This window comes from Molothrus ater, chromosome 3 (genome assembly GCF_012460135.2).
Source record: "Molothrus ater isolate BHLD 08-10-18 breed brown headed cowbird chromosome 3, BPBGC_Mater_1.1, whole genome shotgun sequence".
Classification (NCBI taxonomy): domain Eukaryota; kingdom Metazoa; phylum Chordata; class Aves; order Passeriformes; family Icteridae; genus Molothrus; species Molothrus ater.
This window is the reverse complement of record NC_050480.2, coordinates 7,841,794-7,947,696: the sequence shown is the minus strand read 5'-3', so window position 1 is coordinate 7,947,696 and position 105,903 is coordinate 7,841,794. Positions and strand designations below refer to the sequence as shown.

The following is a 105,903-nucleotide window of genomic DNA, read 5'->3' as shown; positions in this document are numbered from 1 at the left end:
TATAGTTGGGGAAGATAGCTATATATTTCTATTTCTATTTATCTCTGTCTCTATCTGTCATTTACATCTATATGTTTCTGCATATATCATGGAATTACTAGGATTGGAAGGGACCTCTGAAGAACACCCAGTTCAACCACCCCATCAAGGCTCAGAGATCACCAACTTGACCTGGGAAAAGGAGGAGAGCAGGAAAGGGAAAGTGAGAGACAGAAAGACCCCATGCTTACAGTCCAGAGGTGTGCAGGAAGAACCAGGGTCAGAGAAACACAGCCAGGATGAAGAAATTTAGAGGATGATTGACTGGTGGAGGTGGTCAAAGAGGATGGGGTGGAAGGCTATCAAACACTGAATGACAGCTGAAAACCAGGACAAAAAGAGATGCCATGGGGCTGGAGAAAGGAGAGGATGAAGAAAGAAGGCATAAAAGTGATGTCCCCAGATCCCAGCAGTGCACAGATTAACTGAGAGTTGAGGTGACATTTGAATAGAAAGGTCAAGTTCAAGAAGTGATTTTATAGCAAACCAGAAACTATGATATGTTCAATTTTCTCAAGAAACAGGAGGAATGAGAACAAGAAGGGGCCAGGAGTTAGAAAGTCTAACTGGTGCGGCAGCTTAGAAGAAGAAATATAGAGCCAAGTAGGAAAGACAGAGAAAGGAACAAAAAGTGAGAGAGAGAGAGAGAGCAGAGCACATTGTTGGAGATCCAGGAGGCTTTCAACAGCCAGACAGGACCTCTGACCTGCAAGTCAGAGATTAAAAACTCTTCCAAAGTTTTGGAGATGGAAAAGAAAGCAGTGAATTTGTAATGTGGATTTTTCCTGAGGTTTTCAGTGATATGAAAGGACAAACACAGGGTAAAGATGCAAGGAGGGAGGAGACAGCTTGTGCTGCTGAGATAAACTCCAAGGGAAAGAGAGGCAAGTCAGAAGTTTTGGCAGCAGTGTGAGAGTACTGTGTACCAGGGATGACAGGAGGAAAGGATCAGCTCTGCCATGTCAGACAGGTGTTACAGTGGGAGAGAAAGAACAGGGGTGTTGGGAAATCACAGAAGTAGCAATATTTGCTTCAAAATCAGCCAAGGACTGAGTCACCCAAGTGAGCAGAGGAGCTGAAACATTGCAGCAGCCAAACATCCAGGCAGGTGAACTCCCACCAATGCACTGGGCAAACTGATTTAAGCCTATTGAAAACTTCATAGAGGACTCTGGGAGATGTGCAATAAGCTGACAAGGAATAGCAAAAACACATTAGAAAAAGATAAAAATAAGCTAAAAATTGTATAATAAAAAGATGCACGTATAAAGCATGCATGTACATCAGTAAAAAGATGTACAGACATGCTTAATAGATAAAAGAATAAAAGCAATGGTAAAAGCTACACATGAAAGCCAACCAAAATGTAGCTTAAGCTCTAGAGCATTTAGTAACTCCTCTCAAACTGTTGTGCTTTCCCTGCTTCTGCTTAGCAAAGTTTTTGAAGAAATACACCTTGTTCAGTAAATACATGTCCACATCCTGTGTTCTGAGACATCCAGCCATCAAGGGCACATGAGCTTCTCCACACTCACAGAAAACACGTCTCCACTTCCACAATGAGTGCCCATTGGAGCTGGACCAGCTAAGGCACCCACAGCACACCTGGCATGAAGCAATAAAATATCCCCAGGCTTTCCCATCTTCCTAAAATTCTCCACGCTTTGCTACTTCAGAAAGTTCTTTCCTTCACCAGGCCAGGACATGAATGCTGTGTGCAGTCTGTGGAGAGTAAAACCCAATCTGGTTTGGTCCAGCAGTGTGGATGAAGCCTTGTCCATGGGATGTAACCAGCACTGAGTGTTCCTCTTTCTCCTGCCCCCGGGCTCAAGAATGAGTTTGCTTGAACTTTGCTTGAAGCTCTCACTGGTTCAATCTTCCCCACGAAATTATTACACACCATCTGCCATTTCAGTCAGGGTCAAGTGAGTTTTACAAAAGGAGGACTCAAAGGAAGGCTGCTTTCCTGGGGTTAAGCTGTTTCCTGTGGTTAAGCTGCTCAGTGGATGTTCTAAAGATTGAGGCTGTAGGAAAGTCACTGTTCTCAGCCTGGCTTCTACAAAACTTGTCAGAAAGGATTATTTTTGAGCCTTCTAGACATAGATCGGTCTCAGTTTAGGAGAAAATGCTCTGGAATGAGTGTTTTCTCTAAAGAAAAGGGTTTCAGCAATCTCTTCCCACGGATCAGAAATGAATGTTAGTGGATGAAAGTGAAAAAACCCCAATCATTTATTGACAAAGTGCCCACACAGCATGGGGGAAAAAAAGAATAAATGCTGAATAGGGAATTGTCAGAACTTTACTCCACACACACATCACAACAAAAGGAAACCTAAACTGCCAGGGAAGAGAAAAATAAAGGCTGGCCACGTGGCAGGGAAGAACAAAATGGCAGCGGCTTCTGTCTCAGGGAAGGAAAAAAAGTTCATGCAGCAGCTCAGGGAAAACACAGGTGGGAATCTGGTGAACCTCTGATGTTGGTCTCCTCTTCACAGCAGGTGAAGCTGCTGAATTTAGGGTCCTTTCTTGGGCTGGGTCAGCTTTTCTGAGGTCAGGCCAGGCCAAGCAGCTTCTCGGGTCTCTAGCGGTCCATGGCCAACGCTTCTTCCATCGATTCTGATCTCAAACCAAAACCAAACCAAACAGTTCAAGGAAAAAAAACAGGGAAAAGGAAAAAAAAAACCTTCTTGCCTGAGCTAACAAAAAACCAAGCTAGCTAAGCAACAAAGTACTGCTGGTCCCAACTGCACCCAGCACACTCAGGAGTGAGGCTTTCGGAAAAACCCCACCAGAGCCCCAAGGCTCAACATCCATCCCCAGAGCCACCTCAACGCCACTACAACCATTTCTGGGCATGGAGCAGATGATTAGTGAATAGAGTACCATCATAAAATCACCCCAAGACAAGGTCAAAGTAGACAGCCTCCCCAAAAAAACAATATAAAGGTATGTAAATATACGTACCCACACAAAGCACCTCAACCTCCTTTCCTTAAAAACCGGGTGAAAAATACAGATCTCAGTTTCTAAATACTAAATGTTTTACACTCTGAAACACCTGGCAGAATTACAAACCCAAATCCTAGCCAAACTCAAGACACATGCCAAATACTCCTCTGCTCCTTTGGTATGACTTTAATAAACCTGTGATTCAGATAAAATTAATAAAGCATTTCAAGTTTTTCTTGAATTGTCACAAAAAAGTCTCTGCTACCCCTCACTAGGAGTTGAGAAAGCAAGTTCCACCTGCAGTAGAAATTATCTTCAGACTCAAAGGTGGGATCTGTGGAGCTGCTGTGAATCTCCAGCCGGCTCACAAGAAGACAAGAAGTGCTGCACTGGACTGGATTCTGACCACCTCCTCCTGCCTTTCCTTCTGGCTCTTATCTGGGCCCTTACAATGCACCTGCACATTCAGAAACACCTTCAGGCACTTTTCATCCTTTCCTGGGATTGCAAAACAGGTCCCAAGCACACAAGATGGATGAAATGCTGGACCTTGCTAATAATGGGTGATGCTAAGTCTTCCATTGAGGCCCTTCTGATGCACACTCCCCTTGACAAGGACCACTTGCCTTTCCTTGCATCCATATGCAAATAGCCTGGAAGGACAGGAATTAATGGCTTGCCATATGGTTAGCTCTTACCTGCTATAATACTCCTGTCCTATCACAGTTTGAAATATGTTTCTAAGGAGGAGACACAGCTCAGGACCTCTGTCTGAGCTTGCTGAGATATTCTTCCAGCTGGCAGAGCAGGGAGGGGACAGAAGGATGGGCATCTCCCCATCCGTGGGATTCACCATTGGGCTGGAGCTTGTCATCAGCCCCACATCAGTTTGTAGAAAGGCAAATTAGCATTTGATAATTTAGTGCAGAAAGGTCAATGCTCACTGCTAGAATGATTAAGAGAGTCCTCCATGGAAGGTATTACCTTGTCATGGATCAATTCATCAGGAAAGTTACTCATCTCTCCAGTCCTGGGAGTTCTTTGGAGAAAACACTTGCTCAGCATCGTCCTCCAACCCTGCTGCTGCAGAGCTTTTTACACCCGAGGTGCCATGAAGACTCACGTGTCATTTCTGCTGTCTCTGCTGAAACAGATTGTAAACTCTTTTATCTCAGCCAGAAGAATCCTCCTTCTTCTTGTGTGGTGTTTGTGAGGTCCCCAGGATGAGGTGAGAGATGAGAATTTGACTCCATGTTCTCAGAAGGCTGATTATATTATATTATATTATATTATATTATATTATATTATATTATATTATATTATATTATATTATATTATATTATATTATATATTAATTATATATTATATTATATTATATTATATTATATTATATTATATTATATTATATTACTATAGAGAAAGAATACATCAGAAGGCTTCACATGAAAGAATAATAAAAACCCATGACAGACTCAGAGAGTCCAAAATAGCTGGCTGTGATTGGTCATTAATTAAAAACAATTCACATGGAACCAATCAAACATTCATCTGTTGGCAAACAATGTCCAAGCCACATTCCAAAGCAGCAAACACAGGAGCAGCAATCAGATAATTATTTTTTTCATTCCTCTCTGAGGCTTCTCAGCTTTCCAGGAGAAAATCCTGGGCAAAGAGGATTTTTCAAAAAATATCATGGTGACATTCTTGGACTGTTCTGATTTTCCAATCTGTCAAAATTATGAGGAACAAACAGTATTGCTGATTTCCAGCAGCACACATACACAGTCCTCCTAGTCCATGCACACAGTCTGCTTTCCTGAGTTCATTCTCAAGCCAGATTTCAGCCTGTATTCCTACCCACTTTGCACAAATCACTTTTGTAGATTTTTGAACTCACACTTGTATTCCAGTAGAGGAGCTTGCCACAGATAACTTCTCAAGGGGATGAGTGGCCCTCTGCCAGGCCTAGTGAAGCCAGGGCTTCACTACAGCTTCCCAGCTGAAAGCTCAAATGCAGCAGCCATCTGATGGATGAAAACTAAAGGATATCCTGGTATTACAAACTCAACAAAGTACTATGGAAATTCACATTAAACAAGTAGAAATATCTCATTTCCAGCAGCTCTCAGCACTCAATTTCAAGTAAATAAGCATAAAGCCATCAGCTTGAAATTCTCATTGGTAGCTGTGTATTTTTAATGAGCTGCCACTAGCGCTGGGATTTGGGTTTTCCCACTTTGATGTTTCTTGCTCTTGTCTTTTTCTTTTTAATGAAATGCCCTGGACATCAAGCCAATCCACCTGCCAGGGTGCTGCCAGAGGATGTGGGTAGGAGTGGGGACTTTGGGGCAGCCCAGGAGGGTCACTTGGAGCTGGCACTGCCAGCACCATCCTTGGGAGTAGCTCAGGGAGAGCAGCAGCAGGAATTGCAGGAGACAAGGCAGGGCCTCAGTGCCCTTGGCAGCAGCAGCAGCAGCACCCACTGCAGTGCCAGTGCTCTGCCTGCCACAGCTGGGGATGTTAGCTTGAACTAAATGGTAACAGGTCTGCTTCCCTCTCTTCTTGACACTCACAATTATAATGGTAATAATAAAATCCAGGATGTGACCGTTCCACCTGTGCCTGGCAGGGAGACCACTCACAGCTCACGATGAGATCTCATGTTGAGAGCAGTGAATGCTGCCTGGCTTCCAGGCCCATCCCTTCCTGGAGAGCCCATCACAAACATTTTGGATACTGCATCATGAGAGGCTGCTATAGGAGACAGTGGCCTGTTCCCAGTGCAGATAGTACTTGTGCAGGGACCCTCCAAATTCCTGGCCAGAGGTACAGGGAGGTGGCTGGCTGTGTTGGAAGCTGTCCTCATGGCATCCCCTTACACAGACTGTCCTTTGAGCTACGAGGGAGGGTGCAAAGGTTTTAGAACCATGCAGGTTTAATGCTGGGGTGAGGAAGCAGACACAACTCCCTGCCCTGCTGTGGAAGGACCCAGAAGCTGCTGAGGTGCAGATGTAGCAGGATTGAGAAACACCAATGTCCACACTAGAAGTTTTCTTTGGTCTGCAGGACCACAGGAAAGGAGAGTTTGTATATAATAACCCAAATAACCTTTGAGTTGGATCAGGGGAATCAACCTAGCAAAGACTCAAACCACTGAGTGTACAATCATCACTTCTAAGCTGTGTTAGGCTTGATCCTGAACTGAACCAGAACAGCTTCAGCCAAAGCTTAGTTAGAACTAAACAGCAAAGTCACCAGCCTGCCTCTGCTGCTTTGATCTCCTGATAATTGCTTTGTTCGCTCTTCTACAGACTAATTTTCCTTTTGCTGTGCTTTCCTCTTCTGTTCAGTTTCAAAGCATTTTAAACATACTTCATGGGGAAATAAGCAAATAAGGTATACAACAGGGAAACAAATGTACTGCCCACATTTAGATATATATTCTAGAGGAGACAACTTACTCCTCTGACACACAACTGTCACCTTGAACTCCAGCTTTGGAAATACAGCCACTCCATTCTCATTGCAAAATATTCATGGGAGATGGCCTTGCACAACAGAATTTTGCCCTACACAGAAACTTTTCTCATTACAAAGAGCACTCTTTGAACTTCACAGAGTACACTCTAGAATTTTAAATGTGTTTCTGACTTCTTAGAAGTGAAGTTGATTTTGTCCCCACTCCTGCTTCACTTTCAAGTTAAGGAGCCTGATAAGGGAAAGCATGCTACAGAGAAGTGGAAATGAAGAATAAGTGGCTGTATTTGACATTTAATTTCTGCACAGTTGGAAAGAGAAATGAGATTGTCTATTGTTCAACTCATTAATTTTCCCATCCAAGAACATCCAATCACCCAAGAACATAGCAGTATGTTGTTTTGTTATTAAATATAATAGGGAGATGTTCTGATAATTTTTTTCTTATCAAGTTCCTATTATTTACAATTCATGGACAGTGTCTGAGCTCTCTCTTTTGCTCTTTTCTGGTGCATCATTCAATTAACACCAAGGCAATCTGTTGTGTCCAAAAGAAAACATGACAAGGCCTGATAAGCAAGCAAGCAAGCTGCAGAAAGATCTAATAATGTTTAATGAATTACTGCAGTGCCATGTTCAGAGATGTTCTCCTGGCAGCACCCTGGGATTTACACAACACATTAACATGTCACTACCAGGGATCAAGAACAGCTGTATTTTTTGAGGCTGTGGCAGGGACACACACACTCTTGGATTTGCCAGTGCAGTTTTATCCATGAGGCCAAGGAAACGCCTTGTGTACAGACAGCCATTTAATCCTGGCTTTTTAAAACACATGCAATGTATTCCCCCTTATTCCTGACTCAAGCACCTCTTTATCACTTTTATTGGCGTTAAGGACAGAGGAAGTTGGAGGCTGCAAAATCTCTTCCAGAGAAATCTCTTACAGATTTCCCAGCCAGACATGAGACTGAGTACCTTCATTGCCATCTTGTATGCCCCAACAAGTCACAGTGCTGGAGGACCAGAGAATTTAGCACTGAGAGCCATTTCTTCATTCTCCATCTGGAAAAGCAAAACAGATAATGCTCGTGGTGACATCCCCAGCAAGAGATAAAGGCTGTGAAGGGCACCTGTCAGGCATGTCAAACCCAGGAACTCAGCTATGTTTGCTGCCAGGGTATCTGGATTTCAGGCAGGAAAATGTTCTTTGGTCTTCATGGATCTTTGAAGACATCAGGCTGCATGAGTGGCATGAACAGAAGCTTTCCTGGAGGCCAAAGAGGGTTTGGTTGATGGCACATGAGAAAATAATAATAATTAACCTTCCTTCTGTATTTCCAATGTTGTGTCTTTTCCTTCTCATGGCAGAAATTTCTTTTTCCTTTGCCAGAGAGGTTGAGGGTAGGAATTAATGAGTTATGTTCACTGTGGGTTTAGTGGACCCAAAAATGAATGTTTGAGGCTGGACACTGGAAATCCATGGGCACAAAATTATCTCTGCATGTATTTTACACCCAGTTTGTTCCCTGGTATTTTTTCCCTCTTTTCATTTTTTATTCCTTTTTTTTCCAATGGAAATGAAGGCAAGTGACATAGGCAAGCTTAGAATAAAATAAGAAGAAACTTGGGAAAATACAAGTTCATGAAAAGCCAAAGGTAAAACACTGAAAAGCACTGAGAAACATTGTACTGACTTCAGTACAATTTGATCAATATCCACAGGAAAAAGAGAGAAATAACATTCTTGGAATAAAGTTCCCTGGATAAAGCAAATTTGGAGAGAAATATAAAGGTTATTCTGAGTCAGTATAGAGCACATTTATGTCCTAATACACTACTATATGAAATCTTGTTGCATTTAATGCTAACATTAGATTCAGCAGAAAAACAGAGTGGAGTAGGGGTCAGCTGCCTTGATGAGATAAGGCTTTATCTGTAATCCCTAGGAAGAAGGATGGTGGAAGACTGAGCTGCTCAATATGGTAATAGCCATAAGAAAACTATTTGAGGAGGTTCTTGAAAGGCAGTCCACACATCTTCAAAAAATCTACAGATTCCTCTTGGCTGAAATGGAAGATTTAGGCAGTCTGGAAAGCCATTTTCCTGACACTTGCTCATGAAAATGAGCATAACTATTTTTCTATTCAGGCCAGTAAGCCAAGCCTAGCACCCAGCATGCCAGCCCAGGAGCTGGGAATTTCAGGGGGCAAAAGACACTGAGATAAGAGGCAGCAGAGGGAGAGATAAGAGATTGCTGCTGGGGATGGGGAGGGCAGGGGGACTCCTGATGGAGAGAGGAGCCCATGGGGAGCATGGGATGAAAGAGAATGACTGACTGATCAACACAGGCTCTGTGTCTGCATGGGGTGGACAAGGAAAGATTCAGCCCATTGAGGGAACAGCATAAAAACCTCACTGCTTCTATCCATCCTTGCTGTTCCTACCTGTTCCCTGGAGCTCTACTGAACTGACTCCACTTTTGTTGCCCAAAAGATAAAATAAGCTTCATCATTGGCTTCAAAGGCCAGCTTTGTCTGAATAAGGAGTCTCAGGATTTTGCCTCCTTTGAAAGGCAGCTGAGTGGGTAGAGTCTGTGTGCTCTCCAAAATTGCTATCAGTTTGCTTCAGCTCCTTTTCTACAGGTACCAAGCCAACGAAACCCCTTCCCAGACCTGGCCCTTGGAAACTGGGTTTAGATCACAGATGACTCTTCATTCAGTGATGCAAAACATACTGTTCATGAGCTGAAAAGGGATGTTCAGGCAAAACCATTGAAGAGCCCACCCAAAAAAACCCCAGATTTGGGCACTGATGTATATTTTACATAGGCTTTGGGGGGAAATTTAGCAAGAAACTAAACAACATCAGAAAGATTTTTTTCTTTCAAGTTTATCAGTGTTACCTAGTCCTGGTAACCCTCACTGTCACTGTGATATTTTATGAAAAATCCTTTTGCCAGGATTTCTTCTCCTGAGAAGATGAGAAGCCTCAGCTTCTCCATGTTTTGCTCCTCTGGGATATAGCTTGCAGATTGTTTATCTAAACATGTGAATTGTTTTTAGTTAATGGCCAATCACAGCCAGCTGTGTCAGACTCTGAGTCTGCTACAAGTTTTTATTATACATTCTTGACTAGCCTTCTGATGTTTCTTTTTTTGTATAGTTTTAATATAGCATTTTCTTTTAATATAATATCATAAAATATTAAATCAGCTTTCTGAGAACTTAGAGTCAAATTCTCCTCTCTCATCTCATCCTGGGGACCCTCACAACACTGCAACACCTCACTAACAAGACAATATTCATTTATTACTTAGTAATCTTTAAACCTGCAACATGAGAAAAGGTTTAGTAGTAGACTTGGAAGCGCTGGGTTAACACTTGGACTCGATCCTAAAGGGCTTCTCCAACCTAAACTATTCTATGAATCTCTGATTTCTTTTTTAATAACATCTGCAAAAGGCATTAGACAATGGTCCCTCAAATTTACACTCAAACCAGGCCAAGTGAAGCATTTTAATAAAACTACATCTTGTCAATCTCACCTCATTGCATTTCCTCAGTGACATAAAATCAGATTAGGATCACACAAACCAGAAAAAGAAAAATGGGTTTTCTTTGTCAGTAACTTCACAGAGAAGAAGTATTTAACATGGCTAAAAAGAATGCATGTCCCAAACTAACGCACATTGTATTCTTTTAGTGACCATTGCTCCTCCTTAAAAATAAAATCATGGCATGGAGATTAAATCATACCCCACTGGAAAAGAAAGAAGAGTGAAGCAGACCTGAAGCAGCTTTTAATTTCAAGTGTCCACTTTCCTGCTCAGTGATCTTTCACTGACAGAGCAAACACTGCTGGTCAGAGGCAGCACAGTGCAATCCTGCACATCCTCCTGCCTGAAGCAAGAGGGAAAATCATCTGCTTTCAAACCAGAGCTGAAATGATTCTGTTGGAGAGGCACCAGTTGCCTTTCAACTGCTGAATTACTGATCTAGAAAAAAAAATATTTTAAAAAATTGCAAAATCACACCTGCTATGTGAGGATTACATTAAAAAGTCGCTGCTCTTCACTAGAGTTCAAAATATTCTAAAGATACAAATGTAGTTTTGCTCAATATTTCAAGTGATATCGTTTCCTATATTTGCTATTAAGTATAACAACTAAAACAGTTATTTAAATATCACCTTCTTATTGGCAAAAGTTGTGTGTATAAACACATAAAACACTAATACAGTGCTGCACTGATAGTTGACTGCATAAAAAACCCAATAGCATTTATTTGGGCTGTGAAAAGCATCATTGCTGCTATAACAATAATAGCATATTTACAAAATTTACATGGGATATTGTTGTACACATACTTTAAGATGATGAGTATCACCAGTACGTTTCCCCTCCTTGCCACGGAATTAGAATAGTAATATTAGTGTTGGCAATAACAATTAATATTGCTAATAAAATGTCTGGAGTATCCACTCAGTTGTGGCGTTTGAGAGGTCCCCAGGATGAGGTGAAAGATGAGGAATCTGACTCCATGTTCTCAGAAGGCTGGTTTATTATTTTATGATATATATTATATTAAAGAATGCTATACTAAACTATACTAAAGAATAGAGAAAGGATACAGACAGAAGGTTACAAAGAATGATCATGAAAACTTGTGACTGCTTCCAGAGTCCCAACACAGCTGGACAGGGATTGGTCATTAAGTCAAAACAATTCACAAGAAACAATCAAACATGCACCTGTTGGATAAAGCAGCCAAACACAGGAGAAGTGAGTCAGATAATTATTATTTACATTTTTCTCTGAGGCTTCTCAGCTTCCCAGGAGAAGAAATTCTGGCAGAGGGATTTTTCAGAAAATATCACAGTGACACTCAGTCAAGCCAGAAAGCCCATGGTGGCAGATACTCTGCAGCTCTTTCTCTGCTGAAAATCTACAGCCTGAATAGAGAAGATAGGTAAGAGAACACAGGAGGAAAGAAGGGAAAGGAGATGCACAGCGTCACACAAGAAGTCAGTGGGAACAGAGGTTTTATGAACCATGAGCTTACAGCCCTGGATCACACAGAGTTCAGGGAAAGAGCACAGCCAGAACTCAGTGTCTGTTGTTTTGGAAAACCAGAGAACAGCTCCCAGCATCCCTCATCTAATCCTTCTGCTGCTTCAAAAGAAGCAAAATGCCAACAATGGAATGTTCTGCTTGCATTTTATCTCGTGTACCTGCCTGATATGGCATGCCACAGAGAAACAAGCTCTGACTCCAAACAAAACCCAAACTGCTCATGTATGAAATCCTGTCTAGTAAATCAATGATGCCCTGAAATTTAAGTGGGTGCAATTTTAAGGTACATTTCCCATTCAAAGGCTGAAATGAAATATCTCATAACAGTGTTTAGCCAGAAGACATGCTGCTAATCCCAAATGGAAATGCAGCATTAATCAGCATGTTTCTACATGCTGAAAACAAAGAAGCAGCAGTCCTGGGCAGAGAATGTCTTGCAGGCTAAACACAGATCACAGTTTTCGGCCAGTATGTTTAGAATGTATCCCTAAGCCTCCTGTCAACCAACAGAGTCCCAAAAGACATTCCTCTGAGGGTAATTTGCTTAGTAACTCCATCACAGACATCTTCCAGGTGCCCATCCACCACCAAGCCACCATAAAGTCAGCATTCATCCACCAGGGAAAGGCATCTTGCACTTTCAGGGCAGGTGGCACTTGCCCTGGAGAGAAGCAGAGATCCATGACATCTCTCTTTTTGTTCTGCTTTGGCCTCTTGCAGAAGAGCTCCTCCAAGGAATGAGCTCTGCCTCTTTAATCTCCCCATTTTCATGTCCCATCAGCTGGAAAGGTGTATTGGGTCTGACCAAGGGGAAGTTCACAGCCCTCACATGTAGCCACATTTCTCTTCACGGAGAAAAGCAAGGCACAATTCTTCCCAAGAATATTTCTGAGTTTCACATTCTCTGAACCTCAAGAGAAAGGAAAACCAATTCTTATCTTATTTGCTGTGCCTGTGTTGTGCCAAAGTAAAATACAATATAAAAATTGTTTAGCCAGAGTGATGGTGTTTTGTTTCCTTGGCCTATCAGGGCCAAGTGTGTGCGTGTGTGTGTGTCAGGACTATCAGCTGACAGTCACAAAATTCTGTGCAGTTGTGTGCAAAGTTAAGTACTTAACAAATTCAATTTAAATGTAATTTAATATAGTATAAAATAATATAGTAAGTAATATATATTATTAATTACTATAATTAATATTATCTATTACTTACTATTACTATTAATTACTATTTATTAATATCCAATATTAATATAATATATAATTATAATAGTGTAATAAGAAAGTAATTAATTAACCTTCTGATAAGATGGAGTCAGATGCATCACTCTCTCCCCCTCGTTGTGAGCAAAAATATCCACTCCACTCACAGTGCTGTGCCTTGCCCTGGTAGCTGGCAGGGCATTGTTATCAGAGCAGAGTTTTGGCTGCTGCTGAGCAGCTCTGCCCCCCTAGCATTCCTTCCCCCACCAAAGGGGATGGGAGTGGGCAAGATCCTGGGAGGGGACCAGGCCAGCTGACCCAAATTAGCCAAAGGGCTATTCCATACTGTATGATGTCAGCTCAGATATAAAAGATAAGGGAGAGAGGCAGAAGGGGAGCATTTGTGAATTTTCAGTGTTTGCCTTCCAGAGGAACCATTATGTGTGCTGAAGCCCTGCTTCCCAGGAAGTGTCCAAACATCCCTGCTGATGGGAAATAGAGACTGACTATTTTTTCTCTTTAGCCCATGCACACACAGGTCTCTGCTTATCTCTTCCTTTTACTGTAATAAAACTGCCTTATCTCACCCTGCTGGTTGTTCTCCATCCTATTCTGTGTCCCAGTGGGAAAGGGATAGAGTATTGTATTCGCTGGGAATGTCCTGACGAAGGCAGGAAGGATGCATCTGACTCCATGTTCTCAGAAGGCTAATTTATTATTTTATGATACTATATTATATTAAAGAATACTATACTAAAGTATGCTAAAGAATACAGAAAGGATATTTACAGAAGGCTAAAAAGATAATAATGAAAACTCGTGACTTTTTCCAGAGCCCCAACACAGCTTGGCCCCAGTTGCCCATTGAGTCAAAACAATTCACATAAATCCAATGAAACAATCACCTGTGGGTAACCAATCTCCAAACACATTCCAAAGGAGCAAAACACAGGAGAAACAAATGAGGTAAGAATTGTTTTCCTGTTCTCTGAGGCTTCTCAGCTTCCCAGGAGCAAAATCCCAGGTGAAGGGATTTTTCAGAGAATGTGAATGCCACAATAGAGCAGCTGAGGGGGCACCTGGGACCCAGCCAGGGTCAACCTGCTGCAGAAGGTAAAGCAAGCAACACATTTACCAGAGCTCTTCCTTCAGAAGTTGGGTAATTCCTCCCACAAGATTAATTTTGTTTCTCTCAAAAGACATTTACCAGAAGTTAGAGCACGTTTTTCCCTTAGGAGATGATTGCTATCAGCAATGGAAGAGCTCCTCAAGATTGCTAAAAGGAAATGCCATGTCACGCTATCTAATTTCCAAAACAGCCTCTTGTGCATGCAAGCCCAGAGCAGTGCTCATGAGTTCTGCAGCACTTTCTGTCATGCAAAGTTATGAGCACTATTACAAATTTAAATATTTCCCAAGAAGCGCTGTTTGAATAACTAAGAACGAGATACATGTTTGCTGTTTTCAGGAGGAGGATTGCAATTGAAGACACAGAAATGGCAGCCCAAATATCAGAAAAACAGAGCTTTTTCCAGGGTGACAGGAGCTGGTAATGGCAAGGAGACATGCAGCTGCTGCCAGGGTACATGTTCTTATCCCCACTGCTGTTTCAGCTGAGCTGTACTTCCCACTAAGCATTTGAAAAGTGCATATTGGGTCATTCTAGAATGACCAAGTATAAACAAAGATTGTTTTTCTTGAAGATTAAGGAACAGAAGGGGTAAAAGCAGAGCTGTACTTGCATTATACTCAGCCCCCTGACTTGCAAGAAGTCTCCTGTGTGAGAGTCCAGCAGAACTCCAGTGTAATGAGATGTTTCATGGGGCTTTTCCATGCCTTGGAAATTTCAGCCAAATTGCAAGTGATGAGTCAAAGTGAAAATTACCTCTTGCTTTAAAAAAAAAACAAAAAACAAAACCAAACAAAACAAACAAACAAACCAAAAAAAAACCACCAAAAAACCTGATTGCCCTGAGGTCTTTGCTATAATTCACTGCATTCCTAATATACACAATTGAACAAATTATTCTGAAGGAGTGCTAAAAATCAAGGAAGCAGAATTATAAAACTTTTCAAGGTTCCATTACCCTTACTAGAGATTAATCCCTTGAAAGTCAGCAGGACAGCATAAAGTACCCTGTATGGAACAAACCATTAAAAATTCTATTATTTTATGAATGCATAATCAAACTTATGTCTTTGCCCCTGAGCAAACACTAGAAGATTCTGCACACAAGAAAAAAAAAATTAAAGCCCTCAAATTCACATAAAATCCTGACCACTGCATCCCCACCCTTGGGATTTATCAAAGGCTTGTCTTAATTCTGCTCCCAGGCAAGATTATCTAGAAAAGCCTCATTTTAATTTCTATGCCTCTTGCAGTGAAAATATGAGCATCCCTTGGCTTAATAATTAATGATAACACTCAATGGACCCTGATCCTTGCAGATGCAAGTCACCTTAGCTGTACTCTTCTTACCTAGAAAACAAAAAGCACAAATATTTCATGCATGAGCACAATATACCATAGAGCCATATTCCACAGGGTAGAGAAGGGCTCTCAGAGACCTGAGATGATGCTGTAGTTGGCTTGAGCTCTTCTAGTATTCTACATTTCTATAAATCCATTAGCCAAACAATACTCTGAAAAAAAATGACAGGCTGTCAAACATTCATGTTTGCAAATTATAGAGATCTCATGTCTGCAAAGCATGGGATTAATGCCACTGCCCTGTGTCCCTGTCATCAAACTGGCATCCCTACACTTTCATTGTTGTTTCCTGGCAACAAAGCATGGAGGCTCTTTTAGGAATGCTAACAATCTGTATTCACCCTGCAGACAGACCTTTGTGAAGGGCCCTGCCAAAATGAATGAGTGGATTAGTGCTCCTACAACATCAGACTTAAACACAAAATCTTTTTTTTTTCCTTGCATGAGGGAAGTATAATTTATGTGATTATTTTATCTAAAAATCACTTCTATTTTTTTTTTCTGTGTAGGTTTTTTTGGAGTCATACCATGTGGGTGTCTCATCCCTGAAGTGTTCAAGGTCAGGTTGGATGAGCCTTTGGGCACCCTGCTCTAGTGAAAGGTGCCCCTGCCCATGGTAGGGGGGTTGGAACAAGATGATTTTTAGGGTCCCTTCCAACACAAACCATTCTGTAATTCTATAATACAATCAGATTTTAATAATGAATTTCAGTTTTCGTGTTTGGAAAGAGGCTGAGGACAACCCTTTCCTCTGGGGGAGGCTTGGACCAGGTGGCCACCCAGTGTGCCCACCACAACTATTTGATTCTAGTGATTTGTGACAGCACTTCAAATCCATTTTCCAAGCTTGATTAGCAGCAGCATGATTTATTTTGTGTAGAATGTGATACACAAGCACCATCTAGAGGATATAAAGGAGATGGTGATGGCTGTAGTTGACTACAGCAACAGTTGACTGCTGTATTATAGGAGGAAAAAGTTTTAAGGTTCCCCATGACTCAAATACTGCTGCTGAAGTGGCATTAACCCCTAGGGTTAATAGTTATAACAATTATTCTGACTTTTGTTGCCTCTGGGATTTGCATATTTTTGCCTGGCTCTTCTTGCTTTCCTTTCCCTCTCCCAGTTTCTTGATGATAGCAAGAGGGCGAGGGAGAACAAAGAAGAACCAATTAAACCAGAAAAATGCTTCACCTGAATTTCAAAGAAGAGACTGAAAATCCCATGCAGTCAGGACTGTTCTGTATATGGGGAAATCTTTAGAAGAAGATAACTGCCAACTACCCAGCAGTTTCAGATACCTTTCTGATATAGTGCATTAGAGAGAAATGAGAGGACTCTCCTGTGCTGCATCACTTGGCTGATGAGGATTAAATCTGCTCCCTTGTACTGTAGACCCTGCAGCATGAAAACAGAACAGTTTCATCCTGAGAACTTTTCTTCTCATATTCTAGATGTATGGGCTCCTACCCACCCTGTGAGTAACCCTGTTACTGTGAAAATGGAGTGACTATCAATGGGAAGACCATTAGGAACTATGAAAGTTCCTAAATGTTTGTCTCTAAGATTATTGTTTTAGAGGCTGCAATATTTCATCTGAGTGTTTGGGGAGGGAAAAGCTGCTACAAGCTGCAGCCTGGCAGTTCCCCTGTTGAGAAACACATCTAAAATGAGCTCTGATCCTGCTTGGTTGTTTTATAAAAGCCATGGAAATGCTGCTGCCTGAGGAGGAGGAAGATGATATCCTGCAGAGGTAATGCCTGCACCCCACATGTGAAGCTCCACAACATGAGCTGGGCTGATCCAGAATGCTGGCTCAGCACTGGGAAGGAAGCTGGATTTTGCAGGATGACCCAGGTCCTTCTGACACCTCATAATGAACTGGCCAGGGCTGGAGCCAGCTTGTGATGCTGAGGAAAGGTCAGAACCTCTCCAGACACCAGCCTCAGACAGGACAGCAATTCCCCTCCTGATGAAACATCCCTGCTGCTACTGTGAGCTTCTTCCCCTGGGAAACCACCCTCATTCTAACAAGGGCAGCTCCTGGGAAGGAGAACAGGAGCCCAGAAGGTGCCTGGGCCCTTTCCTCCCTTCCTGAGCTGTTGGCCATTTGCTCCCCAGTATCCATGTGCAGAGAGAGGACAGAGGAGCCAGGAGAGGAGGGATGATGCAAAGCAGAGCAGCTCTGGGGTACTCACAATTGCTGAGTGTAGCCACAGGGAAGGAGAAGCCCATCCTGCCTGAAACTCCATGCTGTGAATGGCAGCTGGATGCTCTTATCAGGAGTGGGAATGAGCTGCTGCAGCAGCAGCTGAAACCACTCACTTGCAAATGTGAGTTGGTGACTTCTTTGGAGAGCTGCAGGTGTGCAGGGAGATTGAGAAGAAATCAGATTTCTTTTTCCTTCTGAAATTGCCTGGGTTTAGGGAGACAGAAGTGGGTAACTGTTGGTGGAACTGCAGCTTTCACTTAAGAGCATCACACTGGTCTCACAGTCAAATGGAAATCACCTCTTTCCTTAAAGAAAATGGGCATGTTGTGTCAGTATGTAGAAAACGAAGGAATTGGCTGGTGTAGTGCTCAAAAGAACTTCCTTCCCTCAAACTGTGAACATCCATCCACATCTGCTGCTGGGCTGGAAGTGGAAGCAGTTGACTCACGTGGCTGCAGAGGACTTTGTGGGCAGGGGCTGCTCAGAGGCTGCTGGGACAGCCAACTTCCCAGATAACAAGAGAAATTCTGTATTACACCCATGTATCCTTGTCCTGTCACCAAACCACATGGGACAGCAAGGTCCCTACACATTTGGGACCAGTCTAACAAGCCTGGCTGGCAAATCTTCCCTGCATTGCTCAGGTAGCTCTCCCCCTGCTTAACTGAATCCTTGCTGGCTCAGGTTCTTTCTGGCTTTGTTCCCTTCTGTTCCTCTGATTTTCTGTTTGGCTCAGTCTCAGCCCTCATTGCACCACAGAGACTCACAGAAAGCTCTGGTGGCTCTGACTGAGCAGAGCAGCCACACAAGAGTCTTGCACACATTTGGTCCTGATGGTTGTCCAGCAGAGGCTCTCAGCAGCCAGCAGATTCCAAAGTGGTCTGTGAGGATCAGCTATGGGGCACATAAGAGATAGCTAGGAAAGCAAAGTAATTATATAACGAATTTTCAACCCAGCTCAAACTTCTGCATCTGCTGGAAAATAGCTGGAGCAGAGGAGTTCACAAACCAAAACTGTGAGTGAAAACCATTGCTTTGAACTGACTCTGGTTTCCTTTAACCCTGACTCCTGTAAAACCAGAGAAGTCTGACCCGTGGCAGCTGTACAGATTCGAGCCACTGCGTGGAGCCAAAGAAACACTTTTGGAGCAGCTTTACAGCTCCCAGATCCCTCCTGTTAGGATGCAACACAGCCAGATGATAAACTCCCAGGTGGTGAGGTGCTGCTGTCTCCTGGTCCAGGAGATGGCCTTGTCTGTGGGATAACCCAGCAGTGCTTAACAAATCTAAACAGCTGAGCAAAACCATCCTCCAATGCCACTCTGTGCCCTGCTCAAGCTTCAGCACAGCCATGCTGGAGACCTTGGCTAAAAACACACCCTCAGCTGAGTGCTGAGTAACACTACTGGATCTGCTTCCAGCTCTCCATGTGTGATTGATTTCCCATGTGCTGCTAAAAACACAATTATTCCCTTCATAAACAGAGCCTTTCTGACCCCCAGGTCCTTCTGACACCTCACCTTTGAAGGTGCCTCCTGCCCCCCTACCTAGGGGACAGGAGGCACCTTCAAAGCACAGCAAAGTTGGGCTGTGCCTCTCCAGGTTTGGACAACCAGGTGGTACCAGGGCTGTTTTCTTGCTTGGCCATGATCTACACAGACATCAGATGCTCAGACCGTTCATGTCTAACTTCCAAAAGCTTTTGGGGGCCCCCCTCTGGTACACTGGGAACTGAATGGGCAATGCTTAGCTCTTTTTCCATTCCAGCCATTCCATTGTTTAATGGCAATGGCTTCCCATGAACTTTGCAAGCAGGACCTGTGCTGAGCCTAGGAAGAGGAATAATAAATGATGAAAGTGCAAAACTAGCAAGCAAACAGGCAGTGGTACACAATGCTTTGGAGTACCATGTAATGAAGGAAAACTTCCCACCACACCTCAGCAAACAGTACTGCCAGTAATTTTTGGTTCTTTAAGCATTTTTCAAGCAGTAATGTTCATTTTAGTCAGCTAGGATGACTCCAAACCACTGTTTCATGCATCCAGGACTTAGAAAACAAAGTGCAAGAAGAGGTGCCTGCCCTTCCAGGGCAGCTGGGCAGCCACTGTGGGTGCAGCACAAAGGGCTCCCAGCCTCTGTGTGCTGCCCAGGGAACACTGCCTGGCTCCAGCACGTCCTGAGTCAGACTTAAAATACGAAACAAATGGTTTGAATTCTCCCTCGGAGAGATGCTGCTCTGCACGGGTGCCAGCAGCAGCATTTCAGCCGTTCTTGGCAGCAGCTCACTGCCAAAACAGAGACATTCCCTCCCCCCACACCGTGTGTATATGTGTGTGTGTGTGTGTTTTGGGGAGGATCGGGGGAATCTCGCTGTTTGTGGTTTGTGGGAGTGCAGCTGGGTCCTGTGTGCTGTGGTGATCACCAGCAAATCGAGCTGTAAGCGATCTCTGTTACTTGCGATGTTCAAAGTTGTAACAAGGTGACAACGAGATGTACCATAGCGGGATTTGAGCCATATTAGGTTTTTCCTTCCTTTGTTTTTGGTTTTTTTTGCTAGTTTTGGGGGGGGGGGGGGGGGGGGGTTTGTTGTGTTTTGGTTACTTTTTTTTTTTTTTTCCTAAACTTAGAGAATTGATATGGATAGTTCTGATTTTCACACGGAAAATACCAACCTTTTCGAACTGATGCCTACACGCGGATCCAGGGCAGCCAGGGACGGCGCAGGTGTGAAGCTGCTGGGGCGCCCGCTGAGGCAGAGATGCTCCCGCCCGGGACGACAGCTGGACAGAGACCGGGAGGGGAAATTTCCCCGGCACGGAGAGGCCGGAGCCGCGCCGGGGGTGCGGCGGGGCCGAGCAGCGGCGTGGCACGGGCGGGAGGGGAGGGCTGACAGGCGGGGCCGGGCCGTGCCGAGCCGGGATGAGCCGTGCCGAGCCGGGGCGGGGCGGCGGCAGCGATGGCGGGGATGGCGGAGGCGCTGGCCAAGGAGCGGGCGGTGGCGCTGGGCGCCGGGCGGCACGACCGGGCTGTGCCCTACCTGGGGCAGCGCTTCGGGGCCCTGCGGCAGCAGTGCCTGCAGGAGGGGCGGCTCTTCCAGGACCCTTCCTTCCCCGCCGGCCCCACCGCCCTCGGCTACCGGGAGCTGGGGCCCCGCTCGCACAAGACACAGGGCGTCGTCTGGCGCAGACCCACGGTAGGGCGGCGGGGGAATGGGGGGATGCTCGGTAGCGTCGTTCCACAGCATCCCCCGGCTTCCCGCTTCCCCCAGCCCCTAAATTGGGGTGGATTGAGCCGTGCGGGGGCGGCGGTCGGGGCGCGGCGCTCTCGTTGCGTGCGGATGCTCCGGGCACCGCAGGGTCCCCTTTGCTCCGGGGACAGGCTGGCAGCGTGGCTGGCTCTGCCTGGGAAACAAACGAGTCACAAAAGTCGTTTTGTGCTCTCCATGCAGAACTCCCCGTGTGGACAGATGGCTTTGGGTAGCGCTTGGGGCTGTCCCTTCCGATAACTCTTTCCTTCAGCAGAGCCAGAGTTGACCACCGTGCGGTTTATTCCCGAAGCAGCCATGGGAGCCATGGGGTCTGGTGGACTCCGGGGTGCCTCCAGGCACTTCTGAAAGACCTTGGTGTGGTCAGTGGTGGGGAGGTAATGGCAGAGCAGTGTGTGCACTGTGCATGTGAAAATGCAGCGCACGTCCTGTGAAGTGAGCTGGCTGCACCCGAGCTTTGGTCACCAGCGTGATTCTCACTGTGCTTGCTGTGTCTGGAGCCCGCACCCGTTCCTGCCCCGCTCCATCTCTGTGGTGCTCGCTGCTGTGGTCAATGGTTTGGTTAATTTGCTGCAAGTGTGGCCTCGTTCCGTGCCTCACCTGCGGCCAGGTGTAATGCCGGGCTTGTTTTGTTGCCAGGAGCTGTGTGCCACCCCCCAGTTCATAGCGGGAGGAGCCACTCGCACGGACATCTGCCAAGGGGCCTTAGGTAAGGTGGGGCTCAAAGCTGAGCTCTCTGTGCAGGCCACCACGGTTTATACACGGCTGTGAATACCTCCTTTTGCATCCTCCCACCTCCCTTCATTTCAAACCAGACCTTTCTCGCCTTTCCTTGGCATTTGCATGTGTGTGGTTACTGAGCACAGCCTCTCTGCGTGCACCAAGCAGGGGCGGCACACGCTGGTTTCCTGATGGATTTTCTGATCATGGCCAGCTCCTTTCATGTTCTCATCCATATCCATGTGCCTGAGAGCAGCCTGGCTCATTTCTGCATTTAACAGTCAGCTGTGTGCATAGCAGGACTTCCCTTTCCCCAGTGGGAGAGAGTTCTGCTAGGCAGGAGGACTCTCCTGAAACCTGGGGAGATGCTGTAGAGAGAAAAGAAGTTGTATGGGGGATTCCCAGCTCTCAGGGAAGACAAAACTGGGGTGTCTCAGGAGGGATGGGCCAGCCTGTGAGCCCTCTGCTTTTGCCAAGGCTTCTGCTCAGTTCGTGCAATGGCAGCCCCTTGGTGGGGCTCTCCAGGGAAGCTCTGGGAGCTGCAGGGAAGTGCCAGGGGACAGTGGGGAGCAAATGGCTTAGCCTGGCTGTGAGGGCACAGCTATCCCAGTGTGGAAGCCTCTCTCCTGCCTTGCCTGACAGGAGGGGTTTTAGCTGGAGGATGTCTGCAGAGGTATGAGGAGAAGAACTAAAGTGAAATGAAAGCAGTAGTGGGCTCCTGCTCCATAGCTGTAGTGAGAGTAGTTTGGATTAGACAGACAGTGTGGTTGAGGGAGAGCTCTCCTGTAGGAAACATGACTAATATGAGCTGTGCTGTGCTCCTGCACTTGGCAAAGGAACCAAATTCTCTTTGTTTGCTTTCAAATATTCACCACACAGCCACTTCTTAGTTTCTAGTCCCACTGCTGCTATTTGCGGGTTCGTGTCCAAAAATGGAACCAGCAGAGAAGTTTATATTTTGTGCTTATGTTTTCATTCAGAAAAATATGGTTTCTAGGTTAGTGCTTTGACAACCAGATGCAATTTGTATAAAAAATCCATTACAGTGAAAACACTTAGATATGAACTTGGTTCTGCCCATGCCCCAATATCACTGGTGGTGTGGGTTTGGCAAAGTTGTTGCCATGTCACCAGCTTCCTTCCTTCCTGCGCTCTCTCCACCCTAGACCATGTCTCCCACCATGACTGCTTTGGCATGAAGCATGTCCCAGTGCTTAAACACATGTGCCAGACATCTGTTATCTCTTTTTATTGTGAAACTTTCTGGTATGAAGGTCTTCAAATTGAAGTTAAAGTTTACTGTAATGCCATTTCAACATCTGGCATTTCTGTAGAGATCTTAGTGGAGTCACTTAGTTGCTTTCTGCCTTCTGCTTTTCCAGCTTTTCTCTGCAGATGCTGTGGCAGCAAGGGCATGGGAATGAAAGATCTGAAGCTTCATTTTCAAGTTGTGAAATTGCTGTTGCTAATACCAAACTCTGTTTTTAAATTGATGAAAGCATTTGCTGCCCTAGTGCTCTTTGGAGCAGTCAGATGTTCTCATGGGGTTTATGGTATCACCAGAGGATATGAAGTGACTCACAGCTGGTATTTTTGTACTCTTGACTGAATCTGATTCAGAGGTTGTCAGTGCTCTTGTTTGTATCCCCTCTTTCACTGTCACTAAGTACTGCAATGACTCTCCTGTCTGTCTCATTAATCTGGGCAGGATTTTGGTCTTGTGTGACACTTGTTGATTAAAAATTAGATGCTTTTGATCTTATCTCTGTGTAGCCACTGAGTTCCAAAGAGCCTGGATGGAATCTCTGCTCTTTCACACAATGGGGCTGGCAGATGCACTGTACAAATGCTTTCTTTTTTTTTTCTTTTTTTCCACTGCCTTATCTGACACCAGCATTTCTATTGAGAAATTTGCTTAAGCTTACATTTACTTGAGGTTTGTATTTACTTTGAATGTTCATGTCCCATCACATTTCAGGATGTTCTAGAGAAGATTGCACTGGAAGATGCCAGGTGCTTTTGGAAACCTGTACTTTTTATTATCCTGCTTCTTTTCTATGGGAAGCTTTTGTAGTCTCATTTATCCCCCAAAAGGCTTGATCAAAAAGCAACAGACCTGTGCCCATGGGGAGTTTCAGTGCTGTTGCTGAGCCCTTCAGAACTTCTGGGAGTGCTGCAGGGACAGATGGGGCATCCAGAGCACATCTGCATGGCAGCTTCTTGGCAGGGAATGTGTCACCAAACAGCTCAGCTAATGAGCAGGGTTTCTTTCAGCTCAGGAGTCTTTGGCCAGGTGCATAAATCTGTTCAATTGCTTTGGACCTGGACTATAAGAAACTGTGATCCATGTAAGGCATAGCTGATCATCAGTGCAGAAAAGGTTCTCCAAACACCAAAGTTCTGCCCCTTGGGATTTGGATTATCCTTTATTCTGGCCTTGTGAGGTTTTTGGGTTTTTTTTTGTTTTGGTGTGTTGTTGTTGGGTTTTGTTGGTTTTTTTGGTTTTTTTTTCCTTAGGAGAGACTTTTGAAGGAGAGGATTTGGAGTTGGTTTTGCAGTATCAGACCTGCAAAGTCAGTGATGGTGTTTGGCTCCAAATGGCAGCACGTGGGATGTGGTGACTCATTACAGCTGAGGGGAGGTTCCAAAGCCAGAGAAGCCTGGTTCACCCTTAGCCACCTTTTTTTGGAGTGGATGTCACCATGGTATCACAACACTGGGGTGTAAACAGCACGGGATCTCCCAGCTGCTGTTTGCATGCAGGTGTCTCCTCCTCACGTAACAAAGGTGTGAAAAAATAACAAATTGAAGAGGTTGAATTTCCCAAATCAGACCCTTGGTTTTCTCATGCTGACAGCTACTCCACTGCCAGTGGGTTGCCACAGCCTCGTGTTTGTAACCAGAAAACATTCTGGAGTGCTGTGGTATTAATTTAATTAATTAATAATTAAATTAATAATAATTATTTTATTAACTGTTGCAATTAAATTAAAATAAAATTAAATATTTTAATTATTTAATACCACAATTAATATTAATTAATTAACATAAATACATTCTGTAGCTGTTAATCTAAGACTGCTTTAAAATAATGATGACTCTGTGATTGGCCGAATGTACATTTTTCCTTTTACCCCATACTCTTACATGAGCTGTGCAGTGACCAGAGGAGCTGCCTTTTGCTTACAGCCCTTCAGGCATTTGATGGTGTGTTTTGTTTGCCTTTTTTTTTTTTCCAGAATAGTTAATTTTAAGCCCTTAGGGCCGTTTATGCTTGCCTTGCAATTACTTTTTTTTTTTCCCCAATGTTCTTCTTAGAGCTGGAGATTAGGTAAATGCAGAGATGGGTATATGGAAATTACAAGTAAAACATTGAAAGCAGGAAAAAGTAAGCATGACAGGACAAAAAATAGCACTTCTTGTTAATAATATATGTTATAGATAAACTCACAGCCTGAGAATATTCCCTTTTGTGATAACCTTGTCCTGCCTACTGTTCACTTACAAAAATTATTTATGATAAATGTAGCCTTGCTAACACTCCTTTCAGGCTCTAAGCAACCTTTCTGTCAGCCTCTCCTTGGACTTTCCTTCCCTATCAAAAGAAAATAACTGTCAAGAACCTTGCAGAAGCACCAGTTCTGGAAGTTCAGGCTATTTGGTAAATACCCTGCTCAAGCTTGCCTGGTGCTAAGGTTCCAGGTAGAATCACAAGATCTGTTCTCATCCAGAGTTGGAATTATCAGGTGTTATTTTAGTGATGGCTGTTCACAAGGTAGAGATGAAATCCTGGCTGTTGGGCACTTTTAACTGTGGAAACCAAAGGATGTTTTCCACATATGCTGCAGCTGCCTTTAAACCTCAGGGCCTTGCCCAGAGCTCTCAAAGTTAAGATTTGTGTTTGATTCCAAATTCTTGTTAGAAACCAGTATAAGCTTCAACAGAGATTTCTACAAAAGGCTGTAATTTCAGTCTGCCTTGATGAGACAGCTGGAAAGTCAAGGAAATTCTTTATAAATTCTGCTTGTGGGCGTGGAGGTGCTCTGGAGGGTGTTTCCCCTGGAATTTCCTTGCTTCTTACCTCCAGGGGAAGCATGACTCAAGGATGTGTTACAGCACTGGAGTGCATGTTCACCATCTGGAGGTCTGATCAGCTTCTTGAGCAAGCCCTCCTGAGCTGCTGTGGCCATTTGGGTTGTTCATTTGCTCTCCCTGTGCTGCTCCCTGCCTGCCCAGCCCCTGCCCTGGCTGTGGAATAGAAATACTAATATTTCTTGGGAAGAATGGTGTGACAGCTGCCCTCTGAGCCAGACTCTTTCCTCCTGGCTCTGTCTTTCCCAGCAAACACCTTTGCAGTGGGTAGTGCTGCCTCTGGATGCAGCTCCCAGGGAGGAGGTCTCAGCTCCTTGAAGGAGGCTGTGAGAGGAGTCCCCACTTTGCAGGGCCAGCTGGATGTGCTGTGACAGAGCAGGGAGAGGAATTTCATCATTGCTTCATGGTCTGTCACAGGAGAGTAGCAAGGTGACTTTCCTGTTGGAAAACTTCTCTGACAGGCTGATTTTTCCATTCCAGTACAAGCAGCCAGAGGTGGGGCTGAAGGGGAAGTTTTATGTTCAGTTCTTCCCCTCCAGGTTGTGAAGCAGTAAAAGCACCTTAGGTTTTGAAATTATTCATTATTATTATGATTATTATTTTTCTTCTGCAATTTCACCTCTTCTACCTTTCCTGAGATGTGAAAAGAAGTGTGGGACAGATGTTGCTGCTGGGGGTCAGCTGTGCCAAGCCTGGAGGGAGCTGCAGGTTGTCCATGCTCCTGCTGGTGTTGTCTGAGCAGTGATGAATTTGGGCCTGAGTGATGCATTTGGACCTCCAGAGCTGCTTTAGAGTTCATTCACCCTGAGACTTTGTCCCATTTGGATCCCAGCTTCTCACCCACAAGCTTTTGAGCCTTTCCCCATGGCAGAGAGGTGGCTGTGTAGGGACTGCTGCTAGCTGACAGCCGTGGCAGGTTCACACATTGAAGCTGCAATGCTGCAGGACTCTCCTGTGGGATCTCTTGTGCAATATCAACTGCCCCCTGTTCACAAAGCAAGGGAACAGCAGATCTGGGGATGGTAACAAGGAGTTTTGTGTTGGGCTGTGGCAGTCAGGGCATCATCTTGTGGCATCCACATTCTCTGAACAGAGAGAGACTTAATTCTCTCTCCAAGGGATTTTCCTGGGGAAGGCAGCACAAGAGGCAGAAGAGAAAACAATTCTTATCTCTACTTGTTGCTCCTGTTGTTTGGCACATGTAGAATGTGTTGTGGGGGTTGTTTACCCAAAGTGATTTGTTAATTGGACTCTGGTGAGAGTTGTTTGGATTGATTGACCAATTGGGTCAAAGCTGTGTCGTGACTGTCTCCAGACAGCCATGGGTTCTCTTTAATTTAGAATAATTTTTATATTATATATATATATATATAATAGAATAAAAAATTAGTGTAATATAGCTCAATAAAGCATTTGTTCAGCCTTCTGAAATCATAGAGTCAGAGCACATGATTCACCACATTGGAGGTGCCCTGCATCAATATCATCTGGCTCTGTAAATCTCTGACCACCTCACCAATGGGCTGCAGGAGGCCCATGGCTGAGCAGAGAGGTGACTGCTCTGGAAAAGTAAAACTGGGCTCTGAAAAGAATTCCAGAAAGTAGAGGTGTAATGTTTACAGAGCTGAGGTCTCTTCCTCCCTCTGTGTGGCAGGAGATGGTGTGGAAAAACACTGTCCAGGCAGCCTGTGGTGTGCAGGGCTGGGCTGGTGGGTGCTGGCTCCATCCCAGGCAGGATGAGGAGGTGTGTGGGGCTGGGAACAGAGCCTGCCTTCAGGCCTTTCCTGGCTCTCTGGTGACTGTGCTGGACACCAGACATGGGACTAAACAGACAGGCCTGGAGCAAGAGCCTCAGAGATGTGTAAGGTGAAAGGAGCTCCTGTTTGCAGGGAGGCTGGCAAGAAACCTTAAAGGGAGCTTGCCTGCAGGACATGTGTCTGGATAACAAGGAACATGTTTATTAAACTTGTTAAAATAAACTTGTTTATTAAACTTTTCCCTTGGAGAAGGGAAAATAATGCAGCCTGTGCCTGAGAAAACACCTCTGAGGAGAAATTACACCCCTAAGTACCAGTGTGTGCCCACAGGCTCTTTGCTTTTTCTCTGTGCTGCTTCCTATCATACAGGCACCCCATTGAATATTAAGTTTTCTTTCAAACGGTGCCAGAATGAGTGATCACTGTGGTGGTAGGTCAGAAAAAGCTTGCTTTGACTTTTTTTTTAATGACTTTGGTCTTGAGGAAACACTTGCCTGGATCTGGAGGATATTTGATCTGAGAGATAAAGTGATGGGATGGATAATCCTATCCCATCTGAGGGAATTATTGGTTATAATGCACAATCCTGATGCAGCGCAAAAACTAAAGTTTGAATAATGAATGCTGTCTGGTTTTTTTTATTTTCCTTTTCTTTTTACAGGAGACTGTTGGCTCTTGGCAGCCATTGCTTCTCTCACCCTGAATGAAGAAATTCTGGCCCGTGTTGTTCCCAAAGACCAGAGCTTCCAGGATAAATATGCAGGAATTTTCCACTTCCAGGTATGTGGAAAACAGCCTTTTCCTCTCAGTGCTATTGGGCAGGAGCCAATGTGGCTGGCTATGTATCCATGTGTGATGTTTCCTGGCATGGCTTTGTGGGATGTCGAAAAGCCAGACAGAAAAAAGGAGACATCTAAAAAGGGTGGTGGAAGGAACAAGGCCATTAAGCAAAGATCTGGGAGCAGGGGCTGCCTTTGTGGTCCTTCCTCCCTGAGGAAGGGTATGTGAGTATGTGCATCCCTGAACAGGGTGGGGTGAAGCTGGCTGGGGCGGGGGCATTGCTTTTCTCCAGAGACATCGACGTTCAAAGACAAATATGCCGGAGATGGGATGGTGATCATGCATCAGCATGGGATGGTGATGGATGTTTGTGCTCTCTTCCCTCAGTTCTGGCAGTATGGGGAGTGGGTGGACGTGGTGGTGGATGACAGGCTGCCCACCAAGAACGGGGAGCTGCTCTTCGTGCACTCGGCCGAGGGCGGCGAGTTCTGGAGCGCGCTGCTGGAGAAGGCCTATGCCAAGTGAGTCAGGGGCCAGGCTTCCCCCCACTCACATCCCCCACAGCACCCCCAGCTGCATGGTGACTGTGCATTCAGAGTGTCAGTCTGCTTGTTAGCCTTTGCAGCTCTGGGGTATCTCAGGAAATGGCTCTCTGCTGGGGTATCCCACAATGGCTCCTTTGGTACCGCTCTGTTGACAGATGCCTGAGACAAGGAGCCAAAAGCATTGGGTTTGTTGCTAGCCAAGAAAAGCAGCTCTTGCATCTCATGGTGAGGCTGTTCTGGAGCAGCCTGCTGTCACTAGAGCCTGGGAAGCTCCATTTTGTGTGCTCTATGCACCTCTGAGGGCTTGGCAGCCGCCAGTGCTTCAGTGTGCAGAGCACATCAGTCCGTGTGCCCAGGTCTGTGCTCAGTGCTCATATCTGAATCTCCATTTTTGGGATGGCCAGAGAGGAGTTATGTCCTCCAACTCTATTATTTTGAATTGATTTAAGAAATTTAGATCTGTTGAAGTTCAGACCCTTAACTGTTAAAGGGATTTAAAGACTGTGGAACTAGAGAGGCAAATTGTTTGGTCTTAATTTTTTTTTAACATATTATTTTTTCTTCAGATATTGTTCATTATTCCTGTCATTGATACGACTGAACCTGCAAGGTGTATGCATGATTGTTTAATATTTTGTGCTGGGTTTTCCAAGTACAGAGGTCTAAGAAGCAAAGCTGAATGAGCAGCAATGCTGTGACAGCTGGCACATTGAGTGCCTCTCCTGAAGGAAGGGGAGAGCAGGGAGCCTGATGGTTGTGTGTGTGTGAGAAGAAGAGAGCAGGGAGCCTGATGGTTGTGTCTGTCCTCCGTTTTGTGCAGGCTGAATGGCTCCTATGAGTCCCTCTCTGGTGGCACCACCACCGAAGGCTTCGAGGACTTCACTGGTGGCATTGCAGAGTGGTACGAGCTGCAGAAGCCACCCCCCAACCTCTTCAAGATCATCCAGAAGGCACTCCAGAAAGGCTCTCTCCTTGGCTGCTCCATTGATGTGAGTTAGCAGGTTTATTTCTGGGCTCTTGCTGCGCACACAGGCTGGGGGTGGAGCTGTGCTGCACCTGCAGGAGCTGCACACAGCATGCCAGCCCCCTCTGCCTGTGGCTCCTTGCTCTGCCTTGTGCCTGAAGAATCTCACCCACAGCTGTGACTCAGACATGTGCCCTCGTGGGGGATAGGCTGAAACTAAACTTAATTAGCTGATGTAAAAAATTCATTCCCTCCCTTGTGCTTCTTCCATGAGACCTTCTGCTGTGTGGCAGGTTGAGGGTAATGAATCACACAGGGAACTTGTCAGGGGTGCTGATGGGTATCTGTGTTCCTAAGAAAGCCTGGCAGCAGGATGGCACAGGCTGAGAGAGCTGCTGCTAATGGCTCCTGCAGTCAGGTGCTCAGAGGTGACAATGTCCATCCTTGCTGCAGCCTTTTTGTTGCACAAGTTGTACCTGAAATGTTCCCAAAAACTCTGGGCTCTGTTCTTGAAGCAGAGAAGCTCGGACTGTTGCCAGACCTTTGAAAGGTTTTATGGGAAGACACGTTGTCAGAAGCTGGACCCACATGGGAAAGAAAAGAGGAGTTTTGGCCCTGCCTTCAAGGACTCAGCATTGCTTTTAGCCTTACTGAAATGAGTCTAGGTATTGTTATTGTGATAATCACCCTCCTCCCAAATGAGATTGCATCTTAGTTATGTCTAAAGGGAAGGTAAATTGTTTACAAAAACTCCATTCATGATATAAATGTAAATGTTTCCTCCCATTTTTCAAGTTAAATCAGAGTCCCAGGAGAGGGAAGCTTCACAGCAGGAAAAGTGCTTGGTTAATGTCAATTTGACTTCATGGTATTTTCAAGGCCTGTTTTACTCGTTTGCATTTAGATAAGAATCTGACATCTGGGTTTTTGCCCCAGACTTAAACAAATCCCTTGGGTGGGTGGGGGGGAGAGTAAATATATTATGTTGTTGATAAGTGCTGCCACTTTCTGGAGTGTAAATTAACTGTTGCTGAGTTTATCCTTGGCAAAAAATAAAAAGCTTGCAAAATCTTTCCTTCTCTTCTGTAAGAGAAATAGAGACACAGAGATTAAGCATTAAATGGAGAGTATGCTGTTGGGTAGTAATTGACAGCAGGAATCCTGCCTGCTCCATCCAATCCTCTCTGTTTGTTTAAGCTTCAAATATGCTTGTTTAGAGGTCACACACTTCTGAAATGGTGGAAAGACAGTGACAGCCAGATGTTTCATAGGTGGTTAAACATTCACTGTCTGGCAAGAAGTGACTTTTCTCTGCAGTGTTTAAAGGCTGGACTACCCAAGCAGTGGCTCTGAAAAATTGAGAGGGATGTGCCCTCAGGTAGGAATGGCATCCAAAGTTCAGCCTCTTCCCTTGCTGCCCTGCAGGGCAGATCCCAGGGCTGGGGAAAGGGACAGGAACGTCCCGCCCTGCTTTGGAGCTGCAGGGGTTGTCTTGACCCTGAAATTTGCTGGAGCTGGGTGTGATCCCAGTGGAGCCTCACGCCAGTCACTCCCTGTTTTTCTGCTGGTTCTTTGAGAATTTGGAGTTTATGGTGTGCATCCCCTTTGGAGGTGCACAAGAGTGGCTGCACCACATTGAGTGTTCTGGAGCCAGGAGGGAACTTTGCTGCAGTGCCAGGCTTCTGGTGTGCACCCCACGCCACAAACATGGCATATTCCCTGGGATCCCAGCACCACCCCACGTGCTGCTGTCCCCTCTCCCTGCTCTGTCGCTCTTGTGGCTGTGGTGCAGCAGCCAAGCCACTCCTGCAGCCTCCCAGCGAGCTGACAGCTCTGTTGGAGGGGGAAGCTTTGCTCTGCTGGATCCCCTGCCCATGGGAAGCTGCAGTCAGTGATGTCCTTTGCCCTGCAGATCACCAGTGCTGCAGAAACAGAAGCAGTCACCTCCCAGAAGCTGGTGAAGGGACACGCGTACTCGGTCACCGGGGCAGAGCAGGTAGGTGTGCCACCCCAGGCTGCAGCAGGGTCTGTGTGGGGCAGCCACAAACCCATCTTCAACACTGCAAATTCCCAAGTGTCACCCATTTTGCTGGATTGGGTTGTGAGTCTCTTCTTTCTGAAGGAATGCTTGATTAGTTGGCATGTTTTGGATAAACACAGATTTGCCTTCTTGGGTGTTTGACCAAAAAACAATCCCCTCTTATTCCATGAGCATGGCTATTTCCCAGTGAGCAGCTCTGTGCAGAAGGCATTCTGTCCTCTTCAGTGAACTTCTGTACAGCAGGCCACACTTTTTTTTTTACCTCAGAAGCACAGCAAGAAGTGTCCTGAGCAAAAAAAAAAAAAAAAAGTATTATTGTCCCCAGAGTGGCTGCTGAGCAGCACATTTCAGCTGGGCTTGGTGTCCAAGCACAAGAGGCCTGCCCAAGAGTGGGTGACTGGTGAAGACAAAACAAAGGAAGCAGATCATGGCATCCTTCCATGTGTGCAGCAGGTTTTTGCTTAGTTCACTGGTAATTGTTTCTGAAATACTTTTTGAAAGTTCAGGGTGAGGTATAGAAAGCTGCTGACATGCTGTGCTGGTTTGTGGGTGTGCATTTGGTCTTCTTCTCACAGCAAAAGCAGGGAAGAGGGAGTTTGTTCACCTTAGTTCACAAGTGGGCATGATTTATCCAGGCTGCTCCTTTGGAGATCTGTGCAGACTCTGTAAGGATATTTCATCTGGGGTGTCATCTCTGGACTGCAGAGACCTGCAGGTAACAAGAGGGGGGCTGAGGCTGCTGCTCTGTGGGGCACTGGTGTGGTCAGAGGAGTTGTGGCCAGTCTCAGTGTCCTGGCTCCTCTAACATATAAACACGGAGGTAAAAAGGCATTTGAATGTGAAGAGACAATTTGTATCTTAGTGATGTCTTTGAGAAATATCTCTGTACCTGCTTTTTTAGCTTTTGTATAGCAGTTTTACACTCCCTTTGCTTGTAAGCCTATCAAAGGTGATTTTTTAGCAGCACACATCAGACATTTTGGTTTTCATGGGCTTTGGTTTGTGCATGCTGTAAAACTTCTCTGGACAAGCCTGGCTGTGTGAAGCTCACTCAGAACCAGTTGCACTTTTGTCTTTTGGACCAAACGTGTGCATGTTGTCATGCCCAGCACCGAGATACTTGCTCTGTCACGTTTTTAATTACTGGAGAGGATGAGGGAGGGAATGTGGTGCTGAGTCCCTGGTGCCTCTCCATCCACTTCTGACCCCATCAGGTGAACTTCCGAGGAACCGTGCAGAAGCTGATCAGAATCCGAAATCCCTGGGGAGAAGTGGAGTGGACTGGGAAATGGAATGACAAGTGAGTCAATGGCTTCCTTGTTGCCAGTAGCCCTTTCCTGCAGGGTTGCAGTTGTGTTTTTGTGCTTTTCTGTCTGTTCCCTTCCTGAAATTCCTCTGTAAGTCCTGTCTGGATGTGGTGTTCACATGGAACTGTTTCAGAGAGAAGCATCCCCTTGCTGTCATCTCCCTGGTAGCCATCACAGTGTGTGGTGCCTTTCATGTAAATTCCAGCCTTTGTGTAAGATGCAGAGATTTGGTTGGTGTATCCTAGAAAGCTCCCTGTAGTTTCTGCTTATTTAAAAGCCTGGATTCAGTGGTGAGCTTCTGAAAACTCACTTTCTAAAAGGGCTTTAAAAGTCCATTTCTGCTGTTAGCCATGAAAGCTGGAGTTTAGTCACTTCTGTGGCTGGGCAGTTTTTATTCTGACTCTTCCTTTTTCTGTCTTAGTCCAGACACTTTCTCAAAATAACACTCTGTTTCTCATCCTTTACCTTGGATATTTGAGAAGTGAAGTATTTTATGTGCCAAGTGCATCTATTTTTAGTTCTGCAGTGATTTGAGAATTCTGGAACTACTAAAAGTCAGATCTTGTGCCAGAACAGCCACATGAGAGTTTCACCTTTCCCATGGGCTGTAGTTGTTGTGGGGTTCTCTTCCAGCTGCCCAAACTGGAGTGGTGTTGACCCTGAGGTGCGGGAGCGACTGACCAGGAGACACGAGGATGGGGAATTTTGGTGAGTGTCACATTCCAGCAGAAGGGAATTGTTGTATTTGTGGGGTGCCCTGTGGCATCTGACTCCATGTTCTTAGAAGGCTAATTTGTTACTTTATGATACTATATTATATTAAAGAATACTATACTAAAGTATGCTAAAGAATACAGAAAGGATATTTACAGAAGGCTAAAAAGATAATAATGAAAACTCGTGACTCTTTCCAGAGTCCCAACACAGCTTGGAATTGATTGGTCATTAAGTCAAAACAATTCACATCAGAATCCAATGAAACAATCACCTGTTGGATAAACAATCTCCAAACATGTTCCAAAGCAGCAAAACACAGGAGAAGCAAATCAGATAATTATTGTTTTCATTTTTCTCTGAGGCTTCTCAGCTTCCCAGGAGAAAAATCCTGGGCCAAGAGATTTTTCAGAAAATAGGATGGTGACAGGGAATGTCAGCTGCTCTGCTTTTATTCATGCAAAACAACCTCTCCCAGTTTGTGTGCAAATTCACCCCAAGCCCTGGTGCTGAATCCCAGTGGAGGGAGGGAGGATGGACAAGGTGATGGAATGGGATGAAAAACCCTGCTGAGGAGAGGTTGCCAGTGGCATTTCTCCCACAGGATGGCGTTCAATGACTTCCTGAGGCATTACTCCCGCCTGGAGATCTGCAACCTGACTCCAGACACCCTGGCAAGTGACAAGTACAAAAAGTGGAGCCTGCAGAAGCTGGATGGCAACTGGAGGAGAGGAGCCACTGCAGGGGGCTGCAGGAACTACCCAAGTAAGAAAATGTGGAAACCTTCTACTTGTGTGCTTGTACTTTCTCTGGGAGCTTCCAGGAGATGGTTTGGGATGGCTTATGGGATATCTAGGACTAACCTCCAAAAAGTGTGGGAAATGTGGCTCCCTGATGAGGGTCTGTTGTGGTTGTAAAGGCTGGGGTGAGATTGGGCAGGGCAGTGCATTGGTTTTCTCTCTAACAGCTGATTTTGGCAGTCAGAGTTACATCTGTCACCTCTGACATGTTTAAATATCATCACGGTTGCTATCAAAGAAGCCTCTGAGTAGTTTGCTTAAATCCACTTCCCAGACACATTCTGGACGAATCCTCAGTATTTGATCAAGCTGGAGGAAGAAGATGAGGACCCTGATGATCCTGAGGGGGGCTGCACTTTCCTCATTGGGCTGATCCAGAAGCACCGTCGGAAGCAGAGGAAGATGGGCGAGGACATGCACACCATTGGCTTTGCCATTTATGAGGCAAGGAAGGCTGACAAGGCTTGGGAGGAAAAGGGAAAATCTAATTTAATCTCTCCCATAAATGGGATAGTGCAGTTCCCAGACTGGGCTTTCCATCAGAACTCAGATGGGCTGAGTTGGACAGCAGCTGCAGCAAGGAGGCTGTAAAGAAACAAAAAGCTGCGTTGTGCTTGCTTAGCCCCTGCCTCCTTTCCTGATGATGGAAAAGTCAGAGAGCCAGGAGTGAGAAAGAGGAGATGGGGAGAAACAGTAGAGAAATTGAGCCTACAATAAAAATCCTGGTGGGCTGCAGGGAGGAGATTCAGCAGGAAGCCACAACCAGCCTGGCTGTGGTTGTGCCCATGCTGCCCCAGGTGAGCCTCACCTGCCTCAGGGATGGAGCTGTGAGCTGAGCCAGCACTTGGCCTTGGGTGATGTGGGCTCAACACCTATCTTCCTCTCAAGCCAAGTCTTTTTTTCTTTTGTTTTGCCTTTTTTTTTTTTTTTTTTTTGCTTTTCCCCCCAAGAATGTGGCTGTCCTTGCTAAATAATGGTGAAAAGAAGATGGAGATGCCATTCACCATTCAACCAGCAAAATAACTCTGTCCTTTTCTCCCTGCAGGTGCCCCCAGAGGTATGTGCCATGGATTGGTGGTCAAGGTGCAGAGCTGGGGCTCAGTGGCTGGTGGGAAGAAGAGGTTCAGAGGATCCTACTTCCCTGCAGGACAACATGACTGCACAGAGTCTACAGTTATAGGCCATTGATTCTGGAAGGGGTCTTGAGATCATGTTGCATTTTTAGAGTGTCCTCTATTGGGATAAGAGTGTTCAGTGCTGCAAAAACTCCCCAAAGCAACTCTTCTGTGGCTCTCCTCTCAGCCCAGCCCTACACTTGCTCCCCCAGAGCTGCTTTTTCCAGGTTTGCACAGAGTTCATGTTTGACTCATGAATAATATCCAAGGAGGTGTTTATATTCATTTCCCTAAGCACCACCGTTTCTTGGTTTCTCTCTATTTCTACCTGCAGGCAGCTAATAGTGCACCCTGGGGGTCACAGAGGGGTGGCAATGCAGCAATGCCTCTGAGCTGCTGTTCCTCAGAGCAAGGACTGAGGCTCAGCAAAACCCCTGAGTAACCCCATTACTGGGTTTTGCTGTCCCTGGGGGGGGTCTGTGTGAAGCAGCTGGGGCATCCTGTGGCTCCTGAGGCTGTGCCCAAACCAGTGGTTTTTATGTAAAGTATGGTTTCATCAGGAAAAGAAATGGTGCTGCTGGTTAATTAAATTTCTTATGTACTTTTTAAATGCCTTAGCAGTACTCTGTCACTCACCCTAGTTGTCCAAATATTTCATTTCCATAAGAAAACTGATTCTCACTGTTCTTTACCCCAGAAGGTGAAGTTTTATCTCCCATTATGCAGCAGGTCTGTCAGGTTTTTCAAATTCTTTCTTCATTCTTAAAAATCTGGGAGGGGAGGAAGGAGGAGGTTTCTGAAAGATGCACATTCCTGAAGCTGGCTTCTAGAGCTGAAGCAGCCCACCTGTAAGACTCTGCAAAAATAGTTCATTCTGGAAGATCACAGAATCACAGAATGATTTGGGTTGGAAAGGACCTTAAAGATCACCCAGTTCCAACTGCCTGCCATGGGCAGGGACACCTTTCACTAGATGTTTCACTCCAAATATCATTTTATTTCATTATTTTGGGGTTTTTTTATCCCTGGAGCCCTCCATGAGCAGGCTCTGCTCTGAGGCAGGCTGGCCTGGGAGGCAGAGCTGAGCTGCAGGTGGCACCAGGTCTGGGGACCAGAGGGACATGGCTCATGTGCCATCTCAATTTAAAGAAAAATGATTGGTGGAAGAATGTGCCCAATGTCTTCAGCCACCCATCATCATCTGCAAAACAAAAGCATGACCCAAATGATTTATTGCAATGATCTGCAAAATACATTTGCAGCCACATCTCAGGAGTGCCACTCCCTTTCTCTTCTTTTTCAGTTCTGACAAGCTGAATATATTGGCTTCAAGGACATCTTTTATATTTCCTTCTCCCCAGACATGTCTAAGCTATTTTAAATTTGTAATCGTGAACACATGCAGACTGCAGTGTTTGGGTTTTTTTTTTCTCCCTTTCTTTGCTTTTCCTAAGTTTTCTGGCCAGACAAATATTCATCTGAGCAAGAACTTCTTCCTCACCAACAAAGCCCGGGAAAAATCCAATACCTTCATCAACCTCCGGGAGGTGCTGAACCGCTTCAAGCTGCCTGCAGGGGAATACATCATCGTGCCCTCCACCTTTGAGCCCGACAAGAATGGAGACTTCTGCCTCAGGGTCTTCTCTGAAAAAAATGCAAACTCCACGTAGGTAGCTTGTGGTGACCATATTACAGCAGTGGGCACGTGGGGGAGATTATTATTATTATTATTATTATTATTATTATTATTATTATTATTATTATTATTATTATTATTATATTTTTTCGTTTTAAAATTTTATTTTTACTGTTTTTGTTATCCCAATTCCTATTCAATTAAAATTTAAAAGGCTTAGACATGTCACATCTTAAAGAGCAGCTGGGCTAAAGCCTGAGGAAGGGCTGTGGGCTCTTTAGGATTGAGTTGCCTTGATTCAAACCAAGCAGAAGCCTTCCTCTGTCCTGTAATATTTTGCTGCATATTCCTGCAGCAGTGGGAAAGCCAGGGTGTTTGTTGGATTGAATAATCCATTATTCAGCTTTTGATGGGCCGTTAGGAGTTCTTGGGTGCCATCTGTAGGTCTGGTGCTCCCTCAGCATGAGACACATCAGAATTACTTTAGGGCTCTCACTTTTTTGCTGTTTTAAAGAAGAAATGACTAGACTAAAGTTTGATTTGTCCCCAAGAACCTGGTCCTGTGCTAAGCAGGCAAAAAAAGACCCAAAGGTTGTGTGAGCCCCAAAATCCTGTCTGTGGCACTACAATTTGTAGTGTCTTTTCAAACTCTTGTTGCCACAGCTGGCAAAATACAACTTTCCCTATGCTATGCTGTGTCCATAGCTAATTAATCCAGTAATTTTTTTGAATGCTCATTGTTATTTCCATATTTTAAAAAACCTCTCTGTAACTGAAGCTTGAAGGAAAAGCATCATAAACATGACTTGTTTTGATTTTAATATTGATTTCTTTCTCTTTCTAGGGTGATAGATGATGAAATTGAAGGCAATTTTGATGAGGTACATCAAATGAAATGTTTTCAATTGAGATAATTTTGTTGTAAGGGGTTGGAGTGCCTGTTCCTTGTGCAAGGTGATGTTTCTATAGGCATTATCAAGAAATGTTGTCCCACTATGGGAAAATGGGAAAAGATCTTTCAATATCCATATCTGGATGTCAGGCAAATGGAAATATCCTCAGGAATATAATGGAAACGAGTGTTGTCCTTTATCTAGAACTTGGACTTCCCAGGCAGAGGTACATCTCAAGAATTAACTGGAGCCCCAGGAAATTCCCTTTGTTCTCCACGACTCCAGGAGTGCAGCTTTCAGCAGCAGGGCCCTTTCTGCATGTCATGCTGCTCCAGCAGTAACTAGTGGCTCACCATATGTTTAGTCTTGCTGGAGCTGGGGATGCTTTGCCTACTAATGCAGCTACCCCATGTGTACTGGGTGTTTTTTCCACCATTTACAATTGCCAGTATTTTGAGGTGCCCCTGAAAATAAAACTGAATAAAATCACAGTAAAAACTACTTTGTACCTTCAACAGTTGAATTTTTCACTAAGGGCAGGGAAATGCATTAAGTCTGTCTCAGGCAGAAACTTTCCCCCTTTTGACATTCTCTGTTTCTGTTTTTCAGACTGAGATCAGTGAAGATGACATTGAACCCAGCTTTAAAAAGCTTTTTGGGCAGCTAGCAGGAAATGTGAGTGTTTTTCTGGTAATATCTTACTGGCATCCTGGTGAGTGGGTGTCACATTCACATTCTCTGAAAAATCCCTTCGCCCAGGATTTTGCTCCTGGGAAGCTGAGAAGCCTCAGAGAAAAAGGAAAACAATTCTTATCTCATTTGCTTCTCCTGTGCTTTGCTCCTTTGGAATATGTTTGGAGATTGTTTCCCCACAGGTGATGGGGAATCCAATTGTTTCATTGGATTCCGGTGTGAGTTGTTTTGACTCTCTGGCCAATTGGGACCAAGCTGTGTCGGGACTCTGGAGAGAGTCACAAGTTTTCATTATTATCTTTTTAGCCTTCTGTAAGTATCTTTTTTGTATTCTTTAGTATAGTATAGCATAGTATTCTTTAATATAATATGGTATAATAAAATAATAAATTAGCCTTCTGAGAGCATGGAGTCAGATTCATCATTCCTTCCTGCCATGGGGGACCCTGCAAATACAATAAGTGGCTAAGAGAGTTGCCTCCCCCAGGACAGAGTTTAGTTCTTGTGCAGAGTCAGCTCTCAAGTGTGGGCATAGTTGTGCATCCCAGAACCTGTGCAGTCACCCACCTGCTCCCACAGAGGATTTGGGAGTGCTCCTGGTGAACAATCTCTGCTCCTTTTGAACTGTGGGCTTGACTTTTATCTCTGCAGGGCCCAAATTTTGTCCTTGGGCAGAGCATATGGCTGGGCTGGGCTTCTCCCCAGGCTGCTCTTGCCTCGGGCACACCTTGCTGCTGGGTGTGCTAATCTCTATTAGATTTGCAGGGATCCCCGTGGCAGGGAGGAGTGATGAATCTGACTCCATGTTCTCAGAAGGCTAATTTATTATTTTATGATACTATATTATATTAAAGAATACTAAACTAAACTATAGTAAAGAATAGAGAAAGGATACTTACTGAATGCTAAAAAGATAATAATGAAAACTCGTGACTCTTTCCAGAGTCCCAACACAGCTTGGCCCTGATTCGCCAAAGAGTCAAAACAACTCACACCAGAATCCAATGGAACAATCACCTGTGGGTAAACAATCTCCAAACACATTCCACATGAGCACAACACAGGAGAAGCAAATGAGATAAGAATTGTTTTCCTTTTTCTCTGAGGCTTCTCAGCTTCCCAGGAGCAAAATCCTGGGTGAAGGGATTTTTCAGAGAATGCCACAAATCTCTGGGAACTGGTGGTGCTCCTGAGAATGGGAGGAGGTGGGGAGAGCTTCCCACTTGCTTCCATTCAAGGGAGCTGAACTCAGAGGGGTGTTAGAAATTGGCCAGCTTACCCAAAGGAGCTCAAGGTGAGAAATTTGTTTTCCTCTTTTCCACAGGATGCAGAGATCTCTGCCTTCGAACTGCGCAGCATCTTGAATAAAATCCTGGCTAAACGTGAGTGCCTTCCTCCACCAGCAGCTTCAGATGCCACCAGCAGGTTTCCACAGTGGCTATGGGGGCACAGAGGGCACTGCTGACCTGGGCAGGGTCAGAGCCTGGGCTCTGCCCCAGACCTGCTGCTTGGTTCTCCATATGGCCACAACCATGTGCTCTCTCTGCTGCTTCAGGGGGGCTGCAGAAACGCTGGGGCTGTGCCAGCCCAGAAGGTGTCTCACAAGATGTGTGCTTTGGCAGGGTACAGATGGGTGTCTTTTATCCCAGCATCTGCCACTGGGAATTGGCTGCCAGGAAGAGGGGTGGATTTGAATAATCCATGACAATAATCAGAAGAGATATTGCTGCTGTTTTGGAATTGAACCACCCAGGAGTGATTCAAGCAGTAGCCCAGCCAATGGTCTGGGGTGTCCCTAAGGAGGACAAGGAGAAAGAGAAGCTTTAAACTCTGGGCTTCTGTTTCTGTGAAGAGATTCCTAGCTTGGCTTTGCATTATTTTCCTTCCTGCTAAACAGTGCTCAAGATACAAGTGCTTGGAGAAATAAGTGTCTCTTTAATTTCCAGAGTGAAATCTTAGCAGGTGGTCAGGGCTGTGGTGCAGCAGCCAGTAACCAGCAATGGGCTGTTGCTGGCTACCAAGCTTGGCTTCATCTTCAGCCTTTGATGAAGCCACCTCCTGCTGATCTTCATAAGCTGGAAGCCCACGTTGCCCACAGAAGTCCACTTTGCAGGCAGACAGTAAGAGCAGCAAAGCTTTTGTCTCTGTCTCTTGCTCCTGCAGCATGCTTACAGACCAGATTACTCAGGCTGTTTGCTTGGGGACACATCCCAGCTCCAAGGATGGCACCATTGGAGCAAATAAAAGCTGGCTGGAGAGCTCATGAGCTATTTAGGAAGGTGTTGTGGTACAGCATGCAGTGATAATCCTGTCTTCTGCTCTTTCTTTACAGGCCAAGATATTAAATCTGATGGCTTTAGTATTGAGACATGCAAAATAATGGTTGACCTGTTAGATGTATCCTTTAAAGCTCTTCCTAGATGACATTCCCCTTCCTGTGCCAGCAGCCCCTGCTCCCTGGTGGGTCCATCCTGGTGTACTAATAGCTCCTGAGGTGGAGGAGCTGGCTTTACCCTGATTCCCCTAGGAAAACCACTCCCTTGTCATTGTAGTTCAGAGGTGTGTTATCCCAGGCAGTGGGAAAATCCACTATCAAAGTCTGCTTGGAAGCCTTCCCAGTTGTTGGGTGTTCTGGTTTAGCTGGGGACAAAGTGATGTCTGTGCTGGGAAAAGGCTCTCAGCATGGTGAGGATGGCCTTGGTTGTTTCACCTCTCTATTATCTGGCTGGAGTTGGTAAGAGCATCACAAAGCCACAGGGACTTAGCAAATGGAAAATGAGGGACACAAATACAGTGGTTTGTTTTGACATGCCATACAGGAAGCAGAGACTATGCAGGATTTTAGGAACTGCTACTCCAAAGATACAGGCAGAAGCGTAGGATGAAGGCTCAGGTCTAAGAATAGTTGTGTTCAGCTTCTCTGTGCAGTGGGAGTTGAACCGCAGAGTTGGAAAAAGGGAAAATTACCAGCACAAGGTGATACTTTTCTGTAATTTGGTGTAAAATACAGCAGCCCACAGGCACTCCATGGCAGGTGTTGGAGCAGTGCCATGCCCAGATTCTTTTGTTAGCTGTTTGCTCAAGAGCTGAAGGTCCCCAAATAGCAGGCTTGGCTGTGGCTTTTCCTGTTTAGAACCCAGACCCAGGACTTGTGCGCTCCAGTAACTGTAGGTGTTGAACCCACTATGCAGAACAAAATGGAATCATCCTGGCTCGTTCATATTTGTAGTGGAAAGACAGAGACCTGAAGCAGGGGTGCAGAAAGTGCTTGTGAGCTGGTCATGATTTAAATTAATGATCTTAATGATTTAGAAAGATAGTTTGCACAACAATTGTGTATTCAACAGGATGAGTCCTGGGGAGAGGACAAGTCTTTCAGAGAGGACTTGAATCCCTCTTCTGTTTGCAATTTTTTTTAAGCCATAACTGCCCATGCAAGTAAACCCAGCAGAGGGAGAGGAAACCCCTTTTTCTTCCCTCTGAACAAACTTCCTTAACTCAGAGAAGAATGATGGGAGTGGCAAACTGGGACTGAAGGAGTTCCACACCCTCTGGACAAAGATTCAGAAATACCAGGTAAAGCACAACCCCTCTGGGAGAACAATCACACCTAGAAGTGGCTGTAGACTGATTTGTGCCATACAATGTGCACAGTCACCTTTCCCAGAGCAGAGACTGTGTGTCTGTAGTCCCCCAGGTTTTGTCTTTATCTGCTCTGGCTACTGCATAAAAAAAACTTATATTAATTTCTTTTAAAAGTGACTTTAAAAAGTAAGTACCAAGTCCTTCAGATCAATCTTGTAAAGTGCTTAAAGGCTGCATTTGAAGATGTTTCACTTCTGCCAGAGGCCAAACCACGCTCTGCATTATTATCAAGGTTTCCCTTTGGGTTTTGTGTTTTGCAGAAAATTTACAGAGAAATTGATGTGGATCGATCAGGTACCATGAACTCATATGAGATGAGGAGGGCACTGGAAACAGCAGGTATTTATATTGATCTGTCTATTCTTCTCTTATAGGATTCCATCAGTTTCAAGCAGGGTTGAGAGATGCTCAGAGCCATACAGTCCCATCTTAACTTACTGAATTTTGGGCACTCTGGAGCCTTCCTCTCCTGCCACCACGCAGGATCAGGCATTTCATTTTGTACCTTTGTTTACTCTTTGGAAATAGTCTTTAAAAGTCCTTAATGGTCTTTAAGAGTCTTTTAAATCCTTGGCATTGTATTTCCAGGGTTCAAACTGAACTGTCAGTTACATCAGGTCATCGTGGCTCGTTTTGCTGATGAGGATCTCGTCATTGACTTTGACAACTTCGTGCGCTGTTTGATTCGGCTCGAAACCTTGTTCAGTGAGTGCACCCTCAGTAACCAGGCAGGCTCTGCTGCCTCGGGATTCCAGCAGGAAAACTGTCCATGAAGCCCAGGATAAGGTGCTCAAACAAATTCAAAGCTGAGATGTTAATCTGGCTTCTCCTAGATCCAGGAATCAGTCTTTTAGGCCAGGCTGCTGAACCACAGAGAGTCTTCCCTGTAAACAACTCTTCTATTGATTAAAAATTTAAAAATACTAGAGAGCAATTAAAAATGTTCAGTCTTGCTCCTGCACAATGATTTTGTCTGATTTGGAGTGCAAGCCATTGTCAAGTTTTAGATGCTGGGACTAAATTCCTTATTGATCCTGAAGCACAAAGAAAGGGAAGACTTTCAAATTAGTTCCTGTATTTACCCTTGTCTGTCATCTCTCTCCAACCACAGAAATGTTCAGAAAACTGGATACTGAGAAAAGTGGGACAATAGAATTGAACCTTGTTAATGTAAGTTCATTTAGCTCTAAAACATTTGTTTTAATTTGGGGGGGGGGAAATGTAGAGTCTGACTGAGGATGGCTGGTTTTAAGTACTCACATTTGTGCTGGCTTTATCTACACAAGCAGCCTCAGAGAGGTTAACTTTTAAAAATGTACCTGCATCACAACATATTCTCTAACAGACACAGTTACTTGCACCAGAAGCCCTTTATCCCTTTGCTGGCTGTAATTTTGGCTTCTTCCCTGCTTTTTCTGTCCACAAACCAAAATGTAGGTGCAGCTGTGTAGGCAAGACTGACAGTCTTGCTCACATCTGTTTTTCTTTCTGCCTTTCATGTGTGCCCTGTAGAAAGGACTAAGTTTGGAGAAAAGTACCCTCCTACATGTGTCTGACTTGCTTATTACCTGAACATAACTTTATTTCTGAACCTAAGAATCCCAAAACTCTGACTTAAGTGAAATATAAATTTCAAACACTCAGGAAAGATTCTAAAATTACTTCTGTAACAACAGGCTGACTGTATGCTAGAAATGCCACTATGCATGCTTGCTACAGGTCTTTTCACTAAATTTAACCTTGTTTTCCTCTCTCTCTTGTTACAGTGGCTGTGCTTCACTGTCATTTGAGCCACGGGCATCAGCCTGAGACCTCAACCAGAGCATGGTCAGGTGAAGATAATCAAGCTACATACAAGTAATATGCAACATGAATGTGCCTTAACTTACACAAAGCAAGCAGATTTTGCATGCAATTGCAAGAAGAAACGCATTCTACTTCCACAGAAGAACCTGCAACCTCATTTTTATGGGTTTGACAGTCTGTGCCTAATATCATACAGCCTCTGGACAAAGGCTTTAATTTAGTATCAATCCTCAGTGCAAGTTTTGAAAACACTGCTTTGCTAATATCTTTGTATTTAAGGCATTTTACGGGACTTCGGGAAGAAAAGCTCATTATAGCTTGACAATATGGTTTTAAAAAGTGCTTTTTGAACAACATCCTGCATATCTGAAATTAGTAAAGACATAGAAATGCATATCTAAACACCTGTACTCAGAGATAGTGCCCCAGCACTATCCTAGTTAAATATTCTTTAAAGAATTTTAATAGCAAGTACATCTGTTACCAAAGTGAGCATTGATGTGCCTGGAGCAGGGGGCTGTTGGCAACAAGATTTTTCCAAGAGAAAGCCCATGCTTTCAGGTGGCATCTTGAGTTCCTGTATCTTATTATCTTCCTTTGCAATACAAGAAAGTATTTAAATTAAAAAAAAAAAAGTAGAAATAAAATTTGCCAGACTGTTATTTCTGCTGAAAATAAGCACTTTTTAGTTTTTTCTTAGAGATAGATCCTCACAGTGCACATGCAGAGCCTTTTGCTTTGAGGAACAGAAGTTGCTGCCCTTTAAAGGGGAAAACCAGCATGCTGGAGCTGATTGTGGATGTGTGGCAGTTAATGAAATGTTAAATAAGCTGGTAATTTTACAGACTCATGCTTGAACAGCCAAAGGTCTCTAAGATAGATAACTGATACTATATACCCCACACTCAATGCTGCTGCCTTTAGCTTCCCCACCTGAGGAACTGTGGGGAAATTTCTTCCTTAGAAACTAATTGTTCCTTATGGGCACCTTTTCAGAAAGCAGTAGGACTTACCTAGAAGGCACTTTCTAAATACCCTTAAGGAATTATTTGCTCCTCTGTTAAATACTGTTCACTATCAAATTATTGCCAAATAGAAAGATAGAAAGGACAGCTCTGTAGGAAAGGCTTTACTTGGAAAATACTTGTGCCAAATTGGGTTTTTTCCTTGAGTATGTCCCTTAGCTTTGAAGTTTAACAATGTGTCACTAACAGCTTCATCTCAATATTAAATGCACAATTAAACCTACCTTGAATGGCTGGGGGAGGAGGGGTTCAGATTAATAGAGAAAGTAGCTGAAAATTAATGTAATGTACAACAACAGTGTGTCTTACTAGTAACATTTCTAATAAAAATCACTATTAAAATACCCAGAGTTAAAGCATAAGAGGAGACAAAAGTTTAATGGTGAAGTAAACAAGAAGAATAAAAACAAGTACATTGTCAAGGACTACAGAAAGTTTCTACACTTAGTCTTCAAAGTACAAAATACAATAAATACATGAGGCTCTTTGTAAAAAGAGGAATCTAAAACTACATTTCTGTTACAGCACATGATATTTTGAATACATAAAATTTCTAAGATGCTACAGCTTTTTTAAAAGTTATTGCTTAATGGATTGGTCATGTGGTTGTCACTCTTCAGATGTACTTCAGTTTTTTTAGCTTCTTTTAACAAACATTCTGCTTCCAGCAATAAGCAGTTGGGTGCTGTGCACACACTTCAATTTCTCCCATCTGGAAAAAGCCTCGGGACAAATTTGGACAAAGCCAAGTTGTCTGTTTCATGATGATTCCTTCAATGGCAATTTCAAAAGGTCCTTGTATTTAATGCAGAAAAGAAGTGAAACTCTCTTCTGCCATGTTTGAAGACAGCTGGGTGGGTACTTGAACATAATGGCTTGATTTGACCAAAGGCAGCAGAATTTCATTTGCTTGTAAGCATTATTTCATCTTGTACAATGCCCTCATCCATTTGCTAATGCATCAATCCTTCATTTGTTTTCAGAGCACATTTTTCATAGCTTTCAAATTACATTGTCATTGAAATAAGTCTCATGATATTGGAACCAACACAAAATCGACTTTTTTTCCTGTAAGTTATCCATGATTAGTACTTCAAGAATCTGGCTTCTGTACTATTTCATGCCAAGCTTCTTTGTCTAGGTTTAATCCTTGGATACAGCTGAGGGTAAAACAGAAATGAGATTTAAAATTTTAGTACTTTAAAAGGTTGCTTTTTTAAAAAGAAAAATAAAGGAACAAAAAACCCCTCTCTTTGGTGCTACAGTTCTAATGTAACCCATAGTAGCAAAAGCATGGTTATAAAAAACACCCAGGGCACTGACAAATATGAATTTAGCAGTCTTAGACAAGCTTAAAAAATACTAACAGTGTCAGTACAAAAGGAAGGTATTGAACAGCACATAATTGAGTACTTCCAGCTCTACCCACATGGGTGGGCCAGGAAAAACACGTGGCTTTGTAAGTAAAGAGACTTCTGTGTTCAGTGAACTGTGGGATTGTTCCCTGTTTTATAAAAGGGACCAGAGAGGTGAAGTCTGGTTTGCTTTCTCTCACCTCTCAGCTTTTATGGCAGTATTGCTTTGGGCAAGCTGGAAACATCTGTCTGCAGAAGGATTATGGAAGTGGAGGACTTTTAGAGAGTGGAGGAGGGTGTGTGGCCAATTCCATGAATGACCTGCCCAGCAGGAAACTGGTCCGTGCCAGCCTGTGGTCCCTGGGCCATGTGCTGGTCACACACACACACACAGGGGTGCAGGGGAAATCTCACAGGACACAGCCTGGGACAGCACACAGCAGGGACAAGTGTGGCATTCACATTCTCTGAAAAAAAATCCCTTCACCCAGGATTTTTCTCTGGGAAGCTGAGAAGCCTCAGAAAAAAGGAAAACAATTCTTATCTCATTTGCTCCTCCTGTGTTGTGCTCCTTTGGAATGTGTTTGGAGATTGTTTACCCACAGGTGATTGTTTCATTGGATTCTGGTGTGAGTTGTTTTGACTCTTTGGCCAAGCAGGGCCAAGCTCTGTCCAGACTGGAGAGAGTCCCCAATTTTCATTATTATGTTTTTAGCATTCAGTAAGTACCTTTTCTATATTCTTTAGTTTAGTATAGTATTCTTTAATATAATACAGTATTATAAAGTAATAAATTAGCCTTCTGAGAATATGGAGTCAAATGCATCATTCCTGCCTTCATGGGGACATTCCCAGCAAATACAATGGACAAGCTGCCTGGGAAGCTGTTGGCTCCCACTTGGAAGGGCTTAGGGAACAGCTGCTGTTCTGCAAAGCATGGCCACTGGCATGTGAAAATAGGAGGAGACACTTCACCCAGTTAGGAGAGATGAATCCTCTGTGCTCTAACTGAAGCATGTTTACAGCCCAAAGCTCTCCTCAAAGCTGCCCCCTTCTCTCTTTAGCCAGACTGACTTTCTTCTTTTCTCAGGGACTAAGACAAGGCCAGTGACTTCACCACAAGGTCTGGCTCAGCCTGCTGTGATTTCACCACTCACAGAGATGAAGTCAGCCAGTTACAATATCACAGCACCTGACAGTATTATCTTATTAGCATAGGGAGCCAGGGAGTCACCAAGAAGGGTAAAGCACTGATACAGATAATTTAATCCTTGTTTTTATTCAGTATACCTGGCTGCAAAAGGATAAAAGCAACTATGATAAAAATAAGAATATATTAATCTACCAGATCTATTCTAATCATAGATTAGAATTCAGCTGCTATATTAAAATGCCAGTGATTGCTTTGGAGAATCACCACAGGATATTTCAGTGGCACAAGTGTCACAGTTAAGAAATACTGTGTAGTTTCTCCCAAAGATTCTGTTGGGATTGTGTTGTGCTTACAAAGGTAAGTTGTGATCTCCTATTTAAGCTGTGCTGCCTTGTGCTTTTTTCCCCTAGAAGCAGAGATGTTCCTTGTGCTCTTACACACTGGTGCTCAGGCTCAAAGCACAAGCTTATGAACAAGCACTACATGCACAATTCACCCCGGGGCAGGCAAAAATCAAAAAGCTGCCATTTTAACCTTACTGTGCAGAGCTAATAGCTGCTCTCAATTTAGAAATGTTTACTCTGGAGAGGAAAAAACTGAGCAGGACTAGTATGTTAGGCAGGATTTTACAGTACATGGTGTTTAGGCCTGACCTGGAAATGATACAGACATGAAAACTGATTTTGCATTAGACAGAGTTGCTCTGGAAAATCCAACCAGTTTAAGAGTAAGGATTATCTGCATGAGGAAGGACTCAGCCTCTTTCAAGCATCATACATCAATCAGCTAAAATTCACAGTAGTTAATCTTGGAGAACCTCTTATCTCCAGCACCAGGGCAACTAGAATTGCAGAAAAAAAGCTTAATGGAGTTTTTATATATGTGTCCATCTGCCATCATTTTCTAGCAACTCAGCTATGAGGAGAAACACAGGGACATAATTGAAAGTATCTTATCTGTACAGTGTTGTTTTTTATAAAAGGCAATACAAAAGACAATGAGAGAAGGAGAGGCCATTCATGTAAGGTTAAATGTTATTTTAAAAGCATAGGAGAAAACAAAGATCTGCCTTTACTGAGCTATGTAATCTGTTTTCCAACACTAGGATAACCTAGATTTTTGCAGTGCTTATCTCCTTGGATCAAAAGGTGCCCTGTGTACACAGGGAAGGACTCATGGCTCACTCCTCATGCAAGTTTCAGTTCTGAAGGCCCTTTGTGCCAGTACATCACTTTTTGGAAACAGGGAAAATTCTCAAAAAGTCATAGAATATCCTGAGTTGGAAGGACCCCCCCAAGGAATCACTGAGTTCAGCTCCTGGCCCTACACAGGACAGCCCTAAAATCACCCCATGTGCCTGAGAACATGTGTGGTATTTTCTGAGACCCCTGTCATTGGAAGGAATGATGAATTTGACTTCATGTTCTCAGAAGGCTAATTTATTATTTTATGATTTATATTTTATTAAAGAATACTAAACTAAACTATACTAAAGAATACAGAAAGGATACAGACAGAAGTCTAAAAGATACTAATGAAAACTCATGACTCTCTTTTCAGAGTCCTAGACAGCTTGGCCATAATTGGCCAATAAGTAAAAACAATTCACATGTTGGATAAACAATCTCCAACTACATTCCAAAGCAGCAAAACACAGGAAAAAACAAATGAGATAATACTGTTTTCCTTTTTCTCTGAGGCTTCTCAGCTTCACAGGAGAGAAATCTTGGGCAAAGAGATTTTTCAGAAAATATGACAGTGACAAACATGCTCAAGAAAGCCTTATTCACATGTCATGTTTGGGTTTTGTTTTTTTTTTTTGTTTTTTTCTCTAAGATGGTGAGACAAGGTTGGTATTAGGGCCTGCTGTGTATAGCAGGGTGGTGATACATGTTGTTCTCATGGGCACCCTGATATCTGGTCTCCTCAAGCCAGGTCTCATAAGCTCTTGGAGATTTCTATCACACCCAAGATAGCTCAGCTACCTTAGAAGGCATAAAATAAGCAGGATGGCTTCTGTTGTGGTCGTGTTAGAAACACAAAAGTTTTAATAAAAGCCAAAATAACAAAGCTCTTTACAGAGAAAATCTGAGCCAGGTGCAGAGGTTCTTGCTCCTGGTAAAACACCTCACAAAAGCCATTGGTTTCTTTGTTCTCTTCTTTTTCTAGTAAATTGCTTAGGTGGGACTTTTTGGCTCCTGTCTAATTGGCTTTCCTTAAGTTTGAGGCAGAGTCCCCAAGATCCTATGAGATGTCTTTTTTGCTAATTGAGGAAAGAAACTTCTGGGCTTTTTTTCCTGTTTTAGGAGACAAAGAATAGTTTTGTCACTCCAGTCAACAGGGGGGCACATTCCTATAGCAGCCATTAATCTGGGTAAGTACCTTAAGTACCTTAAACAGAGGGTGTTAACCCACTCTGCCAAGGCATTCAACTCCCTAAATAAAGATGGAGAATGTCACCTCCTTCCTCTCGACTCTAAAGCTGCACCTCGATGCAAGAGATCCAAGGAGAACACAATGCTGAGTACACTCCACAGCCAGGGGTGGGGTTTTTTTGGCTCTGGAAGCAGCCAGGACTCACCCCTAGCAGGTTTCTGGGCACGTAGCCCTCCTTGTCATTGAGCCGTGCCCACCACCACTCGATCTCCTCCTCATCCTCGCGGCGCAGGATTGTCATGCAGTCTCCTTCCTTCATGGACAGCTCGTCGTCGTTCTGAGCCTCATAGTCCCACAGCCCATAAATCACTCCTTTGTTCATGATCCCCATCTTCTCCTGCACTCCTGCAACATTGCAAACACAGAGCAGCTCAAGTGAGAAGGGAAGATAGAAATAAAAAGGATGACAGGAGGGAAGGCTCCTTTATTTTTACTGGAAGACAGTCCAGGAAAAAAATAAAAAACAAACTTCCTACCTACTTGGCACCATGCTGCCTACTCAGAGTTGGCCCTGGAAGAAGTGGCTTTGTGAAGTTACAGCAGATGGATTCCTTCCTTAAACATGCTCAAAAAATACAAGGCAAATGGGGAGAGCAGCACTGACTGATTAAAGGTTATATTTTTGTGTCCACACCTTCTAGACCTAAGTGATAAGCAAGAAACACTTTCTGTACTCTTAGTGCAATAGCAATCTCTTTCTCTCACAGAGAGATGGCAATACCTGCTTGGGTTGACCACCATTGTCATTTTGATGCTTGTGGTGTCATTTACCACCTGGGTCATGTTATTTCAGAACTTTAAAGCAAGTTGCATCTCAGCCCTGTACCTGAGAGATTTGCCTGCTACTCTGCAGCTGCTTTTGGTTATCTCAGCAGTTCTTAATTTCTAACACTGTTTTTAGGGGTTTTTTTTCTTGTTTTAAACACTGCCTTCAGAAACACAATTCTGATAAATGATTTCTGGACCAAGGTGTTTTGGAGTACACACATGCACCCTGCAGGATTTATTCAGAACTTGCTCATTTTACAGCTGTAGACAGAGATGATACCCTTCTTCTGTACCCATTTCCTCTGGAAAAGGTATCTTAGTTTGTACACCAGCTGATTTTCTCTTAGGTAATTATTTTAAAATACGGAATTCTACCCTGATATTTTTTTTTGCTGGTTTTGGTGTTTTCAGGAGCAGAGAGTACACTGCACACTGTATCACAAAACTCATCCTTTCCCTTTTCATCACGTACCTACATCTGCTAAAGGAAGCATCTGCTCAAACCAAGTTCTTCACTTCTGCACACCAGCTCAGCACACAACATTAAATTACTCCCAGTGCATGATAAGCTCTGCTCAGAGAAACTCTTCCCTTGCTTTGTATTTGGTACAATCAGAGGTTTTGGCCAAAGCCATGCTCTGCACCCAGGGAAGGGAAGACTGAGCACAGAGCATCAAAGCAGACAAAGAAGATTCACACAATGCATGTGGTGTCCTGAAGGGGTGTTGGTAGTCACACCAGGGTAGTGGGGCAAGCAGAGCCAGCACAGGCATTCCATTTAAGAGAGTGAAAATTTCCATACTTCAGCAGCATCAGACCTGTAATTTAATCAATGCTAAAGGATGGCTGGTTTTATTAAATCTACCTGTACCTCTTACTTGATATTGGACATCATTTGCCTCAAAAAAGATGAGGTGAAACAATGAATTACACCAGGGTTCATTAGCTTAATAATGAGTTTAGAGGGCCAGGTTTTAGTGCAGTTCTGGAACAGATACACATTCCCAAACTTCTTTACAGAAGCAGTTTTAGGCAGGGAATAATTTCTTACAGTAACTACAGGCAAGCAGAACCAGTCTTAGCAATAGGACTAATTTCTGATGAAACACTAAGGAACTTTGGTAGCTGAACAACCAATACCATCAAGAGATAGTTTCAGTGGTTTTAATCTGGAAAAACTGGCCAAACTTAATAGGCCAAAGCCTTACAGTCCTTTCAGGACCCATCAAAAAGTATCTCATAACAGAAGAAGATCCCAAACTCAACAAAAAACAGTATCAAGTGAAATCATCAGATGGCAGTCCATAAAAAACCCCACAAACAAAAAAGAATGGATTTCTTCATGCTGTATATAATGAGATCATGGACCTCCTTTCCACAGGATCTCATGGGCAGTTTATCTGAATCTAAGAATTAGACAAATTCCTGAAAGAAATCCCTCAAGAGCTGTTCAACACAAATATACCATTTTCTTAATTCATGTCTGAGTTAAAACCAGTTTAAAATATTAGACAAGTATTTTTTTATCTAATCCTACATTCTTCCTTGGGTATTTGGTGTTGATGACTTCCCTCAGAGTCTGGATACAAAACCAAATGGAATTTTGCTTAGCCTACAATTTTTGATGCCACTTAAAAAGGCTTCCTCCCTTTACAGAGAAAACTACATATTTGGCTCCAAAGACACAGTTTTCAAGCTTAGTGAGGACAGCTGGACAGACTGTTTTGAAATCTCCTGGCTTAGGAGCAGCTTAGAGAAACTCAGCTCTCAGCTGTGCCACAAAAGCAGAAAGGCAGTTTTACAGCTTTTTCTGCTGTGTTACATTGCTGTTACTCTAACCTCTTGCAGAGAGATGACACACCAGCTGGTGTGTGCCTAGGGGACATGAGCTACATACAAACCAGAGAAAAGTAATTTAAAACCTCATTACACACAAAACATACAGTAAAGTAATGTAAAACCTCACTGCCTAATACTCAGCACACCCTAGGGGGAATTAGTTTTCTCCATTCCAAGATAGAATCTCTGTAGCCTTACTATCTGAATAAAATCTAAACTTAATATGGGATTTCTTTTTAAATGCAAGTGAAGAAAAAAAGAAGGTAAAGTCAAACTCCATCAAGGCAGGAACTTGGCACCACCTTTTCTGCTTCTAAGGTGCACATTAGGAAATACTCATTTCAAGACACCAGGTAACAGCTACAAACTGCCCACTGACATATCCATAGCACTTTTGTTTTCATGTAAAGAAGTTCTTATGTGGCAAGATTCACCTAAGTGGTGCATCTGTCAGTGCACCTGCTTCAGTGAAAGCTTTTTATATAAAGAAACCTTCTGTTCCTCAGCTCTCCTCCACAGGGTATTACAAAGTTAATCTCAATGGAACTGAGGAAGCTGGTGAAAGCCTCTCTTTCCAAGAGGCACAGGCACCTAACCTGAGTGTGTAATTAACCCCTCCTCATGCACCAATGAAGTGAGAGGTGGCACTTCAGGACATTCCTCTGGTTGGCCTGGAGGACTCCAGACCCTGGCAAGGGGCTCAGAGACCTTGGCACGGAGTCCAAGACACCTGTGCCTTTGATTTTAGCCCATGGAAAAAATTACCAACTTTGGGTGAAGATTTACAAGCCCCAAAGGTTTGAGTAGAATGTTAGTGAATTTATCACAGGGTTAAAATGTAGAATTTTGAGGATTTAGAATGGGGGGTTCAAGAGGCAAGATGGAGGAATCTGGGCATGTCCTGTCCTCCTTCTTCTTGCCCTCCATCTTCTGCTGTGATGGTGGCACTTCTGGATTGGTTTAGGGTAGAGACAGAGTGCCTAACACAGGTGATAGGTATTGGAAAATTACTGTAAAAAAAGTACACCTAGTTCTTAGCATAAAAAGATAACACCAGCCTGAGGGTGGTCAGTGTGCCTCAACCCAACCTGCTGGACAGACCTCAGTGGGTCAGAAAAAGAATGTAATAGATAAAATCAACAACCTTGAGAACCAGAGCTGAGGAATCCCAACTTCTTCCTCGACCGCAGGGCTGGCAAAAAAGACTTTTTAATCCCTCAGGAGCCATTCCAACAACACAAAACCCGAGAGCAGGGGAGCCCCTGGGGTGCTGCAGGGCTCAGGATGGCACTCACCATACAGGAACTGGGAGCACTGCGTGTAGCCCTCCTCCATCTCCTCGCACTTGTCCGCAGCCGTCTGCATGTCGCTGTAGGTCATGGCAAACACGGCTGCCCCCGACTCCACCAGGAACTTGCACACCTGCACGTTATTGCAGGATGCTGCACAGTGCAGAGGGGTCCTGCAAGGCAAGCACAGAAGGATGGCACTGCACTCTCAGTGCTCACAGAGCCCTGGGGGCAAACAGCACCCAAGCCTGCAGGTCCTGGGCAATCAGCCCTGCCCAGCACAGCACCTAACTCAGCACGGCAAGAGCAATCACTTTTCACAGGGAACAGGAGCTACTGAGAGCTGCTTGAGCCCTACAGCTAAGTTTCCATACAGATCTCTAGTCATTCTATCTTTCTGTAATCCATTAACATTTTAGGAACATTCATTAAGGCACTAAAAATTCAACAATTAATCAATATTGAGAACCCACTCAGAAATCTTCCTGACATCATGCCTCTTACAATCTAGATAATTACTTGGAGATTTGACTTCGTGACAAGTGCATGTAATTGTGATAACCCCTCAGGTTGAGGGAGTACAAGCATCTTTATTCAGTTTTAGGCCTCAAGCACTTCTGTTACAGGCAAAAATAACAGTAAAATCACTATCCCCTGCATCAGCCTTCCATAAATAATCTCCCTAGTTGTTTGTAAAAAAGATTTGTAACACATTATCAGCTGCAAGCTTGTTTGAAGGTTATGGTTTTCCATTTTATTTTGGTTTCAAGTTGGCTGATTGGACAAAGAACTGGGGAGAGTTTGCAGGACTAGATACTGCCCAGAGCATGAGTAAGTTTTAAGTTATCTCACAGAGAGTATTGGGAATTTCAGCACAGGGCTCATTATGAGCTGTCTTCAACATCTCAAAGAAACAGAGCAATTTCCTGACAACTGTGTCCACCCCTACAATGGTTTTTTCATGCAGGAAATATTGCTTTAATTTCCCATCTGCACAGTCCCATATGATGCCCCACAAAGAACTGCTGTTGCTCTGCTTTGGAAAGAAACTCATGCAAGGGACATTGTGAGGGACCTGCAGCAGCTCCCAAGTCCTGACTCTAGTGGAGAACATCCATAAGGAGGCACTTAATGAAAGTCTCACCATCCATCACTGTCTGCAGCATTCACGTTCACCCCAAACTGCACCAGGAACTTCACGATTTCCGTGTGCCCGGCACACACAGCGTTGTGCAGAGCAGTAATTCCTTCATCATTGGGCATGCTAGGATCTTCCACCTGGCCAGCCAGAAAGGAACAATCACATTCAGGTGAAACTCTTTGGAATAAACATCTCTTCTCATACAAAAATCACTTGTATTATTGTGAAATATGAATTTGTGATGTATTTCTAGGTAGGACATGAGCAAGAAGACTACATTCACTACCAACTTTGCACCAAGATTCATATTTAAGCTTGCAGTCTCCCTTTAGCAGTGTGGTTCAGAGAAACAGGATCTTGATAACTTACTAAAAGTATTTTCAATAAATTTCTGATCTCTGTTTATTTAACTGTGAGCAAAGTTCACATGGATTTTGCCTATCAAATTTTCTGATAACATGCCAGACAGGGAATGAAACACTACATAAAAAATGAGAAAAAGGTGTCCTGCAAATTTATAGTCTTGATGCTAAAAACACACTGTGGATTTAACACACTTAAAATCAGCTTCCAAGTATAATCACTTAGAACCTGTTAGGATTTAATCTCAAGAACAGATCTAGGTTCTGCACTAGTCCAGAAAAGCTATGACTTCCCAGTTTCAACCAGGATTGAAATTCCTTGTCTTACAAATTAGCATTTGTACCTCATAAATTATTCTCTGCACAAGGTCAAACTCCCCCTCCAAAGATGAATCCAGAAGCAATGCCAAGGGATTGAATTTCACTCTCATTCCATGGCCAATCCTTTCGGAGCCAGTCTTACGCAAGTTCGTCCTCTTCCCCTGTGAAAAGGTGACACAAGTTACAGGCACTTTTTTCCTGGCAAGATGATGAATGCAAAAGTGCTTATTTGGGAATGACAGCAGAAATGATCAACTAGAAAAGTGTTTAATAGGAAATTTATAGTGTTTTTTGCCAATCCCCAAACACGTTGTGAATATATTAGATTAAGCATGTTATGACAGATCTCTGCTTTTATCTCTGGACACGGTCATTATTCAACTCTCATACAGAAGTTACTTTGATCAAACACCAACACAGTAGTGAAACCACCAAAGATCAGGAAAAGATGCAATTTTTTGTTTTGTTTGTTTTTTGGGACAATTTCACCATTAACTCTCATAGCTGTTAGACAAACCAAGCAGCACACTCCACAAAGTACACTAATGTAAGCGCTGATCTAAAGTTCCTAACATTTTCTGTAAGTACACCAGAGGTTAGCAGGAGCAAACAGCGATAGAAAATGGTTTTGGGAAAATACAGAACCAAGTGTAGAATTGCTTTAGATGCTCCCATTGATTCCCAAGTATTTCTATAGCTGAGTTTGTACCCACTGCTTTAGGGAACACACTCGCATTAGCTCAGCGCTCGCTCAGCTGCCTGGGCAGCAGCAATAAGACCATTCACGAGGCTATGTAAATTTCTGACAGATGTCCAGGCAAAGATGAATAGAACTGACTCATACTCTGCAAGAGCAGGCATGTGGAGATAAGATATTTAAGTAGAGATTCCCATGAAAATGCTCTTTTGCCTGTAGATTTGTATGTAATATCAAAAGTAGAGGCTTTTCCAAGAGTGGCCCTGGCAGAACAACCCACGGATTTAAATATGAAATCAAGAAGTTGGGCTGGTTTCTTCTCATCATTGCAGAAATACTACAAAACCAAGCAGAAGTGAGTTCTCACAATTCAGGAAATCCTACCACTCAAGTTTCCTTGTAAAAGGGAGCAAGAACAAAATCTTTAAAGCATGAAGACACAAAACGTCTACTCCATGCACAAATTACAAGGTTAAAAAGCACATTTAAATGTTTTAACTCCTCTGCATTGAAGTGACAGAGGAAAAAAACACTTTCATGTATCAGGTTATGAAAACTGTTATCAAAACTCTACTCTTGATAAGTTTTAAAGAAAGTCTTTGAGAAATCGAAAACATTAAGCATTTTTGTTCTGCAACAGTTGAGATAACATCATACCCCACACAGATACAAACTTGCAAAATAAAATAGTCAAAATGCTGCCTCCTCCCAGCCCCAAGAGACTCCATTTTGATGCAACTTGAGAGTAGACTGATGGTAAATCAGATTACAAAGAAGTTCAGGAAACATTCAGAAGAAGAAGTACAAACAGCTGATATCTACAAATGAGTTTTTTAGATAAAAACTAAAGAAGTCTGTTCCTACATATTTTTCAAGAAAGGCACTGTCAGATAAACAAATGCAATCCAGGATTAAGAAAATTAGTCCCCAGCTCATGCTAGCAATAGTGGGAAATGCTTGTGAAATCTGTATCCCTACCTAAAGGGAAAAAAGAAAATCAGCTTTAATTTTTCTTAAAAAGGAAGTAAAATCTGGGTGTAGCCAGACTTCTAGAAGGAAGGATTCTTTACAACTCTGTGGAGTTTTACTATTTGTGTATTCCATTTGAAATTTTTTATTATGTCATTAATTCTAGGGACAAGAGAGACTTTTCATTACTGTCTGGAGATAAGAGCATCACACAAATAGAACAGATACCAACAGAGAGACTTCTAGACTGTGTGACTGTTCTCCCACATCTGCCTGAGCTCTACAACACAATGCACAGGGTTTATGGCAGCACGAGATGATTTATTGACAGGGCACCCCCATTGTAAGCTAATACTTACAGGAGGCAAGGAAAACTGTCCAGTAACTTCAGGAGGTCTCATATTGAATGAGTCCTCTCCCAAACTCTCTGGTTCCCCTGATGGATAGGGAGGTGGTGGGTATGGAGGATACTCTTCCATGTACACCTCCAGTGGCAGTGGAGCTTCTAGGTTTGGCTCTTCTGGTTTGGGCTGAGTGAGTTCATCGCTGTCTGACACAGCTTCAGGTACAGGGTCCAAAGGTACAGGGGGAAGAGCAGCTTCACTCTGCTCTGCTCCTGTGCTTTCTGGCTCCTCAGCAATAGCTGCTTCTGGCACGGAAGCAGCCGTTTCCTTTTCTGCCTCCGTGCTTAGATAAGGATTTGGGATCTCCACTGGGCTTTCAGGACTGGCAGCCGATGCCGTCTGCTTGGAGGGGTGCGAGGGAGCTGAGATAGTCTCCATTGCAGCCAGAGTGGTCCTCTGATAGAGCAGCTTCTGGATGTTGGGGCCATTGGGCCCCTCAGGCTCAGTGATGGAGCTGCGTTTCTTCAGCGGCCGGGGCGCGTTGGACAGCTTCTTGCGCAGCGCCTCCAGGTCGGCGTCGCTCTGGTTGCGGTAGGGGTTGGACAGGAAGGGCAGCAGTTTGGTGGGGCTCAGGGGCCGGGGGATCCTCTCTGGTTCATGGTTCTCATGGGCAGAGGCTGCAGTTTCCATCTCGGGCTCTGGGCTGCCTGGCTTGCCCTGGAGGTTGGAGTAGACGTTGTCCGTCTGCGGCAGCTGGTTCTGCACGCCAGCTCCTGCCATCACGGGCTTGCCGTACACTGTGGAGCAGGTCAGAGAGGGGTCGGGGGAAACAAGTTGGGTATTTGATACAACAACAAATACTCAAGAGAACAATACTCAATAAATGTTCAAGAGAACAACAGCAAAGAAAGGTCAATCAGGTTGTGTATTCTTTCTGTAGAGCAAAAAAGCAGAATACAAAAAACTGAACAGAATCGATCCGGTAAGCAGATCTACCATTAGTTGTATCGCAAACCCAAGACACAAATTCTGCACTTCTTGTTAACACTATTACACAGCATGGAAGATCCACCCAAGATTCTTACACTGCCCTCACCCTCTTACATTGCCCTCACCCACTTAACTCCCCTGAAGAACATCTTCATACCCAAAGACCAGGTGGAAAGAACATCCATCTGAGGTCTATCAGACAGAAGAGAGGGAGAGAGCCACGTGCTTACCACTTGGGAAGTGTGGTCCTCTGGTCTGTGCCCTTGTCAAAGCACTCTGCACTGCCTGCTGGAAGTTCTTCCCAGGAGTCTGCTGCTGGGTGTACATGCTGTAAATGGAACTGGCAGCCACAGTCTGAGGCTTTCGAAATGGTGGCAGCGAAGTCTCTTTGGATGGCTGAGGAGTAAAAGGTCTCACAGCTGCTGCTGGGGGACTCTCCTGTTTGGAGGAAGGAAGAATTTGATCCTGGCTAGAGGAAGAACCTGCAGGAGGTACTGAAATTCTTTGCTGTATCTGCTGAGAAGGATGAGAAGGCTGCTGTGCCACTGGTTTTTGCTTGTTCCCCACAGCTGCAATAGCCAAAGGCAACTTCTGCAGGTTTCCATCCAGCTTCGTATCAGCAGGTTGAAGGTGACTGGCTTGACCAAAGTAAGGCAAGTTTATCTGTTTTGGTTTAGTGGGGACAGGTGGTGGCACCTTGGTTACATTTTTATTGGTTGTCTGAAAGAGAAAAAAATTCATTAAGATAAAACAGTAAAACATGATTTAGGAGTTCTGCTATGAAGGACCAAAGAGCCTCAAAGTATGACACAGTATCTTATGTCTACTACTGCTGTAATAAGGTTTACAACATTTATGTTGTAATAAGGTTTACAACAGGAAGAAACTGCTTGAAACATTTTGTCATCACTGATGTTTTTAAATAATTTGAACCTATTCTCTTTAATTCTTCTGTAACAGCTATGTCTAAAACAAGAGCAATGACAGGGCACAGTAATTTCTCTACAGATATCAGACACTCAGCTGGCAAGAGGCTGCTCTCCAACAAAGCACCTGTCATCCCCAGTTGTAGGCTAGTGTACCTCTACCTGATCAAACTCTGTCCTCATGCCAAAATTGAGGTAGCAAGTTTTATTGCTGTCAAACATCTGAAAGACACAGTTGCATTAAAGAGTGAAAAAAGTACTTAAGATGATTTTGAAAAAAAAAAAAAAACAAACATGCAAATGCCTCCTTGTATCTTTGGGGGGAAAATACACACTTGTACAAGTAATACAGAGATAGATTCCCACCACAGTGACTGCAGAGAATCATTTGGGGTTATCAATTGTCATTAAAAGCCTATGAGGGTTTTTTTCTCAGAAGCAGTCTTTTAAAAGCTGACCTCACTACTTCTAATGTGGCTGGCAGAAAGCTCTGAGAAGAGCTGTGGGTAAGGCCTGGCAGATGGGAAGCAGCAGCCAGGGCTCCCTGCATACCTGTGCCTCCCTCAGGAGATCCTCGCTGCTCTGGTTCTTCCTCAGCGTGCCCAGCCCAGCAGACTGCTCCACAGAGTCAAACATGGAGAATGGACGCACTTTCTTCTCTCTGTCTCGTAAAAGAGCTTCTCCTTCAGCTGCTGTTGAAGAGAGAGGAGACAACTTTCAAAAGGGATGGCACAATTGTAGGGGTGAGAGTCTTGCTGTGTCGCCGCATTTCCCTTCGCAGAGAAATGCAAGGCACAACTTCCCAAAGATATTTCTAGGATTCACATTCATTTACTGCTCCTGTGTTTTGGAACAAGTGGAATGCATTAAAGAAGGTTATTTACCTGAAGGAATTTGCTTGATTGGATTCTGGTGTGTTTTGATTCACTGATCAATTGAATCCATGTGTCAGCTGACAGTCATGAGATTCTGTGTAGTTGAGTGCTTAGCAGATTCAGTGTAATATAATATAGAATAATATAGTATAATAAAGTAATGAATTAGCCTTCTGATAAGATGGATTCCTCCTCATTATTTCTCCCCATCATCAGGGTTGTCCTGCTTTCCTATACTGCTGTGTGCAATATTTATCAGAGTGTATGCAGGGGGTACTTTTTGCATCCTATCTCTGCACTATAGGCCCCTGGGCCTGTCAAATGCTGTATTATGCAAATGCAACAGGGGGATGTAAGAAGGAACTAGGACCTTCTCCACCACCTAATGCAAGTTGTGGGTTTGGTTTCTTTCTTCTTAAAAACCCTGCAACACCATAGTAAAGTGTGGGATTCACATTCTCTGAACCTGAGAGAAGCAGTGACAGAAGCAGAGAAAAGAATGACCAAAACAATTCTTCTCTCATTCACTGCTCCTGTGCTGTGCCAAAGCAGAATGCAATATGGAGATTGTTTACCCAGAGTGATGGTGTTTTGTTTCCTTAGCCTATCAGGGCCAAGCACGTGTGCAGACTGTCAGTCAGCAGACAGTCACAAGATTCTGGGCAGTTGAGTGCTTATGCAGATTCAGTTTAGATGTAATGTAATATAGTGTAATATAATATAGAATAATATAGAATAATAAAGTAATTAATTAGCCTTCTGATACTATGGAGTCCTCCTCATCATTTCTCCCTGTCATGGGAGTCACCCTGTGATTCCAATAGCAAAGCAATGGCAATGTTCTTTGATATTTCTGTTGTGCTTTCAAATGAATTCTCAGTTATTTACTGAAGCATTTAGAAGAGAGGTATCATCAACTAGATTCTCCAAATTTTAAGATTAGCCAAGCACACAAGAACATACCTTGTCCTTCATTTGTCACAATTCCTTTTCCTGAAGTCGAGGCTGATCCTTGATTAATATGATTGTCTGTACTTGAACTGCTCCAGTCAGGAGCAGATGGGGAAGGTTTTGCATTGGGGACCACAGAACCTAGGAGAGATTAAATGGGACAGATTAAGCTAGAATAGTAGTTTTTATTGACTTATTACAATATTACAGTAGTTTTTTTCAGGTCTAGCCAATGTAAAAGTATCACACAGAGGTTAACAGCTATAAAACCTCTCATTAGAGATTTTCATTTGTTTCAAAAAGAGAATGCAAATCAAGTTCAAGAACAACTACCAAAAGCAGTAGCAAAACTCTTTGTTACAGCACACATCTGCATTTAAAGCATTCAAAAAAGAAACTTCTCTAGATTGGCTTATTTCCAGTTAGTAGGAAACTCTCCTTGAGTATCTGTGCTAAAAGTGATACAATGTTAAGTATAAAAAAGATATATTGTGCAAAGAAAAACATGATGCTTGAAAGCATAGACAGACTCTGCCAGGGATAGCCAAAAAAGGAGAAAATTCATCTGTGTGTTTAATGTGCATATAGGGCCTGCATTAAAGATCTATGATCTTTACATTCACTGGAGTTGAGATCTGCAAAAACCACTAAGAAAATGCTTGCAGTCTCCATAATTCACCAAATTCTCTCTATTAAATTCTAAATAACCTAAGTAATGTTAAATTTAAACAATAATAATAAGCAGCAGCAGAAAATTTCATTTTGACAAACTACCAAAAACTCTCTTTAGGAAAGCAGTCCTTTTGTCCAAATGCTAAAAAATAAGAGGTTGAAATAGCTAACCACCATGCATTCCTCTAGCAAAAATTCAAATTTGTGTGGTCTAGAGCTTAAATTCCACTCCAAAAGTTTTAGGATGAGCAACCAAATAAAAAGAAACAATCCTCCATTCTCCAATGCAGCAAGAGACATTTGGAACTGCTTTTGTGCAATGTTCACTGCAGTATCTGCCAGAATTGGAGATGGAAGAAGGGAGATAGAAAATAAACAGAACTATTCTGCAAGCTCAGTCTCCATTCCTTGCTTCAGTGTTTCATTTCTCTCCCAAGTGAAAAGGGAATCTTCTCCCAGAACAGCACAGAAGAGATATTTACAACTCTCTAAAAGTTTCCTGAGACTTCTCTTACTGAACTGAACTGTCTCTCAGAGGAGAAAGCCACAGAGAGAAGCCAACAAATCTCCATTAACTCTCCAAGGAGGAGAGGCCAAACCTCACTCTCCAGCAAGTCAGTAACATCACTGCTATTTCTTTGCTACAAGCAATCAGCTCCTTTGTGAAATTTGTCACGTTGGTTAATCCTTTACAGGTGTCATTTCCAAAATGCACAATCAGAAAACTTGGCACTGCCAGTTTTTAAATCCAGGCACCAGGTATGTACTAGAATTGCCTCTAGAAACACAAACACACACTGTTGGATTGTTCTTAGGAGAACTTTAAAATACATAATTATAGAAAATAATAGAAATTATAGAAAAGTCCTCCTCTAGTCCATGCTGTGTAACAACTCAAAGTGCTCACTGATAGATTCACTTCATTTTTAACATTGAATCGTAGAACCTCAGTGCTTATAAAATATATTCACTGGTACAGAAAACATGGCAAGTAGCAATTCTGGCATCTCAAATAACACTTTGCTTTTCAAAAGACAAAGCATCAAAACAGAGCTGTGAGGTAAGGAAACAAAACATGTCTGGACAAAAAAATATTAATTGTAAGCTATTACCTGCGGGAGCTTTAGCTTGTGAACTGTTCCCAGCTCTCATATTGGGCAGTGTTTGTGTTTTCAGTGGCCCATCAGGTACCTGCAGAGCTTGTGTCCCATCTGAAAATGCTGGCTTCACCAAGAGCTCAGGTCTGGAAGCAATACGTGGCATAGTAGAGGACTGGATATAAGGACCTACTGCTGCCACTCGGCTTGGAGCAGAAGCCACTGGCTGTGGTAAATTCCCATCTGAAGAAACCTTGGGAGGAAAAAAAAAAAAAAAAAGAAGAAAATATAAAGAATTTTATTCTGCAGTATCCATTCACAGAGTTTAAAAAATAAGTAGAAAAGAATAGAACAAGTAGCAAATGATACTCAAATATCAAAAGTGCTTTTTTGAAACAGCTCTGAGAATTATAAAGCTGAGGTAGTAACAGCAAAAAAATAATCTAAAATAGAATTCCACAACAACATAAGACTTCTTGTCTGTAAAGAGTAAGTAGGTTAACACTAATGTACCACGAAAAGCACTTTAATAATACAGGACTTCCAGTACATATGGCTAAAGACAACAAGTCTAGCATCCCCACAGCCTTCCCCCCAAGCAAGTCTTTACTTCAGGCTGTACAGACCAGACACAGAATTAATGTTTTAGTTATGAAATAGCCCCCACTTACTGGCACATTCTCTTTCTGTTGCAGAGCTGCCTTTTTCTTCCAGAGCCGCTCGCGCAGCTCATTAACACGCTTGTCCATGACTGCCACCTCCAAGTTGCGCTTGTTCAAACACTCCCTCTGTTGCTGCAGCTTGGCATTCTGCTCCTGGTTCAGTTTGTTCCTCAACTGAATAAATTCACAAAGCAGTGGGGGAGGAGGGGAAAACAACCAAAATAAAAACAAATTCACTTTCAGGATTGAGGACAGGAAACGGTTGGAAAGAGAAAAGCCTTCTAAAAAGTCAAGTCATGTTTTCCCTCTGGAGAAAACTTTGGTTGGACTCCAAATCTTGCAGAAAGGAAAGGTACAGACAGTGTGTGCTCCTTCCCCTCTTCACCTTAAACCCAGCACAACTATCCAGCATGCAGGCTGTCACACACAGCCCTGGCAGGAACAGGAGCAACGGGATTTCTTTCCAACAAGGTAAGAAACAACCCAACCAACTTTGAGCCCAGAAGAGCTGAGGGTCCCAGGCTGGCCCCCCATTACCTGCAGCTCCTTGTAGAGGCGGTCGAGCTCAGCTACAGCCGACTGGTTGTCATGGTAACCATCAATCCTGCCGTTCTTCAGCATCTCTAGTTGCCTGGTGAGCTCCTCCACTTTGGACACGGCCAGCACCAGCTCGCGCTGCTTTTGCTGGAACAGGCTGTTCATCTGTTCAATCTCCTCCACTGCAAAGAAGGGCAGAGCACAATAGCTGCCCTGAGAAACAGCCCAGCGTGGGCTGCTTCCAAGGCAGCACTTAAGGAGGCAGAGCAGGGCTGCTCAGCCAAAGCCACTGCCCTGTCACACCAGCTCTTCCTCTGAGCTCTGGCAAATGCAGGCTCACTAGAATGGTTATGGAAATTTGGTCTACTTAGAGAGAGCACTGACAGGGAGGGAAAGAGAGCTTTTTTTTTTTAAACTTTCCTAAGTATTGAAATAAACAAAACCACTATGCCAGACTGAATTCATCTGGAGAAGCCTAAATTCACTGAATGCTGAATTCAGCAGGCAGATACTCACTAAACCACAAGGCATATTTATGATACTTGGAACTCTGAATTTAGGTCATAAGAATTCAGTGACAAAACAGCCAAGCTGTCACATTAAACAAAGACTTCAGAGAGCTTTTTCGGGTCTATTACAAACATCTGTCATCAGCTGCTCCCACTGCTGAAACTGTTCTATTGTAGAATGAAGTTTAAGAAATCACTAAGAATTCGAGCAAGTACCAAAATCAGACCTGCTGGGGATGGTGCAGGAAAACAGATTCACATGCTGCAAGACCTTTGATTATTCTACCATCCTTCCAAGCCTTAAAACATGCATTTCTTTTGTGCAACAGAACCCAAGCAGAAAAGGGATTCTCCAACAGCAAAACACTTTTGCTTTCTCTGTCAGCCAAAATGCTTCCTACTAAAACAACATTCATGTTTTCAGTTGAGTCAGGCTGGAAATAACAAGTTCTGCACCATAGAGAGCATGAAAAGGTAGGCAGAAGAATAAATATTTATTTCTGACTTAATGTTGTATCAACATGCTGAACTATAAGCACCCAACCAGTACTATAGCAAGTGAGACCCTGGTCAGATTCATATAACTAAAAAGCAAATATGCAGCTAATTAGGTCATTAGTTACCTCTTGCCTAGAAGGTAACTTGGGTACCAGGCTAAGCTTTGTTAAAGCCAAGAAAATAACACTCTAAATGTGTAGGGTATTGACATCAAGGATGGAAAAAGTTACGGTGGTGCACAAAGGTATTCAAGTAAGGAAGAAAAGTAGACTGTAATTAAAGAGCAGACATGCTAGGCTCAAAATACAGGGTGCTCTTACAGGATGTTTTAAAATATAGTAAGAAAATATATTTTGTTCTAGGTCAGCCATGAGTTCTCTTGGTAAATACAACATGTGAAATTGTTAAGATTACCATCTCCTGGAATGCTGTAAATAACTCCTCTGAATCACTAAAATCACCAGAAATTTTTGACTTCTAAGAACTGCATTTTGTGAAAAATCCCAGGCTACATTCCCTAAGCAGCAACTCACCTAATTTCCCATTGCTGAGTCTTTTTTGTTCCACATGACCTTTCAATGCTCTCACTTTCTTAAGCTTGGCTTCTTGATTCTCAGCAATTTCCTTTAATCTCTTCAGTTTTTCCTGTTCAGCAGCTTGCTGCTGCTGTCGCTGATCTTGCTGCTTCAGGAATTTCAGGCGCTGCTCCTGCAGTCAAGACAAAGATTCTGAAGTCTAAGAAAAATTGAAGCATTCATGTTCCAAGACATTTATAATTTGTTTTAATCAGTCCTCAGCTCTGGAGCTACACTTCTTCCTCTCCACCTTGTCCATGCTGTTTGTACTGTACATATCTCTATCATATTTCATTATATCAGATATATCATTATATCACATTATATCATTATATCACATTATATCACATTTTAAACAACTAAGTCATGCTGGAGAATATTAGACATTCTTTATGTAGAAGGTATTCCATAAATTACTGGTAATTTCCATTACTATTTTGTACCTTTTACTAGTTCTGCTAAAACCTCCTTGAGATGGAGGATGGCTGCACACCAAACCTCTGATAATGATCAGATAGCAGATCGTTATCTCCTGATAATGATCACCACACATCAAGACACTGGAAAATCTTTACAGTGAACTGGCCTTCATTTGAACAACAGATATCACCTTAGTGGAGAGGGTCTTTTAGCATTTAGAGAGTAAAATAGTGTGTTATCAGTTTCTACATACATATGTCTAGTTTAGACTTAGAAGATACCATGAGACCACTAGATCATCTACAAAAAATTCCTTTAAATCACTGGCCATTATGCATGGCTTCCAGCTCTGGAGATCACAGGTGCTCCAGGGGAGTAGAACTAGTGAGACTTTCTCAAGCACTCACTAAAATCCAAGACTACCACTGCTTACTAACATTAGAAATCCACACTTCCTCCAAGAAAACCAAACCCACAAAAGAAAGAAAAAAATCACCAGTCAGATTTAGAAAACAGGGATTCTTGTGCACTTGGAATAAAAAAGGCAGAGCAAAAAAGTGAGCCTGCCTTTTGGAGAAAACCAGGACCAGGCTCAGTGTATGCACTACTTTAGAGTCACTCCCACGCAGGAAAATGTCACAAAAAAAAAAAAAAAAAGAGATTACATCTCGTGTCTAAAAAGAAAGGGTATTTTTCCTCCCTCAGAATCTATTTTTAATATTGCATCTGATTTCAGAAGGCAGGAAAGAGGCAATGGAAAGTCACTCTAAAGAGGCACCTAGGAAAGCAAGTTTGTTCCAGGCAGGCACTGAAATGAAAAAACCTACCAATGGGACACCCACAAGGCTACTCTTCTTCAAACCCACCCAATGGGTAGCTATCCAGACTCAAACTCACGTTTTTATTTTTAAAATCATTTACAGCAAAAATAGTGTTCCTATTTCTTGTGACTACAACAGTGTTATTTATAAGACCAGGGTGTATTGCCATCACCTGAGAGTGAAACAGAAGCTGTGGAAGTTTAGGCCCCTCACATATAAACACATCTCAGCTGGAGCTGAGAAGAGGGCAAAATTATTTGGCCAAGCAAACAAGGCAGTGTGGATATTAATTGTGCTGCTACATTTCAGGTGAAACTTCTCATCACTTGGTTGATTGACCAATTTCCTGCATCATAGTTGCACCTGTTCTTACCACAAGCAGAAAAAGCTTTATTGGCTATTTTGACAGGCCATAATATCACTTAGCATGTGCTCAGAACTATTAGAAAGCCATGGCTTGAAGAATTTCCCTGAGATACAATTATTGAGGGCCAAGGGAACTGAGCAAGGTACTAAACATACAGACACACAAAACTGATCTCAAAGGGAGGGGGAGAGAGGGTGTGTGACACAGGAAAAGTACTCAGAGCAGATGTCCAGAGCAGCCTTCTTCCCCAGCAAAGCACATTCTGAAATCCATGGAACACCCACCCAGACAGATGAGCCCTCTTCAAGACAGGCTCACATTTCACAATTCCCTGCCAAAAGCAGCATTTTCTGTTACATTTTCAAGAGTAATGTGTACCAACAACACTCAAACAAAACATGAGCTCTGTGCCACCCCATTCTGCAGATGCATTCAGAATATTTTTTCCCCTACACAATTCAGGAGCACCCTGTGTGCTTCCATTAGCTTTTCTGTTATTGTTCTGCAAGCATTTTAAAAATCACAGTCCTAGGTTATTTTATCACATACAAGACATCTCTTCCAGCCAGCTGTCCCAGAAAAACAGGCACACTGAACTCTTATCAGGAGAAGACAAGATAGCATGACAGGACAGCAGAGACAAAAGCATTGTTCAGTGATCAAACTGGTGAATTGCTGGTCACCACATGGAGCACAAACAGAGCTGACAGAGCCACCAGGATGAATGACAATACATTAATGTTATGTGCCCTATCCTTTCAGTAAGCTAAATGGTCACTTCTATCACTGGCATTATTTGTATGTTTTACAACTGGATATTTGCATACATTGACTTTCAAATTTAAAAACAGGCAGCCAAAGAAAAGAAGCCCTCTGTTTAGAGGGGGTGAAAAAAAACCCCAATCCTCCCTCCACTTCAGATGACTCTGACTACCTTTGTTTCTGGCTGTAAACAATCTAATCCCAAACTCACCTTGTTAGCCAGCATTTGTTGTTGAGCCTCAATTTGTTGCTGTTGGCGTGATGCCATTTCCTGAAGTTCAGCCAGTGTCATATCCATCCTTGGGGCACTTACCTGTCAAAGAAAACCCAAAGCATGCTAAGTCTAGAATTTTTAATTTGGCTAGCACTTAATAGAGCTACTGGAGAAAAGTATGATAGAAGTCTTTCAAACAAAAAACCCAACTGAATAGCCAATAAAATAATTGGAGAAACATAGTATCTTCTTATGGTAAAACAAATAATTGTAAGCTCATACACAGGTGTAGCACAATCCAGCAACTCACAGAAAATGAAATCTTTTGGAACATTAATGTTTCTAGCAGCAAAATCCCAGCAGCATTTTCAAGAGGCATTTCAGAGCCCTTTATAATTCAGCTCAGCATGAATCAGCTTTGACTGACTGAGCCCAGAATGCTCAGCATGTGGCAGCATGGATCTGTGCTTGTAGGTCTATCATTACAATTTGAAGCACTTCCATGTAATCCGAAGAAAATAGAAAGTTTAAATATGGCTGGGCAGGAGGGAAAACACCACTCTCAAAGACAGCACTGTTCTTGGTTGTCTGTTCAGATATTTCCTGAGTCTAGATTCAATCTTACATCCATAATATTATGGAAAAAGAGTGATAGACAATGGCTTCAATGCTGAAACAGTTACTGGTGTCAAGTTGAAGTCTGGAGTTAGGGATCTTTGACAAAACTGCAAGAGGAAAAAAACCCCAAACTGAAGTAATGAGAAAAGAATTCTGAAGAAAGGAGAGAAGAGGAAATATGGTGCATTTGTGGCTCTGAGATCACCTGTACAAGCACAGCTGGGGCAGCCCACAGATCTGGTGGCATCCTGAAAACTGAAAGCCAGGATGGTGACTGCTAGAGGCTTTGTGTCTATTTTAGAGCAGCCATTACCAGCCTCTCATTTCTTTCCATGGTACTATTTGCACCTGTATCTCCAAAGAGTTTCCCTCCATTTTCACTATAATGGTAATTCTTCCAGAGGCCTGTGAGTGCTAAGTGTCACAATATGTTTGCTCAATGCCATTTTGCTTTTCCCAAGAGTTTATAAGGTTATTTCAAAAATTAGTCCCTTTGTCTGATTCAATTCTCTCCAAGGTGCCATGTCACCACAGAACATGTCTCTCAAGGCCACATGAGACTCTAGCAGTGGCCATTTGGGCTGCTGAAGGGTGAGTGGGTCCTGCTGAGCACTTCTTGGCTCTCCAGTCAATGAATTAGTTCAGGGATGGGAATTACAGAGTCTCAGTTGATGTGATATTGCTGCCAGTGCACTGTCCTGGTAGCAATTGTCACTTGCTGGTCTTCACTTGAAACAATCCCACAGTGAAGGGGCATTTTTGTGCCAGGCAGGGTGGATAACTGATCTTCTCTGTATTCACAGTAGCTACAGCTAAACCCCATCAATACCCTTAGAATCCCTGAAGTACCCTCTCCTGAGGTAACTGAAGCCCAGGGTACCAGGGGCCTCTGGGCCAGTCACATGGGACGCTTTTGCCTTTTGTCCCGTCAAACTCCCCTCAGCCTCTATTACAGACAACACCTGGCATCCCCCAGTCACTCCCTGATGGGTTCTGCACTCCTGTGCCTTGATGGCATCAGTAACACCCATCAGTTATCTACTACAGCTTTGTACTTGTGTGGCTCTGATGTGTCAGGCCATTGAATCCACACAGTCCAGTGTGCCCAGTCACCCTTTCCTCCTCCTGCCAAAGGCAAGGACCCTCTATTCCTGTTCCTGGTCAGAGTGTTCTGGCTGACCTTGGTGATTCCAGAGCAGAAGTCCCCTCACCATGGTTAGATGAGGTGATTTCAGTCCTTTTATGTCTGAAACATAAACAACCAGTTGCGGGTTTCTCTGGGTCTGGATTGAAGGCACCTGAGATGGTATTTCATGTTCTGACTCAGGTGCTTATTATTTCTTACCAGTAAAACGGTCTCATAACCATGAGTTCAGCAGCTTTTCATTAGAAGGCACAAAATGGCCAACAATCTCTTGTTACAAGGTCTTTTAAGACTAAACTATCCAATTAAGAACTGACACCTAGATTATTTTCCCTTTTACCCCAATAACCAATCCCAAAGAGCTGCAATGTGGACTTTTCTGCCCAATTACAGAATGCCACCCAAACCTATAAGAGGAGCAAGAAGAAGCATGAAGAAGCAGCCCAGGACAACATCCTGTGCCCTCCATCCACAATATACTAAAAATCCCAAAAACTGAATTTCTCACCCCAGTGATACACCTACACTACTCTCTATAATCTATTTCACACTTTTGTGGATTCCAGTCTATCTTGAAGTCTGGGAAACTTTCTCATGAGTGAGGGTCAAAGTCAGTGCTGCCCTGGGTGTCAGGGCACCCCAGAGCAGACAGAGAAATATTCCCAGTGCCTGGGTTTCCACAGGAGATCACTGATTGCCTTCCTGTCTCTCTGTGGCAACTACACTGACAGCCTTCTTGGGTGACCCTTTCTGAACAGATCTCTTCCTCTCAGTTCATGGGCCTTCCAGCTTAGAGGGGGGCTCACCATCCCACTGCCTCCTGTCCTCTCCCTGCTCACACAGGAACAACCAGAGCTCCTTACATGGCCTGGTCTTGGGGCTTCCCTTCCTCCTCAGTGGGGCAGGAGAGGACCAATGTCTTGGGCTGCCCCTTAAATCTGGGGTGCTGGCTGTAGGCATGTGGAAGTACCCAGTTTCTTCTGCATGTCAAAGCCAGGAGGATGCCACCTCTACACCTGGTCTATCCAGCTGCAGGTAACACAGTACCACCCAGATGCTGGAATATGATGCAGGGGCACTTTGAACCACCTGCCTCCACATGGACACTGTGTAAAGGACATCTTCTGGATCTTTAGGGACACTGTCACTTTTAAGGTCAGTATAGATGACTTCCAGAACTGCTAGTTCTCTCAGGTACTGGATACCTTCATGCAGTGGTTCACTTTCCTTGGAATTTACAGGATCTTCCTTAAATGGATACCTTGCCCTCACAGTTGAGAGGAGCCATGTCCAGAACCTGCAAATTGCTGTTTTCCAATTCTTACCATTTCCTGATTTCTGGCAAGGGATCCCAGCTGTTGGGACTTCATGACCTTCCAAGTGCTGACTGTCAGCCCCACTACCCCAGCACTGAAGCAGCCAGGCAGAAATCTGCTCACGTGGCTGGCAGCTGTAATCTTTTCACAAGTCTTGAAGAAGTTGTGATGAGGTCAAGGACTGAGTAACTTTGTCTCCTGTTTGATTTGTCTCACTCCTTGCAATTTCTTTTTTGAAGGACTGGCTCCTTTAACTGACCCCCTACCTCTCCCTAATTCTCCTTCTTCCTCCCTTTCCAACCAATGATAGAGCTGCAGCTTACTTTGTCCATTTCCATTTTTCCTTTTTCACTGCTGGGGCAATTATGGTGGTTTGAGTGCCTGTCTCAGCCACAGTGGCCTCAAACACAGTTCGGGTTCCTGCCACAACTACAGTGCTCTGAGCACTGGACTGTGGCTCACAGGCCAGGCCCCAGTACAGGGTGGGACACTGCTGGTTTGCACTGGGGTGGGCAAGGCACCCTTCTCTCAGCTGACATATCAGTTTGCCAGGATTGACTGATTACCTGTTCAGGTGTAAAGTCCCAGGCAATGGGAGGTGAAAACCACCCCAGGCACCTGCCCAAGTCCTTCCACACACCATGCCACCCAGGAACTGGATATGTCAGAGCACATCTCAATATCTCCTCACCTAAAGTTGGTTTTCTCTTACACCCACGTGACACTTGAATTCCACAAACCCCACAGGGTGCCAACAGTATTAGTTAATATTATTAATAGTATTAAACAGCTTATATATGGATGAGCAAAGACCATGGGAGCCTGCATTTTAAAAGCATTCACATCAATCTCAGGCAGGGAGAGGGAGGTGTATTCCCTCATCATCCCCACAAGACAGCTCCCCCAGTGTAGCAAGGCCATCAGTGTGAGGGCAAAGCACAGAGCCATTGTTTATGGAAATATGTTCCCAAACTCAGAAAAAAAGATAAGCAGTGCAGCTGACAAACTCTGTGCCCCACACAGGAGCTTGATGCTTGTCAACTACTAAGTATTTATATGTATAAATATTAATACACACACATATATATAAACTGCCTTTGTCTCACCCCAGTTCAGGGACCAAAAGGGACTATAGCTGATTGACCTTGGCTGGATTCCAGGTGCCCACCAAGCTGCTCTACCACTCCCCTTCCCAGCAGGACAGGGCAGAGAGAATAAGCTGGAAAACAACTCCTAGGCTGAGAAAAGGCAATTTACTAAAGTAAAGGCAAAAAAGTTTGTTAAAGCAAGCAAAGACAAAAACCAGTTTATTCTCTACCTATCAGAGAGCGATGTCCAGCCACTTCCCAGGAAGCAGGGCTTCAGCACAGGAAGCAGTTGCTCCAGGAGGCAAACTTTGGAAAATAACAAATGTTCCCCTGTTCCTCCTCCTTCCCTTGGCTTTTGTATCTCAGCTGACACCACATGCCAGGGAATATCCCTTTGGTCACTTTGGGTCAGCTGCTCTGGCTGTGTCCCCTCCCAGGACCCTGCCCACTGCCAGCCCCTTGATGTGGGGGGAACGTTGAGGCAGTGCTGATGCTGTGCCAGCCCTGCTCAGCAGTAGCCAAAACTCTGGAGTGTTATCAGCACCCTTCTGGCTGCCAAAGCAAAGCACAGCACTGGGAGGGAGGGCTGCTGTGGGAAAATGAACTCCAGCTCAGCCATTGCATCCAGCACTCACCCCATTCTCTATTCTTCGGTCTCCAGGCACTTTCACACCATTTCTTTTGAAGGCTGGATCTTGAGATCTTTGTCCAGTCCCTAGACAGAAACAGTCAAAGATGGTAAGGTAATGTAAGATTTTTCTTATCCTTTTAGACATAGCTTTCAGTACAAAAGGAGAATCAGCATAATCATTTTAGAGTAGAATCTGAACACTTGTTCTTATGCGTTTACTACCAAGATGAATTTAAGTGATGACACAACACATTTTCTGAAAAGATTCCTGTTTAATTTTATTTTAAAGTATAGTTCTGTTCAAAAATACAGACAAACAAAACCAGCTTAACCAAGAGTAGGCTATTCCAGTATTTATCTAGTGGGAAACAGGCAGTCAGCCCCCACTAAATGTGCATTATAGATGCACAGTTTAAAAGCACATTTTTTTTCTTCTTCCTGACAGTCATTGTGTCAGTGAAGCTGCTGTTGAACTAGAACCCCACTTTATTCCCATCTAACCATGTGCAAATAGTACTCAGATGCCCAATACCAATCTCATTGATTTCCCTGTAGAACATAAGTGTACTACAGGACAAAGCCATGCCTGTTACCTTCTTGTCCATCTGATTCCTATTTCAAGACCATGTTTCTGTGACACTAACTCAGAGTTCAAATGCATTGCTTAGCAATGCTGTGGCCAATAAAATGACAATAATCCTAATATTACAAGCACCCTGAACTTGAAAAAATACATTTTGACAACTAAACTGCTCTGCAAGATCTTCAGCAGGTAGAAATGGCACAGCTTCAGCTTTTCATGCACTCATTCTATCACCAGTATGCATTTCAAATATTGAGATACAGTCAGACATCTAAAATATGCTGGGTACAATGTCACTTAACAAATTCAGTATTTCCAACACTGAGGAATATCACCAAGGACAAAAACAGAAAAGGGGGAGGAAGACGAATCTGGTAGATTGATTTAAAGGTAAAAGTGAAAGATTTTACTGAAGAGATGAATATGGGATACATAAAAAACCCCTGAAAATCTGAAAGTCATTTCCTTTACAGGAAATTTCAATTTACAACGAGAATTATATTCTCAGAGAACTTCAACAGGCGGTTCATTTAATGCTATTCCTAAAACTAACACAAATGTGTAGGAGAAACTTTGAAGAGCTCTATCTTTGCCCAGTGGGCCAAGTCTATCACCCTGGTAAAGTATTATCCAGGTGAATAATGACCCAAATCACAGAGTGAATAATGACCCAAATCACTGGGCAACAGTTTGGTTTGCAGATGAGTGCAAAATTTATATTTATTTCTATATTTATTTTATTTCTATATTTATGAGAGGAGATCACTGCAGATTTCAAGGTATTTTGCTGGAGAAAATATATTTAACACAGTATGCCCTTGGATGCTTTGGTGATAACCAGCTCTAGAAAACCTGCAGAAATTTCAATTGGGATTTACTACTCCCAGCTATAGCAAGGGAAGATGAAGCCTTTACAAAGACTAGCCAACAGTCAGACAAAAAAATGCTGCAACACCTGCTGGCTATGAACATTAGTAAATAACACACACAAGCTGTTTCCTTAACCTTGAAGAATGGAAGGGAACTTGAAGAGATGAAGCAGCTGAGGTCAACACCTACCGGCTTCGCGGCAGGGCGAGCGTTCGTGGCGGAGGAAGAAGCGCACCTCGCTCCTCTGCATCCCAAACCTCTGCAGAACATCCAGCATCCGCTCGTTGTCGCCTATGGGGCGCTCTGGAAAGGTAAAAAAACACCTTTAAGTGTGGCACAGTCATGTCTTCTGAAAAATCCCTTTGCCCAAGATTTTCTCCTGGGAAGCTGAGAAGCCTCAGAGAAAAGGAAAACGATAATTATCTCATTTGCTTCTCCTGTGTTGTGCTCACGTGTGGAGAGTTTGGAGATTGTTTCATTGGTTTCATGTGAGTTGTTTTGACTCTTTGGCCAATCAGGGTCAAGCTGTGTCAGGGCTCTGGAAAGAGTCACGAGTTTTCTTTATTATCGTTAGCCTTCTGTAAGTTTCCTTTCTGTATTCTTGAGGTTTAGTATTCTTTAATATTATATAGTGTCATAAAATAATAAATTACCTTCTGAGAACATGGAGTCAGATTGTTCATTCTTTCCTTCGTCTTGGGGGCAACCCAAATACAGTAACAGTGAACTGCTCCATCCCACCATAGCTTGGGCCCACACCAAACCAAAAATGTCTGTCCATCTTTCACCTGAACACTGAGTGCACAGGTGCAGTGAGTGCACACAACACTTGCCCTCATCCAAGAGATTTCTACTTTTCTCTTAAGAAGCCCCTTGCTTCTGAAACTAAATAAACATCTGTGAACAGCAGCCCTGGAAAAGTCCACCTCTGAAGGGAAAAGCTGAGGCACAACCTGAGGGAAAACAGACAGGGAATTTAGAGCTTTCAGTTCTACTGTCCTCCTTTTGTATGTGAAAAATCACCTTACCCACTCACCAGCAGGAAATGTGCTGTTGTACCTTTCACTCCTCTTCTGTGGCACCTCAGACAAACTCATCCCTTAGTCACTCCCACCCCCTCCTCAAGGCACTGCTGCCACCATTCCTACAGGGACTCATTTACTTCCTAATTCCAATAAGACTGAAGAGAGATGCAAAGACAGGCTCTCAGGGAAGAGGAATTCTTCTCCTAACGCTGGATGGCAGCCCTTGCATTCAAGCTCAGGCAGGAGCACTCAGCAGCCTGGAGAGGCTCCCTGGCAGTACCCAGCAGGCCTGATCCTCAATGTGCCAGCACAGCTCCTGTCACTTCAAGTGTTCTCCCACAGCTCCTGTCAGACACAGATCCAGCTCATTGTTTCGGACAGCAAATTTCATGAACTTCACACGAGATGCATTTTGAAGGCCCTATTTCTGATAAACCTTGAAATGCTGAACTACTTTGGATTCACAGCTCAAAGTAAAAAAAGGATCAGACAGCGAAAAGTGAGCCCAGTAAGAACTTGCCATTTCCTTTCAAATAACTGATGAAAAAGTTACATGCACAAATTCCACTGAATTTCTTTTCCTGCTTTTTTCCCCAAGCTCAGGATTCAGTCATATAAGTAATTTTTAAGCCTTACTTGCTGCCTTTTGATAATAGAAAAACCCAGTGTGAATCTAAATCTATCACTACTTCTCCCTTTTGTATTACCATTCTTTAAAAATTTACATGCATCACAACCAGGCACTCACAGCCAGAATATAACTAGAATTGCTTATTGGCCTCTAAATCTTTACATAAAAGCAATTTCTTTTGTTATTCTAGACGTTTTACCATCAATTTTTCCACCTATTTGAAATGTGATGGCAACAGTGTGGTCAATATATCACAGTAGTGAATTTACATAACCAGGATACTGTCACAGTATCTTCTAACAGCATTGGGGCTCAGGGTCATGTTGGACCCATTTGTGCTGGACGCCAGACAAGCAGAAGATATTGTTCCTGGCCTAAGAAATAAGACAGGCAGACAAAGAATGAAATTAAATGCCACCATTTTTGCACCAGTTTCATTTTTCCTGACGTTGCTTTTGTTGGCAGTTTCTTTTCATTTTTTTAAGCAAGGGGAGGGGAAAGATAGAAAAAAGAAATCAGAGTAGTTCATTCATATTCAATAAAGTCTTTGAAAAAGTCACTGTCTTAATATGAAATCATCTTTTCAGCAGGAAAAATTGTTGGCGTTAAGTATAAATGTTTTCAGTTCCATTAGAAAAGGAGCTGCTAACATGTTTGCAGTATGTGAAAAGCTCTTTTCAACATAAAAGTGTTTCTTTAAATGAAAATGCTGCAGCTGTGCTCAAGCAATCTAGGAAGGAGAATTTCTGGAGTGACTGTCAAAAGAGATTAGCTTTACAGAATAAGCAAGTAGGTCACTGTTACAGAAAAAGCCGTCTCTTGGCGGTTACTTGTCTAGACAGCAAAAAACATTCCTCATCTGCTAAACCTTAATTCAAGGAAAAAAGGGGAAAAAAACACAACAACAACAACAAAAAAAAATCAACAGCATCACTGGCAGATTTTTGTCTTAAAGGCTATACAGCAGGCTTATGAGGCAGATTTCTAGCAGCTCAGCAATACTTCAGCAGAAACTCTATAATCAAGGGAGATGCCCTTTACACAAGGATTCTGTCAATACCACTCACTGGCTTCAAAGGAAGGTCAAAGAGATTTTCAAATACCAAACAAATGTACATCTGGAAAGCTCAAGAAGAATGGACAATCAGTTTTCTTTTTTTTTTCCTCCTATCTGTCTCACAGAGAAAAAAAAAGGAGATCTTTATACATGCACTCCTTTTGGCTGCTTTCCACAGCAGGCAAGGTAACTGTCTAACAGAATTCTGATAATAATAGGAAGGTCAAGAAATTTTGCCTTGATATTCATCAAATTTCAAGCAAAACTAGGAGGACAGGGAGAGTAGTAAACTTGCCCCCTTCAGGGAGCAAAGTACCTCAAGCACACTTGCAGCAATCTTTCAAAGTAGGCTTAAGAAGGTCTGACAACAGAAGCTAAAATTCCTGATCAAGTGTCAAAAAAAAGAAAGAAACAAGTGATGTAAGAAGGATCCCAATAATTGAAGTCTGAGAAGTCACTTTCCAACACAAATCTCGTGTTTTTACCCCTAGAGGTTAGCTGTCCTGCACCATGTTTGTTTTAAAGCAGTTGAATTTGTTCAGTGCAATATGCAAACAAAACAGAAATCGTGGCTAATCCTGGCAGAACAAGATGGAAAACTTTGCTGACATCGAAAATGAGATTAGCAAAAAGCTAAAAGTATTTCTCTCCCTCACTGCCTCCTCCCCTTGCCAAAAAAAAATCCAAAATATACATGAAAACATCTTGCAAGTGCTTGTTGCTGGATGCTACACAAATGGCTCAAGACATATTTTAAGCAAAGCAACATGCATGAATGCAGTACTCAAATCTTTTAATGCTATTGAGATAACTGCATTTCTGTTAACACTGGGAACTGTATTCGGAACTCCAGCAAGGCCAACTGCTGAGCCCTGCCCTTGGGTCACAACAACCCCAAAGATGCTACTGGCTGGGGGCAGAGGGGCTGGAAAGCTGCCCAGTGGAAAAGGACCTGGGGGTGCTGGCCAACAGCAGCTGAACATGAGCCAGGGTGTCCAAGCAGGCCACTGACATGCTGGCCTGTGTCAGCAACAATGAGGGCAGCAGGAGCAGGGCAGGGATTGTCCTCCTGGGCTCAGCACTGCTGAGGCCACACCTCGAGGGTTGGGTCCAGTTCTGGGCCATCACTGCAAGAAGGACACGGAGGAGCTGGAGAGAGAAGGGCCATGGAGCTGAGGAAGGGGCTGGAGCATGAGTCTGATGAGGAGCAACTGAGGTTGTTCAGCCTGGAGGAAAGACTCAGGGGAGACCTTATCACTCTCTACACTTCCCTGAAAGGAGCTTGCAGCCAGGTGGGGGTTGGCCTCTTCTCCCAGGTAACAAGTGACACAAGAGGAAACGGCCTCAAACTGCACCAGGAGAGGTTAAGGTTGGACACCAGGAAGAATTTCTTCACTTGAAGGTTGGTTAAGCATTTGAACAGGCTTCCCAGGGAGGTGGTGGAGTCACCATCTCTGGAAATGCTCAGAAGAGAACTGGACAATGTGCCATGGTCTAGTGGCACGGTGGTGTTTGGGCAAAGGCTGGGCTCAATGATCTTGTTAAAGTTTTCACTGTAAAAATGGACAAAATATTTTTTGTCTTAGGTATCTGTTCTTGTGTGTCTCATGATGTCTCTGCAAAGACTAATCTCAGAAAACATTCTCTGCTTCAGTTTATGTTTCTGTATCCAGATTATTGTCCTACACCTCCAGCCTCAGAAAGGCTGATAATTTGATGCTATAAATAAAACACCACATTTCAGCTTAACCAGAACATTGGGGCCCTAAGTACTGGCAGACTTCACTTGCCTCTTCCTGTAGGTCCTCTCCTTTGATTTCAGGACAATCTCGCTGCCCTTACAGCAAATGCTACATCACCATCTCAAAGCCAAGCAAGAATCCAGGTTCAAGAAACATGAGAGGAGCTGCCCACTCTAGCACAGCCCCAACTTCAGTACCAACAGGAGAACCCTGTCCCTCACCACAACCACTTGTGCTCTTTAACAGGGTGTGGGCATTAAGGCTAACTATAAATTCAGTAGTTGTAGGTAAACCTTTCTTTTACTTCTCTTTCGTTGTGGACTATTGTGTTGACTCAGACAAAGATGTACAATTAAAATACATTCCTAGAATATCTCTTTCCATGATGAATTGTTGATTTTATTTTATTATCATTGATGAAGCAAAGCTTCTTTATTTCTAAGGAGAAGAAAAAAAATCTGCTCCATTTTTTAGACTTAGAAATATTAGAAACATCACATCTCTGTCAGAAGCAAGTAAATATCAAGAGACAACTCAGGTATCTCACAGCATTAAACAAACATCCATCTCACCAAAGACTTCTTTTAACAGATGTGAGCCTGAGATAACAGCAGAGGAAGACAGAAATATAAGCCCTTATCATCTGATTCTTTTATAATCTTGTTGAAGCATCTCAAAAAGGTTGGCTTAGACATAATTATTTGTCATTACTCAAAATCCTGCCAGGGATTCATCTATCTTATGCCTCTGGATGGCTCCCAGTATCCAATGAGTACCACGGAGACAGGAGATAGTCCAGTGCCCTTTCCCATTTAAGCCAAGAGACATTAGTAATATTTTAAGTTTTATTTGTTCATGTATTCTCCAGTTTCAATGGAGCACGGCAAGTTTGGGAGATCTGAACTCTCAAGATCAGAAGAACATAGAAAAAGAAAAAAAAGTTACAATGAGCCACATGCACAAACCCCTTTTCCACAGGCTTGAAAAGATAGCCAGAAGTAGCTTCTCCATCCTCCCTGTCACCCACTTTCTTTAGAGCACTTCACACCAGGTAACTCCCACTTTTCTGCTAACACACTCCTTCCCATCCAAACTCAATGCAATTGGTAACACTGAAGGTGTCATCAGAAAAAGGAAGTTTTATTTTGCCACTGCAAGTGAAGATGGCTGTGGGATTAAAGAAATTCTTTTGAACTAGTCACAGAACTACCAATACTTAGTACCTCAAAACCCCCATAAAGGCTGCTGGGATCTCACTGTGAGGAGGAGGAAGAGAATAATACTCTCTCACACCCCTCAGACTCATCTGAGTCACAGAAGGGCTGCACAGACAAAGAAACATCTGCATGTTCAAGCTCCCTTTTGCTTTTCACACATGAGCCTTCTTGCAGGTGGGTTATCACACAGCCAGCATGATGAAGAAACCAATGAAATGGCAATGCAGAAACTCCCTGGGATAAGATCACATCTGTCAGGTCTCCATGTGCCACCACCTTGGAGCAGAGAACACCCAGCAGTTCAGCAGCTGCCAGCCTGACCTACCTGAGCCACACCACACCTCAGCCAGGTGGCACTCGGTCTCCCCAGGCTCCTTGCACAGCTCCACCACATCCCTGCAGGTTGTCTCGGGGGTCACTGGCACCTCTGTGAAGTGCTGCTCGTTGTTACTGAGGTACACGGTCAGAAACATCTGCAAAGCAAACAGCACGTGGTTACTTCCAACACAAAGGCAGGCTGCACCTTGGAGTCCCAGCCTGCTGTTAAATGCATTCTTTCCCACACAGATAACATCTTATCAACTACAGCGGGTACAATTTTCTAAACAACCCCGAATTTCTTTAAGGTATAAGCAAAAGAGACTCTGCAGAAGTAATCTCCTGCTCAACTAAATTACATTGCTGGAGGATTGTGGAGATTCTCAGTTCAGTCAAAGGGAATTCTCCCAGGCTTCAGGCCTGAGAAACTTAGAGAGGAAGAATGAAAACAATTTTATTATCTCTCTTTTTGTTCATGTTGTTTATAGATATGTAACTTCAGAGTGTGCTGGTCATGTTTCACCAATAGTGTGAAAGGTTTTTACTTTGAGACCAATCAGGTTTCATCTCAGCAATCCTGGTTGTAAAAGGATGCCACCTCTTAATAAAGTCTCTTTTTCACCTTCTGAACCATGGAGTCATTTCACCTGTCCCTGACTCAACAGTGTCAGAGGATTACTGAGTTTTAAATCTGGACCTGGTGCTCCTTCCTTCCCTCTTCAGGTGATGTGTCAGAACTCCTCCCACTTTACTACATGTGTATGTACCCTGCAATCATTTGACACAACAGGAGAAACACTCAACTAGAGTTCAGCAGGAGTGAAAAACAATGGTAATTACATCTGGTATAAGAAACCACCAGAGTTTACCACATAGGTAGTGAAGTGGAAACACAATTTGCATTTCTGTAACACATTTCATAGAAAAGTTCCTAAAAACACAAGTCAGCTTGCTGTGCTCTTAGTCTCAGCCTGACAACAAGGTCACCCCCCAAACCCCATTCCCAGGAAACCAAGGATATTTTGCTTGGTTTCTTCTTCACAGCTGGAGAAGGCTCCTCATCTTTGGTTTTTCTGTTTATACACACACCACACATATGTTCTTGCTCGTGTCTTTCCTGCCATAACTACTAAACAAGCACTCTAAAAAGGCAGTGGCCATATCTGATAGAAAACATTGATGATTACTGCCTCTGAGCATCATCTCACTACATGCTATTAATATTAAACTGCTATCAAAGTTTAGCTGCCAGCTAAAAATTAATGTCAGTTCTCTTGAGACCAATTCTCAACTTCAGTCTCAACTGGCTGTTACTCACACAGCCTCCAGCAAGGCAAAAAAATCAAATATCTCCAGAAAGCAATTGCTCCATTAAGCATTTCAAGCAACAGCTACCTATACAATTCAGGATTTTTCATACAGATGGAAAAGGTGCTTCTCAAGAAAAGACACAAATCCTTGCCTGTCCTCATTTCTAAAGAGTGAAGGGGATATACATCCTTAGGAGCAAGAGTTCAAAAGGTCAAAGAGGAGGAAAAGGAGGCAAAATCAAACAAGAGGGGAAGGAATAAATATCCTTCTAAAAGAATTTAAATAATCATTTTTTAAAGTAACAAAACCATTACCACATGCACTATTTTTGTGATTTTGTGTAAATACTATGGAATTCGAGATTTTTAATGCCTTTGCAAAGAGACATTCAGCCCCATCTGTTTCACAGCTTTAGGGATCTGCTGTTGGAGACTCTCAGGGAATACAACCGTGCACATGCACATTCCTGATGTCTCCAAAGCCTTTCCAGGGCTATTCTGAGTGCCAAGATCCCCCTCAACCCTATATGAGAGACTGCCTTTACTCTTCTAAAAGCTTTGGCAAAAGCACTCCAGACTCTGCACATCTTGCTACACAGACTGCAAGTATTTGGGCCCACTCCTGGCAGTGTAAACACTGGCAAACTGTGTTTTCTGGGCCTCAGCACTACACCAAGAACACAGAATTTCTGACCACTGGTTTCGCCCAGCTCCCCAAGACAAAGGTTCCTGATCAATTCCTGAACACCTTCTAAAAATATTCACAGAGAGGAAAAAGCTGAAAGCGAGATCAAAACTGCCTGATGGCTACATTACCCCACCCATTTCCTTGGCACTTTATGGGGGGGAAAAAAAAACCCCAAGAAATCAACAAGAAAACCAAACAAAAGGCCAAACTTGGAGCTTGTAAGGAGTGAAACTAGGAAAGAGAATGTGGAGGTAGGTAAGATCAGTTTACCACGCACTTATTATATAGTGAAGATGAGCACAATGGGTTCTGCTGTCAACAGCACAAGGAGGTAGTGACCTAAATTAAGGGACAAAGCTTTCCAAGAAGGAACTCTGACACTTGGCTTTAATCTTTTGTCACAGAACATGTTACCTTTCAGAGGCAGTGTTTCTGACTCCCCTAGAGGAGCCTGGCAGTGAAGGATGTCAGGTGCAGCCAGGTAAGAATATCTCTTAACCACAATTACTGGGGCAGAAAAGTATAAAATAAAAAAGAAGTTCCCAAATAGATTTACAGCAGTTCATGTAGGTGTGTAAAGCATTTCAACCTTTCACATTTAATGCTGTACAACCTCATATTCAGAACAGGAATACCATTCAGAAATGGCACAGGCTGTGTGTCTGCAGTAACATTTGTTAATTTAAAAGATGAGCTCACAGATGGGAATTAAGAGAAAATTATACAAACCATGGCATTATACACAAAGCAGACCTAATTTGACCCTAGCTGGGCTGTTCACTCTCAGTGTGCCTGTCTATATCCAGTTGTTAATCCTTAGGATTTAGCAATACAGACAACTACACAGGAAGGATCACGAGTTGCCATTTCCATCCACAATGCTCAGGATAATTACTAATACATTAAGCCAAGAGCACTCAGACCTGCTGTGTGGGGCCATTTCTGGGACTTGGGAGTGTCTGCATCACCTCTAGCCCACATATTCTAGGAACTAAGGAAAGGAAAAGCAACCAAACTGCAAATTCCCTAAAAAACATACCTTCAAGTCCTTAGAGTCTAAAGCAACTAAAATGTTATGATACTGATGTTATCTTATCCTGTGTCACTTCGGCTCCAGGGGCAATGCTGAGATGATCGAGCTCTGTGAGTAGTTGTTCTATTCTTGCACCAAATGGTGTCACATTTGTCACCACCACTTCCTGCTCACCTGCAAGCACTGGAGCTTAGGGCAAGCTGACCAGAGAGTATCCATCACAGAGATGCCTCTTCCCAGAGAGGTGAAGAAGGAAAAGATGAAGAAACTGATGTGAACCAAATGCCTGCTGTGATTTCTCAGCACTGCTCATCACCCTTGGTGGCTTCCTGGGGCTGGCACCACCTCAAACTGGGATCCCCAGGACTCACTCGTGTGTCCCTTGGGAATGGTTCAACTGTGACATTCATTAATCACCCCAACAGTTCGTTTGTACCACTGTTTTATTGCTGTGTGGCAACAAGAAACAAAGGAAATGAGTGCTCTCAGGACACTTGGTTCATAAGCTGCAATCCTTACATTAAACAGTTTCTGGCTCCTCCCTGAAACTGGAGATGTTAAGACAGTTGTATACAAACATCCAGCAATTTCAGAGGGGAAAAAAACCCAACATGCAAAAATTTAGTTTCAAACTAGGCATAAATGAAGCATTTGATTAAAAAAAAAAAAAAAGACAAATTTCAATCAGACTTTGTATTTTTTTTAAAGATAGCATGAAAGCAATTACTGAAACATCTGACAATTGCATATAGCCTTGGGTGAGGGTTTTTCCCTCCTTTACAAATATCGAGTTTTATGAATTCCCAGCACACACACCAAGCATTTTTTGAACAGGACTCAGATGCCCAAATTAAGGTCTAAACTAAAAGATTGCCCTTCTTTTCCCAGCCCAAAACCATGCTCACTATAGGTACTGAAAAGCTTTAAAATATAAAAGCACTGCAGTATTTTGGCATACTTTGGGAGAAGCCAGGGGTGTTGGGAGAAACCAGGGGTGTTGTGCATCTACTGAAGCAGTTCCTTTTAAAATCACATCAGAGATTCCAGCTGACTCTGCTCCAGCTTAGAAAAGAGAAGTTTGCAGTTATGGAGCCACCAAATGAGGCAGTTCGATCGGCTGCACCAAGGACACCAGAGGAAGCCCAAGGTCACAGGAGCTAAAGCAAGGGAGGGTTTTTGCAAGGAATCACTGCAGTGCTTGACTTACAAACAACTGGATGGAAAAGCAGAGTACTGAACGTAAAGGACTTCGTGTCTCACAAAAGCCTGACACTTCAGTCACAAATATTTCAAAAATTCACATTGGTCTGAAGTACAATTTGAGTACTCCCAGCACAAAATGTATCATTTTGCTCCAACTTATTTATGAATGAACTCCAACTACAGCCACTAAGTCAGGATTGTAACACACCCAGGAACACGAAGGGAGCTTAGTAAGGAAAGCAACCAAACAGAAGGACAGAAGAGGGCATCAATTAAAGAAAATCATGGGCCATTTTATAATCCTCCATCTCTCTCCTGCACATCAAACAGCCTTACCTTTGCCTGCAAATCTGACCCATTCATTGCTGAGCTCATCAACTGGATCACTTCATACAATTACACCTATATTAAATACAAAAGGTCTCAACATCTGCAAATACATTTTCAACTGAAAGTAAAATATTTAAGAAAGCCTAGCACTTTAACAGAGCTAGCCAATGACCACACTCTATTCTGGCTCCTGCTTTGTTGCCACACAAAACAAAAATTAAAAACAAAGTAATTTTTTTTTAAATCCAAACCCAGAAGAAACCATTTCCAAACACTAACCTGAGCAAAAACAAATCTTATAATTCCCATCCATCCAACAAGATATCATTTCACATCAAAGGCCTTGAATCACTCTTCTCCTTAGATCAGAAGGCCTCAATTATTGATTAAAGTGGGGGGAATAGAAATGCAATTTACTTTTCAGCTTTGATGGTGTTTCTGCAAGGATCAGACTTCTCTTATTCCTTAGTTATTATAAAGCTGATATCACACATCTTTGGAATTAAAAGGGTGCTAAATTGGATACTTTCTAATTCATACACTAATAGCATTCAAGTATTCAGGTTTCAAATATTCAGAAGAACACTCTTATATGGGGCATGATGTAAATTAAAATACACTTAATTAATTCCCGAAACTACCTGAGTTAAAAGGGACACATTTCCCCCCTCCCCACATTTCTAGGGAAAATCTTAACTCTGATCATAAAATGTCAGCAATGGGCAACAATCAGCAAAACTCAGTCCCTTATAAAACATAATCAAGAATACATTAAAAAATAAGAACTTAACCCTGTTTTTCACTATTGTCTGGATTCCTAACTTTATGGAGGCTTCCTGCACAGCATGCACTATACAACACAAACCATGGCATCTATTCACACAGTATTCTTCAGCTTCAAAGCACTTTATGGCCAGGAAGTCATGACACAAGCAAGCAGTTTCCTACTTTACCGGCAGGGAAACTGAGGCACACAAGGAGAAAACAGCAGAGCCAATCCCATTATTTGATAGCCAAACAAGCAAACTGCCTCTGGAAAATTTGATTCATTTTGTTACTTTGCATCAGAGCTAATAACATCATTCTTTATTAGCTACATTTCAGACTGAAACCTAATCCCTTGGAGCACTCATTACCTGTGTCGAAGATTTTTTTATTTCCATAACACAGCTAAGTAATGGTTTTAGCTTGCATAACAAATTTTCTCAGCTCTCATTTTTAGGAGGCATTAGAAGTCGTTCTTTTAGGGCTTTTCAATTAATTTACATCATTTTCTATGAATTTAAATCCTGAACTAAAATGCAATTTTAGAAGTTAGTTTTAGTTAGCTGAAAAACTAGCAACATAGAAATTTTAGAATTAATAGATGAACTATCACATTTCAAGTACAGGTGAGAGAAATAACTGCTTTTACCCACAGTTTAAACTACTACTAAGCCTTCCCTGATAAATACAACACCCCTCCACACAAAGAGTTTTAAATTTAAAGTCTTGCATCTTACCCAGTGGGAGCAATGATGCTGCACCTTCCCAGATGGCTACAAAGAAATCAGTGGCTAAAACAGAAATTTTTGCTGACTTGATGCAACTTTCTAAACAACAGAAGACAGCCTGCACAGGAGCACATTTTCCTGTTCTGAGAAGCAGCAGTCAGAGCTGGTGCACAGTTACAGCTCTCCATTCAGTGCAAACTACACCACAACAGAGTAATTAAGTGATTCTTCTGCATGAACTTCCTCAGACCCTGAAAACCGTCCTTCCATAGGCAACATCCTCCCTTAAAGATTAAGGTAAGCAAAAGATTAAGGTAAGCAAAAGATTAAGGTAAGCAAAGATAATAATAGACTTACTAGAACACAGGCACATGGGATGACTGCTATCCCTGATCCTGTTCAATGAGGGTTCAAGAGAAATGCAGAGTAAAGTTTAGAGTTTGCCTCCAGCCACACCCAAACGCACGGAGTTCAGCTCTTGCCATCTCCTCACACACCACTCTGTTTATTTTGCACTGGCTTTGGGCCATAAATATGGGAAAGGAAGTTATGATGCAAGGTAGGTGGAGTATAGCAGGAAGCACCATGGGATTGCTCAGATTATTCCCAGTCCATATCAAGCACAGCCCTTTTCCCTTTTCATTGTATCACAGCAGAAAACAAGACTGAGCTTTTACTCTCAATGGCGTGGTAGTTTCTACTTTAAACAATAAGTTTGTTATGCATTTGTATTTTATCTTTAGCAAAAATGTCAATTTTTTCCAGGACTTAAAATACAACATACATCTATGTGCACTTTGCTGCTTTCAGCTCATTTTTCCATTCCTCAAAGAGAAAGCTTTCCCCTTCCTTTTTTTCTTCTCCCTCTTATCCTTAGTGTAGAGAGAACAGAATGAAAGCCATCTGCTTATGATATATGCTAGTTCAAGTGGGCAAAGGCTACAGCACAAATGCCACATTACATCTCACTATCAGGCATCTGAATCATCATGATGGCAAATCTGAAGAGCTGCAAGGGAAACAGCCCAAGTTCTGGTCAAGTATTGTTACTGTCTGAAATTAATGGATGGATGTTTGCTCTCATTCTACTTCATGGGCTGCAACCTCAACAACAGAACTCGGCACTGCAGTTCAGACTTACTAATGAGGAATATGCAATAACAATTTTCCTGCCAAATCTTGTAGAAAATCATTATCTTAGATTAGCAATTTTGATTTTGTGAAGTCTATCAGGACTGGTAAACACAGGATTCCTGACCTACATCCCCCCCCTTCTTTCAGCTGAGCATTATGCACCCAGTCTTTCAGAGCTTTCCAAACAAAGACTTTGACTTTGAACCCAAGTTACGTTTACCAGCTTGACATTTTTCTTCAGGCATTTCCATACACAAGAATGCAAAAGTCCTCCCACAAGCCAGACACCAGAAAGGTCTATGCAAATAAAGCTCACTCAGCACAGGAGCAACTTAACTCTCCATTCCTTGGCTGAGTTATCATGTATCACACAAGGCAAGAAAATCTCAAAGGTGGCTTTTAAAGCCACCCATACTTTTACAATGCAAGTGTCTACTGCAACAACAGCATTTAGTAGGAAAAAAAAAAATCCAGAAGTTTGTAGTGGGTTGACCCTGGCTGGATGCCAGGCTCCCATCAAAGCCTCTCTATCACTCCCCTCTGCAAATGAATGAGGGAGACAAAATATAATGAAGGATTCATACATTGAGATAAGGAGCTGGAGATCACCCCCCAAATAATGTCACAGGCAAAACAGATTCAAATTAGAGATATTAAATGGATTTATGATTAAAAAACTCAGAGCAGGAAAATAAGAAGTACAATAAGACTTTTCCTCCCCCCTTTCCAGCTCTAGTTCTTCCCCCTCCCCTCAGCAGTGAAGGGAGATGGGAATAGGGGTTGTGGTCAGTTCATCACATGTTGTTCCTGCTGCTGCTCAGGGAGAGGAATCCTTTCCCCTGCCACAGTGAGGGGTCCCTCCCATGAGATAAAGATCTCCATGAACTTCTCCAGTGTGAGTCCACCACCCCAGGTAAGAGTTCTCCACAAACTGCTGCAAGGTAGGTCACTCTTCCAGAGCTCAGTGCTTCAGAGGCACAGCCTGCCCCAGTGTGAGTCCCCCACAGGGTCACAGGTCCTACCAGGAAACCTGCTCCAGCATGGGCTCCTCTCTCCACAGGTCTGAAGGTCACTGCCAGGAGCCTCTTCCACCATGGGCCTGCCACAGGCTCAGAGCTCATTCACAGTCTCTTCTTCATCCCCCTGCTCCAGTGGGGGTCTCCTCCATGGGCTGCAGGTGGATCTCTGCATCCCTATGGACCTCCAAGAGCTGCAGGGGCACAGCTGCCTCACCACAGTCTTCACCACAGGCTGCCAGTGAATCTCACTTCCAGTGCCTGGAGCACCTTCTCGCCTCCTCCTCCTGAGCTGACCTTGGTGTTTGCAGAGTGTGACCGTGTTCACAGGGGTTCTTGGATGAGGGAAGAGATGAGAATGTTGACTCCATGATCAGAAGGCTTGATTTATTATTTTATGATATATATATTACATTATAACTATACTAAAAAGAAAAAGGATAGGGTTTCTCAGAAGGTAGCTAAGCCAAGAATAGAAAAGAAAAAATGGTAACAAAGGCAGCTCTCTCAGACTCTGAGATAGCTCAGTCCTTGATTGGCCATTAATTATAAACATCCAACATGGGCCAATCACAGATCCACCTGTTGCATTCCACAGCAGCAGATAACCATTGCTTACATTCTGTCTCTGAGGCCTCTCAGCTTCTCAGGAGGAAAAATCCTAAAGGAAGGATTTTTAGTGAAAAGATGTCTGCGACAGCAGAGTTGTTCCTCTCACATATTCTCACTCTGCTCTTCCCCAGCCATAATTACATCTGCACAATATCTTTTTTTTCCTTCTTGCTAAATATGTTATCCCAGAGGTGCTGCCATGATTTCTGACTGGTCCAGCCTTGGCCAGCAGTGGGTCCATCTTGGAGCTGGCTGGACATGGAGGAAGCTTCTGGAAGTTTCTCACAGAAGCGACCCATGTAACCCTCCCCCACCAAAACCTGGCTATACAAACCCAATACAAGTATAAAAACCAAACAAATTGGCCTGTAAAGTATATAAAATACATTGTTTTCAGTAACACATGTAGGAAACCACAGCCTTTTACTGAGTACCCACATTTGCCAACACCAATCATCTACAGCTCGTTCTGCTCAGACCTGAATCCACTTGAATTTGCACCAATGTAGTTAAACAACTGCAGAAATCTAGAGGAAACAAACCCTGTATATATTCTTCATATTACACCACACAGCAGCACGTTCACAGATCCCTGTCACTGCCATCTGTGTAGCTCCTCTCCTTCAACATATTCCCTTCCACCCCAAAATACTCTTTCCCTTTCTCCCCAAATCCTTCCTCGTGGCTCCTTGCAGACACCACTTTTGCACTGCTGGACACTTTACCATCAACTCCTGCAAGCTGACTGTCAGAAAAGCAAGCCCACGCGTGGTGTTTGGGCTTCTGCTCTTGGCGTCCTACTTGCAGGTTTGCTCCTCCTCCTCCCTCCTGGAGCCAGCAAAGGAGAATTGGATCTTTGGAGGATTGCCCCTTCAGGCAGACTCTGCCTCATCATCTGCATTCAGCACCAAGTTATAAACATTTCATGCACAAGCAGAATGAAATTAATGTTATTTTCAGGCAGATAAAAAAATTATACCATGTAATTGTTACAATAGATACGTACTACAGAAAAGGGGACCAGTCCAACTCATACAACATAATCACAGGGGGGTTCCAGTTGCTCCTCCTCCCATTCTTCAGTATCAAAACATGGGCTGTTCTCAATGATCCTAAAGCCAAGACAACATCCAAGCATAATGAGTGGGGTTATGAACTCAAGCTTAAGCCTGAATCATCTCAATTTTCTGTGCTTACGTCAAACTCAGAGGAAGTCTTCGTACAAAAGAAAAAAAAAGGTAGTAATAACTTCATAAAGGAAAATAAAAAAGAAAGTAGGCTGCTCTTGCTGTAATAGAGCTTCCCCCCATTGGGAATAAGTGTTATGGTTCCTTCAGCCTCCTACATGGCCAGAGGCCAAAAAAGGGCCACAGTAAATGCTCCCTGTGGGGACTTGGGAGAATTACAAGAATTACAAATCTCAAGACAGTCCTTTAAAACGCAGGTACTTTCTCTCAAAGAAAGCCCAGTGTTTTTCCTGGTAATAAAAGATTTTGTACAAGACAAGACTCTTCCTGGCGAAAAGCAAAAATAGATATGCATCAGGGATAAAAGCATATTTAACACCACCTACACCTAAACAACACAGGCTATCACAGGATCTGGCACCTTTCCCACCCACACCACACCTCCCACTGCCTAAGACACCAACTCTTCCTGGGTTTAAAAAACTCTCCTTTTCTGCTTTTCCAGCCAATTTGTAATAATCTACCAATAAAAAGACAATCAGCATTCACACCAGGAAGCAGCTCCACCTCAGCCCACCAGAACACAGAAGGCAAAGTCACATTTATCATACAGCAAGTGCCTACCCATACATCAAGCACATTTATAACTTAAATTCTATTCATTGATACCAGGGGGCTGTGCTGGTGGGAGCACCCATGGGGGACCGCAGGGTATGGAAGCAGAAGAGAGGAATTGCTTTTTTTGTGAGTCAATGTATCTAAAATAGTATTTAAAAAAAAGAACAGAGAGCAGAAGATTTGTGATGTAATAGCAACACAAAACAAATCATGTAGCAAGTCAGGGGGAAAAAAAAAAAGCACAGAACACTTATTTACTCCAAACCCAGCAACTTCACAGAGTTCTGTGCTAAACACGTTTGAAAACACATTGTATTAGTCACTCCTCTAGGAAAACAGCTGTCAAAACCTGTGTCCTACCTCCATAAAATACTCCAAATCAAAACACTCATGACACACACAGGTAGGTCAGAGGACACGCCATTTCTGGCATCTGAAACAATGACATATTTAACCACACAGATTAATTCCAGTGCAGGAAAAGTCACAGGACACACTGGGCTGTTCTGTGATGCAAGGTGGCCAGTCTGGTACCCTAAAATGCATTACTACAATGGCAAAGTCAGAGGCATTTTAGCACATCACAGCCTGTCAACACAGGGTTGACATCTCCTTTATGCTCCAATTCCAGAATGTGCTCTTCAGCCATCTACCTGCAGGACAAGCAAAAAACAAACTAAACTAGGAATTTCAGACCACACAGCACAACAGTGTGCCTATTTATCACTTTCCAAATCTGCTGTCTTCCTACATATTTGCCATTACAATGTAGAGGCTTCCTTGTTCCATCTTCTAAATATCACCACAGTAAATGTTATGTTTTTGTTAGTCCAACGTACTCCTTGCAGTGAGTGACAACACAAAAAGATGGTGCAGAAATTCCCCTGTATTACCAACTCTCAAGGGAGGTTATGCAGCATTCACATTCTCTGAAAAAAATCCCTTCTCCCAGGATTTTGCTCCTGGGAAGCTGAGAAGCTTCAGAAAAAAGGAAAACAATTCTTATCTCATTTGCTTCTCCTGTGTTGTGCTCATGTGGAATGTGTTTGGAGATTGTTTACCCACAGGTGATTGTTTCATTGGATTCTGCTGTGAGTTGTTTTGACTCTTTGGCCAATTGGGGCCAAGCTGTGTCAGGACTCTGGAAAGAGTCACGAGTTTTCATTATTATCTTTTTAGCCTCCTGTAAGTATCTTTTCTGTATTCTTGAGTATAATTTAGAATAGTATTCTTTAATATAATATAGTATAATAAAGTAATACATTAGCCTTCTGAGAACATGGAGTCAGATGTTTCATTCCTGCTTTGTTGGGGCATTCCCTGCAAATACAATAAGGGTAGGAGGATAAGGTATCATCTGACTGCTCCTAAATGGAGAGCTGAGGTACACCATGATCCTCCCAAATCCACATTATTTCTGATTGCACAGCCCCATGACAAATCACTCCCACCATGGAAGTTTTTAGCTCTTTTTTGCCTTTATTTGCTACAAACCATCACTCAAGTCCTTACTAAATTCAAGGGGAAGCTACCAAAGCCACACGGCTTTGGGTGTGGACGGAAACCAAAGGAACAAGACCATCCATTTGAGCAGCATCCTACTATTAAATTCATTAGGTGTAATGTCACACCACACCTTTGCAGAAGAGCAGCCCTTCCCAACTCACCACCAACTCTGGGTGGGTACACACACCTGCTGCATGGCAATGACCTTCACTTCTCACATCCTGCCAGGTGACTGCCAGGACACACAGCACTGCAGACAACCAACACAGCCACCAGCCATGCCAAAGATGGCCAGCACAAAATGCCTGTGCTTGGTGATCAAAACTATTTGACAACAGCTGATATTATTATTATTATTATTCAAAGCCATAAAGGAGGGTTTTTGTCCTACCTCTTCTGGGCTGCAACACACAGGAAGTCATGAGTAACTAAAGCAGCAGCCATTCAGTTGGCAGAGAGGACAGACACACTGAGCATTTGCAACACAACAGATGGATGTTGGTTGTTATTTTGCAGGTTAAAAGGGATCAGTGGGGCTAGTCCAACATGAGAAATGATGAATGGCCAGACAGTCTCAGCCAACCACTTTACAGTAATAGGATATGTAAAACTCCAGCAGAACTGGGAAGGAGAAATCTTGTTCCCTTCAGTCAGCCCATGAGCCCAAGCAACCTGCTTGATCCAACCTTTGCTCCTGTGGAGCTCTACACATTTTAACTTGTATCCCAAACATTCAGGCACTCCACCAGACACTGCAGAAGGGTGGCAGATTGTAGAGCTGATCACTGTCTGACAGGTTTTATTTAAGTGCTGCTCACTCCCCACAGCTCTCTCCAGGCAATAGCAGGCTCTGTGCAGACACACCAGCTGAGAAGTGAAGGGACAACAGTTCAGCAGGGCAAGGCAGCAGAGCTTGCTGGGTGGCTTTTGGCTTTACAGGTTGTCACCAAAGTCATGACAGTAAACAAGACAGTACTGTACAGAATGGTGGTTGCTTAGGTGATGTCACACCTATTTTAAATGAATTAAACAGAGCAGAGTTTAAACAAATAACATTCATATTATGCCAGGCTCCTCTCGCTTCAAGAGCTTCAGAAGTTGTCCCTTTCAGCCTGGTACTACTTGGCTGCTCATTCAGCTTCCCTGGAGGTAGAAAACCTTCTCTGAGCCAACACTGCTAAATACTATTTGCACGAGAAGTACCCTAAATAACAATGTTTTTCATGCAACACTGGTAAATCACTCTGAGAAGGGCCTTGTGGCAAGACCTACAGACAGCACAGAGGGACAAGAGTGCAGAGGCAAGAAGCAGAGTGCTGTGTCCATGGCTTCCCTGCACAGACCTTCCCTTGCAGCAGCAGCTGTTCTCAAAAGGCTGGAAGATGCAGCATGGAGAGGCTACAGGCAGCATGACAGGACTGCAGCACTCTTCAGGAACTCAGCCTGAACATGAGCCATGGCAGAGTCCCTCTGCCACCTCAGTATTTCACAGGAGAGCTCCCTGCCATTCCTCTGGGAGGTCTGGCCCATTTTGCCTGGTCCCTTGCACTCTGCCTTTCACACTCAGTGACACCTCCCTCTCTCCACTATAGCCAGAATTCAGTCATTCCCTGCTGTGTCAGCTTCTCCTGAACACTTGATTGCATTGAGAGACACACAGTTGTACTACAGCTGAGACCAGAGAAGCTCTAACAAATTCTAGGAATGCCATCCTTTAGAGGGCCTCCCCTGGCTTAGGATACCCAAAGATGGCAGGAAAGGGTTTCACTTGTCTGGAGAAATCAGGCAGGAGCTAACAATCACTGTTGTTGTCTTATTTCAAAAGTCCCATACTTTCTCAGTGGTTTCTCATGGGCAACTCCTCACAGCACTGACTCCTCCTTTCTCACAGCACAGCCAACAAACTCCAGCTCTGCTCTCACCCAGCTAACCCACTCTTTTGTAGCACTCATCATTATTGGACACAGCTGTGGCCTACTAAGGGCAGGCCTGTTCCTCATCTTTGGTGATTAGTACAGCTGCAACTCCTCAGGGGTGAGACTACCTTCCACACTATTCCCTTACATTCCATCCCTCCACAAATCACTGCTCTGTGTGATTCAGATACTGACCTAGGTAAGATTCTGCATTCAGGACAGCAAATACTTACTGAGAGAGCAGACTGAACAAAAGGTCTGTGCACACTCCAAAAAAAAAAAAAAAAAAGGAAAAAGTGCACTAGACAAGCCACCACCCTCAGGCAGCAGGGAAATTAGCAAGTTATAACTGTGCACAAGTATGACAGAAACAGCTGAGTAAGAGACCCAGCTACAGGAGCAAAAGCCCTCCTCAAAATGAATATTATTTGCTAGCCCAGCCAAGTTGCACAACTTGAGCTTTGTTCAGCAAAACTAAGGAATAGGAGGGTGAGATTGCTGTGTCTTGCTGAAGAGGCTTGTGGCTACTGAAATTCAGGAAGGGGACAGTCACCTTGTAGAAGGTGAAGCCTCCAACACCTTGAGAATGCAAGAAAGATAAACTACAGCAGTGCTTACGTGGAGACTTCCAGCTCCTTGTTCACACTCACAGGCTGCTGCTACAATGGAGCTACTGTGGTTTGGTGCAGAACAGAGCTCAAATACATAAAAAAAAATATTTTACTCTTTTAAATAACAGAAGGAAAATTAAGTAAGAAAAATAGAAAAATACACAATTCCAGAGACTCTCCCTTAGCTTTCAATTGAAACAAACAATGGGATTTAACACCCTAATGAAATAGAGGAAAACCAGTAATCTAAACTTAGATCTAAATTACTCCTTAAGTAGTTAAGTTTCATAAAGTAGAAGTATCAAATGACAAGGAAAATCTCCTAACTTATTCAACAAAAAAAATAAACAAACCCCACATATTGCTTCTTATCCAAGATACATCCTAAACAGTGAAACAAGAATATTTATTTTATATATTTTAAAGGATTGGTGAAGAAGCATCTCTTTCAGGGCCCATTCTCAAGCATGGAACACAATGAAATACCACCAGAGTTCTCTCCCCATTTGTGATTAACCCTACAAATCATTTAAATGCTGATGTTGGATATGACAGACCTGTATTCCAGCTGCACCACAATGTCCCAGCTGGTTTGACTCTACAGGTCCTCCACATCTCAGGCTGAGTTCACTGCATGACCTCTAACAAATGGCTTGACCTCCCTGCAGCTTCTGCTCACTTTATTCAAGGTTATGATCCACAGCAGTTTGCATTTTACAGATCAAATGTTTGATACAGAATAACTCAATAATGTCAGAACCTTTCAAGTCATCTTCTTGTCAATTCTGAGGGAACATGTCCATGTTTTTACATGAGTTTGGGTATTATCACCCAGGTACACTGCAGATAAAGGAATCAATTTTATTATCAAGAGAACAGAATAAGTGATAACTGCAGCACAAGCTTGATTTTAAAATGTCTATGCTTTACTTTGCAGAAGCATGAAATAAACACATGAAAAGGGTTTTAAAACAATGCAAAACCCTAGACAAATGCACAAAGTTTTGCCCTAATCTTTCTTTTTAAAATAAACACCACTAAAAGGTAGGGCACTGCACACAGCCATCTATCAAAGGTTCATATCAGATTAAGACCAGGAAGCATCACAGCAGTATAGAATAAATTTGTACAGAAACTACATTACCAGCTCAGCAAAAAAAATCTTGGTGCTAACACCACAGAAACAAAACCCAGAGGGTTCATCCTTAAGACACCAGTGGGGTCAATATCCATGTAATACCATCCCTCTGGTGAAATACCCAATGAGTACAAGTGCATGACTAACCCTAAACAGCAGCAGCAAGATCCTGAATATTAATGATTAACTAAATGCAAACAGCAACAGCAGAAGACAACTTTGTGCCCTTTAGCACGTCAGAGTCACAGTTGCTGTTCTGTCCCAGCTCACTATTCCCTCTCCATGAACATCTATCCCAAACTGCAGCAAGTTATCTAACACTGTTTTAAAACAACATTTCAGGTCTTTCATGTTCCACAGAAAAGTCTGAAACCTCTAAACCATTAAAGCAGTGGTGACTAAGATAATTAAGTACACTTCACGTGATGTCCAGGATTTCTGGTGACCTTTACTCACAGTATCATCCCACTGTTTGGGAACTGAACATCAAAAAGACTTTGCCTGACTCACAAGTGACTAAGCTGACAGAAACCAGACCTCAATATAATAAAACTGAGAGCAAAGAGAAGTTTTATCTGCTCGTTACCTCCTGAATAGGAGCATCCTCCAGTTTCCAGAGCACTGAGTACCTCTTACATTTCACAAGACAGTGAAAGCCCAGACATGAAAAGGATCTTGGCTGTTCCTTTGTTGTCAGTGGGAAGGAAGGACAAGGAAGCAAGAAGTCCTTCTTCAGCTGTGCCACCAAGCCATAGGAGGCAGCTCGAGCCCATCTTGTCAGGGTCACCCACCAGGGAGGCTGTGTGGCAGCAAGGCAGGACTGTGCAGTAATTAAACCAACTCCATAACACACACAGGGAGAGAGAGACAGAGAGAGAGAGAGAGAGAGAGAGAGAGCAGTCCCCAAGGCTGCTGACAAGGACAGGGGCCAGGCAAACAGAGCACTTTCAAGACTGTTTCTCCATCAATAATTTGAAAAGAATGCTAGGCACACTGCCATGCCACTAGTTTATTCTGTGGGAATAACCTTTATACCTGCCTCTTTTAAAGTCCAACTTACTTGCATGTAAATTAATCCCACAAAGCAGATCTGCTCACCAAAAAAAGCAGAGATCCCTTCTGACAACACTAGGAAGGAGAAGACAGAACAAAATTCTGTGATTTATCCATCCATCCCAAACTTCATGACAGCATATTAGCCCTCAAAAGTGTAAATGCAAGAGCCCCACAAGGCACTCAGGCCCTGAATTGTTCAACAGATCAGAAGAGGCATAATTAACTATTCCCATGGTCACCACAGCTTGATCTGGTATGAATTTGTAATATTGCCCTTCCCCCATGTCTGATAAAAGCCACACAAAGAAACAAAGATATTAAGACGCTGCTGTGTAATATAACAAAAATTGCAGGTAGAGTGCTAGGATATCAAAAAATACATAGGAGAAAATAAATGCATTTAAAACTACTCCTGGAACAATTATTCACTGAACAGGAAAAAAAAAAAAAAGAAAAAGTAAAAAAATATCTTGTTGTAACAGCACGAAGTAAAGGGAGGGGAAAAAGAAAAAGAGCACTCTGGGAACCTCAAGGCAGTGTTTTCTATTTTGCATAACAACAGGTCAGAGTCTGTAAGGGAAGTCCAAGAGGTTTGAGAAGTTTAGAGCTAGGACAGCACAGCAAAACAATCACCTAAGCTTTATTTAGCATTCTAGACAGAATACTTAAACACTGAGTACCACATTAAAGTGTTTGAATATAGCATTAAAACTTATAAATTATTAACATTAAGTGGACATTCAGTTAAAAGAACACTTAATAAACTAAATCCTCCAATTAGATGAAGATATGTAGCATACTCTTTGAAGAGCTCACAGTCTGAAACCCCATTCCTGCACAGAAATCCATGAAAGGGGCCAAGGAAAACAGTGTTAATGACTGATAAACCTGATCAGAGATAAATTATTAAAAGACCACAGGAACAGCACTGAGATCCTACAGCTCACTTATTCCTCTCATAAACTCTGCTGGGGGTCAGTTTGTTTATAAACTTACAGCTGCTTATATTACAAAGCACAAGAGACTCATTTCTGCTAAAAGTTCTTTAGTTTAACTACCAGAGAAATGCTTCCTACAAAAATTTCCAGAGACAGACTACCTCAGTAACTCAGAATCCATACAGCACCTCCAATTAACTGCAAAACAGCTTTAATTGTAGGGTTTTTTTAAGGTGAAACATAGACATATCCACAAACTAGTGAGCATACTGCATTGAAAATATGTACTTGAAGTGCTCATTGGATGTGGCAACTCCAAGAAGTTCCCTTGGGACAAGATGTTAGACTTCAGAAGGAAAGGATTACTCCTTGTGGTATCAAAGTTGCTGCTTTCAAGTTACACTTGAAAGTTTAACTTGATTAGAAAAGAACACATGGTTATCAAGAACTTGGGTGTCAGACATTTCAGTCATTTCTAATGATAGAAGGCAAAACTTCAAAAGGAATTAAAGTGCTCCCCAGTTTGCCAAGTTAGTCCCTAACAATACAGCTGTGGGTCTGGATCCACCCCAATTTCAAGAGGCCGCCAGGAACCAATGCACATAATTCAAATTGAATAATTAATAATTATCTAGATCAAGGGTGGGTTGATCTAAAAAGTCCTCTGGGTATTAAAGGGTAGCTCAATCTACCACATCCCACATTCTGACAGGAAAAAGATCCCCAAACATTTATCCAGCATGCATAATGACCCAAATTATTTCTCAATACATACTCCTTTTAGGGTAATAATGTAAAATAAAAGGAGAGATACCAATTATGCTGTGGAAAAATATGCTATTTTAGAAAGTGTTTCCAGCTCCTTCTCACTGCTTAACAGTACCAGTCACACTCCCACAAGCCTTCACAGATGAAAGGTGAGACAACCTCACACAGCTTGCCAGCATTAACCCTGTTATTACCTTCAGCAGTACAGCTACACACAAATTACTTCTTAGTACACCCTCGTGCAGACTTTCAGTCCCACTGCCCTGACATATGGTTACAGCAGCAGTTGAGCTCCTATCTGTCATTACCACAAGGAAAACATTCCTATTTCAGGGTAGTCTCCCAAGAGCATGAATAGTTATGCTGCTACAGCAATTTCCCAGCTTTTCCCTGGCAGCTGCTCAGAGGTGAATTCCTGGCTGGGCTCACGTTGCCTGTATTTCCCACTTGGGGAACAAACTGTGTTGTTTAATGCTTTGCCCACACTCTCTTCTGGAGCACAGGAGATGGAATTGGAGCTGAGAGGTAAAACCATAAATAAAAATCATCTGATTTTATTTGTAGGGTGGAGAAAAGAAGGAGGCATTTTAAACTTTTAAGAAACTAAACATTTTGTAGATGGTTTAGGGCCAGCCTACTATTTCCATTCAAGCAATTAAGAAAAAGATATTGAAGTTATGAACGCTGCATTACTGAACAAATAAAATACCCCTCATGTCCTGTTCCCTCCTCCTCTGCCCATCTCAAACTTTTAATTTTTTCTGAAAAAATAAATGAGGAAGTTTTTCTTATTATTACCTAAAAGACAATGAGGAAATCTCGAGAAAATCTTTTTAAGCTGAATTAAAAGTTCCAATACTCAAAATACTTACATTTTTATTCCTTAAGCCACTTATCAACCCTCACAATCCTTTCATTATTCGCAGTAAACACAATGTGAAGAGGCCGTATTCATCCCTTTATTTACGTGTGAAACACCAGAATCCCTAATGAGTTGAGTCATCAACAAAGAGAAGTCGGAGCCACCGGGGCAATGCATACTCTGGAATTTGTCACCTGCGAATGCTGATGGGATAAGACTGCGTCTGTTTGTTTTCTCCTTTATTTGAACTCAGTGACAAGGAACGCAACAGCATCTCTTGAAGATTTCACTGATATATGAGGGCGCTTACCTAACTCAGTTTTGACATGGATCGAATCAACACCTTATTATATTTACTGCTTGTTTTTCTAAGTTTTCACAGGCAGACAACACCACTGTTGACAGACAACACACTGGCTATTTAATCTAGTTGGGCTCATATTCTGTCTGTTCCTCCCTCATTAGCTAGAGCAATCGTCACCCAGCCTTCTCTCGTGTTCTGCGAGATCAAATTATCGCTCATTATTTCCTCCTAATTGCAGAGGAAGAACCTCACACCTATAGCAAAACAAGCTTCCCTGAAACACCCACATCCTTCCAGCACGGGTTCCCAGTTTCACCTTTCAGTACAGCTCCTTTTTTTGATTGCTTCAATCAGTTCCTTGAAGAGTTAAACTAGAAATAATCTTTAATACAAGAATGCTGTTGAAGGAACCACCTATGCGTGCAAAGCTACTCGGTAAGACAGGCCACACCGCCCGGGGGAGGATGGCAGAGAGAACACTTGAAAGCACCCTCAGCTCGGACTAAATAGGTATTAAGCTCGTCGGGATTTTCTGTACATACTCCAGTCTACCAGAACAACAGAATATGGATTTCACAGGGCATCCCTGCCAATAAACCCAGGGATTCAGTGGCAGGTGTACCTTCAAAGGAAACTATTTTACGTCACCGCTTTCGCATTATTGCGCTGGAAACTAAGGAAAAGCTGCCGGGCTTTGCTTTCATCCAGCTACAACTGACAAAAACGGCGCAGTTTTAAAATTCATGGTAAAACTCCTTAGAGGAGGCGGTGCTCCGTGTGCCCTTTGAAAGTGTTAGAACAGAGACACTTCCCAGAGCCGGGCAGGTTTAGCACACACCGCCGCCAGCAGCTCCCGAAACTCTGCCGGCCGAGGTGGGGAATACCTGCCCCGAGAGCTCCGCACCGCAAACAACGCGGGCTCCATCTTCCTCCGGCCGCCCTGTGTCTCCGGGCACCGCAAGGCAAAGCCACCGCACCCCCCCAGAAACAGCACGGCTCAAACCAACTTTAAGAACTTCGTACCATTAAAAACAAAAAAAAAAAACACCCAACCAACCAAACAAAAAAAGAAGAAGAAAGCAGGATACAGGCGAAGTGCCCATTAGCCCGCGGGAGGGCGGGGAAGCCTTATCCCAGCCGTATCCCCCAGCAGTGGGAGAAGGAGAAGCCCCGGGCGCTGCGGGCCCCTCTCCACCCCGCGCCGCTGCCGGGGCCCCGCAGCCCCCCCGGCCCTGGCTCGGCTCCAGCGGGCCCGTCTAACAAGTTGATCCCGGCGTGAAAGAGGAAGAAAAGGAAAACCTGGGAGGGGGAGGGGAAGCCCCTGCGCGGCCCCGGAGCCCGGACCGAGCGGGGGAAGGCGGGCAGGGAACGCCGGAGGGAAGGAGAGTCGCCTCCCGCCCCCCTCCACGGCCGCAGGATCCATTTTCCCTCCCGCTGCCCCGCTCCAACTTTCCGCTCGCCGCGGCCCGGGACTCACCGGCATCATCTTGGAGCCGAACCGCATGGGGGCGGCCGGTGCCGGCCCCGCCACCCGGAGCGGGGAGCGGCGGCCGGGGGGGCGCAGGGGCTGCGCTGCTGCTGCTGCCGCCGCCGCCGGGACGACCTGTTGCGGGAGGCACCCGGCTCGGCCCAGCCTCTGCTTTGTTCCCACCGGGAGCCGCTCTCCCGCCACCGCCTCCACCCCCGGCTCCGCTCCGAAACTAACCCCGGCCCGGCGAGGAGGAGCCGCCGCGCCCCGCCCGCCGCCCACCCCCGGGAGGGGCCGGCCCACCTCCTGCTCCCTCCGGGGCTGCCGGCCCGGAGCGCCACGAGGGAGGTCAGACCGCCCGGGGCTCGGCATTCAGCGGGGGCTGTGACAATACGAGATCCGTGGGAGTCCCCACGGGTCACCCCCTCCGGCACGGCGCTCAAAGCGCGCGGGTTTCGGGGCCCCACGGAGCGCGGCTTGCCCTGGATCGGCAGCGCGGGTGGAAGCCACCGGCCAAGGTCACAGCAGAGCCTCCCCTAGCCTGATCTGCGAGCCCCTGCCGTCCCTGTGCCTCAGACAGACCGTCCTACAGATGCCTTTTAGCTCCTCGTGTACGCAGCCAATGGAGCATCCCTGCCCGAGGCACGTTTTATTTTTTTTTTTGTTATTTTTGGTTGGACCTGGTGAGTAGATCAAGTCAGACCTCACTGAGATGACAAAGCCTCAGTTGGGCTGTCCCAAAAACCATCCCCTCGAATCTTTTGCACCCACTTAAGAGGTGTAGGGAAAAAGTTCTCCCTTCTTTGGAGCAGTGTGCAGGACATCCATTTCAAACCCAGGCACTTTGCTAGCAGCACTTCAGAAACTCACGCAAGGCTTGGGGGAAAAAAGTATATTCATTCAATCGGCACCGTTACAGGGCTCTCTCGCCAGGAAAACCAGCCCCATCTGTTTTACCTACTCGTATTAAAATCTTCGTAGTAATTAGGCAAGATAAAAGCGGAGGGGATTAGAAGTTCCCAGATGAAGGAAGAGCAAAACACGAACTTAATTTGTATAAAAACATCTATTTTTCTAAAGCAGTAAAGAAACTTTGAGAGCATTAAAGGAGCTTTGAGAGCTCCCCCAGGAACTCCTAGGCGGTAAGCAAGCACTGTTTAATACAATATTGCTGCAGGAGGGATAAAATCCCGGCCGAGCCGCGCCGTGTTTGCCCCGATCCCGGGGCCGCTCCCGCATCCCCCCCACTCCCCGCGCTCCTCGCCCCCGCGCCACGGCCGGCCAATGAGGAGGCGCCGCCCCCGGCATGACGTCACCTCCTCGGGCGCCCATTGGGCGTCTCACGAACACAGCGCGGTGTCTCCCGGCAACGCCGTGACGTCACGGCCGCGTCCCGGGCAGCGGCTCCGCCGTTGTCCCGGCGGAAAACGCGCCCGTCCCCGGGGCTGCTGCCTCGGACGGACCGAGCAAAGAGCCGCACTGCTGGGGGATAGGGCTTCCCTTATCCCGAACCCCGCGGGTATCCCGCCGGCTGAGAGGCATCTGTGAATCCCAGCTCTTTCCCCATTTGCGCCCGTTCCGATTCGCTTCTCCAGTGCCCGCATGCATGGGTCAACCTACGCGCAGAAGGTTTACAAAGCCACTTATAAAGCCAAAGTTTCATTTGCTGGATTTTTAAAAACTCAGACTTTAGATTTATATTACAGGATAAAAATGTTACAGGTAAAAGCAAGTGGCACTGGAGAACTGAAATTCTTTGAATCGCGGAGTAATGGAATCACTGAGTTTGGAAGATCATCGAGGTCAATCATTAACCCAACAGTGCCACGTCTGCCACTAAACCACGTCCCTAAGCGCCACATCTCCATGTCCCCTGAACACTGCTAGGGAGGGTGACTCCCTCACTTCCCTGGGCACCCTTTGAGTTAAAGACATTTCAATAAAGACATTTCTCCTAATACCCAATCTAAACCTCTCCTGGTGCACCTTGAGGCCGTGTCCTCTTGCCCTATCTCTTATTACTTGGGAGAAAAGACCGACTCCCAGCTGGCTACAACCTCCTTTCAGTAGAGCACATTGAGGTCTCTCTGATCATCCTTTTCTCCAGGCTAAACACCCCCCAGTCCCACCTCAGAAGCCTTGGTGCTCCAGACCCTTCACCAGCTTTGTTGTCCCTCTTTGGACACACTCCAGCCAACGATTCTGCAAATTCCTGCTGAATTTTTAGAAGCATGTAGTTGGTAAGGGATAAAATCAGGAGTGTGATCTTTTAATGTACTCCCTAAATACAGACACAAATAACTCCAATAATTAGAATATTAAAATAACAATTTTAAGCCTGTAAAATAAACCTGGAAATGGTTAGGTAAAAATCAAGTAGAAAAGGTGTTTCAGATGAGTGTATGTGCGAGGTAGCCACATTTTGCTAGCACAAGCCTTTTGCAGGCCAATCCACAGAAGTCTCTTTTGGCTCAAGCTCTAACTTTGACATCATCCACGCAGAACCCCATCCCTGCTAAGGAAATGAAGCTCCAAGGGGTGCACAGATCTTTATTTCCAGTTCTGTGCAGGCTCTGTGACTCATACACTGCAATGAGGGCTCTCAGTGCCATCTGGCCTGGCACTGAAGATCCCAGCTCCTCTCCAGCAGAGGGGACAGTGCTGGCCAGGTTTGCAGGTAAAACCCTTGTACCCATGCCTATCTCAGCAGCACTGCCCACCCTCCCTAGAGCACCTCTCATTCCTGCCTCTCACAGCTACTCAGACATGATCTCACTAGAGAAGCATGGCATGAATTTCTCACAACAGGTTATTCATTCCAGGACAGACTTTTTGGTTTATCAGCAGAGAGTTGATGTTCCCCTAGAGAGGGCAGAAATATGGGAGGGTTTCTGAGCACAGGTTCAACCTCCAGAGTGTCGACAGTTGGAGATAACTGAGTCATGCACAGCAGCATTGGCAAGGGGCAGCAGTTCCCAGCCCTGCATACACAGAGCTGTCAGAAAAAGGAAGAGGAGATCCACAGGATCTGGAGCCAATGGCATGGACAGCTGAAGCTCTGCACCTCTTCCCTGGCTCCCACTACTTTTGGTGGCCTAAGCAGAGCATGCTGCATTTGACTAAGCCCACATGCAGTTCCCTAGAGGTGATCACAGCAACAGCTCTGATGCCTCAGGTTTTAGCTTTCATATTTTTCAGATTCTGTACTGCTTTAGTGTGTAGATCTGAGCTTCATATTAGGGAATAGTAAGCTCTCTTCACAAAGTAGGTAGTCAAAACAATTCCTTCTCCAGCTGGGGACCAAGGACAACAAATCCAAATGTCAGGCCCAAGAGCATAAACAAGAGTGGAATGAAGAGAGAAAAACAAGAAGGATGGGACTTCATTGGCTGGAGCTGTAATTGGACAATTAACTCCAATATTCCAGTGTGGAATTTACATGCCTTCTGAACAGAGACATCATTCTCTCTCAGGTTTTTTCCTGGAGAAGCACTGAGGGAAAACAAATTTTATCCCTGCTTGCTGCTCCTGTTGTTTTGCACATGTGGAATGTGATAGGAAGATTGTTTACCTGAAGTGATTTGTCAGTTGGATTCTGCTGAGGATTGTTTTGTTTCCTTGGCCAATCACTCAAAGTTGTGTCCTGACTGTTGGGACACAGTCACAAGTTTTCTTTAGT

At 43.7% G+C, this 105,903-nt stretch overlaps 2 protein-coding genes across 2 annotated transcripts; one reads left to right on the top strand and one right to left on the bottom strand.

Moving 5' to 3' along the window:
• Window positions 1-20,401: 20,401 nt before the first annotated feature.
• Window positions 20,402-46,491, top strand: LOC118684658 (calpain-2 catalytic subunit). Its single transcript, XM_036379687.2, has 21 exons — window positions 20,402-20,638; window positions 21,350-21,419; window positions 27,941-28,059; window positions 28,447-28,580; window positions 29,425-29,593; window positions 31,481-31,564; window positions 32,824-32,909; window positions 33,550-33,624; window positions 34,235-34,395; window positions 34,705-34,874; window positions 35,476-35,487; window positions 37,000-37,211; window positions 38,026-38,062; window positions 38,684-38,749; window positions 40,092-40,149; window positions 41,100-41,164; window positions 42,275-42,343; window positions 42,673-42,751; window positions 43,001-43,117; window positions 43,524-43,582; window positions 44,179-46,491. The coding sequence occupies exons 1-21, from the start codon at window positions 20,402-20,404 to the stop codon at window positions 44,200-44,202; spliced, it is 2,103 nt and encodes a 700-aa protein (XP_036235580.1). The 3' UTR covers window positions 44,203-46,491.
• Window positions 45,595-102,379, bottom strand: TP53BP2 (tumor protein p53 binding protein 2). Its single transcript, XM_036379684.2, has 18 exons — window positions 102,234-102,379; window positions 81,041-81,188; window positions 75,233-75,346; window positions 73,595-73,674; window positions 68,791-68,892; window positions 66,168-66,342; window positions 64,628-64,809; window positions 64,100-64,264; window positions 63,444-63,681; window positions 61,672-61,800; window positions 60,386-60,525; window positions 59,138-59,627; window positions 57,933-58,714; window positions 55,931-56,068; window positions 55,228-55,361; window positions 54,090-54,256; window positions 50,333-50,532; window positions 45,595-46,403 (listed from the first exon to the last, which is right to left on the bottom strand). The coding sequence occupies exons 1-18, from the start codon at window positions 102,258-102,260 to the stop codon at window positions 46,362-46,364; spliced, it is 3,453 nt and encodes a 1,150-aa protein (XP_036235577.1). The 5' UTR covers window positions 102,261-102,379; the 3' UTR covers window positions 45,595-46,361.
• Window positions 102,380-105,903: the final 3,524 nt, after the last annotated feature.

Coding starts and splice junctions, on each gene's coding strand:
- TP53BP2 (XM_036379684.2), bottom strand. CDS start 102,260: ATGCGGTTCGGCTCCAAGATGATGCCG. Junction 63,682..64,099: donor AACAGAAAGAGAATGTGCCA/GTAAGTGGGGGC, acceptor TTTCCTCCCAAG/GTTTCTTCAGATGGGAATTT. Junction 60,526..61,671: donor TGTGACAAATGAAGGACAAG/GTATGTTCTTGT, acceptor TCTCTTCAACAG/CAGCTGAAGGAGAAGCTCTT.
- LOC118684658 (XM_036379687.2), top strand. CDS start 20,402: ATGGCGGGGATGGCGGAGGCGCTGGCCAAGGAGCGGGCGGTGGCGCTG. Junction 28,581..29,424: donor CTGGAGAAGGCCTATGCCAA/GTGAGTCAGGGG, acceptor CGTTTTGTGCAG/GCTGAATGGCTCCTATGAGT. Junction 38,063..38,683: donor TTGAAGGCAATTTTGATGAG/GTACATCAAATG, acceptor TCTGTTTTTCAG/ACTGAGATCAGTGAAGATGA.